This window comes from Lepisosteus oculatus, unplaced genomic scaffold (assembly GCF_040954835.1).
Source record: "Lepisosteus oculatus isolate fLepOcu1 unplaced genomic scaffold, fLepOcu1.hap2 HAP2_SCAFFOLD_70, whole genome shotgun sequence".
Lineage (NCBI taxonomy): Eukaryota > Metazoa > Chordata > Actinopteri > Semionotiformes > Lepisosteidae > Lepisosteus > Lepisosteus oculatus.
The window spans coordinates 481,090-620,057 of NW_027168257.1; the positions used below are offsets into that span (position 1 = coordinate 481,090).

The 138,968-nt window shown below is 46.1% G+C and overlaps 1 protein-coding gene, 46 non-coding genes and 3 pseudogenes across 47 annotated transcripts; 22 read left to right on the plus strand and 28 right to left on the minus strand.

The window, feature by feature from the left end:
* Positions 1-4,862: 4,862 nt before the first annotated feature.
* On the minus strand, positions 4,863-9,644 carry LOC138233651 (uncharacterized). Its single transcript, XM_069186635.1, has 9 exons — positions 9,459-9,644; positions 9,206-9,340; positions 8,891-8,956; positions 8,327-8,418; positions 8,079-8,205; positions 7,864-7,984; positions 7,273-7,331; positions 7,051-7,165; positions 4,863-6,485 (listed from the first exon to the last, which is right to left on the minus strand). The coding sequence occupies exons 1-9, from the start codon at positions 9,534-9,536 to the stop codon at positions 6,469-6,471; spliced, it is 810 nt and encodes a 269-aa protein (XP_069042736.1). The 5' UTR covers positions 9,537-9,644; the 3' UTR covers positions 4,863-6,468.
* A 12,847-nt stretch (positions 9,645-22,491) lies between these two features.
* On the plus strand, positions 22,492-22,610 carry LOC138233652 (5S ribosomal RNA). The gene has a single exon (XR_011187582.1). It is a non-coding gene; the product is annotated as a 5S ribosomal RNA (ribosomal RNA).
* Positions 22,611-23,916: 1,306 nt separating this feature from the next.
* Positions 23,917-24,080, plus strand: LOC138233754 (U1 spliceosomal RNA). Its single transcript, XR_011187679.1, has one exon. It is a non-coding gene; the product is annotated as a U1 spliceosomal RNA (small nuclear RNA).
* A 636-nt stretch (positions 24,081-24,716) lies between these two features.
* On the minus strand, positions 24,717-24,835 carry LOC138233743 (5S ribosomal RNA). The gene has a single exon (XR_011187672.1). It is a non-coding gene; the product is annotated as a 5S ribosomal RNA (ribosomal RNA).
* Positions 24,836-26,126: 1,291 nt separating this feature from the next.
* LOC138233656 (U4 spliceosomal RNA) lies at positions 26,127-26,268 on the plus strand. Its single transcript, XR_011187586.1, has one exon. It is a non-coding gene; the product is annotated as a U4 spliceosomal RNA (small nuclear RNA).
* A 5,017-nt stretch (positions 26,269-31,285) lies between these two features.
* trnag-gcc (transfer RNA glycine (anticodon GCC)) lies at positions 31,286-31,356 on the minus strand. Its single transcript has one exon. It is a non-coding gene; the product is annotated as a tRNA-Gly (tRNA).
* A 5,880-nt stretch (positions 31,357-37,236) lies between these two features.
* trnas-gcu (transfer RNA serine (anticodon GCU)) lies at positions 37,237-37,318 on the minus strand. The gene has a single exon. It is a non-coding gene; the product is annotated as a tRNA-Ser (tRNA).
* Positions 37,319-41,415: 4,097 nt separating this feature from the next.
* trnar-ccu (transfer RNA arginine (anticodon CCU)) lies at positions 41,416-41,488 on the plus strand. Its single transcript has one exon. It is a non-coding gene; the product is annotated as a tRNA-Arg (tRNA).
* A 3,829-nt stretch (positions 41,489-45,317) lies between these two features.
* trnan-guu (transfer RNA asparagine (anticodon GUU)) lies at positions 45,318-45,391 on the minus strand. The gene has a single exon. It is a non-coding gene; the product is annotated as a tRNA-Asn (tRNA).
* A 2,822-nt stretch (positions 45,392-48,213) lies between these two features.
* On the minus strand, positions 48,214-48,295 carry trnas-uga (transfer RNA serine (anticodon UGA)). The gene has a single exon. It is a non-coding gene; the product is annotated as a tRNA-Ser (tRNA).
* Positions 48,296-49,839: 1,544 nt separating this feature from the next.
* Positions 49,840-49,913, minus strand: trnan-guu (transfer RNA asparagine (anticodon GUU)). The gene has a single exon. It is a non-coding gene; the product is annotated as a tRNA-Asn (tRNA).
* Positions 49,914-50,859: 946 nt separating this feature from the next.
* Positions 50,860-50,976, plus strand: LOC138233715 (U5 spliceosomal RNA). The gene has a single exon (XR_011187644.1). It is a non-coding gene; the product is annotated as a U5 spliceosomal RNA (small nuclear RNA).
* A 227-nt stretch (positions 50,977-51,203) lies between these two features.
* LOC138233657 (U4 spliceosomal RNA) lies at positions 51,204-51,345 on the plus strand. The gene has a single exon (XR_011187587.1). It is a non-coding gene; the product is annotated as a U4 spliceosomal RNA (small nuclear RNA).
* Positions 51,346-52,515: 1,170 nt separating this feature from the next.
* LOC138233682 (U4 spliceosomal RNA) lies at positions 52,516-52,657 on the plus strand. The gene has a single exon (XR_011187611.1). It is a non-coding gene; the product is annotated as a U4 spliceosomal RNA (small nuclear RNA).
* Positions 52,658-57,492: 4,835 nt separating this feature from the next.
* trnas-uga (transfer RNA serine (anticodon UGA)) lies at positions 57,493-57,574 on the plus strand. Its single transcript has one exon. It is a non-coding gene; the product is annotated as a tRNA-Ser (tRNA).
* Positions 57,575-58,974: 1,400 nt separating this feature from the next.
* Positions 58,975-59,056, plus strand: trnaf-aaa (transfer RNA phenylalanine (anticodon AAA)). Its single transcript has one exon. It is a non-coding gene; the product is annotated as a tRNA-Phe (tRNA).
* A 213-nt stretch (positions 59,057-59,269) lies between these two features.
* Positions 59,270-59,340, plus strand: trnag-gcc (transfer RNA glycine (anticodon GCC)). Its single transcript has one exon. It is a non-coding gene; the product is annotated as a tRNA-Gly (tRNA).
* Positions 59,341-64,770: 5,430 nt separating this feature from the next.
* On the minus strand, positions 64,771-64,912 carry LOC138233671 (U4 spliceosomal RNA). Its single transcript, XR_011187600.1, has one exon. It is a non-coding gene; the product is annotated as a U4 spliceosomal RNA (small nuclear RNA).
* A 1,293-nt stretch (positions 64,913-66,205) lies between these two features.
* LOC138233748 (5S ribosomal RNA) lies at positions 66,206-66,324 on the plus strand (annotated as a pseudogene).
* Positions 66,325-66,976: 652 nt separating this feature from the next.
* On the minus strand, positions 66,977-67,140 carry LOC138233764 (U1 spliceosomal RNA). The gene has a single exon (XR_011187689.1). It is a non-coding gene; the product is annotated as a U1 spliceosomal RNA (small nuclear RNA).
* A 1,807-nt stretch (positions 67,141-68,947) lies between these two features.
* Positions 68,948-69,066, plus strand: LOC138233702 (5S ribosomal RNA). Its single transcript, XR_011187631.1, has one exon. It is a non-coding gene; the product is annotated as a 5S ribosomal RNA (ribosomal RNA).
* A 636-nt stretch (positions 69,067-69,702) lies between these two features.
* LOC138233750 (U1 spliceosomal RNA) lies at positions 69,703-69,866 on the minus strand. Its single transcript, XR_011187675.1, has one exon. It is a non-coding gene; the product is annotated as a U1 spliceosomal RNA (small nuclear RNA).
* Positions 69,867-71,673: 1,807 nt separating this feature from the next.
* LOC138233763 (5S ribosomal RNA) lies at positions 71,674-71,792 on the plus strand. Its single transcript, XR_011187688.1, has one exon. It is a non-coding gene; the product is annotated as a 5S ribosomal RNA (ribosomal RNA).
* Positions 71,793-72,428: 636 nt separating this feature from the next.
* LOC138233766 (U1 spliceosomal RNA) lies at positions 72,429-72,569 on the minus strand (annotated as a pseudogene).
* A 6,974-nt stretch (positions 72,570-79,543) lies between these two features.
* Positions 79,544-79,662, plus strand: LOC138233680 (5S ribosomal RNA). Its single transcript, XR_011187609.1, has one exon. It is a non-coding gene; the product is annotated as a 5S ribosomal RNA (ribosomal RNA).
* Positions 79,663-80,297: 635 nt separating this feature from the next.
* Positions 80,298-80,461, minus strand: LOC138233755 (U1 spliceosomal RNA). Its single transcript, XR_011187680.1, has one exon. It is a non-coding gene; the product is annotated as a U1 spliceosomal RNA (small nuclear RNA).
* A 2,624-nt stretch (positions 80,462-83,085) lies between these two features.
* Positions 83,086-83,204, plus strand: LOC138233741 (5S ribosomal RNA). Its single transcript, XR_011187670.1, has one exon. It is a non-coding gene; the product is annotated as a 5S ribosomal RNA (ribosomal RNA).
* A 635-nt stretch (positions 83,205-83,839) lies between these two features.
* Positions 83,840-84,003, minus strand: LOC138233760 (U1 spliceosomal RNA). Its single transcript, XR_011187685.1, has one exon. It is a non-coding gene; the product is annotated as a U1 spliceosomal RNA (small nuclear RNA).
* Positions 84,004-85,812: 1,809 nt separating this feature from the next.
* Positions 85,813-85,931, plus strand: LOC138233724 (5S ribosomal RNA). The gene has a single exon (XR_011187653.1). It is a non-coding gene; the product is annotated as a 5S ribosomal RNA (ribosomal RNA).
* Positions 85,932-89,708: 3,777 nt separating this feature from the next.
* LOC138233693 (U4 spliceosomal RNA) lies at positions 89,709-89,850 on the minus strand. Its single transcript, XR_011187622.1, has one exon. It is a non-coding gene; the product is annotated as a U4 spliceosomal RNA (small nuclear RNA).
* A 1,341-nt stretch (positions 89,851-91,191) lies between these two features.
* Positions 91,192-91,333, minus strand: LOC138233684 (U4 spliceosomal RNA). The gene has a single exon (XR_011187613.1). It is a non-coding gene; the product is annotated as a U4 spliceosomal RNA (small nuclear RNA).
* A 230-nt stretch (positions 91,334-91,563) lies between these two features.
* Positions 91,564-91,680, minus strand: LOC138233731 (U5 spliceosomal RNA). The gene has a single exon (XR_011187660.1). It is a non-coding gene; the product is annotated as a U5 spliceosomal RNA (small nuclear RNA).
* A 2,656-nt stretch (positions 91,681-94,336) lies between these two features.
* On the minus strand, positions 94,337-94,418 carry trnas-gcu (transfer RNA serine (anticodon GCU)). The gene has a single exon. It is a non-coding gene; the product is annotated as a tRNA-Ser (tRNA).
* A 6,824-nt stretch (positions 94,419-101,242) lies between these two features.
* trnav-cac (transfer RNA valine (anticodon CAC)) lies at positions 101,243-101,315 on the minus strand. The gene has a single exon. It is a non-coding gene; the product is annotated as a tRNA-Val (tRNA).
* Positions 101,316-101,766: 451 nt separating this feature from the next.
* On the minus strand, positions 101,767-101,838 carry trnae-uuc (transfer RNA glutamic acid (anticodon UUC)). The gene has a single exon. It is a non-coding gene; the product is annotated as a tRNA-Glu (tRNA).
* Positions 101,839-102,039: 201 nt separating this feature from the next.
* On the plus strand, positions 102,040-102,111 carry trnah-gug (transfer RNA histidin (anticodon GUG)). Its single transcript has one exon. It is a non-coding gene; the product is annotated as a tRNA-His (tRNA).
* Positions 102,112-102,685: 574 nt separating this feature from the next.
* trnav-aac (transfer RNA valine (anticodon AAC)) lies at positions 102,686-102,758 on the minus strand. Its single transcript has one exon. It is a non-coding gene; the product is annotated as a tRNA-Val (tRNA).
* A 1,421-nt stretch (positions 102,759-104,179) lies between these two features.
* Positions 104,180-104,252, minus strand: trnav-cac (transfer RNA valine (anticodon CAC)). The gene has a single exon. It is a non-coding gene; the product is annotated as a tRNA-Val (tRNA).
* A 451-nt stretch (positions 104,253-104,703) lies between these two features.
* trnae-uuc (transfer RNA glutamic acid (anticodon UUC)) lies at positions 104,704-104,775 on the minus strand. The gene has a single exon. It is a non-coding gene; the product is annotated as a tRNA-Glu (tRNA).
* A 201-nt stretch (positions 104,776-104,976) lies between these two features.
* trnah-gug (transfer RNA histidin (anticodon GUG)) lies at positions 104,977-105,048 on the plus strand. The gene has a single exon. It is a non-coding gene; the product is annotated as a tRNA-His (tRNA).
* Positions 105,049-107,668: 2,620 nt separating this feature from the next.
* LOC138233757 (U1 spliceosomal RNA) lies at positions 107,669-107,832 on the plus strand. The gene has a single exon (XR_011187682.1). It is a non-coding gene; the product is annotated as a U1 spliceosomal RNA (small nuclear RNA).
* A 636-nt stretch (positions 107,833-108,468) lies between these two features.
* On the minus strand, positions 108,469-108,587 carry LOC138233746 (5S ribosomal RNA; annotated as a pseudogene).
* A 1,306-nt stretch (positions 108,588-109,893) lies between these two features.
* Positions 109,894-110,035, plus strand: LOC138233659 (U4 spliceosomal RNA). Its single transcript, XR_011187589.1, has one exon. It is a non-coding gene; the product is annotated as a U4 spliceosomal RNA (small nuclear RNA).
* A 5,197-nt stretch (positions 110,036-115,232) lies between these two features.
* trnag-gcc (transfer RNA glycine (anticodon GCC)) lies at positions 115,233-115,303 on the minus strand. Its single transcript has one exon. It is a non-coding gene; the product is annotated as a tRNA-Gly (tRNA).
* A 4,818-nt stretch (positions 115,304-120,121) lies between these two features.
* LOC138233676 (U4 spliceosomal RNA) lies at positions 120,122-120,263 on the minus strand. Its single transcript, XR_011187605.1, has one exon. It is a non-coding gene; the product is annotated as a U4 spliceosomal RNA (small nuclear RNA).
* A 2,245-nt stretch (positions 120,264-122,508) lies between these two features.
* Positions 122,509-122,580, plus strand: trnag-ucc (transfer RNA glycine (anticodon UCC)). Its single transcript has one exon. It is a non-coding gene; the product is annotated as a tRNA-Gly (tRNA).
* A 7,441-nt stretch (positions 122,581-130,021) lies between these two features.
* Positions 130,022-130,163, minus strand: LOC138233663 (U4 spliceosomal RNA). The gene has a single exon (XR_011187593.1). It is a non-coding gene; the product is annotated as a U4 spliceosomal RNA (small nuclear RNA).
* Positions 130,164-130,393: 230 nt separating this feature from the next.
* On the minus strand, positions 130,394-130,510 carry LOC138233726 (U5 spliceosomal RNA). The gene has a single exon (XR_011187655.1). It is a non-coding gene; the product is annotated as a U5 spliceosomal RNA (small nuclear RNA).
* A 6,251-nt stretch (positions 130,511-136,761) lies between these two features.
* Positions 136,762-136,835, minus strand: trnan-auu (transfer RNA asparagine (anticodon AUU)). The gene has a single exon. It is a non-coding gene; the product is annotated as a tRNA-Asn (tRNA).
* A 1,170-nt stretch (positions 136,836-138,005) lies between these two features.
* trnar-ucg (transfer RNA arginine (anticodon UCG)) lies at positions 138,006-138,078 on the plus strand. The gene has a single exon. It is a non-coding gene; the product is annotated as a tRNA-Arg (tRNA).
* The last annotated feature ends 890 nt before the right edge of the window (positions 138,079-138,968 follow it).

A 138,968-nucleotide genomic window follows, 5' to 3' on the forward strand; every position in this document is an offset into this window, starting at 1 on the left:
CCCATTGGGAACACCTTACTATCACTAGTTTAAGAGACTCTTAAGGTCTTGCAGAGGTGCCTGTCTAATAGCATGCGCTTTGCAAGCTATAGGTGTTTAGGCTGAGGCAGAATGCCTGTTAACAAAATGTTTTTCTAAAGGGGCCTCGCACTCTTTTCCAAGCAATGGTCACCATCCCCACCGAGTGTCACAATGTGGTCATGTCCTAGGACATCACCTGTTAGTCTCCATTTGTCTGCCACCAACACTTTAGGTTACGGGGTCACAACCGCACCCCGGAGACCAGAGGAGCCGTTGGCGTTCTGGCGGCGCAGATTGGGCTGAAGGTGGGGCGCTTGAATCTCGCTGTTGGAGGCCGTCTGAAACTGACCCAAGCCTTTCCCTTGAATTAAATGTAAATAAGAAATGAACCCCAGATGCACATGGAATCAATCACGTGTTTCCTTTGAGCCGTTTCAGAGACTGCTCCAGAGTTTACCTTGCACAGATGCGCAAAGATTAATGATGGGGGTGCACGCTTCCAGGCGTCTTACAACTGTAGGGACTGATTAGAGACAATTCGTAGCTTGTGCTCATTTCCCTCTATTCCCCGTGTTGCAGTGGTAGGATGACGTAAATTCCTGCTTCGACACATAACGGGATTATAATCAAGTGCAGGAGCTGAGGGCTTTAGTTTTGTTTCGTTTTCCATGGCGTTCGTAAGCGCGCAAATCAAAGGCAAATTCCTGCGTCTAACACGAATGTAAATGCTTTTGAAAGTGCAGTGTGGTGCAGCTTGTAAAATCCTTGTCCACATTTGTGGTTTGTTGATGTTTGTTCTGTCTGCCAAAGTTGCATTTTGACATCCGGACGGGGGGACTTTAACATTTGAAGCCACCTCGCAGTCCGTGTTTGATTATAGGAGGAATGCGGCGGCGGCGGGCTCGCTTTTGTCGTGGTCGAGAGGTTAAGGCGATGGGCTCGAAATGCGTTGGCGACTCCCCGCGCAGGTTCGAAACCTGCCGACTCCGGCGTCTGCCGTACGTCGCCTTGTGTCTGCGCGGCAGAGGCGAAGTGCTGCTTCTCCTTTCCCGGTACTATAAAAACGCTAAATCGCTTGGACCCGCTGCCATGGAAAGCAAGACTTCAGATAACCACACATTTTGCGTTCGCACCTCTGGTGCTCTACTTATGCCTTTGAAAACCTAATGAATAAAGCTGAAAGAACCGACACGGTATGTAGGTGCTCGTAAAGCACGCAGTAAAGAACTGTTAACAGCAAGGGTTTCAGTGGGTTAACTGAGGAGAAGGCGTGATCACTAATTGTTGACTTTTTATTTGGTGTTAGAAACACTCTTACTGTGCATGACGTGCAACAAATGTAGCCACAGAAATTGCATCACGCTTTCATGTATGCTATTGCAGACCCCAACGTTGCCTAGATAGAAAACCGAAATAGCCGTGGGTTTGCTTGCTGGTCTGAAGGATCTCTCTTCGAATCTCTATCATTTGTCAATGGAAGTAAAAGGCGTTGCAATCTCATACGTTCAGAATCAACCGGGGTAAAGTTAGCTCGAAGTTCGAAAACGATTTTGGCACGCCTGTAGCGCTTTCACGAAACCTCTTAGAATTGCGAGAATGCTTGTTTTGTGTATAAAATACATTGTGGATGCTTTCTCAGCCTTTACTTTTTCGTTTTTATGACATTTTTTTGACCAAGCACGAATATTCTTTTGTCCATATCTTCGCAATGGAAGCACAGAACGCCGTCAAACCAAATGCATTTTAAAGACCACGACTTGTGGATATTTCCACACCCTTTATATCAAACTATCAGTGAGCTAATTATCTTTTTTTAAACCTCCGGTTTTTCATCGATGCGTAATTACGCACGAACTGGAACCCGGGGGACCGCTGTGTGCACACGTTCACAACGCGAGAAATACTGTTCAAATCGCTTCGTGCGAAAAACCCGTATATGACCATAGGAAGCAGAACAGCGCAGTCTCCCATTACCCAGACTGTAAGCACGGGAATAAAGCTTTGTTTGACTTCTGAAACCCTTCCTTTACGTCCTGTTTTCATTCAGGTAAGGGTCAACTATATTGAAAATACTACTGACAGCAGGAAGATTAAAATATTCTTTACTCAGCATCTTATTAAAAACAGCTCCCATGATGTTCAAACCGATTTTTTACACAGAACACTGACACAGCTTTGCATTCTGAATCTCTTTTTCTCATGCTTTTATTTAATATGGCACAATGCACTGGGATAGGGGTATTCTGTTCACAAACCAATAGCATTTAAACCACAGCACCCACAATGCTGCAAGTGTTTTGCACACTAAGCGGGTCCTCTGACTTTTCCCAGCTTTATTTTGGGTTGTGGAACCTTTCTTTATATTTTTTAGGATTTTCTGAAGATAACACTACAGGTGGGATGGGTGGGTTGTCTTCATGGCTCAATAGCATTTCAAATACAGCACCCACACTGCTGAAACCAAGTGTTTTACACACCAGACAGGCCCCCAAACCTCATACAACCTTACTGTGGCTGTGGCCCCTGTCTTTATTTTGTAATGAGTTTCTGAAGATAACACTACAGGTAATACACTGGGACAGGTGGGTCGTCTTCATGGCTCAATAGCATTTCAAATACAGCACCCACTCTGCTGAAACCAAGTGTTTTACACACCAGACAGGCCCCCAAACCTCATACAACCTTACTGTAGCTGTGGCCCCTTTCTTTAATTTTTTATGATTTTCTGAAGATTACACTACAGGTAATACACTGGGACGGGTGGGTCGTCTTCATGGCTCAATAGCATTTCAAATACAGCACCCACTCTGCTGAAACCAAGTGTTTTACACACCAGACAGGCCCCCAAACCTCATACAACCTTACTGTAGCTGTGGCCCCTTTCTTTAATTTTTTATGATTTTCTGAAGATTACACTACAGGTAATACACTGGGACGGGTGGGTCGTCTTCATGGCTCAATAGCATTTCAAATACAGCACCCACTCTGCTGAAACCAAGTGTTTTACACACCAGACAGGCCCCCAAACCTCATACAACCTTACTGTAGCTGTGGTCCCTTTCTTTAATTTTTTATGATTTTCTGAAGATTACACTACAGGTAATACACTGGGACGGGTGGGTCGTCTTCATGGCTCAATAGCATTTCAAATACAGCACCCACTCTGCTGAAACCAAGTGTTTTACACACCAGACAGGCCCCCAAACCTCATACAACCTTACTGTAGCTGTGGCCCCTTTCTTTAATTTTTTATGATTTTCTGAAGATTACACTACAGGTAATACACTGGGACGGGTGGGTCGTCTTCATGGCTCAATAGCATTTCAAATACAGCACCCACTCTGCTGAAACCAAGTGTTTTACACACCAGACAGGCCCCCAAACCTCATACAACCTTACTGTAGCTGTGGCCCCTTTCTTTAATTTTTTATGATTTTCTGAAGATTACACTACAGGTAATACACTGGGACGGGTGGGTCGTCTTCATGGCTCAATAGCATTTCAAATACAGCACCCACTCTGCTGAAACCAAGTGTTTTACACACCAGACAGGCCCCCAAACCTCATACAACCTTACTGTAGCTGTGGCCCCTTTCTTTAATTTTTTATGATTTTCTGAAGATTACACTACAGGTAATACACTGGGACGGGTGGGTCGTCTTCATGGCTCAATAGCATTTCAAATACAGCACCCACTCTGCTGAAACCAAGTGTTTTACACACCAGACAGGCCCCCAAACCTCATACAACCTTACTGTAGCTGTGGCCCATTTCTTTAATTTTTTATGATTTTCTGAAGATTACACTACAGGTAATACACTGGGACAGGTGGGTCGTCTTCATGGCTCAATAGCATTTCAAATACAGCACCCACTCTGCTGAAACCAAGTGTTTTACACACCAGACAGGCCCCCGAACCTCATACAACCTTACTGTAGCTGTGGCCCCTGTCTTTATTTTGTAATGAGTTTCTGAAGATAACACTACAGGTAATACACTGGGACAGGTGGGTCGTCTTCATGGCTCAATAGCATTTCAAATACAGCACCCACTCTGCTGAAACCAAGTGTTTTACACACCAGACAGGCCCCCAAACCTCATACAACCTTACTGTAGCTGTGGCCCCTTTCTTTAATTTTTTATGATTTTCTGAAGATTACACTACAGGTAATACACTGGGACGGGTGGGTCGTCTTCATGGCTCAATAGCATTTCAAATACAGCACCCACTCTGCTGAAACCAAGTGTTTTACACACCAGACAGGCCCCCAAACCTCATACAACCTTACTGTAGCTGTGGCCCATTTCTTTAATTTTTTATGATTTTCTGAAGATTACACTACAGGTAATACACTGGGACGGGTGGGTCGTCTTCATGGCTCAATAGCATTTCAAATACAGCACCCACTCTGCTGAAACCAAGTGTTTTACACACCAGACAGGCCCCCAAACCTCATACAACCTTACTGTAGCTGTGGTCCCTTTCTTTAATTTTTTATGATTTTCTGAAGATTACACTACAGGTAATACACTGGGACGGGTGGGTCGTCTTCATGGCTCAATAGCATTTCAAATACAGCACCCACTCTGCTGAAACCAAGTGTTTTACACACCAGACAGGCCCCCAAACCTCATACAACCTTACTGTAGCTGTGGCCCCTTTCTTTAATTTTTTATGATTTTCTGAAGATTACACTACAGGTAATACACTGGGACGGGTGGGTCGTCTTCATGGCTCAATAGCATTTCAAATACAGCACCCACTCTGCTGAAACCAAGTGTTTTACACACCAGACAGGCCCCCGAACCTCATACAACCTTACTGTGGCTGTGGCCCCTGTCTTTATTTTGTAATGAGTTTCTGAAGATAACACTACAGGTAATACACTGGGATAGGGGGGTGCTATTCATGAGTCAAAAGCTTCATCACAACATCTGAAAATTTTAGATTTTACATTCTTTTTATTTCCCATGTTTCGTTTAGTTTTTTCCTAATTTCACATTTTAAATAAGCTATATCTGTAATCACAATGAAGGTGTGGTATGCAGTCTTGATGATGTGACTGTGTAACCATCAGGCACGAAGGAGAGAAAAACAAAAAACTCCAAAGGAGAAAAAAAATCTCTGGGGGTCCAAGGCCTGATGGTTGACCTCCCCTCCAGGTCCTGGTTGTGTATGACAAATAGTTACTAGAAACAGTTCACATGCACAACCATGCAGATTGACACGGTGAATTCTATTTCATATATTATGTGAGACTAGATGTTAATGTTGAGTGTGTCCCATCCACTGGGTTGAGCAGTACAGGATCTTGAGTTTTGTAGGCTGGGTTCCTTGCTTCAGAAATCCAGGAGGATCCCTTGTCATGGGGGACGGAGCTCAATATCAACCAAAGGCACCGAAGAGAGAACAGTGGCAGGCATGGTGTGGAGAAAAAAAAAGGGTTAGACACAGAAAAAACAATTGCAACGTGGTTGTCTACTTACCCACTTGATATCTATGTTTCTGCACCTCCTAAAGAATTAGATCACTTGGGATAAAGAAGACTACAGAGACGATGTAGAAGACTACAGCATTGTTAAATATGCTTGTAGGTATGGGGCATCCTTAAAAAGGTCTGACATATATTTCCACAATTTAGGGGCTGTGTGCCTAAATGCTCTGCTACGTGCTTGCTATTGTTAACATAATCTGTTCATTGATCTAGACAGCATCCTACAACTACCTTAACCTTACTGTAAGAAAAGTATCACTTTGGTGTCTAGGCTGTTCTTTTTCATGAGTCTCCACTCCTGGAGATGTACATGGTACGATATTGAAAGCCAGTGGGGTTCGGACTTCGATGATGCAATTGTGTTTTATTGTTCCGGTTAGAATCCTTTTAGCACTGTGCCCTGTCTGAAGGTAGATAGAGTACTGTTTTGGAAACCTAATAAAAAGGAATCACCCTAGATACACTTCTATTTGATAGAAGCCATTTTTCTTTGATCTTTCTCACAACGGAGTGGAATTTCTTGATTAATCTATCTTACTAGGATGGATACAATTTTATCTGGAAATCTTTCACATAAATCATGTCATGGTGACATACTGTCGTTTTACATTTCTTTGCACTACTACAGTGATGTTAACAGTGTGTAGTGATCATATTTAAAAGGGACTGTGTTGTGTCATGATTAACTTTTTTACTGTTTTCATACAGACTTTGTTTGGTTTCTGGCAATAGATAACAAATGGTTTCTAGTGATTTTGTGTTCTAGTGTTTTTCATTATTGTTTGGCAAAGTGTACGAAAGTTTACTCTTACCCAAGATAAAATTTTTGGGGGGATATTGAAACTTGTACTTACGTGTCTTTTGGAGGTGAATTCTGCTGAGAACACGTTGACAGTCTTCTTGAGTTTCCAGCATGTCTTTTATGTAATGCTCGGGAGTAGGGGGTGGATGCTCACTCATCAACAGTGCCTGAAATATAAAACCGTAAGAAGGGTTACGAACTGCAAAGGATCCAAGGAGTATAAATGGGTCACAAATCAAGATCTAGGTATTTGCACAATTTGCCAGATCTCTCTTAATCAAACTCCTTTTTTCTTACTTTGTGTTTTTACAGCAAGACGTTATATTGTTTCTGTGCTAAATGGCAAGCTCTTTTAGGTGTTCATGGTTGTGTCTTTGTTTCTATACTATTGGAAAGAAACCTAGTAAGTGATTTGATGCATCCATGTCTAATCATTAATCTGACACAGTAATTCTATCTTTGAGATGCCTGTGTCATGTAATAAATTGCACAGATTATCAGTAATCTTTTATGTGTGCCTTCTTTGGTGTGTTTTTTGAAAAGTTATCTCTAATTTATAGAACCATTAATGCCAGAAGACAAGCCTGCAATCCAAACTTCTTAACAATAACAAACAATTATAACGTCCACTGAAATATGTCATCCTACTGTATGTTTCTGCTGAATCTAAAACTACATGTCCTGCTTAAAAAACCCTTTCATAGTGATAGTTTGCATGCAGAGCATACTCACCAAACTGGGGTTGGCAAAATGTACATATCCATGTTACTTCATTCTTTGCGCTTTCATACTCTTCTTTTGAGATGCACAATTCATGGAACCAGTTTTCACAACTGTCACACTGAATCTACACGGACAGTAAACCTTATATCAGTTCAGCTATCACCTTTCACTGGCATGTTTTGTTATTATGTGCTTACATTACACATACAGATAGAGATGATGTTCACTTACCCAGTTTGTCTGCCGCACTGGTGTTTCTCCACACATCAGGCACATGTCCTGGAGAGGAGCTATAATAAACATGCCAAATAGACTGATTTTTCCAATGTTATCTACAGATCATTGTTGCATAATTGAAGACAGTTTGATAGAGACCTTTTCGTATGCACTTTCCTGATTAGGTGTTCTACTGCTTCTTAAACCGCACATTGTCATGTCTCAGAATACTCCTGTCAACACCTGTTACCCTTTTTTGCGTCAGCGTGTGTTGCTATGATTTTAAGGGGGCACATGATAACACAGCTATCATGTTTCAGTTTGCTTTGCTTCACTATGGGCAATTTAGACCCACACTTTTCCCAGACAATGGTTGTGTCAACCACGACGAAGGCCAAAGTGTCATTGAATTTTAACTGTGTGAAATGTGATTTAATTAACTTTTCATCACTGTGTTATATAGTACAAAAAGAATACCCAAATGAGTTCTGCATATAAATAAATTGAGAATCTTTTTCATCCAGACTTGTTACAGAGAGAGAACATGCTTCAGGAAAATAATATACACCAAGAAACGTAGGCAATGAGGATCAAATGGTACAATACCTGAAGCCTCAAGAATTCTGATTGACAGGTCTTCCCGCAACTTTCTCATTTCTTTGGCACTGCTGTTTATTTCGATATATGTTGGAATATCCGGGAAATTGTTAATGATGTCTGCGCCCATCTAACAGACAAAAGTTTGTTTCAATTATTTCCCTAAAAATCTCTCATACAATAGTTTTAAGTCCAAAATTTCGGCGTGGAAAGGTTATGCTGACCTGCATCACAAAGACCCCACAGCTTGAGGCATCTGCTTGCCTGGTGTGACCAATCACGCTTGGGTGCCAGTTGATATTCAACCAGTCTTCTTTTCCTAGGACATTCCTTCGCATCTTAAAAAAGTCCCTGTGAATCAAAACAATAGGTTATTGATAAATGAGGAAATATTTGTCATGCTGAACTTGAACCTGAAATGTATGTGTGCCCCTGCAGAATTTCACCACGAAACTAATGCTTGATTTCTTACCTGAACCTTTTTGCCGCTGCAGTGGAGTCTCCCATCTCATCACTCCCCATAGGGTCGACCACAAAGACTTTCTGGGATGGAGCATACAGATACTGCAAGAAACAAAGGGCCCATCATCAGACATGAAGTTGCATTTAATGTGGGGCCAGACACACAGGCAGTTTCAGGAGTTTTATGTTGTTTAAACAAAGGTTTTTAATATTTGAATATTTTATATATATAATATTTATATTTATATATTATTTAACATTTAATATTTTGCAAACCTCGGCAAAGACAGTCAGGAAATGACCTAACAGTACTTTTTTTCCTACATGACACTTTGACTTGTTTGGTTGTCTGTTCATTACACAGCAGTATTCACAATAATAATTTAGGAAAAGTGCACTGTCACCATTGCCTTGGACACTCACTATCAATGTCCACCTTTTTTAACAGGAGAGGAACACATACATTGTGACTTTGTAATTTTTTTAGATGCAACAAGGATAATCACTTGAACTGTAATGGTTCCAGGTGTAATTATAAACCTACGCTGTTTTGGATTACCTGCACCACACTTACCAACAATTTCCAGTGGACACCAGTGTTAAAAAAGCTAATAATGGCTTCATAGTTTTCAAAGTTGACCTGTAATGAAAAGAATGACAAGATTAGTACAACAGGCTGCCTCACAGGGATGGTGTGCTACCTTTGAATTTTGATTTCTGACTATAAAGGTAGTTTCTTTAGGCAGCACCATGGGCACAGTTGTGACCTGTTTTGATTGCTTGTAGCTCTCCTTGTTTCTCTATTGATAAAACAATCATCAGTTAGTGAAAAACCATGTTTGCCCCCTCACTAATGTAATCCATCAACATTTGTGTTTGATGTCCTTACCTTGGACAAACGTTGTCTAGCCATGCGCTCTCTATTCCCACTCATGATTACACCAGTTGTGTAGTGGTTCATTAGGAAAACCTTCTTCCCCAAGTCCATGGATTCTTTCGCTACTTGAAAGTAACACTCAATGGTCTTATGGAAAAAGCAAACACAATTGAAGAAGATGTGATTTCACGCACTCACACACATTTGATTACACAAAAGCTCAGAAACCTTAACAAATGCATGCAATCAAACACTTTCATCTTACCTCGCCTATGAGCCACTCATCTGGTTTCAGAGACACAAACTCCGAGTGTCTGAGAATATATGTGTCTGCACTGTGCATGGATGGCAAAACTGCAACCACTAATTCACTCGGATTGATGTTCCAAAGGGCGTGTACCTAAAAAAGATTTACCAAGCCAAAAGCATACACAAGAGATCACTGGACCTAACATAATGAAAATTGAGATTACACACCACAAGTATAACACAAGTATGTCAACAAGTATAACAAGTTAGAGAGAAACGACAAAGAACACCTACAGTAGTAGAAGATGACATTCATAAGCTCTGAAAAAGAAGTGAATGTCCACACAGAGAAATATTTGAAATACAAATCCTACCTTCTTTTTGAAATCTGTTTTCTCTTTTATAAGTTTTGAGATGGGGCGTGCATCACAGTGTGGTGTGATCACTTCAGCCATGCCCACGGCAGCTTGCTTGGGTGACACTTTCCTTTCTTCTTTGTGCTGCCATTCTTTATATTCTGTGGTTCCTGCTTTCCCCTGCTGTACTTGCAGGCCGTTGCTGTCATCTGGCGATTTTTCATTTGTTTCAATATTTCTATTGCTAACTTTTTTTTCCTGTGTTCTCATTTTTTTGGGGATTGGAATTTTCTGTGGTGCGCTGTAGAATTTATTTTTTGTTTCTTTGCCTACACCTGGTGCTCTCTTTGCCCATTGTTCCTGTGCATGTTCATGACGTGTCTTAGTGGTGATCAATGGAGCCGTCAAAACCTTTTTGGGGAGAGCATTTTGGATTATATGTTCTCTGTACCGGCCTTGGAGGGATTGTCTCATTATCGTAATAAACTCTGCTGGCCTCAGTTTCCTCCTGTGCTGAAGTATTGAATGCTTGACAATGCCAAACCAGGTCTCAACATGACAATTAGTGGCTCTTGTTTGTGCTACCTCTGACATTGATATGTCTTTTTTGCTGTCTGAAGCATATCTTGCCAGGTCACCCAACAAAATTCCACTCCACAGTGGAAATAGTGCCATGTATCTTTGCAACAGAAATCTTATTATGTCTTCACAGAAATAGGGGTTCACATTGTGTTGTGTCCCATAGTCATCATGTCCTTGAGCTGATATGCTGTCTTCATAAATACCTTTGAACTCCACAGCGAAAGGAGAGCGGCCCAGGCTGCCTCTCATTTTTGGGTACAGTACCTCATCTGTGTCTTTGACTTCTGCTTCCTTTTCCATCTGGTCTGGTGTGGTTGTTTGAGAAATGTAAGCGTTAAGGAGGCAGACACTAGATTGGACTTCATTTGTGAACCTCCTGCTTGAGAGTACAATACACATGTGTTTGAAAACATTTCTGGCGACACTCAAAGTTGTGCTGTTTTGCAGGATGGCAAAGGAAAATGTTGCAAAGTCTCGCAGTCCTTTGTCTGTTGTTTTTTTACTAATTGCTTGAGAGACAGCCTTTATGACATGGGCAGAGCAAAGGTGCAGAACAGTGAACATCTGAAGTTCTGTGTACTTAAGTTTGCCTTGGCAGACTTTCATTGCACGATTTAAGTATGCATGGATGGTGTCCCCATTGAAGGCAAAAAGAACACTGTGAATCAGGGCCCAGCTGTAGTCAGTTTCTACATGCTGCACTCTCTTGGTAGTACATGTTGAGATGTCAAACATGAATTTCCGTAGCCAACGTTCTATACTGACAATGGTGTGGTCAGTTGTCAACATTTCAGACACTGGTAATGGAGGCTTTCTTTTTCCACCTCCAGGTAACGTAAGACTGTAGTACAAAATTCTTTTGTTCTCCGATGGAATTTTTCTGACTACCCCTCCTGTTGCATCCAGGTAAAGGCTGACTTTCTCCTTCATCTTTAGATGGGCAATAAGAATTCGCATACTCTGTTCTGTGTAAAGATAGGCAGCAAATGTGTCTAACTGCAAAATCTGTATATATCCTGGGAAATGGACAATGTCGAAGTCGCATGCTTTCATATATTTTTGTGCCATATGTAATTCAAACACTGGATCATAGTGAATGCGTTTACTGTTCCTGAACTCTGATGAAATGACTTTCAGGACATTCTGTGTTAGTGGTTTAGATAAATTGCCTGCTGCAATTTCAGCAAGCGGTGTTCTGCTCAGGTTCCTGTAGTACACATTGCTGATTCCTTTTGTGAGGGCACGGGCAATCTTTCGACGATAAGGCTGACGTGCTTGTCGAAATTTTGTTTCCCTTTTACTGTGCTGTATTTGCCCTGCTCGTACAACATCAATTGTGATGTCATCATTGCCCATTGGTTTGTGTCTTGTTGTCATAATGTATTTTACATTGCAGGACCTGAAGGTACAGACTGCTTTTATCATCAGAAAGTTTTTTTTTTTTCTGCTGTTCTCTTTCCTGATGTATTGGTATTTGAAGGCTATTGGGCAACAAGGATTTATCTTCCTGAACTCGTTATATAAGATCTGGGTCCATGGTCGTCTTAGTTTAGATGTACCTTTTAGAGGTGCTATTTTTCTCCATTGTTCAGCCTTTAAACATACTTGGAAAGTTTTAGGCACAGACATAATCTTTCTTAATCCCCTTTTATCCTGAGGTGATGTCCCAGATGAGCTTGCCCCCTGGGAATATTCACTGTGCTCTTCAGGCTTTTTTTCTGATTCTACACAGATTTTTTCTCCCTCTAACATGTCACCACTGTCTGTGCTGCCGTGTGCTGCCCATGCATCTTCTGTATCTTCTGATGAACTTCTGAGCTCTGTGTTGCCTTCCAAACTATGTCCCTCACTTTGACTTGAAATATTGACTATAGATTGTGTACTGTCATCTGGTTTGGAATCCCTACCAATACTCTCCTCTTTCTGCGCCCTAAGCACTTTGGTTCTTAGTTGTTTTCTATCTTCATGCCAAATCACTGATAACCATTTCTTGTTGCTGGGGCATTCCTCTCCAAGGAGTCTGTTTGACAGTGTTGACCACATACTGTCATTCCACCTAATTTTTTTTTCGAGTTTAGAAAACTTCAGAAATTCGTTGATCACATTCCCTACTCCACCAGCCCTTGACCACAGGTCTGGCCTTCTACTCCTCTGTCCTCCTTTAACATGTGACATTGCCAGCAATCTGAAAAATAGAGAACATATCTGAATGGACTGGAAACATAATTGAAATTCAATGCCCAATGGATGTTAATAGTGTAGGAGCGCAACAGATGTACAAGTCCATTAAATGGTTTTAGTTCTGTGTTTAATTTTACGGGCCCTATATTTTGATATAGCATCAATCACAAAACAGCATTCTGTCACTGTCACAACCACCAGCTAGCGGAGAATAACTCACAAAAGAACTAACCACTACCAGCAGCGGGTTAATTATAACAAGCACCGCCGCACGTGTTAATCCATCAGCACACACTCTACTGTGCGGCAAGCAGCACAATTTTAACCATCCAAACCCTCGGTATTGAGTCTTCTCTTTGAGAGCTCTACCTCGCGTTTACTCTAAATCTCGCTTACTGGTTACTGATCTCCCTTTTGCCTCTCGACCTTGGGCCTTGCCTTCTGTTTCGGATTGTTTGCTTCTCTCTGTACTTCCTGGATTTTGATCTACCTTTCGCCGATCGACTATGATCTTGCCTGACGTTTCGGATTGTTCTCTTGTCTCAATAACTACTTGCTCCTGCGTCTGCACAGGATCTGCATACCTTTTCACTGAGGATTCCTGGCAGCCACCACATAAAAAAAAACTAGAAAAGAAGTATGTGTTTCTTTTAAAAAAATGTTTTTAAAGAAGTCAACATATCTGGGTTGTGTTTGCAAGATTTTTAAAAATTGCAAAGTTTTTGTGGGTATGATTGTAAAAAATCAAATCATAACTGAAGAAGGCTCCATGGTCAAAACATTGTGTTTTCTTTCTTCTCTTTTCAGCATGGAATAAATCTGATTACTGTATTGACCATATACATTTTCTTGCATTAGGACTTCATATTCTGCATACCTCAGCTTGCTCTCCATGAGACACACAGACAGGGAGAAAAGCTGGGAGTCAGAGCACAGGGTCTGCCATTGTACAGCACCCCTGGAGCAGCTGGGATTAAAGGCCTTACTCAGGGGCTCAACAGAGTAGGATTCCTCTGTCAACCATGGGATGTGAACCAGCAACCTTCCAGCCACCGGTGCAGATCCTGAGCCACAGAGCCACTCCTCCGCCTATTGTGCCAATTCTTTAAAATTTGTCCAAAAAGATGCAATTTTGAAAAAAAAAAACTGTTGTAAATAACATCAGTGGCTATTGAAAAGTACATAGAAAAAAAGAGACAAGTTAATAAACTTGGAATGACTACTTACAGCTCTGGAAAGATCGAAGATAGTGTTTCAGGTTGTTGTCCTTTAATTGATCCTCAACCAAAACAGAAATCCTCAACAGTCGAACAAGTCCATGTGATGAAAACCCTTATGCTCTTTAAATGGTTTTTAATGGATTGTGCATCTGTACTTAATTTTTTTCCACTCATAAGCTTTTGGATGAGAGATTCTGACCACTGTATAAGATCAGAAGCAACAGAAAAAACAGGCCTCTTTTCTGCTTATTTAACACACTCCTAATGCAAACAACACATTATGAATACAATGGAAAGGTTGCACCCAATGGGATCAAGCAGCTTAAAACATATGTTCTGGGGACAGGAAAGTTGTTATAGAGATAAATGGTATTCATGAAACAAATTATGTAGCAAAAAACTTTGCCAAAAGTCACAACCCATTTAACATATGTCTGACAGGTTAAATGAGTTTGATATCTCTTAGGTTTGAAATGCACTCCAACGGCTGTATGATGCAAGCTCAAGAGTCAAAAGAACAGTAGTGAACTACAGTTCTTACAATTATAACAAGCAGCCGTGTGCTCTTGTGAATGATCTACATCATACACCCTTACAGACTTGGAAGTTTGCACAGTTTGTAGTCTTTCTAATTCAAAATTGGTTAAGTGTGAAATAGACGGAATGGTTTAAATAACCAGACAAAACAAATAGTAACAAACATTCCTTACCTTGGTCTTACATGGCACAGTTTGTTTATTTCAGGCTTTACTTTTTACTTTTAAATCCCTTCTAAACGAAACATGTCCCATAACTCCCTATGTACAGGGTGAGGCCTATTTATAATTTAACTTAATCTTTAAGTTGTTAATTCCTTACAGGAGCAAGCAGCTTGGAGCATGCGTTCTCAGCACTCCACGTGCCACATAGAGAAAGGAAAACTTTTTAATGGTGTTCATGTACATTACAGCTACATGAGTTAAGCTTTTGAAGGCTGATTTGTAGAGAGGTAAAAACAAATTAAACTGGTTCATGACAGTTCAAGAGAAAATTTTTATATTAAACTCTCTCTCAGATATCAGAGTATGCCAGTTTGACTGCTGTAAAAGTATTAAAAAAATAACAATACCTCTTGGTTATATTATATTGCGAAACCCAAGTGTAACTAATATTTAACAAGTAATAGTTTAATTCCATGCTGAAAAGAGAAGAAAGAAAACAAAGTTTCGGCCATGGAGCCTTCTTCAACTGTAACCCTTGAAGAAGGCTCCACAGCCAAAATGTTGTGTTTTCTTTCTTCTCTTTTCAGCATGGAATTAAACTATTACGTGATCCTTTGCAGCCTACACCTGCTGACACAGCTAGCCATCTGAACTAATATTCAACAGGTTCCACTCACATAGAGATTCAAAAATGCTTTATTATCATGACTGTTAAATCACAGAGTTGCCAAGGCCAATACAACATCCAAAAACATCCACAAAGAAAATACAACATAAGCAGATATTCTGCTACAGATTATTGTCTATGTGGCATTCTAGTTTGTGTTATGTTTGTGTACTCCTGTGGTTTTATAAGTGATTTTTCTAGTTTTTTTCTGTGCTGTGGTAGATTTAGAAGTGTGTTATTTTTGTTGTGCTATACTTCCTCCTCTGTATGCAATTGCATTTGACCTCAAGTACAGGCAGCAAAGCTATTATCAAACTTTGGTTTTGATCTTAACATCATCAGAGGGGTTACTGATTTCTGAACAGACTTAGAGTGTGAAAGTCAACAATGTATTATCCAACAACAGGTATTGTTTTACTGGTTCCCCCAAGGATGCATATTGTCTCCGTTACTCTTTGTCCTGTAAGCAAACACCCTCAAGAGCTCTCACCACTCCAGACACTTAATAAAATTTGCAGACGACTCTGTCATTGTTTGTCTGCTGCAAGTAAATGAGTGTAGCTATGGACATGTCAGATGAGTATGATAGGAGGTGTGAAGAAAACTTCCTGAAGACAAATGTGTCCAACATCAAAGAAATGATAACAGGTTTCTGGAAAAAACCCATACCCCCACCCAAACCTAAAGGGGGAGAGAATTAGCTGAGGTGGTAGGAAAAAAAATTAGTAGTTGTGAAATGTTCTGAACCCTAAGTGAAATTTCAAAACAACTTAAAAAAACAGGTCCAATGTGGACATGATCCTCACAAAAGGACAAAATTGTCTTTATTATAAAGGCAACTTAAGCATTGTAATGTTAATGATTCATTGTTGATCTTCTCCTATCGGTCCTTCCTCAATTTGTTTTAATTTTCACTCTGATGTGTGGTTTGGAAATTTCAAGAACCAACTGGGTTGTCTTGTGAAATTATGTCCGTCTATTGTTCACTTGTTCTGCGTACAGCAAAATACATCTGTAACGAATCTTCACACCCCTTGTCTAACTAGTTCCAAGTTCCAACCAACTACAAAACCAATAGATTAAAATTCTGATTCATAGCTGCAGCCATTTCCTTACTTCATACTTGATTTCTGGGCTATTTTTTATATGCATGTTATTGGTAATTTATGTATGTTATTGTTATTGTAGACAGTAGTTAGTACATCACATTCAAACACTTTAAAAAACAACCTTAGGCCTTCAAGGCTTGAAAATATAGAGCTCTAAAATATTGGAATTATTTGAAGACAATATCAGGAGTGCAAGTGGCAGGAAAGAGATGAGCACAACATGTATTCTTATATTATTTAGTATGTTGTTTAAGAATAAAATAAACTGTGGGAAGACTGCAATAACAGCAATAGTACAATAAAAGATGAGAATAACAGTGGAAAAAAAATTACAGGATTACTAAAAAATAAGGAACTTAAAATGCAATCCAACATCAGACAATACTGATAACAGGGAAGAAAGTGCAAGAGACTCAACAGCTGAGGAGAAGGGGAAAATATCACATTGAGATAAATAAGGAAAAATGGGTCACAGGAAAAAATTAAATCAAAGAGCAAAAGGGAAAAACATGGAAAAGCCAGCAGAAATTCTAGCACCAGCACAAAAATAAGGGGACAAAACAGAAAGAATACAAAACAACTGAACAAAGGAACAAGACATGGAAGAAAAGAAAGCCCATGCATTCATGAACCTACACCAAAGAAAAGATAAAAATAGCTTATCTCCACAAAGAGTTAAAACCCATCGTAACCATAAATACTGTAGGGAAAAAAAGTCCCTAGAAAAGCTGTGTCCTGTTTTCTCTGGTTATCTCACCTTTTGGAAAGGGTGATTGTATGCAAAACATTAATGCTAAAACCTGTTTACATATACTGTATCTACCTTCCTGCCTGGGCAGATGGCAGATCCACCACATTCACTTCTGTCAGACCTACCCTTGTAATCCATTACCATGAAAAACTCAAATCAGCCCAGGTCTGGAAACAATGCAAAAGGAGACATACTGTATGGAGAGAGGACCCAGAATCCCCCCTGTAGTAGACTGCTACTGGGCAAGGGGTAAAAAAAATAGAAAACCAACCTATTCCTTTTTTAAAAAAACCCTAGAAGCAGGCACACAGGCGAGCTCAATTTCTAACAACACATAAGCAAAAGAGGCATCTATAAGGGCAGGTGACTGGAGATCTCAATAAGAGTCAACACAAACACAAATGATACAAAAACCAACACAGTCTTCCTAAAATAATTTATGTAAGTATTTTCAAACCGCTTATACTTTCTGAGTACGCTAAAAAAAATCAGTTGTGGACTGTACCTCTTACCCCACATTGAAAGTTTGTATATTTGTTATTTGTTCAAAATAGAGCCTATTGCTTTTTAGAAATCAAAGACACAGGTCACTATTTTTCTGTTCATTTAAAGTGTGTGTTGAGTGCGTATGTGGTCAGATATGTGCCAGCTTCATATGAAGTCGATCTGACTTCTATTCAGGACACTGTATTTGGCAAGCTGCCAGTAATAGGGTATTGAAGATACTGGTGAATAGCTAGCCCAGGTTACTGTTCACACAAATGCTCCGGCAGTTGTTAGGGTCAGGTGATCAGTCCTGGATTCCAGGCCAAAGGAAAACATCCGTACTTCAGGATGGGGTTGAGTATTTTAAACTAGGCTCATCACTAGGCTCATGCAGTTATGTCACATGATGTGGCTGTTTACCCTGTCTACGCCACAGGCCTTTTGTAGTTTAAGGGTATGGAGTTAGTATACTTGCTCCAGCTTTGTGTTTGGGAAATCCAAGGGATATTGGTTGTTTTTTATAGACAATTCAACAATGTTCTGTTTTTAAGACTTTGTACCATACACCGATCCGCCCCGGAGACCCAAGTGATTCTGGTTTAGGTAAGCCAAGGGACAATGATCTTCACGTTACCAGGGGGACAGTGGGTGGACAAGTCTCCCCTAAACAATGTATCTTGTCAGATTATGATGTCAGTCCGTTTAATAATGTTGTTGAACTCCCTTCAGCCAAAATACAGAGGAGCCCAGGCCCAGAATGTTACACATACTGACAGAAAGTGATCTCATTATGTGTGTCATGATGGTGCTGTCTGGCTGTCCTGCTGGTCTGGATGAGGGGTGCGTAGTGTGGTGCAGGTACTTGTCCCATCCTGCTCTTGGTCCAGGTTGGAGGGTTGCACCGATTCTGAGTCTTGTTAGCTGGTATGGATTGGTTTGGGGGTGTTGATACCAGAGTGGTCCAAGAGGGGGGTGCAGATGTCTCGGGGGCATTCTTGTTTTTCTATGACTTCACGTTGATTCTGTTGGTTCTGAGTGCCTTGGTTACATACGCTTGTGTGTATAGATGAAAAAGCTATTGAAGAGCACCTCATTCATCTCGGTGGAAGTTCCCATGTTCAAAAAATCCTAAAAAGAGAATTAAAGTTTCACACAACAAAGCATGACTGTGAAAGGTCAGGAGGCCTGACACTTGCACAAATGCACAACACTTGATTACAGTCAAAAAATCATGAAGCCATGAAGACGACCCACCTGTCCCAGTGTATTACCTGTAGTGTAATCTTCAGAAAATCATAAAAAATTAAAGAAAGGGGCCACAGCTACAGTAAGGTTGTATGAGGTTTGGGGGCCTGTCTGGTGTGTAAAACACTTGGTTTCAGCAGAGTGGGTGCTGTATTTGAAATGCTATTGAGCCATGAAGACGACCCACCCGTCCCAGTGTATTACCTGTAGTGTAATCTTCAGAAAATCATAAAAAATTAAAGAAAGGGGCCACAGCTACAGTAAGGTTGTATGAGGTTTGGGGGCCTGTCTGGTGTGTAAAACACTTGGTTTCAGCAGAGTGGGTGCTGTATTTGAAATGCTATTGAGCCATGAAGACGACCCACCCGTCCCAGTGTATTACCTGTAGTGTAATCTTCAGAAAATCATAAAAAATTAAAGAAATGGGCCACAGCTACAGTAAGGTTGTATGAGGTTTGGGGGCCTGTCTGGTGTGTAAAACACTTGGTTTCAGCAGAGTGGGTGCTGTATTTGAAATGCTATTGAGCCATGAAGACGACCCACCTGTCCCAGTGTATTACCTGTAGTGTTATCTTCAGAAACTCATTACAAAATAAAGACAGGGGCCACAGCTACAGTAAGGTTGTATGAGGTTCGGGGGCCTGTCTGGTGTGTAAAACACTTGGTTTCAGCAGAGTGGGTGCTGTATTTGAAATGCTATTGAGCCATGAAGACGACCCACCTGTCCCAGTGTATTACCTGTAGTGTAATCTTCAGAAAATCATAAAAAATTAAAGAAATGGGCCACAGCTACAGTAAGGTTGTATGAGGTTTGGGGGCCTGTCTGGTGTGTAAAACACTTGGTTTCAGCAGAGTGGGTGCTGTATTTGAAATGCTATTGAGCCATGAAGACGACCCACCCGTCCCAGTGTATTACCTGTAGTGTAATCTTCAGAAAATCATAAAAAATTAAAGAAAGGGGCCACAGCTACAGTAAGGTTGTATGAGGTTTGGGGGCCTGTCTGGTGTGTAAAACACTTGGTTTCAGCAGAGTGGGTGCTGTATTTGAAATGCTATTGAGCCATGAAGACGACCCACCCGTCCCAGTGTATTACCTGTAGTGTAATCTTCAGAAAATCATAAAAAATTAAAGAAAGGGACCACAGCTACAGTAAGGTTGTATGAGGTTTGGGGGCCTGTCTGGTGTGTAAAACACTTGGTTTCAGCAGAGTGGGTGCTGTATTTGAAATGCTATTGAGCCATGAAGACGACCCACCCGTCCCAGTGTATTACCTGTAGTGTAATCTTCAGAAAATCATAAAAAATTAAAGAAAGGGGCCACAGCTACAGTAAGGTTGTATGAGGTTTGGGGGCCTGTCTGGTGTGTAAAACACTTGGTTTCAGCAGAGTGGGTGCTGTATTTGAAATGCTATTGAGCCATGAAGACGACCCACCCGTCCCAGTGTATTACCTGTAGTGTAATCTTCAGAAAATCATAAAAAATTAAAGAAATGGGCCACAGCTACAGTAAGGTTGTATGAGGTTTGGGGGCCTGTCTGGTGTGTAAAACACTTGGTTTCAGCAGAGTGGGTGCTGTATTTGAAATGCTATTGAGCCATGAAGACGACCCACCCGTCCCAGTGTATTACCTGTAGTGTAATCTTCAGAAAATCATAAAAAATTAAAGAAAGGGGCCACAGCTACAGTAAGGTTGTATGAGGTTTGGGGGCCTGTCTGGTGTGTAAAACACTTGGTTTCAGCAGAGTGGGTGCTGTATTTGAAATGCTATTGAGCCATGAAGACAACCCACCCATCCCACCTGTAGTGTTATCTTCAGAAAATCATAAAAAAATAAAGGTTCCATAACCCAAAACAAAGCTGGGAATAGTCAGATGACCTGCTTAGTGTGCAAAACACTTACCTGCAGCATTGTGGGTGCTGTGGTTTAAATGCTATTGGTTTGTGAACAGAATACCCCTATCCCAGTGCATTGTGCCACATTAAATAAAAGCAAGAGAAAAAGAGATTCAGAACACAAAGCTGTGTCAGTGTTCTGTGTAAAAAGTCGGTATGAACATCATGGGAGCTGTTTTTAATAAGCTGCTGAGTAAAGAATATTTTTATCTTCCTGCTGTCAGTAGTATTGTGAATATAGTTGACCCTTACCTGAATGAAAACAGGACGTAAAGGAAGGGTTTCAGAAATCAAACAAAGCTTTATTCCCGTGCTTACAGTCTGGGTAATTGGAGACTGCGCTGTTCTGCTTCCTATGGTCATATACCGGTTTTTCGCACGAAGCCGTATTGAACAGTATTTCTCGCGTTGTGAACGTGTGCACACAGCGGTCCCCCGGGTTCCAGTTCGTGCGTAATTACGCATCGATGAAAAACCGGAGGTTTTAAAAAAGATAATTAGCTCACTGATAGTTTGATATAAAGGGTGTGGAAATATCCACAAGTCGTGGTCTTTAAAATGCATTTGGTTTGACAGCATTCTGTGCTTCCATCGCGAAGATATGGACAAAAGAATATGCGTGCTTGGTCAAAAAAATGTCATAAAAACGACAAAGTAAAGGCTGAGAAAGCATCCACAATGTATTTTATACACAAAACAAGCATTCTCGCAACTCTAAGAGGTTTCGTGAAAGCGCTACAGGCGTGCCAAAATCGTTTTCGAACTTCGAGCTAACTTTACCCCGGTTGACGAAGGTCATGCCGGGAGGAACTCATGCACTATAGAGGAAAGGGGGCGGGCACGTACAGTTCACATTCAAGCCACAAGTACTCTTCTTGGATGTTGCACAAACAAATCCTAACGTCTTGAAAGCATTGCAGCATGTTTGTGTCCCACTTCCCGTGGCTGCGGGACGACTGACAAGAACGGACAAACAATCTGTGGCGTTTAGCGTGACATAGTCTTGCAGGCATCGTGCTGTCTCACTGCAATACTATACCGCTGGAGGAAACAGTCCATCTGGCCATGAAACTCATTTGAACGTCTAGCTACAGCAACTAACAATATCATGATTTATTCAGGATGTGTGGAATCAGCACGTCCCGGAGACAGCTTCCGAAATCGTGAGCATTCTCTGGTGGTAGGGGCGTTCAAGATGGCGCTCAGGTGGGAGGTAAAGTTTAGTTGTTGGGGAGTTTTTTTGAGTTTTTCATGACCTGAATGTTAATTTTTGCTTTTTTTGACTACAGAAAAATAAGGACTTAACACTAGTTGTTTAAACTTCAGTTATAATTGAAAGAAAAAAAAACGATTTCTTTAGGGTTAACCCTTTTATGTTTAAAAAGTCCGATATGAGTAACACTGGGAAAAGAAAAGAGAGTGCTGGGTCTTCGAAGGAGAACTCTAAGATACCTCAATCGTATATGTATAGCACTACAAAAAAATCGATGGCAACTAAAGGGAAAAGTGAAGCAGCTGCAGGGGCAGCAAGAGGGCGGAGGCGCCGCGCGCCCGGCCGACGTGTTGGACCGGTGCGCTTTACGTGCTGAAATAAACACGCGACAGCCCCGAAATGTTTCCAGAGTGCTGTGCACTGAAGACTTGCCTGGTGCTCCTCCGTGCAGATTGTTTGTCCTCCTCCAGTGCGGGACGAGCCAACACAAGGGAGCGCATTCGCCAACATCCAGGCACGCAATGCGATTTGGAAAGCAGCTCCTTTCCAAAGAGTTGCACACGAACGATCCTTCAGTCCCGCTCGGGGGGCATGGAACCCCCGCCACACACAGCTTCAAGTAGCGAGTCATGCGCCAGGGCTCTCGCTTACGGCCACACCACCCTGGACACGCCCGATCTTGTCTGATCTCGGAAGCTAAGCAGGGTTGGGCCTGGTTAGTACTTGGATGGGAGACCGCCTGGGAATACCAGGTGCTGTAAGCTTTTGCTCTCCCGGCCAGCAGGGGTCGCCGTTGGTGCCGTAGGCTTTGGGAGGAAAACCTGCAGGATGGAAAGGTGATCTATAGCCTCATCTCTAGAGATGTTTTGTTGCTGTGGCATGTGTGTGACCCATATTCAAAAAAAAAAAACCCGTCTGTAAAACGAATATCGAAGCTGCCTCTAAATCTGCAAATGAAGATGAGTCGATAAACCACTCGTTTTTCGTATAACTAGACATTTATTCATTTGTTACCGATTTCATTCATTGAGCCCTGGGGTTTCCTAATGGCCAAGGAGGGTCGGGACCTCGGTTTGACGCCTCCCCCGAAGGACGGCGCCTGTTTGTGCAGCAGAGTGTCGCCATCAGGAGGCTGGGGCGTAAGAGAGCCACACAGCCCGCAGGGTGAGCGCTCCCTACTGGTCCCAGTCACACCTCTTGCAGGAGCAGCAGCAACCGGAGCTTTTCCGGGGTGGAATCTCCCATCCGGGTGCCGGCCAGGCTCACACCTGCTGGGCTGCCCCGGGGGTGAGCCCAGTCGAGAGTCGCAGGGCCAGATCTAGTCACCGGGGAGAAACGATACAAGTGAAGGATTGCTCGGCTCTCGGCACTTGAAAAGACCGACAAATGTCTCGTTCCCGCCGGAGCTGAATGTACCCGCATGTGTGGTGTCGTCTTCTTCCCCCGCCCCGCTGTGTTTGCTGTATTGTCTCTGAAGCCGGCCCCCCCGAGACGAGACGGGCTGTTCCTGTGCCCCAATTAACACTTTACAGGTGCCATTCCCCGGCATTGTGGCCATTGGAGCCCCGACGCAGCTAATGCGGAGCACTTGTTGGACTGGCATCGAAAGGACGTGTGCGCACGGAGCGAGCCTTCCCTGCGGCAGAGCGCGGGAACTTTCTCCCCCCCTCCCGCTGCAGGAGTTGTGTGCACTGCAGCGGTGCCGAGAGAAAAGCACAGAAGGCAGCAGGCTCTGGAGAGCAGGTAAGAGACGGAGCCTTGTGGGCAGGCAAGCAGGCCCGTTTTTTGGAAATTGCTGAAAAGGTTTGTTCGGTGTGTGGCAGGCGCACGTCGCAATGAGGCCGAATTGCATCCCGGGACATGCTGCGAATGCGCAACGGCGACTGCAGATGTGTAGGAAACGGCGCGCTCGTTTTCTCGTTTTGCCCACACTTTTGAGTGTTAGTGTGGCGTGTGAGTGTGTGAAAGAGTGGGCCCAGCAGGAGGCGGTGGCGTGCAGGGCGAGGAGGTGGCCTAGGCTGCGCGATTTGTGCTGTGGGTGCGGGCCGCTTGCAGGGGCCTGTTTAACTCATACTTACCTGGCAGGGGAGATACCTTGATCAAGAAGGAGGTTCACCCAGGGCGAGGCTCGGCCATTGCACTCCGGCTGTGCTGACCCCTGCGAATTCCCCAAATGTGGGAATCTCGACTGCATAATTTCTGGTAGTGGGGGACTGCGTTCGCGCTCTCCCCTGATGTGCTTGGTCCAAAATCAGATACGGGAGGGTTAGGACACCACGAGCTGCGTGGCTGCGGAAGGATCCCGGTTCGACAGGAGTGGACGCCGCTGCTGGTTCTCGCTGGCTTTTAGTTAGGGGTCCGGAGAAGCATCTCAAGCTAGTTCCACTACTCCTTCCGGACGTTCATTCCCTTTTCAAAGTCAGTCGTTTTGCTGTAGTCTGCGTTCTTTAGGCTGATTATCGAGGTTAGCCTTTATTTGGTCATGGGGGGCCTCGGTACTGTATGCTGAGTCTAAAGACAGTTTCACCCGTTTTCTGATTGCTCGGTTCTGTACCAGTGCAGACATGTCAAACAGTGAATGGCTGTACCTCTATTGTATTCGTGCTCAATGAATGAAATCGGTAACAAATGAATATATGTCTAGTTATACGAAAAACGAGTGGTTTATCGACTCATCTTCATTTGCAGATTTAGAGGCAGCTTCGATATTCGTTTTACAGACGGGTTTTTTTTTTCGAATATGGGTCACACACATGCCACAGCAACAAAACATCTCTAGAGATGAGGCTATAGATCACCTTTCCATTCTGCAGGTTTTCCTCCCAAAGCCTACGGCACCAACGGCGACCCCTGCTGGCCGGGAGAGCAAAAGCTTACAGCACCTGGTATTCCCAGGCGGTCTCCCATCCAAGTACTAACCAGGCCCAACCCTGCTTAGCTTCCGAGATCAGACAAGATCGGGCGTGTCCAGGGTGGTGTGGCCGTAAGCGAAAGTCCCTGCGCCTGACTCGCTACTTGAAGCTGTGTGTGGCGGGGGTTCCGTGCCCCCCGAGCGGGACTGAAGGATCGTTCGTGTGCAACTCTTTGGAAAGGAGCTGCTTTCCAAATCGCATTGCGTGCCTGGATGTTGGCGAATGCGCTCCCTTGTGTTGGCTCGTCCCGCACTGGAGGAGGACAAACAATCTGCACGGAGGAGCACCAGGCAAGTCTTCAGTGCACAGCACTCTGGAAACATTTCGGGGCTGTCGCGTGTTTATTTCAGCACGTAAAGCGCACCGGTCCAACACGTCGGCCGGGCGCGCGGCACCTCCGCCCTCTTGCTGCCCCTGCAGCTGCTTCACTTTTCCCTTTAGTTGCCATCGATTTTTTTGTAGTGCTATACATATACGATTGAGGTATCTTAGAGTTCTCCTTCGAAGACCCAGCACTCTCTTTTCTTTTCCCAGTGTTACTCATATCGGACTTTTTAAACCTAAAAAAAAATCGTTTTTTTTTTCTTTCAATTATAACTGAAGTTTAAACAACTAGTGTTAAGTCCTTATTTTTCTGTAGTCAAAAAAAGCAAAAATTAACATTCAGGTCATGAAAAACTCAAAAAAACTCCCCAACCACTAAACTTTACCTCCCACCTGAGCGGCATCTTGAACGCCCCTACCACCAGAGAATGCTCACGATTTCGGAAGCTGTCTCCGGGACGTGCTGATTCCACACATCCTGAATAAATCATGATATTGTTAGTTGCTGTAGCTAGACGTTCAAATGAGTTTCATGGCCAGATGGACTGTTTCCTCCAGCGGTATAGTATTGCAGTGAGACAGCACGATGCCTGCAAGACTATGTCACGCTAAACGCCACAGATTGTTTGTCCGTTCTTGTCAGTCGTCCCGCAGCCACGGGAAGTGGGACACAAACATGCTGCAATGCTTTCAAGACGTTAGGATTTGTTTGTGCAACATCCAAGAAGAGTACTTGTGGCTTGAATGTGAACTGTACGTGCCCGCCCCCTTTCCTCTATAGTGCATGAGTTCCTCCCGGCATGACCTTCGTCATTGTTCTGTCATCTTTTATTTAAAGGGTTGTATTTCTGCTGCTGAAAATAAGCAACGGTTTTCTCACAACGCCCTTTGTTCCCAACGGAGCCCTTGTCTGTCATGAAATTCTTCAAAACCTCAAGCTAGAAGAAGAAGAAGACGACAAATATGAAGCGTTATAGCAACGACATGCCATGAGACGATCGATAACGATTTCCATAGGATCCCCGCGGTTGCTTGGCAACCGTCAGCTTTGCGCAGTGGCAGTATCGTAGCCTGTGAGGTTTAGCCGAGGCGCGATTATTGCTAGTTGAAAACTTTTCCCAATACCCCGCTTCCGCCGGTTTGCAATACAATCGGCGAAAGCAATTTTTGACAGTCTCGTCAGAGACTGAGCAAGGTGTTTAAAGACAGATTTGGTCATGGTGATATCATGGTAGAAAGAAACGAGCTTGTTACGTGTCAACAGAAACGCTCTTTAGCTCTTTCAGCTTTATGCAGAGAACAGCGTCTGTCGAGATTACTTTTGTGTCAGCGCGAAACGCCGTGTGCTGTCAGTTTGATTTCATATTGCTCGTAGCGGCGCCTGGCTTTTGTCTGTCAAACGTTAGGTTGCGCTTCTTCATGCTGCATCGTCGGCATGAGTGGAGCATTTTAAACGTCTGTACTTACTGCGCCCCATAAGAAATCGTTTGTCCCTGTTCAAAAGAGATTGTGCGATGTCCTGCAGCGTTCGCAAAGCAAACCTTTGACAGTTTGAAAAGAGGAATTTATTCTGCTTCCTGTGCGTGCAGTAGTTACAAAGTTGAACGTCTTTACACGATCTGCTGCAGTTTTCAGTGGGTGGGCTTTGTCAAATGGCTTGGAAAAACGCACTGTGTTTCGGCTCGGGAAACATCATGAGCAGTGTCCTGCATGTTTTCTGTGTATAGCTGTCTTTTAACGCGTACAGAATTCATTCGAAATCATTGATTTCTCCAATTAACAAGGGTCCCTTTTTGAACCTGCCAGAAGCATTCTTTCAATGTAACAGATTTACTCCGGGGAAGGGCAGCATGACATTGAGAGTAGCTCAAGCTTTCAGCACCTTTATCTGACTGCATGTATGCAGACACTGCTCAGAATCCCCTGTAAGATTCTCCTTCAATTCCGTTTTGCAGTGCTTTAGCCCTTTCAAAAGGCTTCACTTTGCTAGTCACAATCCAAGGCTCATGACAGCATTTGAAAACATTTGCAACTGCATTGGCCGGGAATCGAACCTGGGTCAACTGCTTTGAAGGCAGCTATGCGCAACACTGGCTCGCTCCAGAGTAAATTTCACGTCGAGGGCATATTTTTTTCCATTTTACCGTGAGTCGGGCTCAGCTGCACAGAGGAGAGAGCAGAGCAATGAGGTCACAGGGAAGAAGGGACAATTTTATGATGCTTTGGAAGATAATGTTTTTTTTTTCTTATACTGAAAATGAAAGGTAGTTGTTTCTATATGGACTCAGTCTTTGGAATTTGTATATATATATTTCAGTGATCCCTCAGCCATTCCTTCTGTATTGTAATTCAATTTCTCTTTTAAAATTCCTTCCCCACTTCTAGGACCTGCAGTTGCTGAACTCCACAATGGCTTCTATTGGAAAGTCTGTGACTGAGACCAAGTAAGTGCTCACTTTTTTATGAAACCATTATTTATTTTGGAGCAATGAGCAATTCTTATATAAATGCAATAAAATCATTATGCTCAAACTATGAGAGAGAAAATTAAGGATAATTTAAGAAATCAGTCTTAGCTTGTTTCTATACACAGATGGTATTATTTATTTTCAAAGGAAACCCGCGAGGATTCCCCTGGTGTGCAAGATGTGCCTGAATACTCTTGATCAGCTTCCTGCTCACTTGAAGAGGGCGTGTATGAAGCACGCCACGGCAGAAGAGATCAGGATGGCCTCTCAACAGGCGAGGGAGGACATGATGAATCACCTGAAGAATGGGGTCATCGTGGATTACCACAGAATAGAGATCGTGTCTGGTGAGGCAAACAGGATAGTGGTTGTAAGACTGCTAGAGTCCTTGGGCCTTTTTGTACATGGGAAGCCTGAAGACACATTGGCAAGGTGAGATATTTTTAATCTGTAAGGCTTCTGTAGTTTCTTTTTGAAATCATTGTTACAACATATTATGTAAAAGCATGTTGAAAAGAATATACCTGCATTCCAGCGGCCCTGAGCAAGAGGCCGCTGTCCAGGAGGAAGAGATGCCAGAGGCTGCTCTAGAAACTGAAACAGAAGCGGATAAGGAAAGGGAAGATATGAGCTCTGAAGAACTCTATCAGCAGTAAGACTTTTTATTTTTCAGATGTATCTATTTTTTACTAAAATTCTAATTTGTCTTATAGGTATAAAATGTTTAAACCGGTGTTTTATATCCTTACAGGCCCTGAGTAGTTAAAAAGTATCAGCAGGCCGGAAGAGAGTGGCCCAAGCTGGACTCTATAGAAAGCACTCCCTGGATGCTCCTCTCCTGATTGGATTCAAACAGTACCTTACCAAGGATCTGGGAGTGGCAAATTATTCTCAGGAGGTATTTATTTTTTAAAGGCATTTAAAATTAAGTAATGGTATCTTCATTGTAAATGTTTTTATTTCTTAGCTTAAAATTCACCCATGTGAAATGATGTCAGCCATAAACATCATGACTCTATATTTCCTACCTGAATCTATTCTACTTAAATTATTACATTATACACAATTTGAGTTCATTTTAAAAAGTAAAAGGTAATGAAAGGAATGCATTTTCATAAGAAAGATAATACCGATATGCATGTGATAATCTTCCTTATATCATGTAGTGCATCATTTGGACACTTTGTGGGCTTCAAATACAAAGAAAATCATGTTCTATGGTACAAGATAAATACAAAACTTAAGCTTTTATTTTAATTAGATTTCTTTATAAAGCATAAGCAATCATTTATTACATCGCTTCTTGAATTAAATCTTTTGACAAGAGGTAAGACTTCTGTTACATTTAAACCCATGTTTAGCTGTGTTTTTTAGATTTAACTGAACCAATTTCTGTGTGTGATAATGTCCTTGAATTCTGACAACATCACACTAAATTACATGATATAAAACAGCTAATGTTTCTAGAGATAAAGTTTCTGAGATGCTTCTAATTACTTTTTATTACCAGGGACAGTTTAATTCACCTTGTACAGTACTGTAAGACCAAGATGCTTTTTTTAAAAGTTATTTAACATTTTATAGAACTTTGTCTACTATGGCAACATGATGTGCTTGGTGAAACTTGGAAAAATACTGCTTGGCCACTTATCTTAAGGTAAAGATAGGATAAAAGTTTATCTTTTGCACCTACCTGACCCCCAGGGAAGGCCAATGCTTTCTAAGTTGATGGTTCCCTACAGTAGACTGTACTTTAATTTCAAAGGTAATGTATATTGACCCAAATCAGTTTTGGAATCCAATCTACTGACGAGATGGAGCACATCCTTTTTTCAGGATTTTAGCATCATACGTTTGGTATATTTAGTCCCTAATGCTGAAAGAAATGATCATAGAACATTTGGACACTTTGTGGGCTTGAAATACAAAGAAAATCATGTTCTATGGTACAAGATAAATACAAAACTTAAGCTTTTATTTTAATTAGATTTGTTTATAAAGCATAAGCAATCATTTATTACATTAATATATGTGAAAATAACATTTTAGCATCATACGTTTAGTATATTTAGTCCCTAATGCCGAAAGAAATGATCATAGAACATGACATCTAACCTTACCTGCGGTGTTTTTAATCCCTATTGCTCAATGCACAGTGAAAGCATTCCATACATGTGTCTGACAATGAGGAATGGGCCCCTGAGACAGTCATTTGCCTGTTTCACAAATGATCGTATTTTACTAGAGGTTCTGTTTGGGATTCAGATGTGCATTCGGACAGCAATCCCTTTCAAGAAATGATACGTTCTGGATGAGGTCAAAGGTGCTGGAACACTGTATCTAGGATGTGTTTGCAGAGACTGTGTGTCTCCTGCTTCAACGCAGTGATAAACAGATGTGCTCCTTTAATTTATTGGTACATGCCCAGGGCAGTAAGCAGTCTGAGGATTTATTTCCAGATGGCATAGAGCAGTGAAGCAGTGAAGTAGTGCAAAACACTGGATCATTATATTATTAGAATCTATTCTACTTAAATTATTACATTATACTCAATTTGAGTTCATTTTAAAAAGTAAAAGGTAATGAAAGGAATGCATTTTCATAAGAAAGATAATACCGATATGCATGTGATAATCTTCCTTATATCATGTAGTGCGTCATTTGGACACTTTGTGGGCTTGAAATACAAAGAAAATCATGTTCTATGGTACAAGATAAATACAAAACTTAAGCTTTTATTTTAATTAGATTTGTTTATAAAGCATAAGCAATCATTTATTACATTAATATATGTGAAAATAACATTTTAGCATCATATGTTTAGTATATTTAGTCCCTAATGCCGAAAGAAATGATCATTTGTTTAACATGCACGGGTCTGTCTCAAAGGATGCAGTACTCCTGAAGGGCCTCAAACCCTACATTTCGGATGCCTAGCTGTATCCCTCACATGTGGCACCTCAGAATGACTTCTAACCTTACCTGTGGTGTATTCAGTCCCTATTGCTCAATGCACGGTGTACATACTGCATACATGTGTCTTGAGAATGAGGAATGGGCCCCTGAGACAGTCATTTGCCTGTTTCATAAACAGGGACCTGGACCTAGACCTGGCCCGTACAGGGCTCAAACCCGCGACCTTGGCGTTATTAGCACCACGCTCTAACCAACTGAGCTAACCGGCCTCATGACAGTGCTCCTCTCTGTGCTGCAAAAAATCAAACTCAGGGAATTTCTTTTGTCCTCCTTTGAATAGAAAGCCGTGTAATCAGTGTACGGGCTTTCTCGTGCAGTTTCATGGTTCTTGTAACCCAAATCCTACACTGGCCTGAAGTGCCCCCCCATTTCACAGCATTTTTCAGCTGATTTAAAATGTACCTAAAGGAGAAGCATTATTGAAGACCATCAATTACCAAGAGCTTTTGTCAAAGGTTTTGGTGGTCATTTTGAATGACCACAGAGTGCTGTGACCTCGGTTTTATCCAAAAAGACAGCGCCCTTTTACAACACAGCATCTCCGTCACTATACTGGGGCATTGGGACCCGCACAGACCTCAGGGTGAGCGCCCCCCCGCCGGCACCATTAACACCGCTTCCAGCTGGAAGCTTTGTTTTTCCCTGTAGCTCACCCTCATCCGGATTCTGACCTGGCTCACACCTGCTTAGCTTCAGTGGGTTTTCAGTTGCGAGTTGCAAGGGGATGCAAGTGATGGAGCTGCTCGCTGCAAAAGCCACTGCATTGGCCGGGAATCGAACCCGAGCCTCCCGCGTGGCAGGCGAGAATTCTACCACTGAACCACCAATGCTCAGTGCCTGTCCCTTCAAAAAAGACGCTTTTTTGGTGCTCTGTGCAAAACGCGTCGACATATGCTTCCAGCTGCAAAATGCCATTTGCGGACGCTGAAGAACTTATTTCCAAGGCAGCGGGTACAAGCGATTGGGCGTTTTAAAACCACCAGGAACAGCAAAGAGGCGCGCTTCTTTGCTTGTGCCGAAACACACCGACTGAAGGCGGACAACGTAGTCGGCAAGATTGGAACCTGTGCGGGGAGACCCCAATGGATTTCTAGTCCATCGCCTTAACCACTCAGCCACGACTACAGCAAGCCCCACCGCCGCTGCGTTCTTGCTACAATCTTACCTGGATCGCGAGGCGCCAGCGGAAGCCTATTTCAAAGTCGTTTTCCGTTTCAAAAAAACATTTCCAAAATACAAGCCTTGCAGACAGACACGCCTCAGAGGACTTAAGGGTGGCTTCATGTCGGAATGATAAAGTCTCCCCGTCCGGACATGAAAATGCCACTTTGTTACACACAAAAAAAGAATCAACAACAGAGAAATGCCCACAAGCATTTGAAAAGCTGCACCACGTCGCACTTGAAATAGCTCTTACATTAGTGGTAGACACAGGAATCGCCTTTTTATTTACGCTCTTACCAACGCGATGGAAAGCAAAACAAAGCAAAGCAGAGCAAAACAAAACGAACAAACGAAAACACTCACGTCCCGCACTTGCATATAACGCCGTTACGTGCCCAAGCGGTATTGTACGTCATCCTAGCACTGCACCCCGGGGCGTAAGGTATATGGGAACGAGCACACGCCACGAATCGTCTCGAATCACTCCCTACAGCTGTAAGGCGCCTTGAAGCCTGCACCCCCAACATTCTTCTTTGCGCATCTGTGAAAGGTAAACTCTTGAGCAAACTCTGAACCAGCTCTAAGGAAACTAATCCGATTAGACGTTACTTTGACTCATCTTTTTACTCTCAGTGCTGGATTGCTCAAACTCCTGCTAGGGTTAGGGTTAGCATTCACACGCTACTTAGACACTTTGTTTACGCTCAGTGCTGGATTTTGGGAACTTCAGGACGAGTGGGAATTTTCTCCTATCTGTCAATTCTGTTTTGTTTTGGAGACTCTTGGCTGCCTATATTGTACAGTGCAGCGTGAAGGAAACATTTTCCAAAACTGTGTCAGCTCAAAAGTTGTAAGAAAACCTCTCCAGCTGCTTTACCTCTCTTCATTTTTGTCATTTAATGTGACAATCGATGTATAACTGGAGCCTCACATATGCAAATGGTGAGGCTCCAGTTCGACACCACTTTACAGTATATGACAAAAGCATGGCAGACTGTGCCGGACCAGCTGGTAACTTCCGCTTATTTTGACCATATTAAACATTGGAAATCTTCCCACTTGCATTTGTGACACTTGATTTTGGCTCCACCTAAGACACTCTTAAATCTTCAAACACTTTTCTCTTCTCCCGCAACACTCTTGTCTGTCGGCACTGTGTGGCAGCGTTGCAGGACAACCCATCTCACCAAGGAAAGGAACCTAACAGCTTTGGTAAGAGAGGAGAAAAGGACATGGCCCGTACGGGGCTCGAACCCGCGACCTTGGCGTTATTTGCACCACGCTCTAACCAACTGAGCTAACCGGCCTTATGACAGTGCCCCTCTCTGTGCTGCAAAAAATCGAACTCAGGGAATTTCTTTTGTCCTCCTTTGAATAGAAAGCCTTGTAATTCAGTGTACGGGCTTTCTCATGCAGTTTCATGGTTTCACAGCATTATTCAGCTGATTTTAAATGTACCTAAAGGAGAAACATTATTGAAGACCATCAATTACCAAGAGCTTTTGTCAAAGGTTTTGGTGGTCATTTTTAATGACCACAGAGCACTATGACCTCGGTTTTACATCTCATCCAAAAGACAGCGCCCTTTTACAACAGAGCTTCTCCGTCACTATATTGGGAGATTGGGACCCGCACAGACCTCAGGGTGAGCGCCTCCCCGCTGGCCCCATTAACACCACTTCCAGCTGGAAGCTTTGTTTTTCCCTGTAGCTCACCCTCATCCAGGTACTGACCTGGCTCACACCTGCTTAGCTTCAGTGGGTTTTCAGTTGCGAGTTGCAAAAGTTGGGATGCAAGTGATGGAGCCGTTCGCTGCAAAAGCCACTGGCCAGGAATCGAAACCAAGCCTCCTGCGTGGCAGGCAAGAGTTCTAACAATGAACCACCAATGCTCAATGCCTGTACCTTCAAAAAAGACGCTTTTTTGGTGCTGTGTGCAAAAAGCGTCGACATCTACTTCCAGCTGCAAAATGCCATCCGCGGACGTTGTGAATTTATTTATTTAGACACCGCTCAGAATCCCCTGTAAGATTCTCCTTCAATTCCGTTTTGCAGTGCTTTAGCTCTTTCAAAAGGCTTCGCTTTGCTAGTCACAATCCAAGGCTTGTGACAGCATTTGAAAACACTTGCCACTGCGTTGGCCAGGAATCAAATCCGGGTCAACTGCTTGGAAGGTAGCTATGCTCACCACTATACCACCAACACATGCCCGGGGGAGCCCTCCAGGACACCACCAGAGAATGCTCACGATTTCAGAAGCTGTCTCCGGGACGTGCTGATTCCACACATCCTGAATAAATCATGTTATTGTTAGTTGCTGTAGCTAGACGTTCAAATGAGTTTCATGGCCAGATGGACTGTTTCCTCAAGTGGTATAGTATTGCAGTAAGACAGCACGATGCCTGCAAGACTATGTCACGCTAAACGCCACAGATTGTGTTTGTCCGTTCGTGTCAGTCGTCCTGCAGCCACGGGAAGTGGGACACAAACATGCTGCAATGCTTTCAAGACATTAGGATTTGTTTGTGCAACATCCGAGAAGAGTACTTGTGGCTTGAATGTGACTGAGCAAGGTGTTTAAAGACAGAGACTGAAAACTGTTAAAGGATGAGTCAAAGTAACGTCTAATCGGATTAGTTTCCTTAGAGCTGGTTCAGAGTTTGCTCAAGAGTTTACCTTTCACAGATGCGCAAAGAAGAATGTTGGGGGTGCACGCTTCAAGGCGCCTTACAGCTGTAGGGAGTGATTTCAGACGATTCGTGGCGTGTGCTCATTCCCATATACCGTACGCCCCGGGGTGCAGTGCTAGGATGACGTACAATACCGCTTGGGCACGTAACGGCGTTATATGCAAGTGCGGGACGTGAGGGTTTTGCGTTTGTTCGTTTTGTTTTGCTCTGCTTTGCTTTGTTTTGCTTTCCATCGCGTTGGTAAGAGCGTAAATAAAAAGGCGATTCCTGTGTCGACCACTAATGTAAGAGCTATTTCAAGTGCGCCGTGGTGCGGCTTTTCAAATGCTTAACAGGATGATTTTGCATGCACGCGTGCTTTCATGCAGTCGTGTGTGCAACCATGTCTGCTTACGTGCAAACGGGCGTGGTTTCATGTATGCAAAAAACTTTCCTGGGCTCTTCTGAAGCACATAAAATTATTTGGAGATATACATTTGTCTTATTTTCCTCTTAGGCTCTAGAATTGATAACTTTTTTTTCATTTTTGGCATTTTTCATCATTTTCCAGAAAGTGGTTGCAAGCCCAATATCATGCGAAGAAACTTCAGGATTCGGGGATCAGTCAATGGATTTTCTTCAAAGTTGGATTTTTGCACTCTGTGGACCAAGAGATGTTGTTCTATAATGTTTTTCTTTTTCAAATTTAAAAATATCATTTTTTCATGGAGCTTTGAATGGGATGGATTCACCCTCCTTTAGCCAGGACAGAGCTCCAGGAGCCTGGGTAGGATTCTAGCTTTCTCCCCTTGCAGGCACCTGGCACAGAAGACATCATTTTTTTCCTTAAAATCTTTTTTTTTGTGTTCCTTGTTGCTCCAAACTTAATTTTAATCACTTTTAATTAGAGATTTTATTAAAAATAGTGCAATAAATGACTAATTTCACAAAAATTAATGTAATATAAAACGGATGTTTTCAACTTTATTGTAGTGTTTTAGAAACTAATATGTCTTCAAAAATGGTTGTTTTTCACTCCTATGAATGAAAACTGTTGTTATATGATGTTTTTTTTTTCAAATTTTAAATGATCATTTTTTCATGGAGCTTTGAAGGGGATGGATTCACCCTCCTTTAGCCAGGACAGAGCTCCAGGAGCCTGGGTAGGATTCTAGCTTTCTCCCCTTGCAGGCACCTGGCACAGAAGACATCATTTTTTTCCTTAAAATCTTTTTTTTTGTGTTCCTTGTTGCTCCAAACTTAATTCTATTCACTTTTAATTAGAGATTATATTAAAAATAGTGCAATAAATGACTAATTTCACTAAAAATACTAAAAGTAATATAAAACTGATGTTTTTAACTTTATTGTAGTGTTTTAGAAACTAAAATGTCTTCAAAAATGGTTATTTTTCACTCCTAGGAATGAAAGCTGTTGTTATATGATGTTTATTTTCAAATTTTGAAAAAGCAAAGAATTCTAGCTTTCTCCCCTTGCAGGCATCGGACACAGAGAACCTCATGGTTTTCCTAAAAATCATTTTTTATGTTCCCTGGTGTTCCAAACTTAGTTTTAATCAATTTTAATTTGTTATGTTACAAACAGGGTAATAAAGTCTTAATTGGACTATAACTAATGTCATATTGTCTGCTACAAAACTGATATTTTCAGCTCTATTGTAGAGATTCTAGAATCAACTAATAAAGAATTGAAATAAAAAAAGGGCATAAGAAGACATTACCAACAACGACCACATGATGGAGATATTGTCTAGACATTACCAACAACGACCACAAGATGGAGATATTGTCTAGACATTACCAACAACGACCACAAGATGGAGATATTTTCCAAAGAGGCAAGAGGGGCAAAGCTGCGATAAGGTAAAATCATTTTTTGAAAGAGATTGTTGTCAGAATGCACATCCGTATCCCAAACAGAATCTCTAGTAAAATATGCTCATTTGTGAAATAGGCAAATGAGTGTCAGCTACAATATGATTGCTACATATCTGCATTTGTTGGTATTTAAGGAGTAAGAGTGCAGGTTTAAACCTGCGATCCAGTGTGTTGAAGAATTTCACAACACTACCTCTAGCACATATGGAAATAAATCCTCATAATGATTATTGCCCTGGGCATGTACCAAAAAATCAGTGAGCATATATATATATATCATTGGGTTGAAGCTAGAAACACAGAATAACTGCAAACACATCCTAAATACAGTGTTCCAGCACCTTTGACCTCATCCAGAACGTATCATTTCTTGAAAGGGATTGCTGTCCGAATGCACATCTGAATCCCAAACAGAATCTCTAGTAAAATACGATCATTTGTGAAACAGGCAAATGACTGTCTCAGGGGCCCATTTCTCATTGTCAGACACATGTATGCAATGCTTTCACTGTGCATTGAGCAATAGGGATCAAAAACACCGCAGGTAAGGTTAGAAGTCATGTTCTATGATCATTTCTTTCAGCATTAGGGACTAAATATACTAAACGTATGATGCTAAAATGTTATTTTTACATATATTAATGTAATGAATGATTGCTTATGCTTTATAAACAAATCTAATTATAATAAAAGCTTAAGTTTTGTATTTATCTTGTACCATAGAACATGATTTTCTTTGTATTTCAAGCCCACAAAGTGTCCAAATGATGCACCTTTGACCTCATCCAGAACGTATCATTTCTTGAAAGGGATTGCTGTCCGAATGCACATCTGAATCCCAAACAGAATCTCTAGTAAAATACGATCATTTGTGAAACAGGCAAATGACTGTCTCAGGGGCCCATTTCTCATTGTCAGACACATGTATGCAATGCTTTCACTGTGCATTGAGCAATAGGGATCAAAAACAGAATGGAAACAGACGAGGATGGGATTTGAACCCATGCGTGCAAAGCACAATAGATTAGCAATCCATCACCTTAACCACTCGGCCACCTCGTCGACAAAACTGGGCTGTCCCAACTGGGTTGGCGCGCTCCAGATGATCATTTTCTTTTTTTTCCCTCGTACTCGAGGGTCATTTTCCTGTTCCACATGCGATTTCAATATTTTCCTTGGGAGATGTCAAGCCAGCAAGCCACTGCTGTGGTTCAGTGGCCAGCGTGGAGTTCAGTGGCCCTGTTGTACACAGAAAGCACATTGAGCTCCTTGGACATGAAAAGTTCCAGATAAAAGCCATTTGTCATCCTTTCTCTTGGTGTCGATGTTGCTATTGTATGTAAAGGTGGCAACTTGCTCAGCGAGCAGGCGGAGCACACACCGAATGCAGATGTGTCTGAGTGGTGTGTCCAAGTGGCTGCAAAAGGACAGCACTCCCGGGGCGCTGTGGCTTAGTTGGTTAAAGCGCCTGTCTAGAAAACAGGAGGCCCTGGGTCTGAATCCCAGTGGATAACCGCCTACGGCTAGACTTAATTAAATGCAAGTATTCATTTCCTGTCTTTAACACGACTTGTTTTTCTTAAAATGGATGCAACTTGCAAAACATGAAATACAAACCTTGCTAATCAGCGCTAGCAGCTGGCAAAAAAAAAGAAGTCAGCAATGTTTTTTTTCTTTAACCTTAACCCTGCTAATGGAGAAGAGTTAAACGACCGAGTCTATGCAGCTTAAACGGTGCGCACGTCGGGATCTTAGCTGAAAGGGTGGTAAATCACGCTCACCCCAGTCCTTAATCTTTTAAAGAGGATACAAAATTGAACCTAGACGCCACATCACATACATCCTGTTCAATGATAAAAAGGTAACATCTATCCTCGCTCCAGAGTAAATCTCACGTTGAGGGCATATTTTTTTTCACTTTACCGTGAATCGGGCTCGGCTGCACAGAGGAGAGAGCAGAGCAATGAGGTCACGGGGACAGGGGAGTCACACGCTGGCTGTTTGAACACGCGGAAGATCACTGAGGGATCCACAGTATATGGACCCTCCGTGCGCAATCAGTCCGCACTCCGGACTCTGAATCCTGCCATCCGAGTTAAGATCTCGGCAGAACCTGAAGCGCAGTTCCTTCTTAAAACGTAATCTGGTGAGCATTTCTAGAATCGTACTTGTATAGATGCAGCCTTTAATGTGTTGCTAGGTTAAAATTGATGACTTCTTGTATTTCAGTAGGCAACTGCCCTCTTGATTTCAGATTGAATTTCTTTATTACAGGGGCGCTTTTATGATGACAGAGTCATGTTCAGGTACTTTGCTTGATGGAGGAAGCTCATTTCGGACTCTGTGATCTGCTCACCTGGAAAGGTCTGCTGTACTACTACAAGAGAGAAGTAGAGTCTGGAAGAAGGGACAATTTTATGATGCTTTGGAAGGTAGTTTTTTTTTTCTTTGAAATCGAAATGAATCAGAATATCAGAGCAAAAGACAAACTCTTGGTTTGGTTTAAAGAGATATGGTTTTAAAACAGACAAAATGTAGAAAACAGGTGTTTCTCACTTCTGGAAAAGAATGGACCGGGGTATTTTACTAGTTGCAGTGCTGAGCTCACCGGCTTGCAGTCCTGCAGTGTTGCACCAGGGTCAGTGGTGCAATGGATAACACGTTTGACTACGGATCAGGAGATTGTAGGTTCAACTTCCGCCTGGCTCGGGTCGTTTTTAAACGCATCAGGCTACTCCCTAAGTAGCATGTGCTACTTACTGTATTATAATCGTACCCAGTAAGAGATTTCCTTTATGTAAATGAACTGCACTTGACAGCTTTAGAAAAACACCTGGGCTCAGTACGGTGCTGAGAGCTAATCGTTGCTGTTGTTCTAATTAGCACGCACTGCATCGGCTATGAACCCGAACTTTTCAATTATTCCGATCAGTAAGTCAACACGTAGTCCACATGAAAGGTAGAAATATTCTCTTGTCTGTCTCTTGTTTGTATAGAACTGAATGTCCCTGACAATGTACTGTTAGTTTTAATTGAAGAACGGCATTTGTGTTCAAATATACCAGACAAGTTTATGTAACTGCTCATGCGACACTCAGTTGTAATTAGTCAAGAAATAAAGTCGAACAACAGCTGCGGGTTTGATTCTGAACGTATGAGATTGCAGCGTCTTTTACTTCCATTGACAAATGATAGAGATTCGAAGAGAGATCCTTCAGACCAGCAAGCAAACCCACGGCTATTTCGGTTTTCTATCTAGGCAACGTTGGTGTCTGCAATAGCATACATGAAAGCGTGATGCAATTTCTGTGGCTACATTTGTTGCACGTCATGCACAGTAAGAGTGTTTCTAACACCAAATAAAAAGTCAACAATTAGCGATCACGCCTTCTCAGTTAACCCACTGAAACCCTTGCTGTTAACAGTTCTTTAATGCGTGCTTTACGAGCACCTACATATCGTGTCGGTTCTTTCAGCTTTATTCATTAGGTTTTCAAAGGCATAAGTAGAGCACCAGAGGTGCGAACGCAGAATGTATGGTAATCTGAAGAACTGCTTTCCATGGCAGCGGGTCCAAGCGATTTAACGTTTTTATAGTACCGGGAAAGGAGAAGCGGCACTTTGCCTTTGCCGCGCAGGCACAAGGCGACGTGCGGCAGACGCAGGAGTCGGCAAGTTCCGAACCTGCGCGGGGAGTCCCTAACGCATTTCGAATCCATCGCCTTAACCACTCGGCCATGACAAAAGCGAGCTCGCTGCCGCCGCATTCCTCCTATAATCTAACACGGAGTGCGAGGTGGCTGCGGAAACCTTTTTAAAGTCGCTCTCCGTTAAAAAAAAAAACCTTTCACAAGATTCGTGCCGGCAGACAGACACGCCTCAGAGGGTTTAAGGCTGGCTTCACGTTCAAATGATAAAGTCCCCCAGTCCGGATGTCAAAATGCAACTTTGGCAGACAGAAAAAACAGCAACAAACCACAAATGTGGAAAAGGATTTTACAAGCTGCACCACACTGCACTTTCAAAAGCATTTACATTCGTGTTAGACGCAGGAATTGCCTTTGATTTGCGCGCTTACGAACGCCATGGAAAACGAAACAAAACTAAAGCCCTCAGCTCCTGCACTTGATTATAATGCCGTTACGTGTCGAAGCAGGAATTTACGTCATCCTACCACTGCAACACGGGGAATAGAGGGAAATGAGCACAATCTACGAATTGTCTCTAAACAGTCCCTACAGTTGTAAGACGCCTGGAAGCGTGCACCCCCATCATTAATCTTTGCGCATCTGTGCAAGGTAAACTCTGGAGCAGTCTCTGAAACGGCTCAAAGGAAACACGTGATTGATTCCATGTGCATCTGGGGTTCATTTCTTATTTACATTTAATTCAAGGGAAAGGCTTGGGTCAGTTTCAGACGGCCTCCAACAGCGAGATTCAAGCGCCCCACCTTCAGCCCAATCTGCGCCGCCAGAACGCCAACGGCTCCTCTGGTCTCTGGGGTGCGGTTGTGACCCTGTAACCTAAAGTGTTGGTGGCAGACAAATGGAGACTAACAGGTGATGTCCTAGGACATGACTACATTGTGACACTCGGTGGGGATGGTGACCATTGCTTGGAAAAGAGTGCGAGGCCCCTTTAGAAAAACATTTTGTTAACAGGCATTCTGCCTCAGCCTAAACACCTATAGCTTGCAAAGCGCATGCTATTAGACAGGCACCTCTGCAAGACCTTAAGAGTCTCTTAAACTAGTGATAGTAAGGTGTTCCCAATGGGCGATGTTTGGCTTTCAAATCATCTGTCTGTGGAAGCGCCGAGATGCAGCTGTTTAAGGCTTAGAAGCAGCTGACTGTTTCACTAGCTAGCTGATTACTGTCAGTCAGGGAGCTCAGAGGTGAAAAGCCTGTCTGAGAGACAATTCGCCGTTGTTCAGTTCAATATGTTCCGTACCAGCTCGGCGCACCTGAGATCATCTTGGTAGCCGTGTAGCTCAGATGAGTGAGAGCGTGTCTGTGTGTACCACCGTGATTGGATGCCGGTCCTTCTCAGGTCACAGTAAACCTTCTGCTGCCTAACTTTCCTAATTTTGGGGATCCCTTTGTAAAAGCAAAGGAAAAAAAAACTGGCTCTTCATCAGCATGATCGACCCAACCCAGTGTGCCCCAGTGGCCTAATGGATAAGGCACTGGCTTCCTAAGCCAGGGTTTGTGGGTTTGAGTCCCATCTGGGGTGCTCCTGTCCCATTTTGAGCGTACAAATGTCCTTGTGATTTGCAAAGCTGCAACCCCACCTTACTCAGTGAGCGTCTCTGCTTTTCTCTCACATACAGTTGGGAGAAAAACTTTTGTAAACAGCCCTTCGGAATGATGTGGATTTCTGCATGAATGGCTCCTAACATGTGATCTTATCTTTATCTAAGTCATAATAATTAATAAAGAGAGTCTGATTTCACAAACAACACACGCCCAACATTTGACATTGCTGTTTCTTTATTGACCAAATGGTTTAAAAAATCAAGGTCATTGATGGAAAAAGTACGTGAACCCTTATATTAAGGAGCTAGTGGAACCTCCTTTATGACAAAAACCTCAACCCCCACTTTCTGTAGCGGCTGGTCAGACCTGAGCAGCGGTTAGGAGGTATTTTGGCCTATTCCTCTATGAAAAACTGTTTCAGTTCATGTATATTTTTGGGATGTCTTGCACTGAACGGCCTGCTTCAGATCACGCCACAGCACTTCAATGGGATTGGGGTCAGGACTCTTACTTGGCCATCCCAAAATACGGAATTTCTTTTGTTTCAGCCACTCTGTTGTTGATGTACTCCTTTGTTTTTGTCATGCTGCATGACCCAGCGTCTTTCGAGTTTTAGATCACAGGCAGACACCCTGACATTCTGCTGTAGATTTTCCTGATACATCTTGGAATTCATCGGTCCCTCGATGATTGCAAGCCGTACAGCCTCCGCCATCCTTCCCAGGTGGGATGAGGTTTTGGAGTTGGTATGCAGTGTTTTGTTATCTCCAAACATAACGCTGTGCACATTTACCAACAAGTTCAACTTTTGTCACGTCTGTCCACAGAACATTGTTCCAGGAGTTGCTGTGGAACATCCATGTGGTCTTTAGCAAACTTGAGAGGGGCAGTGGTGGTTTTTTTGGGGGGGAGAGCAGTGGTTTCCTCCATGGTGACCTCGCATGATCACCACTCCTGTTCAGATTTCTTCTTATGGTGGACTCATGAACACAGACGTAAGACAAAGTCAACCACCTGTTCGCTAGATCCCATCCCCACTCAGCTAGTCAAAGATTCCCTCGAAGGACTGGCAGGACCTATAATTAGTATGATGAATGCATCGCTTGCGTCAGGCGTTGTACCTGATCAATTTAAGGTAGCGGTTGTTAGACCACTCCTTAAGAAGTCAAATTTGGATCCACAAGTTCTTAACAACTACAGGCCTGTCTCAAAGGTCCCATTTCAATCTAAAAGTCTTGGGAGAATAGTTGTTGCCCAACGTCAATCGTATCTGGATTCAAATAATATACTTGAGAAATTTCAGTCTGGTTTCTGAAACTGCATTAACAAGAGTCGTAAATGATATTCTCTTAGCTACTGATGCGGGGAATGCAACAGTGCTTGTGCTTCTAGATCTTAGAGCTGCCTTTGACATGGTTGACCTCTCTGTTTTGTTACACAGGCTTGAGTTTGAGGTTGGCTTATCTGGAACCGTCCTTCAGTGGTTTACTTCACATTTTACTCATCGTTTTCATTATGTTCAAATATCTAATAATTGTACTGCTTCATCAATGTCACCAGTTCAATTTGGGGTACCAGAAGATCAGTGCTGGGACCAATATTGCTCTCTCTCTCAACATGCTGCTGCTAGGTAGGATAATATGAAAAAATAATATGAACTTTCATTCATATGCTGATGACACTCAAATAAACATTTTGTTTACACCAAACGACAACTCTTCTATTATCAGTTTAGTTAAATGCATTAAGGAAGGAAATACTTGGATGTGTGAAAACTTTTTGTTACTCAACTCTGAGAAAAATGAGGATCTGTTGATCGGAGGCAACAATACTGATAGGACTACTATAACTTCAGCACTTAACTCAGAGGATTTAAACATTTGCCTCAAAGAGACAGCACGTAACCTAGGCGGCATATTAAACACAAGGCTCTTAACAACTTGCATTGTTAAGTGCCTTGGGACAACCTTGTTGTGAAAGGCGCTATATAGAAATACATTGATTTGAATTGAATTCACAATGTAAAATGTTGTGTGTGTTGTTTGTTAAACAAGACTGTCTTTATTTATCAAAAAATAAAAGGAATTTGCTAGGAATGCAAACGTTAGGTTGCGCTTCTTCATGCTGCATCGTCGGCATGAGTGGAGCTTTTTAAACGTCTGTACTTACTGTGCCCCATAAGAAATCGTTTGTCCCCGTTCAAAAGAGATTGTGCGATGTCCTGCAGTGTTCGCAAAGCAAACCTTTGACAGTTTGAAAAGAGGAATTTATTCTGCTTCCTGTGCGTGCAGTAATTACAAAGTTGAACGTCTTTACACGATTTGCTGCAGTTTTCAGTGGGCGGGCTTTGTCAGATGGCTTGGAAAAACGCACTGTGTTTCGGCTCGGGAAACATCATGAGAAGTGTCCTGCATGTTTTCTGTGTATAGCTGTCTTTTATCGCATACAGAATTCATTCGAAATCATTGATTTCTCCAATTAACAAGGGTCCCTTAAAAGATTAGTCAAAGTAACGTCTAATCGGATTAGTTTCCTTAGAGCTGGTTCAGAGTTTGCTCAAGAGTTTACCTTTCACAGATGCGCAAAGAAGAATGTTGGGGGTGCATGCTTCAAGGTGCCTTATAGCTGTAGGGAGTGATTCGAGACGATTCGTGGCGTGTGCTCGTTCCCATATACCGTACGCCCCGGGGTGCAGTGCTAGGATGACGTACAATACCGCTTGGGCACGTAACGGCGTTATATGCAAGTGCGGGACGTGAGGGTTTTCGTTTGTTCATTTTGTTTTGCTCTGCTTTGCTTTGTTTCGTGGTCAAGAGGCGTAAGGTAAGTCGTAATCCAGGGAGAACACTGGTGGCAAACAGTCCGAGGTGAGAGGCGAGGTCCAAAGTCGAAAAGGCAGAAACGCCAGGTAGAGCTCTCAAGGAGTAGACTCAATACCAGCGGGAAGCAGGTAAAGATGGTAAAAATAGCACTGCGTACCGCACGGTGGAGTGTGTGCAGGTGGGTTAACTTGTGCGGCGGCGTTTGTTAATAATCACCCGCTGCTGGTGCTGTTTAGATTGCTTAAGAGTTGGTCTTAACTGCCTGGCGGTCATGACAAGCTCCTCTTTAAGCTGTGGTTTAGTTTTGCATTCATGTGTTTCTAGAGCAGTTATTTATGGGGGTGGGTGGGTCTTTCACAGAGGCTCAGGACAAATCCCCCGCCTGAAAGTCTAATGTGTGCGTTCAGAGAGTCACAGGTCAAGAGCCAGGCAGGAGGACAATGGACAGAAGAGCCAACGAACTAAAAATAAAAGAACAGATATGAAAAAGCCACCATCTTTTTCTTTTTGACATTTTCCGACTTTCACGCAAGCCAGGACAAAGTTGCTTGTAGCTACTTGTGGATTCAAATACTCTATCGAGTGCTTTGATGAGTTTTTGCAATTTGATTGTCGTCCTGTCAGCCTGTTTCTGTTTTTTTTTTTTCAATCTAGGGATGGAAAGTATGAGGGAAATGATGGAGCAATCAATAACCGCTCCGGAAAAATGGCAGAAAGAAATGGTCCGTCACTAAGGACATTTGTGAAGCAGAGGACTGACATCACCACAAAGGCGACACATTCTGCTGATGGTTTTGGTGAATAATGATTGAGGCGCGTTAAGAGAAAGGTAGCTGTGTCAGCATGCGTAGGCTGCAAAGGATCAAGCAAAGGTTTACTCCATGCTGAAAAGAGAAGAAAAGAAGCACAACGTTTCGACTGTGGAGCCTTCTGCGCCATCTTCTTTAGCGGTGATGATGTTTACATTGGAAAAACGGAGACATGCGTCCCTGGGTGGGCTTGAACCACCAACCTTTCGGTTAACAGCCGAACGCGCTAACCGATTGCGCCACAGAGACTGACGGCCGCTTGTGCTCCCTACATTTGCAGGTTTATGGTCAAAGAAAATAATCACTTGCGCTTCTTGCAGCCGGCAATCTTTTTCCACTGACAACCAAGAAATGGATTTCATCTTTCACAAGCTGTATGGATTTCTTCAAAAACAAGTTATTCCAGAAAGGAAATGAATTCTTGCATTAAACTGAACCAAGCTGTACATGTTTGTCTGAAATGAGACATTCGGCACAACAAGACACGGAGAGAGGCACCGCTGGTATTCAGACCCAGGATCGCCTGCTTACCAGGCAGGCATTTTAAGCCACTAGGGAACAGCGCCAGCGGAGCACCACGCTTTTACAGACACTTGGACACATCTGCGTTCGGTGTGCACTTAACCTGCTCTCTGAGCCCGTTGCCTCCGTCCCATTTAATAGCAGAACTGACGCCAAGAGAAATGATGAGAAATGGCATTTATCGGGCACTTTTCATGTCCAAGGAGCTCAATGCCCTTGACACCTCCCCAAGGCGACAGAGCTGTGCATTCTTTGGCGACACCATTTTTTCTTTTGTTTAATTTCTATACTTATTGATAGAATAAAAACGATATGTCATGTACTGTAAGGGAAATGTCTCTTTTCATGGGGAAAGCTAGCACCAGCAAATGTTGTGTTTAGAAGAAGTGATTTAACATGACACGTGACCTAATTTACCGGAGCAAAAGCTCACCCAGCAAGCCCTGCTTTACTTCTACAGGAGAGAAGTACTGTAGAGTCTGCAAGATGTTCAGCTGGGTACCTACGTCAGCATGCCTCGGCTGCAAAGGAACAAGTAATAGGTTTATTGCATGCTGAAAAGAGAAAAACGGAAACACAGCGTTTCGACTGTGAGGTCTTCTCACACCTGAAGAAGCCTCACACCTGTAAAAGGCTCCATGGTTTTCTTTCTTCTCTTTTCAACATGGAATACACCTATTGTCTGCAAGATGTGACAATTTCATGGTGTTTTGGAAGAAAACCTTTTTTCTTTGAATTCAAAATCAATCGGAATTTCAGCACGACACATCAACACTTTTTCTGTTTTAAGGAGATGATATTTTAAACCTGATAAAAATAGTAGGAAACACAAGTTTCTTGCTGTGAAAATTTAGATGGGGAAGTGTACTACTAGTAGCAGTGTAGAGCTCTCTGTGGTGGAGTGCAAGCACGTGTTCTATGGGCCAGTGGCGTAATGGATAACGCTTCTGACTTTGGATCAGAAGATTGTAAGTTCGAGTCCTGCTTGGCTCGCGAGGCTTTTAAACCTCTCAGGTTCCTCGGTAACAGGTTGCCGTCATGTATATGAACTATAGAAAAGCATTTGCCACAACCCGTAAATTAGCACGCAAGTGCGGGCTGGTGAACACAGAACTGTATGGAGATCATCTCCAGCTCTGAGCTCAATTGCAATGAAAAAACATGCAGAAAAGAACTGGAGAGCAGCTGAATTTGTGCTCAGTAGGGTGGGGAGGACTCAGCATTGCTATTGTTCTAATTGGCATGAACTGCAGGGGATCTGAATCAGAACATGTCAGATAGTTCGATCATTGCGTCAATATGTAGGCCACGTTAATACAGAATTATTACTTTGTCTGTCTCGTCTTTGTATATAGCTGAATGTCCCTGACAATTTCATGTTAGTTTTTAAGAACGACATTGGTGCTAATATATACATATATAGCATATAAGGAAAACGTAAATGTTTAGTCCATGCTGAAAAGATAAGAAAACCGCCACAACGTTTCATCTTGGAATAAATCTTTACTTGTTGTTTTGCAGCCTACCCATTCTGACCTAACTCCTCCCTTGAAATTCCCTAACAGATAAGGGTACGTAACGGCTCATGCGATGCTCAGTTGCAATTTGTCCCAAAACAAACAAGAACAGCAGCTGAGGGTTTGAGTTTGAACATGCACTGTATTAAAGCAGCTTTTATTTCCATTGATAAATGCTAGATATTCCTACAGAGATTCTCCAGGTGAGTAAGCGATTCCTGTTTCTGTTTCTATTTCTGTTTCATATATATACATTATATATATATATGTTACATGTGTCTCTGCAATAGTATAAATGTGTTATACACTATCAGGGGCTGCTTTTTTGTGCACCTCATCTACAACAAGGGTTTTTTTTTCATTTATGTTTGTGGACCTTCACCATTTGAGGAAGTGAGTTAGATAAGAAAGTTACAGGTATGGTGAGCAATGACTGACAAAGGCACGTACTGGGTATTCCTTACAGAAGTGTAAGCAATTTGTTCTAAAAAACACCGGCTAAAGTCCAACATCGTTAGCAATCTTATTACTTAAACAGAATTAACATCACTAAACTGTAAGGTGCTGGTACATGCGAGTAGATTTGATCTTCTATTAAACAAAAATGCAATTACAGCTCTAAAAAGGTCAACCTAGACTTCTGTAACAGATCTGTTCAGGTCATCGCTGTTTCTCTGACCTTGTGAGTCTTTGGAATTTTAAAAGTGTATTTTGCTTGCCTTTCATGTGGTCTGTGTACAAGTCACTGTGGCGTATGCGGTCCTACACAGCCTTGCTATAGACGTGACGAGCCTCCGCTATGTTGCAATGGAGAACAGGTTCAGTACGGAGCTGCTGAGAAAATTCAGCTGGAAAGCTCGTTGCAGAAAAGCATCGTTATCTGTGTCCAGCGGCAAAGCGTCCATCGTGGGTGCTGAAGAATCGATTTCACAGGCTGCGGGTCCAGGCGATTTAGAGTGTTAAAGGTCCCAGCGAAAACGGAACGGCGCTGGTCCTTTTACACGCACGCACGCAACCAAATGCAAAGGACGCCGTAGTCGGCAGGATTTGAACCTGCGCGGGGAGACCCCAACAGATTTCAAGTCTGTCACCTTAACCACTCGGCCACGACTACAGCGAGCGCTGCGGCCGCTGCCTTCTTGCTACAATCGAACAGGGAGTGCGAGGCGGCGGCGGCAGTGGAGGCAACTTTTTTCAAGTTCGCTCTCCGTTTAAGAAACCTTTTACGCCATACGTGCAAGCACACACACACACACACCTCAGAGGACTTAAGGGTGGCTTCAAGTTGGAATGATAAAGTCTCCCCGTTCGGACATGAAAACAGAACGTTCTTAGACAGAAAGCAATCAACAACGGAGACATGTGGACGACGATTTTAGTCACTGCACTTTGAATAGCATTTTTACTCCAGTTACAGGAGATGCACCAATGGCCCTTGACCTACGCTCTTACCAATGCCTTGAACATTCAAACAAAACAGCCCTCAAGTCCTGCGGTTTAATATAACGCTGTTACGTGTCGAGGCAGTATTTGACTCTGTCCTACCGTTGAGACACGGGGCGTATATGGAAACGAACACATGCTACGGATCGTCTCTAATCGGTCCCTACAGTTGGAAGGCTCCTTGAAGCGTGCACCCCCATCATTCATCTTTGCGCATCTGTGAAAGGTAGACTCTTGAGCAATGTTTGAGCCAGCTCTAAGGCAACTAACTAGTGCTATTGGACAGACACCTCTGGAAGATCCTAAGAGTCTCTTAACACCACTTCCAGCAGCAAGCTTAATTGTTCGCTGGAGGTCTCCCACCCAGGTACTGACCAGGCAAAAAATCACCAGTACATTGAATGAGGAAGTTAATCCTGAAATCCAATTACATATCTCAAGGTAAGACAAATCCATAAGAACATGTCTTAGTATTACTTCGTTTACATTAGTATGGCACTGAGTTGGAGCTCCTCTTTAAGCTGTGGTTTAGTTTTGCATTCATGTGTTTCTAGAGCAGTTATTTATGGGAGTGGGTGGGTCTTTCACAGAGGCTCAGGACAAATCCCCCGCCTGAAAGTCTAATGTGTGCGTTCAGACAGTCACAGGTCAAGAGCCAGGCAGGAGGACAATGGACAGAAGAGCCAACGAACTAAAAATAAAAGAACAGATATGAAAAAGCCACCATCTTTTTCTTTTTGACATTTTCCGACTTTCATGCAAGCCAGGACAAAGTTGCTCGTAGCTACTTGTGGATTCAAATACTCTATCGAGTGCTTTGATGAGTTTTTGCAATTTGATTGTCGTCCTGTCAGCCTGTTTCTGTTTTTTTTTTTTTCAATCTAGGGATGGAAAGTATGAGGGAAATGATGGAGCAATCAATAACCGCTCCGGAAAAATGGCAGAAAGAAATGGTCCGTCACTAAGGACATTTGTGAAGCAGAGGAGTGACATCACCACAAAGGCGACACATTCTGCTGATGGTTTTGGTGAATAATGATTGAGGCGCGTTAAGAGAAAGGTAGCTGTGTCAGCATGCGTAGGCTGCAAAGGATCAAGCAAAGGTTTACTCCATGCTGAAAAGAGAAGAAAAGAAGCACAGCGTTTCGACTGTGGAGCCTTCTGCGCCATCTTCTTTAGCGGTGATGATGTTTACATTGGAAAAACTGAGACATGCGTCCCTGGGTGGGCTTGAACCACCAACCTTTCGGTTAACAGCCGAACGCGCTAACCGATTGCGCCACAGAGACTGACGGCCGCTTGTGCTCCCTACATTTGCAGGTTTATGGTCAAAGAAAACAATCACTTGCGCTTCTTGCAGCCGGCAATCTTTTTCCACTGACAACCAAGAAATGGATTTCATCTTTCACAAGCTGTATGGATTTTGAAATGTATGGACGATGCCAGGTGTCCCACAACACCACAGCGCCGACACACCTTTGGTTGTCCCACATAAAAAACATAGCCATTGCAGGCGCCCAGCCGGATTGTAGAGGGCAGGTGCCTTAAGCCTCCATTTACATTGTCCGGTAGCAAGCGAACCTCGAATTTCCTTGCTCCTGTTTTTATACCGTCAACATCTCTAACCTCAGTTCCATGGTGGACGGTGCAGTACTGCTTAAGCCAGGTGTGAATGTCCTCCGTCTTTGCCAGTTCCGAGAACATAACAACATGCACCGTTTTCCTCTCTCTCTCTGTCAGAGGCTGCAAGTTGATCTTCTCAAGGGCAGGAACTTTCCCTCTTTTTGCCTCAAACACATCCACACATTGTTCAAACAGAGAATAGGTAGCAAAAACAACCTCAAATGCTTTCTGACCTGGGAGAGCGAAGATGAAATCCAAGTGCCGAGGTTCAAAGCCACGTTCCTTCTGTAACACTTTTCTGCTGAACTGCATACAATCCATGAAGAGGTCATCCAAAAGCTCAAAACGTACAGCATTCTTGCGGGATCCAAAGGTTGCCATCTCAAACTGCAAAACAAACACTGCTTCCACAAAACAAGAAAACAATCCAACTACTCTAACTACAGGCTGATCAAGGTATCTCCCCTGCCAGGTAAGCCGAGAGCCGCAGGCGATGAGCCCAGAGCTGAACGGGCCCCACTGGCTCGTTTGTAAGGCCAGGTGCATTGCCAACCACGACCGGCAGGGCAGAGGCCTTGAAGGCGGCCTGGGCTCCTGCAGCTGTCCAGCCACGCACTCTGGTTTCTCTTCATCTCGTACAAATCTTTTGCCTTTTACTAAAGATTTCCATGGAGAGGAACATGAATGAGTTCCATACAATTTTTGTGCTTCCCTGCCTTCGGGTGGGGCGCAGCTGGGCTGGTCAAAGAGAGAAACTAAAACCGCTCACAATCGCTCTTATTACGGCGACTGTGGCCGTCTGCTCTGCGAGTCCTCGGTCTCCGCCTCTCTGATTGGCGCTCTTTTCTTTGGGGGGCGGGAATATGCTGTGAAATATGAAGCGTTACAGCAACGACATGCCATGAGACGATTGATAACGATTTCCATAGGATCCCCGCGGTTGCCTGGCAACCGTCAGCTTTGCGCAGTGGCAGTATCGTAGCCTGTGAGGTTTAGCCGAGGCGCGATTATTGCTAGTTGAAAACTTTTCCCAATACCCCGCTTCCGCCGGTTTGCAATACAATCGGCGAAAGCAATTTTTGACAGTCTCGTCAGAGACTGAGCAAGGTGTTTAAAGACAGATTTTGTCATGGTAACATCATGGTAGAAAGAAACAAGCTTGTTACGTCTCAACAGAAACGCTCTTTAGCTCTTTCAGCGTTATGCAGAGAACAGCGTCTGTCGAGATCACTTTTGAGTCAGCGCGAAACGCCGTGTGCTGTCAGTTTGATTTCATATTGCTCGTAGCGGCGCCCGGCTTTTGTCTGTCAAACGTTAGGTTGCGCTTCTTCATGCTGCATCGTCGGCATGAGTGGAGCTTTTTAAACGTCTGTACTTACTGCGCCCCATAAGAAATCGTTTGTCCCCGTTCAAAAGAGATTGTGCGATGCCCTGCAGCGTTCGCAAAGCAAACCTTTGACAGTTTGAAAAGAGGAATTTATTCTGCTTCCTGTGCGTGCAGTAGTTACAAAGTTGAACGTCTTTACACGATCTGCTGCAGTTTTCAGTGGGCGGGCTTTGTCAGATGGCTTGGAAAAACGCACTGTGTTTCGGCTCGGGAAACATCATGAGCAGTGTCCTGCATGTTTTCTGTGTATAGCTGTCTTTTAACGCATACAGAATTCATTCGAAATCATTGTAAGATTCTCCCTCAGTTCCGTTGTGCAGTGCTTTACCTCTTTCAAAAGGCTTCACTTTCCTAGTCACATTCCAAGGCTCATCGAACCCGGGCTGTTTCCTCCAGCGGTATAGTATTGCAGTGAGACAGCACGATGCCTGCAAGACTATGTCACACTAAACGCCACAGATTGTGTTTGTCTGTTCGTGTCAGTCGTCCTGCAGCCACGGGAAGTGGGACACAAACATGCTGCAATGCTTTCAGGACGTTAGGATTTGTTTGTGCAACATCCGAGAAGAGTACTTGTGGCTTGAATGTGAACTGTACGTGCCCGCCCCCTTTCCTCTGTAGTGCATGAGTTCCTCCCGGCATGCCCTTCGTCATTGTTCTGTCATCTTGTATTTAAAGGGTTGTATTTCTGCTGCTGAAAATAAGCAACGGTTTTCTCACAACGCCCTTTGTTCCCGACGGAGCCCTTGTCTGTCATGAAATTCTTCAAAACCTCAAGCTAGAAGAAGAAGACGACAAATATGAAGCGTTACAGCAACGACATGCCATGAGACGATTGATAACGATTTCCATAGGATCCCCGCGGTTGCCTGGCAACCGTCAGATTTGCGCATTGGCAGTATCGTAGCCTGTGAGGTTTAGCCGAGGCGCGATTATTGCTAGTTGAAAACTTTTCCCAATACCCCGCTTCCGCCGGTTTGCAATACAATCGGCGAAAGCAATTTTTGACAGTCTCGTCAGAGCGTGACATAGTCTTGCAGGCATCGTGCTGTCTAACTGCAATACTATACCGCTGGAGGAAACAGCCCGGGTTCAATGAGCCTTGGAATGTGACTAGGAAAGTGAAGCCTTTTGAAAGAGGTAATGTCGACGCTTTTTTAACAGAGCACCAAAAAAGCGTCTTTTTTGAAGGCCTGGGTACTGAGCATTGGTGGTTCAGTGGTAGAATTCTCACTTCCCACGTGGGAGGCTCTGGTTCGATTCCCAGCCAAAGCAGTGGCTTTTGCAGCGAGCGGCTCCATCACTTGCATCCCCTTGCAACTCGCAACTGAAAACCCACTGAAGCAAAGCATTTGTTAGCCAGGTCAGTACCCGGATGAGGGTGAGCTACAGGGAAAAACAAAGTTTCCAGCTGGAAGCGGTGTTAATGGTGCCGGTGGGGGGGCGCTCAACCTGAGGTCTGTGCGGGTCCCAATGCCCCAGCATAGTGACGGAGACGCTGTGTTGTAAAAGGGCGCTGTCTCTTGGATGAGATGTAAAACCGAGGTCACAGCGCTCTGTGGTCATTAAAAATGACCACCAAAACCTTTGACAAAAGCTCTTGGTAATTGATGGTCTTCAATAATGCTTCTCCTTTAGGTACATTTTAAATCAGCTGAAAAATGCTGTGAAATGGGGGGTCACTTCACGCCAGTGTAGGATTTGGGTTACAAGAACCATGAAACTGCACGAGAAAGCCCGTACACTGAATTACACGGCTTTCTATTCAAAGGAGGGCAAAAGAAATTCCCTGAGTTCGATTTTTTGCAGCACAGAGAGGATTGCTGTCGTGAGGCTGGTTAGCTCAGTTGGTTAGAGCGTGGTGCTAATACCGCCAAGGTCGTGGGTTCGATCTCCATACAGGCCAGGTCGTTTTCTCCTCTCTTACAAAAGCTGTTAGGTTCCTTTCCGTGGTGAGATGGGTTGTCATGCAACGCTGCCACATAGTGCCGACAGACAATTAAATGACAAAAATGAAGAGAGTTAAAGCAGCTGGAAAGGTTTTCTTACAACTTTTGAGCTGACACAGTTTTGGAAAATGTTTTCTTCACGCTGCACTGTACCACATAGGCAGCCAAGAGTCTCCAAAACAAAACAGAATTGACAGTCATATAATGTCCATTAACCCCGGTTTTAAACACAGACTCATGTCTGCCATCATAAGAATATGAGTCCAATATTTTAGAATATAGTCAGAATGTCTTCTAACCTTACCTGTGGTGTCTTTAATCCCTATTGCTCAATGCATGGTGTACGTACTGCATACATGTGTCTTGAGAATGAGGAATGGGCCCCTGAGACATTTACCTGTTTCACAAATGATCGGATTTTACTAGAGATTCTGTTTGGGATTCAGATGTGCATTCGGACAGCAATTCCTTTCAAGAAATGATACGTTCTGGATGAGGTCAAAGGTGCTGGAACACTGTATTTAGGATGTGTTTGCAGTGATTGTGTCTCCTGCTTCAACGCAGTGATATATAGATGTGCTCCTGTAATTTATTGGTACATGCCCAGGGCAGTAAGTAGTCTGAGGATTTATTTCCAGAAGGCATAGAGCAGTGAAACAGTGAAGTAGTGCAGCACACTGGATCATTATATTATTAGAATCTATTCTACCTAAATTATTACATTATACACAACTTGAGCTCTCAGCACCGTACTGAGCCCAGGTGTTTTTCTAAAGCTGTCAGGTGCAGTTCATTTACATGAAGGAAATCTCTTACTGGGTACGATTACAATGCAGTAAGTAGCACAGGCTACTAAGGGAGTAGCCTGATGCGTTTAAAAACAACCAGCGCCAGGCAGGAGTCGAACCTCCAAACTCCTAATCCATCGTCAGACACATTATCCATTGCACCACTGGCCCTGGTGTGACACTGCAGGACTGTAACCCAGTGAGCTTAGCACTGCAACTAGTAAAATATTATCCCCGGTCCATTCTTTTCCAAAAGTGAGAAACACCTGTTTTCTACATTTTGTCTGTTTTAAAACCATATCTCTTTAAACCAAACCAAGAGTTTGTCTTTTGCACTGATATTCTGATTCATTTCGATTTCAAAGAAAAAAAAAACATTACCTTCCAAAGCATCATAAAATTGTCCCTTCCTCCAGACTCTACTTCTCTCTTGTAGTAGTACAGCAGACCTTTCCAGGTGATCAGATCACAGAGTCCGAAATGAGCTTCCTCCATCAAGCAAAGTACCTGAACATGACTCTGTCATCATGAAAGCGCCCCTGTAATAAAGAAATTAAATCCGAAATCAAGAGGGCAGTTGCCTACTGAAGTTCAAGAAGTCATAAATTTTAACCTAGCAACACATTAAAGGCTGCATCTATACAAGTACGATTCTAGAAATGCTCACCAGATTACGTTTTAAGAAAGAACTGCGCCTCAGGTTCCGCCGAGATCTTAACTCGGATGGCAGGATTCAGAGTCTGGAGTGTGGAATGATGGCGCACGGAGGGTCCACATACTGTGGATCCCTCAGTGATCTTCCGCGTGTTCAAACTGCCAGCGTGTGACTCCCCTGTCCCCCTGACCTCATTGCTCTGCTCTCGCCTCTCTGCAGCTGAGCCCGACTCATGGTAAAGTGGAAAAAAATATGCCCTCAACGTGAGATTTACTCTGGAGTGAGGATAGTTGTTACCTTCTTATCGTTGAAACGGATGTATGTGATGTGGCGACTAGTTTCTTCTCCATTAGCAGGCTTAAGGTTAAAGAAAAAAACATTGCTGACTTCTTTTTTTTTTGCCAGCCGCGAGCGCTGATTAGCGAGGTTTGTATTTCATGTTTTGCAAGTTGCATCCATTTTAAGAAAAACAAGTCATTCAAGACAGGAAATGAATACTTGCATTTAATTAAGTCTAGCCGTAGGCGGTTGTCTGTAAGGACCAGTTCTGTTCGAGAAGACAGAACAAAGAATGCACCACTGGGATTCGGACCCAGGATCTCCTGTTTAAGAGACAAGCGCTTTAACCAACTAAGCCACGGCACCCCGGGAGTATTGTCCTTTTGCAGCCACTTGGACACGCCACTCAGACACATCTGCATTCGGTGTGTGCTCCGCCTGCTCGCTGAGCAAGTTGCCACCTTTACATACAATAGCAACATCGACACCAAGAGAAAGGATGACAAATGGCTTTTATCTGGAACTTTTCATGTCCAAGGAGCTCAATGTGCTTTCTGTGTACAACAGGGCCACTGAACTCCACACTGGCCACTGAACCACAGCAGTGGCTTGCTGGCTTGACATCTCCCAAGGAAAATGTTGAAATCGCATGTGGAACAGGAAAAGGACCCTCGAGTACGAGGGAAAAAAAAGAAAAAGATCATCTGGAGCGCGCCAACCCATTTCTGGACAGCCCAGTTCTGTTCACGAGGTGGCTGAGTGGTTAAGGCGATGGCTTGTTAATCCATTGTGCTCTGCATGTATGAGTTCAAATCCCACTCTTGTCGGTTTCCATGTCTGACATGTGTGCCCGTTCGACGTTGGCCCTCCTTTTGTTTGCTCCAGTACTAGAGCCTTACATTTTCTAGCGGTGGCTGAACATGGTATAGTAGGCTAACGTCGGTATCGAGCAGTGGCAGTAACAGTATTTACGTGCCACTGCTGCCAAGTGGCTCTGGGTTGAGACCGCGTTTTCACTTACTTGCAGCACAAACGGAGAAAGCGATTTTTGACAGTCTCTCGAGAGACTGCGCTAGGTGTTTAGGGATAGACTTTGTCAGTTCCCCCTGGGATGATGGCCTCTCAAATAGTTTGTGATTCCTCTAGACGTTTATACAGTAGAAGCCTGCTTCGTGGCTTAAATCCAAGCTAAGGAAACGAGTTAGAGGTCTGATGCAGAACTGCGAATTCAATGAAGGGGAACACTACAGTACATTGCACTGTATGTGTGAGGAAAGCTGCCCCCTTCTGTTCCTTGTCGACCGAACAGAGGACTGTAAAGGATACCGCCAAGAAACTTTAGGATGCTGGTTGGAATCCAGCTCCAAAGAGGCCCCTTTGGGTGTTATGTCATCAAAAAGTAAGAACAGAGAATCTCCCTTTGATCAAAAGCGCAACAGAACTGTTTTCCGTGGAGCAGGTTTCAGACCCGTAGACCTGTTTTATTTGTAGGGCAGGGCGCATTCCCAAACGCGAATCTCCTGTTTTAGAAATGCTTTGGGCGGCGTGAAGTGAAAATAAGAAGTGGGCTCCAGATGCACATGGAAGCAATCAAGTGTTTCATCCGAGCTGTTTCAAAGACTGCTCAACAGCTTTCCTTTTACAGAGGCCCAACGATTAATGATGGGGGTGCACCCTTCAATGTGCCTTACGACTCTAGGGAGTGATTGAGACGATTCGTAGCGTGTGTTCATTTCCCTCTATTCCCCATGTTGCAGTGGTAAGATGACGTAAATTCCTGCTTCGACACGTAACGGCGTTATAATCAAGTACAGGAGCTGAGGGCTTTTGTTTTGTTTCGTTTTCTATGGCGTTCGTAAGCGCGCAAAACAAAGACAATTCCTGCGTCTAACACGAATGTAAATGCTTTTGAAAGTGCAGTGTGGTGCAGCTTGTAAAATCCTTGTCCACATTTGTGGTTTGTTGATGTTTTTTCTGTCTGCCAAAGTTGCATTTTGACATCCGGACGGGGAGACTTTATCATTTGAACGTGAAGCCAGCCTTAAACCCTCTGAGGCGTGTCTGTCTGCCGGCATGTATCTTGTGAAAGGTTTTTTTTTTAACAGAGAGCGACTTTAAAAAGGTTTCCGCAGCCACCTCGCACTCCGTGTTAGATTATAGGAGGAATGCGGCGGCGGCGAGCTCGCTGTAGTCGTGGCCGAGTAGTTAAGGCGATGGATTTGAAATCCATTGGGGACTCCCCGCTCAGGTTCGAATCCTGCCGACTACGGCGTCTGCCGCACGTCACCTTGTGCCTGTGCGGCAAAGGCGAAGTGCCGCTTCTCCTTTCCTGGTACTATAAAAATGCTACATCGCTTGGTCCTGCTTCCATAAAAAGCAGTTCTTCAGGTAATTCTACTCTCTTACCAAAGCTGTTAGGTTTCTTTCCGTGGTGAGATGGGTTGTCATGCAACGCTGCCACATAGTGCCGACAGACAAGTGTGTTGCGGGAGAAGAGAAAAGTGTTTGAAGATTTAAGAGTGTCTTAGGTGGAGCCAAAATCAAGTGTCACAAATGCAAGTGGGAAGATTTCCAATGTTTAATATGGTCAAAATAAGCGGAAGTTACCAGCTGGTCCGGCACAGTCTGCCATGCTTTTGTCATATACTGTAAAGTGGTGTGGAACTGGGTGTCGAACTGGAGCCTCACCATTTGCATATGTGAGGCTCCAGTTATACATCGAGTGTCACATTAAATGACAAAAATGAAGAGAGTTAAAGCACCTGGAGAGGTTTTCTTACAACTTTTGAGCTGACACAGTTTTGGAAAATGTTTCCTTCACGGTGCACTGAACAACATAGGCAGCCAAGAGTCTCCAAAACAAAACAGAATGGACAGATAGGAGAAAATTCCCACTCGTCCTGAAGTTCCCAAAATCCAGCACTGAGCGTAAACAAAGTGTCTAAGTAGCGTGGGAATGCTAACCCTAACCCTAGCTGGAGTTTGAGCAATCCGGCACTGAGCGTAAGAAGATGAGTCAAAGTAACGTCTAATCGGATTAGTTTCCTTAGAGCTGGTTCAGAGTTTGCTCAAGAGTTTACCTTTCACAGATGCGCAAAGAAGAATGTTGGGGGTGCACGCTTCAAGGCGCCTTACAGCTGTAGGGAGTGATTCGAGACGATTCGTGGCGTGTGCTCGTTCCCATATACCGTACGACCCGGGGTGCAGTGCTAGGATGACGTACAATACCGCTTGGGCACGTAACGGGGTTATATGCAAGTGCAGGACGTGAGGGTTTTCGTTTGTTCGTTTTGTTTTGCTCTGCTTTGCTTTGTTTTGCTTTCCATCGCGTTGGTAAGAGCGTAAATAAAAAGGCGATTCCTGTGTCTACCACTAATGTAAGAGCTATTTCAAGTGCGACGTGGTGCGGCTTTTCAAATGCTTGTGGGCATTTCTCTGTTGTTGATTCTTTTTTTGTGTGTAACAAAGTGGCATTTTCATGTCCGGACGGGGAGACTTTATCATTCCGACATGAAGCCACCCTTAAGTCCTCTGAGGCGTGTCTGTCTGCAAGGCTTGTATTTTGGAAATGTTTTTTTGAAACGGAGAACGACTTTGAAATAGGCTTCCGCCGGCGCCTCGCGATCCAGGTAAGATTGTAGCAAGAACGCAGCGGCAGTGGGGCTTGCTGTAGTCGTGGCTGAGTGGTTAAGGCAATGGACTAAAAATCCATTGGGGTCTCCCCGCACAGGTTCCAATCCTGCCGACTACGTTGTCCACTTTCAGTCGGTGTGTTTCGGCTCAAGCAAAGAAGCGCGCCTCTTTGCTGTTCCTGGTGGTTTTAAAACGCCCAATCGCTTGTACCCGCTGCCTTAGAAATAAGTTCTTCAGCGTCCGCAAATGGCATTTTGCAGCTGGAAGCAGATGTCGACGCGTTTTGCACAGAGCACCAAAAAAGCATCTTTTTTGAAGGCCCAGGCACTGAGCATTGGTGGTTCAGTGGTAGAATTCTCGCCTGCCACGCGGGAGGCTCGGGTTCGATTCCCGGCCAATGCAGTGGCTTTTGCAGCGAGCGGCTCCATCACTTGCATCCCCTTGCAACTCGCAACTGAAAACCCACTGAAGCTAAGCAGGTGTGAGCCAGGTCAGTACCTGGATGAGCTACAGGGAAAAACAAAGCTTCCAGCTGGAAGCGGTGTTAATGGTGCCGGCGGGGGGGCGCTCACCCTGAGGTCTGTGCGGGTCCCAATGCCCCAGTATAGTGACGGAGATGCTGTGTTGTAAAAGGGCGCTGTCTTTTGGATGAGATGTAAAACCGAGGTCATAGCGCTCTGTGGTCATTCAAAATGACCACCAAAACCTTTGACAAAAGCTCTTGGTAATTGATGGTCTTCAATAATGCTTCTCCTTTAGGTACATTTTAAATCAGCTGAAAAATGCTGTGAAATGGGGGGGCACTTCAGGCCAGTGTAGGATTTGGGTTACAAGAACCATGAAACTGCACGAGAAAGCCCGTACACTGATTACACGGCTTTCTATTCAAAGGAGGACAAAAGAAATTCCCTGAGTTTGATTTTTTGCAGCACAGAGAGGAGCACTGTCGTGAGGCTGGTTAGCTCAGTTGGTTAGAGCGTGGTGCTAATAACGCCAAGGTCGCGGGTTTGAGCCCTGTACGGGCCAGGTCTAGGTCCAGGTCCCTGTTTGTGAAACAGGCAAATGACTGTCTCAGGGGCCCATTCCTCATTCTCAAGACACATGTATGCAGTATGTACACCGTGCATTGAGCAATAGGGACTGAATACACCACAGGTAAGGTTAGAAGTCATTCTGAGGTGCCACATGTGAGGGATACAGCTAGGCATCCGAAATGTAGGGTTTGAGACCCTTCAGGAGTACTGCATCCTTTGAGACAGACCCGTGCATGTTAAACAAATGATCATTTCTTTCGGCATTAGGGACTAAATATACTAAACATATGATGCTAAAATGTTATTTTCACATATATTAATGTAATAAATGATTGCTTATGCTTTAGAAACAAATCTAATTAAAATAAAAGCTTAAGTTTTGTATTTATCTTGTACCATAGAACATGATTTTCTTTGTATTTCAAGCCCACAAAGTGTCCAAATGACGCACTACATGATATAAGGAAGATTATCACATGCATATCGGTATTATCTTTCTTATGAAAATGCATTCCTTTCATTACCTTTTACTTTTTAAAATGAACTCAAATTGAGTATAATGTAATAATTTAAGTAGAATAGATTCTAATAATATAATGATCCAGTGTTTTGCACTACTTCACTGCTTCACTGCTCTATGCCATCTGGAAATAAATCCTCAGACTGCTTACTGCCCTGGGCATGTACCAATAAATTAAAGGAGCACATCTGTTTATCACTGCGTTGAAGCAGGAGACACACAGTCTCTGCAAACACATCCTAGATACAGTGTTCCAGCACCTTTGACCTCATCCAGAACGTATCATTTCTTGAAAGGGATTGCTGTCCGAATGCACATCTGAATCCCAAACAGAATCTCTAGTAAAATACGATCATTTGTGAAACAGGCAAATGACTGTCTCAGGGGCCTATTCCTCATTGTCAGACACATGTATGGAATGCTTTCACCGTGCATTGAGCAATAGGGATTAAAAACACCGCAGGTAAGGTTAGATGTCATGTTCTATGATCATTTCTTTCAGCATTAGGGACTAAATATACTAAACGTATGATGCTAAAATGTTATTTTTACATATATTAATGTAATAAATGATTGCTTATGCTTTATAAACAAATCTAATTAAAATAAAAGCTTAAGTTTTGTATTTATCTTGTACCATAGAACATGATTTGCTTTGTATTTCAAGCCCACAAAGTGTCCAAATGTTCTATGATCATTTCTTTCAGCATTAGGGACTAAATATACCAAACGTATGATGCTAAAATCCTGAAAAAAGGATGTGCTCCATCTCGTCAGTAGATTGGATTCCAAAACTGATTTGGGTCAATATACATTACCTTTGAAATTAAAGTACAGTCTACTGTAGGGAACCATCAACTTAGAAAGCATTGGCCTTCCCTGGGGGTCAGGTAGGTGCAAAAGATAAACCTTTATCCTATCTTTATCTTAAGATAAGTGGCCAAGCAGTATTTTTCCAAGTTTCACCAAGCACATCATGTTGCCATAGTAGACAAAGTTCTATAAAATGTTAAATAACTTTTAAAAAAAGCATCTTGGTCTTACAGTACTGTACAAGGTGAATTAAACTGTCCCTGGTAATAAAAAGTAATTAGAAGCATCTCAGAAACTTTATCTCTAGAAACATTAGCTGTTTTATATCATGTAATTTAGTGTGATGTTGTCAGAATTCAAGGACATTAGCACACACAGAAATTGGTTCAGTTAAATCTAAAAAACACAGCTAAACATGGGTTTAAATGTAACAGAAGTCTTACCTCTTGTCAAAAGATTTAATTCAAGAAGCGATGTAATAAATGATTGCTTATGCTTTATAAACAAATCTAATTAAAATAAAAGCTTAAGTTTTGTATTTATCTTGTACCATAGAACATGATTTTCTTTGTATTTGAAGCCCACAAAGTGTCCAAATGATGCACTACATGATATAAGGAAGATTATCACATGCATATCGGTATTATCTTTCTTATGAAAATGCATTCCTTTCATTACCTTTTACTTTTTAAAATGAACTCAAATTGTGTATAATGTAATAATTTAAGTAGAATAGATTCAGGTAGGAAATATAGAGTCATGATGTTTATGGCTGACATCATTTCACATGGGTGAATTTTAAGCTAAGAAATAAAAACATTTACAATGAAGATACCATTGCTTAATTTTAAATGCCTTTAAAAAATAAATACCTCCTGAGAATAATTTGCCACTCCCAGATCCTTGGTAAGGTACTGTTTGAATCCAATCAGGAGAGGAGCATCCAGGGAGTGCTTTCTATAGAGTCCAGCTTGGGCCACTCTCTTCCGGCCTGCTGATACTTTTTAACTACTCAGGGCCTGTAAGGATATAAAACACCGGTTTAAACATTTTATACCTATAAGACAAATTAGAATTTTAGTAAAAAATAGATACATCTGAAAAATAAAAAGTCTTACTGCTGATAGAGTTCTTCAGAGCTCACATCTTCCCCTTCCTTATCCGCTTCTGTTTCAGTTTCTAGAGCAGCCTCTGGCATCTCTTCCTCCTGGACTGCGGCCTCTTGCTCAGGGCCGCTGGAATGCAGGTAGATTCTTTTCAACATGCTTTTACATAATATGTTGTAACAATGATTTCAAAAAGAAACTACAGAAGCCTTACAGATTAAAAATATCTCACCTTGCCAATGTGTCTTCAGGCTTCCCATGTACAAAAAGGCCCAAGGACTCTAGCAGTCTTACAACCACTATCCTGTTTGCCTCACCAGACACGATCTCTATTCTGTGGTAATCCACGATGACCCCGTTCTTCAGGTGATTCATCATGTCCTCCCTCGCCTGTTGAGAGGCCATCCTGATGTTTTCTGCCGTGGCGTGCTTCATACACGCCCTCTTCAAGTGAGCAGGAAGCTGATCAAGAGTATTCAGGCACATCTTGCACACCAGGGGAATCCTCGCGGGTTTCCTTTGAAAATAAATAATACCATCTGTGTATAGAAACAAGCTAAGACTGATTTCTTAAATTATCCTTAATTTTCTCTCTCATAGTTTGAGCATAATGATTTTATTGCATTTATATAAGAATTGCTCATTGCTCCTAAATAAATAATGGTTTCATAAAAAAGTGAACACTTGGTCTCAGTCACAGACTTTCCAATAGAAGCCATTGTGGAGTTCAGCAACTGCAGGTCCTAGAAGTGGGGAAGGAATTTTAAAAGAGAAATTGAATTACAATACAGAAGGAATGGCTGAGGGATCACTGAAATATATATATACAAATTCCAAAGACTGAGTCCATATAGAAACAACTACCTTTCATTTTCAGTATAAGAAAAAAAAAACATTATCTTCCAAAGCATCATAAAATTGTCCCTTCTTCCAGACTCTACTTCTCTCTTGTAGTAGTATAGCAGACCTTTCCAGGTGAGCAGATCACAGAGTCCGAAATGAGCTTCCTCCATCAAGCAAAGTACCTGAACATGACTCTGTCTTCATAAAAGCACCCCTGTAATAAAGAAATTAAATCCGAAATCAAGAGGGCAGTTGCCTACTGAAATACAAGAAGTCATCAATTTTAACCTAGCAACACATTAAAGGCTGCATCTATACAAGTACGATTCTAGAAATGCTCACCAGATTACGTTTTAAGAAGGAACTGCGCCTCAGGTTCCGCCGAGATCTTAACTCGGATGGCAGGATTCAGAGTCCGGAGTGCGGACTGATGGCGCACGGAGGGTCCATATACTGTGGATCCCTCAGTGATCTTCCGCGTATTCAAACCGCCAGCGTGTGACTCCCCTGTCCCCGTGACCTCATTGCTCTGCTCTCTCCTCTGTGCAGCTGAGCCCGACTCACGGTAAAATGGAAAAAAATATGCCCTCGACGTGAGATTTATTCTGGAGCGAGCCAGTGTTGCGCATAGCTGCCTTCAAAGCAGTTAACCCAGGTTCGATTCCCGGCCAACGCAGTTACGAATGTTTTCAAATGCTGTCATGAGCCTTGGATTGTGACTAGCAAAGCGAAGCCTTTTGAAAGAGCTAAAGCACTGCAAAACGGAATTGAAGGAGAATCTTACAGGGGATTCTGAGCAGAGTCTGCATACATGCAGTCAGATAAAGGTGCTGAAAGCTTGAGCTACTCTCAATGTCATGCTGCCCTTCCCCGGAGTAAATCTGTTACATTGTAAGAATGCTTCTGGCAGGTTCAAAAAGAGACCCTTGTTAATTGGAGAAATCAATGATTTCGAATGAATTCTGTATGCGTTAAAAGACAGCTATACACAGAAAACATGCAGGACACTACTCATGATGTTTCCCGAGCAGAAACACAGTGCGTTTTTCCAAGCCATTTGACAAAGCCCACCCACTGAAAACTGCAGCAGATCGTGTAAAGACGTTCAACTTTGTAACTACTGCACGCACAGGAAGCAGAATAAATTCCTCTTTTCAAACTGTCAAAGGTTTGCTTTGCGAACGCTGCAGGACATCGCACAATCTCTTTTGAATGGGGACAAACGATTTCTTATGGGGCGCAGTAAGTACAGACGTTTAAAATGCTCCACTCATGCCGACGATGCAGCATGAAGAAGCGCAACCTAACGTTTGACAGACAAAAGCCAGGCGCCGCTACGAGCAATATGAAATCATACTGACAAGCACACGGCGTTTCGCGCTGACACAAAAGTAATCTCGACAGACGCTGTTCTCTGCATAAAGCTGAAAGAGCGTTTCTGTTGACACGTAACAAGTTCGTTTCTTTCTACCATGATATCACCGTGACCAAATCTGTCTTTAAACACCTTGCTCAGTCTCTGACGAGACTGTCAAAAATTGCTTTCGCCGATTGTATTGCAAACCGGCGGAAGCGGGGTATTGGGAAAAGTTTTCAACTAGCAATAATCACGCCTCGGCTAACCCTCACAGGCTACGATACTGCCACTGCGCAAAGCTGACGGTTGCCAGGCAACCGCGGGGATCCTATGGAAATCGTTATCGATCGTGTCATGGCATGTCGTTGCTATAACGCTTCATATTTGTCGTCTTCTTCTTCTTCTAGCTTGAGGTTTTGAAGAATTTCATGACAGACAAGGGCTCCGTTGGGAACAAAGGGCGTTGTGAGAAAACCGTTGCTTATTTTCAGCAGCAGAAATACAACCCTTTAAATACAAGATGACAGAACAATGACGAAGGGCATGCCGGGAGGAACTCATGCACTACAGAGGAAAGGGGGCGGGCACGTACAGTTCACATTCAAGCCACAAGTACTCCTCTTGGATGTTGCACAAACAAATCCTAACGTCTTGAAAGCATTGCAGCATGTTTGTGTCCCACTTCCCGTGGCTGCGGGACGACTGACACGAACGGACAAACACAATCTGTGGCGTTTAGCGTGACATAGTCTTGCAGGCATCGTGCTGTCTCACTGCAATATTATACCGCTGGAGGAAACAGTCCATCTGGCCATGAAACTCATTTGAACGTCTAGCTACAGCAACTAACAATATCATGATTTATTCAGGATGTGTGGAATCAGCACGTCCCGGAGACAGCTTCCGAAATCGTGAGCATTCTCTGGTGGTAGGGGCGTTCAAGATGGCGCTCAGGTGGGAGGTAAAGTTTAGTGGTTGGGGAGTTTTTTTGAGTTTTTCATGACCTGAATGTTAATTTTTGCTTTTTTTGACTACAGAAAAATAAGGACTTAACACTAGTTGTTTAAACTTCAGTTATAATTGAAAGAAAAAAAAAAACATTTTTTTTTAGGTTTAAAAAGTCCGATATGAGTAACACTGGGAAAAGAAAAGAGAGTGCTGGGTCTTCGAAGGAGAACTCTAAGATACCTCAATCGTATATGTATAGCACTACAAAAAAATCGATGGCAACTAAAGGGAAAAGTGAAGCAGCTGCAGGGGCAGCAAGAGGGCGGAGGCGCCGCGCGCCCGGCCGAAGTGTTGGACCGGTGCGCTTTACGTGCTGAAATAAACACGCGACAGCCCCGAAATGTTTCCAGAGTGCTGTGCACTGAAGACTTGCCTGGTGCTCCTCCGTGCAGATTCTTTGTCCTCCTCCAGTGCGGGACGAGCCAACACAAGGGAGCGCATTCGCCAACATCCAGGCACGCAATGCGATTTGGAAAGCAGCTCCTTTCCAAAGAGTTGCACACGAACGATCCTTCAGTCCCGCTCGGGGGGCACGGAGCCCCCGCCACACACAGCTTCAAGTAGCGAGTCAGGCGCCAGGGCTTTCGCTTACGGCCACACCACTCTGAACATGCCCGATCTCGTCTGATCTTGGAAGCTAAGCAGAGTCGGGCCTGGTTAGTACTTGGATGGGAGACCGCCTGGGAATACCAGGTGTGCTCAGGTTGCTCTCCCGACCAGGTTGCTCTCCCGGCCAGCAGGGGTCGCCGTTGGTGCCGTAGGCTTTGGGAGGAAAACCTGCAGGATGGAAAGGTGATCTATAGCCTCATCTCTAGAGATGTTTTGTTGCTGTGGCATGTGTGTGACCCATATTCAAAAAAAAAAAACCCGTCTGTAAAACGAATATCGAAGCTGCCTCTAAATCTGCAAATGAAGATGAGTCGATAAACCACTCGTTTTTCGTATAACTAGACATATATTCATTTGTTACCGATTTCATTCATTGAGCACGGATACAATAGAGGTACAGCCATTCACTGTTTGACATGTCTGCACTGGTACAGAACCGAGCAATCAGAAAACGGGTGAAACTGTCTTTAGACTCAGCATACAGTACCGAGGCCCCCCATGACCAAATAAAGGCTAACCTCGATAATCAGCCTAAAGAACGCAGACTACAGCAAAACGACTGACTTTGAAAAGGGAATGAACGTCCGGAAGGAGTAGTGGAACTAGCTTGAGATGCTTCTCCGGACCCCTAACTAAAAGCCAGCGAGAACCAGCAGCGGCGTCCACTCCTGTCGAACCGGGATCCTTCCGCAGCCACGCAGCTCGTGGTGTCCTAACCCTCCCGTATCTGATTTTGGACCAAGCACATCAGGGGAGAGCGCGAACGCAGTCCCCCACTTCTAGAAATTATGCAGTCGAGATTCCCACATTTGGGGAATTCGCAGGGGTCAACACAGCCGGAGTGCAATGGCCGAGCCTCGCCCTGGGTGAACCTCCTTCTTGATCAAGGTATTTCCCCTGCCAGGTAAGTATGAGTTAAACATGCCCCTGCAAGCGGCCCGCACCCACAGCACAAATCGCGCAGCCTAGGCCACCTCCTCGCCCCGCACGCCACCGCCTCCAGCTGGGCCCACTCTTTCACACACTCACACGCCACACTAACACTCAAAAGTGTGGGCAAAACGAGAAAACGAGCGCGCCGTTTCCTACACATCTGCAGTCGCCGTTGCGCATTCGCAGCATGTCCCGGGATGCAATTCGGCCTCATTTGCATAACTCCAGACCGGCAGATCGCCACGCAAGCTCGCGACGTGCGCCTGCCACACACCGAACAAACCTTTTCAGCAATTTCCAAAAAACGGGCCTGCTCGCCTGCCCACAAGGCTCCGTCTCTTACCTGCTCTCCAGAGCCTGCTGCCTTCTGTGCTTTTCTCTCGGCACCGCTGCAGTGCACACAACTCCTGCAGCGGGAGGGGGGGAGAAAGTTCCCGCGCTCCGCCGCAGGGAAGGCTCGCTCCGTGCGCACACGTCCTTTCGATGCCAGTCCAACAAGTGCTCCGCATTAGCTGCGTCGGGGCTCCGGCGTGTCGCACCTCACCTCACCTCGCACTGCCCCCTCCTTGAATGTCTGCCGCTGGGCATGCCCCGCTCTCCTCCGCCTTATCTTATCGCGTGTGAGCACCGACAATGGCCACAATGCCGGGGAATGGCACCTGTAAAGTGTTAATTGGGGCACAGGAACAGCCCGTCTCGTCTCGGGGGGGCCGGCTTCAGAGACAATACAGCAAACACAGCGGGGCGGGGGAAGAAGACGACACCACACATGCGGGTACATTCAGCTCCGGCGGGAACGAGACATTTGTCGGTCTTTTCAAGTGCCGAGAGCCGAGCAATCCTTCACTTGTATCGTTTCTCCCCGGTGACTAGATCTGGCCCTGCGACTCTCGACTGGGCTCACCCCCGGGGCAGCCCAGCAGGTGTGAGCCTGGCCGGCACCCGGATGGGAGATTCCACCCCGGAAAAGCTCCGGTTGCTGCTGCTCCTGCAAGAGGTGTGACTGGGACCAGTAGGGAGCGCTCACCCTGCGGGCTGTGTGGCTCTCTTACGCCCCAGCCTCCTGATGGCGACACTCTGCTGCACAAACAGGCGCCGTCCTTCGGGGGAGGCGTCAAACCGAGGTCCCGACCCTCCTTGGCCATTAGGAAACCCCAGGGCGTCTCTCAAAAAGAGACGCCGGGGGTGTCCCTCTGGTGTTAGTGCTCCCCTTTTCCCATCAGTCGGGGTCTCCTCCTAATCCCCGTCTCACCTGTAACAATCAATGACGAGGCCCCCCTGTCCGTGAGATTTAGTACTCGCGCAAGAGACCGGGGGCAGAGCGCGAACGCGGTCCCCCGCCCCCCACAAAGTGCGCGCTCCGGGTTCCCTCTCGGGGCCCTGCAACACAGCGGAAGGGCAGCGAGAAGGAGCCTCTTGCTCTGACGCCGCAAGGCCACAAGAGGGCGGAGGCGCCGCGCGCCCGGCCGACGTGTTTGACCGGTGCGCTTTACGTGCTGAAATAAACACGCGAAAGCCCCGAAATGTTTCCAGAGTGCTGTGCACTGGAGGTTTTTGTCTGGTGAAGACTTGCCTGGTGCTCCTCCGTGCAGATTGTTTGTCCTCCTCCAGTGCGGGACGTGCCAACACAAGGGAGCGCATTCGCCAACATCCAGGCACGCAATGCGATTTGGAAAGCAGCTCCTTTCCAAAGAGTGGCACACGAACGATCCTTCAGTCCCGCTCGGGGGGCACGGAACCCCCGCCACACACAGCTTCAAGTAGCGAGTCAGGCGCCAGGGCTTTCGCTTACGGCCACACCACCCTGAACACGCCCGATCTCGTCTGATCTTGGAAGCTAAGCAGTGTTGGGCCTGGTTAGTACTTGGATGGGAGACTGCCTGGGAATACCAGGTGCTGTAAGCTCTTGCTCTCCCGGCCAGCAGGGGTCGCCGTTGGTGCCGTAGGCTTTGGGAGGAAAACCTGCAGGATGGAAAGGTGATCTATAGCCTCATCTCTAGAGATGTTTTGTTGCTGTGGCATGTGTGTGACCCATATTCAAAAAAAAAAACCCGTCTGTAAAACGAATATCGAAGCTGCCTCTAAATCTGCAAATGAAGATGAGTCGATAAACCACTCGTTTTTCGTATAACTAGACATATATTCATTTGTTACCGATTTCATTCATTGAGCATGGATACAGTAGAGGTACAGCCATTCACTGTTTGACATGTCTGCACTGGTACAGAACCGAGCAATCAGAAAACGGGTGAAACTGTCTTTAGACTCAGCATACAGTACCGAGGCCCCCCATGACCAAATAAAGGCTAACCTCGATAATCAGCCTAAAGAACGCAGACTACAGCAAAACGACTGACTTTGAAAAGGGAATGAACGTCCGGAAGGAGTAGTGGAACTAGCTTGAGATGCTTCTCCGGACCCCTAACTAAAAGCCAGCGAGAACCAGCAGCGGCGTCCACTCCTGTCGAACCGGGATCCTTCCGCAGCCATGCAGCTCGTGGTGTCCTAACCTTCCTGTATCTGATTTTGGACCAAGCACATCAGGGGAAAGCGCGAACGCAGTCCCCCACTACCAGAAATTATGCAGTCGAGATTCCCACATTTGGGGAATTCGCAGGGGTCAGCACAGCCGGAGTGCAATGGCCGAGCCTCGCCCTGGGTGAACCTCCTTCTTGATCAAGGTATCTCCCCTGCCAGGTAAGTATGAGTTAAACAGGCCCCTGCAAGCGGCCCGCACCCACAGCACAAATCGCGCAGCCTAGGCCACCTCCTCGCCCCGCACGCCACCGCCTCCTGCTGGGCCCACTCTTTCACACACTCACACGCCACACTAACACTCAAAAGTGTGGGCAAAACGAGAAAACGAGCGCGCCGTTTCCTACACATCTGCAGTCGCCGTTGCGCATTCGCAGCATGTCCCGGGATGCAATTCGGCCTCATTTGCATAACTCCAGACCGGCAGATCGCCACGCAAGCTCGCGACGTGCGCCTGCCACACACCGAACAAACCTTTTCAGCAATTTCCAAAAAACGGGCCTGCTCGCCTGCCCACAAGGCTCCGTCTCTTACCTGTTCTCCAGAGCCTGCTGCCTTCTGTGCTTTTCTCTCGGCACCGCTGCAGTGCACACAACTCCTGCAGCGGGAGGGGGGGAGAAAGTTCCCGCGCTCCGCCGCAGGGAAGGCTCGCTCCGTGCGCACACGTCCTTTCGATGCCAGTCCAACAAGTGCTCCGCATTAGCTGCGTCGGGGCTCCGGCGTGTCGCACCTCACCTCACCTCGCACTGCCCCCTCCTTGAATGTCTGCCGCTGGGCATGCCCCGCTCTCCTCCGCCTTATCTTATCGCGTGTGAGCACCGACAATGGCCACAATGCCGGGGAATGGCACCTGTAAAGTGTTAATTGGGGCACAGGAACAGCCCGTCTCGTCTCGGGGGGGCCGGCTTCAGAGACAATACAGCAAACACAGCGGGGCGGGGGAAGAAGACGACACCACACATGCGGGTACATTCAGCTCCGGCGGGAACGAGACATTTGTCGGTCTTTTCAAGTGCCGAGAGCCGAGCAATCCTTCACTTGTATCGTTTCTCCCCGGTGACTAGATCTGGCCCTGCGACTCTCGACTGGGCTCACCCCCGGGGCAGCCCAGCAGGTGTGAGCCTGGCCGGCACCCGGATGGGAGATTCCACCCCGGAAAAGCTCCGGTTGCTGCTGCTCCTGCAAGAGGTGTGACTGGGACCAGTAGGGAGCGCTCACCCTGCGGGCTGTGTGGCTCTCTTACGCCCCAGCCTCCTGATGGCGACACTCTGCTGCACAAACAGGCGCCGTCCTTCGGGGGAGGCGTCAAACCGAGGTCCCGACCCTCCTTGGCCATTAGGAAACCCCAGGGCGTCTCTCAAAAAGAGACGCCGGGGGTGTCCCTCTGGTGTTAGTGCTCCCCTTTACCCATCAGTCGGGGTCTCCTCCTAATCCCCGTCTCACCTGTAACAATCAATGACGAGGCCCCCCTGTCCGTGAGATTTAGTACTCGCGCAAGAGACCGGGGGCAGAGCGCGAACGCGGTCCCCCGCCCCCCACAAAGTGCGCGCTCCGGGTTCCCTCTCGGGGCCCTGCAACACAGCGGAAGGGCAGCGAGAAGGAGCCTCTTGCTCTGACGCCGCAAGGCCACAAGAGGGCGGAGGCGCCGCGCGCCCGGCCGACGTGTTGGACCGGTGCGCTTTACGTGCTGAAATAAACACGCGAAAGCCCCGAAATGTTTCCAGAGTGCTGTGCACTGGAGGTTTTTGTCTGGTGAAGACTTGCCTGGTGCTCCTCCGTGCAGATTGTTTGTCCTCCTCCAGTGCGGGACGAGCCAACACAAGGGAGCGCATTCGCCAACATCCAGGCACGCAATGCGATTTGGAAAGCAGCTCCTTTCCAAAGAGTGGCACACGAACGATCCTTCAGTCCCGCTCGGGGAGCACGGAACCCCCGCCACACACAGCTTCAAGTAGCGAGTCAGGCGCCGGGACTTTCGCTTACGGCCACACCACCCTGAACACGCCCGATCTCGTCTGATCTCGGAAGCTAAGCAGCGTCGGGCCTGGTTAGTACTTGGATGGGAGACTGCCTGGGAATACCAGGTGCTGTAAGCTTTTGCTCTCCCGGCCAGCAGGGGTCGCCGTTGGTGCCGTAGGCTTTGGGAGGAAAACCTGCAGGATGGAAAGGTGATCTATAGCCTCATCTCTAGAGATGTTTTGTTGCTGTGGCATGTGTGTGACCCATATTCAAAAAAAAAAACCCGTCTGTAAAACGAATATCGAAGCTGCCTCTAAATCTGCAAATGAAGATGAGTCGATAAACCACTCATTTTTCGTATAACTAGACATATATTCATTTGTTACCGATTTCATTCATTGAGCACGGATACAATAGAGGTACAGCCATTCACTGTTTGACATGTCTGCACTGGTACAGAACCGAGCAATCAGAAAACGGGTGAAACTGTCTTTAGACTCAGCATACAGTACCGAGGCCCCCCATGACCAAATAAAGGCTAACCTCGATAATCAGCCTAAAGAACGCAGACTACAGCAAAACGACTGACTTTGAAAAGGGAATGAACGTCCGGAAGGAGTAGTGGAACTAGCTTGAGATGCTTCTCCGGACCCCTAACTAAAAGCCAGCGAGAACCAGCAGCGGCGTCCACTCCTGTCGAACCGGGATCCTTCCGCAGCCATGCAGCTCGTGGTGTCCTAACCTTCCTGTATCTGATTTTGGACCAAGCACATCAGGGGAAAGCGCGAACGCAGTCCCCCACTACCAGAAATTATGCAGTCGAGATTCCCACATTTGGGGAATTCGCAGGGGTCAGCACAGCCGGAGTGCAATGGCCGAGCCTCGCCCTGGGTGAACCGATTCGATTTCGATTTTTAAGAACTTTATTTTCTTTTCACAAAAAAATACAGGAAATCACAAATCAGAAAGCTTTACATTAATATACATACTTAAAACAGTATATATGATCACATCTCATTACATTTTGACACGGTAACAGTTACATAGCAACAATTTTCTTTTTTTCTGGTGCAAATCACATTCTTTATTTAAACATGATAATGTTTTTCACAGTTTCTTGAGATACTGTCCAATGCTCTCTATTTCCCACAGATTTTCTGCTTCCTCCCTCCCTTCTCTCCACAGATCTCTGAGGTAATAGTTCTCTCGGGTGATGAACAGGGCCAGGCTACCTGCTGCCTTGACTGGGACCTCGATGCCTTTGAACAGCCCCATGTTCCTCACTCTCCACAGGGCGTCTTTCCCACTGTTCACCACGGCCCAGATCCTGTCAAACACGTCAGGGGGAAGTTTGACAGGAGAGATGCCATATATGATGAAAGCAGCGGTCAGGGTAAATTGGGGCGAGAGAGCCTGCAACCAATCTTCAAACTGTGCCCAGAAGGCCTTAGCAAAAAAGCAGGACCACAGGAGATGGGTCACAGTCTCCTCCTCGCCGCAGCCCACCCTAACGCAGCGAGGGCTGGGGGTGAGGCCCCTACGGTACAAGAAAGTTCGTACCGGTAAGCACTGGTGGACGACACTCCAGGCTAAATCTCTGTGAATGTTGCACAGAAATTTAGAGGATGTGTGTTTCCACACCTTCCTTGTTTGGGCTGATGTTAAAATGCCCACAGGGGTCTGCCTATTGTTCTGGGGTGCTACGAAATCTTCCAGTTTTTGGACGCTGACATCTCGGAGGGGAATATGGCCAATTGGGTGAGATCTTAGAAAACTTTTAACTGTCCCATAAATTGCAGGGCATGTGTCAGAGAGTGGGACGTCCAGCTTGGGTCTGACACCCCACACCCTGAACACCTCCCTACCTACCCAGAGCCTGGAAAAATAAGTCCAGGTACGCGCTGCAGGTGCTGTTGCAAAGCCTCTCAGCACAGAGGCCAGGAAAATGCACAGCAGCTTCGTAGCAATATCTGGGACAGACTTCCCCCCTGAGGGTAGCGGCCTGTACATTATTTCCCTTCTGAGTCTTTCCTGCTTCCCACCCCATAGAAATTGAAACATCAATCTCCTCAGCACCGCCGCAACACGGTGTGGGATTGGGAAGGTAGAAGCCAGAAAATTCAAGACAGGCAAGAGCTCGGCTTTGATGACCAGCACCTTCCCTGTCATGGTGAGGTCTCGGTCCTTCCATTGCATCAGTTTTTTGTTTAAGATTGGCAATTTGTTCTGCCAATTTACTGTTCCCATCTCTTCTCCAAAATACACCCCCAGGACCTTAATTCTCTTCTCTTGCAGCCTGAGATCATGTCCTTCTTTTGGCTCCCTCCAGTTCTGATAAAAAATCTCACTCTTAGATGTGTTAATTTTTGCGGAGGAAGCCAAAGAGAACCGATCACAGCACTGCAGAGCTCTGCTAATTGAGGCATTGTCAGAGAGGAGCAGGGTGACGTCATCCATGTATAGAGACGTCTTTACCTCTCCTCCCCCACTTCCAGGCACTGGTATCCCATTAATGGCCTGATCCTGGCGCAAGGCACAGGCTAAGGGCTCCATAGCCAAAACGAATAACAAGGGGGATAATGGGCAGCCCTGCCTCACCCCTGAACAGACTTCAAAGGTGCGTGATCTATTGCCATTAACCATGACTCTGCTGTTGCTACCTGTGTACAGCAGGTTAATCCACTTTCTCATGATGGGGCCAAACTTCATGTGCTCAAGTACCGATGTTAAGTACTGCCGGTTTAGGCGGTCAAAGGCCTTTTCTAGGTCTACACCTAAAATGCACAGAGGGAGGGAGCGATCCTCAGAGTACAGACAGACATCCCTCAACAAGGCCAGGTTGTCGCTCATCAGGCGTCCTGCTATCCCACAAGTCTGTTCTTTCCCTACCAGTGAGGCCACTACATTTTGTAGGCGCAGGAAAAGGGCTTTGGACAGGATCTTAGTGTCCACGCCTAACAGGCTGAGGGGTCTCCAGTTCTTTATGTCATTTTTTGCTCCTTTCTTAAACAAGAGAGAGATCGTGCCTTCTCTTAAGGAGTCAGGCAGCAATTCTGTCTTGTAGCTTTCCTCGAATAGGAGCAGTAGCGGATCCTGAAGCAGATCCCAAAAGGTGCAATAAAATTCTTTAGGGAGCCCGTCAGCACCCGGAGTTTTCCCCTTCTGTAAGCTCTCCATAGCCTGTCTCAGCTCTTCTACTGTCAAATCCCTCTCAAGTACTTCCCTATCTTCTTCACTCAAAATGTTTTCTAGCTTTGAGGTAAAAAAATGAATATCTTCATCCTTTACCTCTGTAGAGCTGTACAGTCTTGAGTAGAAGGCCTCGGTGCAGGAGAGGATAGCACTCGGCTCTGTTCTCTCTCGTCCCTCCTCATCAACTACACTTTCCATGACAGTCTTGGAGCCTACCACTTTCCTGAAAAAGAAGCGAGTACACTTCTCATTTTCTTCCAAGAACTGCACTCTGCTTCTTAACAGCACTCCTCGACTACTTTCTTCGGCTATGCTCCGGATGTCCTTTTTTAAAAGGGCGATATCCTCGAGCACATCGAAGCCACTGTGCAGCATCGTGTAGAGACGCTGCAGCTGCCTCTGTTTCCTGGCTAGCACTCCTCTCCGTCTGGCAGCAGCCTTCCTTCCCTCAGCCATGAAAAAGGCCTTTGTCCTCACCTTCACCTCCTCCCACCACTCTCCTACTGACCCGTACAGACACTGCAAGGACAGCCACTGTGATAGTTTCTCCTTGTAGCGGGATACTACCCCCTCGTTCTCTAGCAGCTTTGTGTTGAGTTTCCAGAGGCCTGGGCCAAAGACAGTCCCGCCCTGGAGTTCCACTCTACACCCTAAAGCCTGATGATCTGAGAAGAAGACAGGCTGAAGAGTGACCCCAACAACTTTCACTCTCTCTGAGACAAAGCAATAGTCAATTCTGGAGCTGCTATTCCTCCCTGACCATGTATATCCTGCTGTTGTGGGATATATACATCTATATGTGTCTGAGAGTTTAAAGTCTTGAACTAAGTTTTGCAGGGCCAGTGAGCTGGAATCCAATTTTATCGGCGAGCTAGACTGCCTGTCTGTGTGCTCTAAGATACAATTAAAATCCCCTCCCACTATCACGTCTGTGCTGCATAACAATAGGGGGGAGAGTGCCTTGAGTAGCTCCACCCTTCCTCCTACGTCAGTAGGGCAATACACATTGATTAGCCGCAGGTTAACGGTCCCCCATTCCACATCCACACACAGCAACCTGCCATCTATGACCCTCTGAATACTTTTCAATTTGAATGCCCATCCTTTGAAAAGAATGGCCACGCCAGAGGCTCTGTTGTTATTGTCCCCTGACCAAACAGAAGGCCCTTTATCCCACCTATCTTCAAAACTTTTATACCTCTCTTGATAGGCTAAAGCACACTCCTGCAACATCAACACATCTCCCTCTCTCTGCTGGAGGTAATCAAAGACAGACTGGCATTTAACTCTGTCATTGATACCTCTTGTGTTAAGAGAAATTATGTTAAGAGCCATATTACATAAGAAAGTGGAAACAGTCTTTACAAAACACATTTCTCTTCGGTCTCACCTGTTACCTTTTTCTTTTTCTTTTTCTTCTTACCAATTTCCTGCCAGCCATCCTCTGAATGAGCCTTCATCAGGGTGGCAGCAGTAAAAGCGTTCACAGAGTCCATTTCAAGGAAGGGGGTAGAGGGAGGGGTGGAGAGGTTCCAGCTGTCCCCATCGCCATGCTCTCCTTCCTCCTCGCTCGGGGAGAAAACAGAGTCATTTTTTCTTTTCCTCAAGTCCAGCTCCTGGGAGCACTGAGGGGAAAGGGGTGCAGCCGATGCACCAGTCTCCTCTTCCCCCTCACCCACCAGCTGCTGCAGATCCTCCGTGATGGACTGGATGGAGGAGAGGAGGGCATCTGTAGCACTTGCAGAGTCTGAGAAAAGCAGCTCCGCTGAATCCTGGGTATCCTCGCTGGACCCGCTCCACCGGGGGGCCCCACACTGGCCCTCGTTCTGAGGAGCAGGAGTGGGGGAGGGGTCCTCGCTGTTCTCGGGGGTTTTCAAACCCTCGTGCTTGTCTGGTGCAGTCTGCGGTTGTGGGGGCGTAGTGGATTTCTCTTCCACCAGCCCCGGAGCCACAGCAGGACTGATCCTGGCTGGAGGCTGAGAGTCTTTGTCCAACAAGGGTTCTTTGTTTGACTTGTTGTTTGCTTTGGATTTTCGGGCCGGTTTGGCTGAAACAAGCACTGCCTCATCCTTTCTCATTTTGAGTTTATTGGCGTAGGCGTGAGGGCAGTTCTTAAAAACGTGTCCTTCCGAGCCACATAAATTGCACTTTGGCAGCATTGAACAGTCAGAGGCTAAATGTCCCTGTTTGCCACAGGTCTTGCAGCATTTCACAGTGCAGGACGATGCCAGGTGTCCCACAGCACCACAGCGCCGACACACCTTTGGTTGTCCCACATAAAACACATAGCCATTGCAGGCGCCCAGCCGGATTGTAGAGGGCAGGTGCCTTAAGCCTCCATTTACGCTGTCCGGTAGCAAGCGAACCTCGAATTTCCTTGCTCCTGTTTTTATACCATCAACATCTCTAACCTCAGTTCCATGGTGGACGGTGCAGTACTGGTTAAGCCAGGTGTGAATGTCCTCCGTCTTTGCCAGTTCCGAGAACATAACAACATGCACCGTTTTCCTCTCTCTCTGTGTCAGAGGCTGCAAGTTGATCTTCTCAAGTGCAGGAACTTTGCCTCTTTTTGCCTCAAACACATCCACGCATTGTTCAAACAGAGGATAGGTAGCAAATACAACCTCAAATGCTTTCTGACCTGGGAGAGCGAAGATGAAATCCAAGTGCCGAGGTTCAAAGCCAAGTTCCTTCTGTAACACTTTTCTGCTGAACTGCATACGATCCATGAAGAGGTCATCCAAGAGCTCAAAACGTACAGCATTCTTACGGGATCCAAAGGTTGCCATTTCAAAAACCGCAAATCGAACACTGCTTCCAACAAAAGAAAAACAATCCAACTACTCCACCTACAGGCTGATCAAGGTATCTCCCCTGCCAGGTAAGTATGAGTTAAACAGGCCCCTGCAAGCGGCCCGCACCCACAGCACAAATCGCGCAGCCTAGGCCACCTCCTCGCCCCGCACGCCACCGCCTCCTGCTGGGCCCACTCTTTCACACACTCACACGCCACACTAACACTCAAAAGTGTGGGCAAAACGAGAAAACGAGCGCGCCGTTTCCTACACATCTGCAGTCGCCGTTGCGCATTCGCAGCATGTCCCGGGATGCAATTCGGCCTCATTTGCATAACTCCAGACCGGCAGATCGCCACGCAAGCTCGCGACGTGCGCCTGCCACACACCGAACAAACCTTTTCAGCAATTTCCAAAAAACGGGCCTGCTCGCCTGCCCACAAGGCTCCGTCTCTTACCTGTTCTCCAGAGCCTGCTGCCTTCTGTGCTTTTCTCTCGGCACCGCTGCAGTGCACACAACTCCTGCAGCGGGAGGGGGGGAGAAAGTTCCCGCGCTCCGCCGCAGGGAAGGCTCGCTCCGTGCGCACACGTCCTTTCGATGCCAGTCCAACAAGTGCTCCGCATTAGCTGCGTCGGGGCTCCGGCGTGTCGCACCTCACCTCACCTCGCACTGCCCCCTCCTTGAATGTCTGCCGCTGGGCATGCCCCGCTCTCCTCCGCCTTATCTTATCGCGTGTGAGCACCGACAATGGCCACAATGCCGGGGAATGGCACCTGTAAAGTGTTAATTGGGGCACAGGAACAGCCCGTCTCGTCTCGGGGGGGCCGGCTTCAGAGACAATACAGCAAACACAGCGGGGCGGGGGAAGAAGACGACACCACACATGCGGGTACATTCAGCTCCGGCGGGAACGAGACATTTGTCGGTCTTTTCAAGTGCCGAGAGCCGAGCAATCCTTCACTTGTATCGTTTCTCCCCGGTGACTAGATCTGGCCCTGCGACTCTCGACTGGGCTCACCCCCGGGGCAGCCCAGCAGGTGTGAGCCTGGCCGGCACCCGGATGGGAGATTCCACCCCGGAAAAGCTCCGGTTGCTGCTGCTCCTGCAAGAGGTGTGACTGGGACCAGTAGGGAGCGCTCACCCTGCGGGCTGTGTGGCTCTCTTACGCCCCAGCCTCCTGATGGCGACACTCTGCTGCACAAACAGGCGCCGTCCTTCGGGGGAGGCGTCAAACCGAGGTCCCGACCCTCCTTGGCCATTAGGAAACCCCAGGGCGTCTCTCAAAAAGAGACGCCGGGGGTGTCCCTCTGGTGTTAGTGCTCCCCTTTACCCATCAGTCGGGGTCTCCTCCTAATCCCCGTCTCACCTGTAACAATCAATGACTTGGCCCCCCTGTCCGTGAGATTTAGTACTCGCGCAAGAGACCGGGGGCAGAGCGCGAACGCGGTCCCCCGCCCCCCACAAAGTGCGCGCTCCAGGTTCCCTCTCGGGGCCCTGCAACACAGCGGAAGGGCAGCGAGAAGGAGCCTCTTGCTCTGACGCCGCAAGGCCACAAGAGGGCGGAGGCGCCGCGCGCCCGGCCGACGTGTTGGACCGGTGCAATTTACGTGCTGAAATAAACACGCGAAAGCCCCGAAATGTTTCCAGAGTGCTGTGCACTGGAGGTTTTTGTCTGGTGAAGACTTGCCTGGTGCTCCTCCGTGCAGATTGTTTGTCCTCCTCCAGTGCGGGACGAGCCAACACAAGGGAGCGCATTCGCCAACATCCAGGCACGCAATGCGATTTGGAAAGCAGCTCCTTTCCAAAGAGTTGCACACGAACGATCCTTCAGTCCCGCTCGGGGGGCACGGAACCCCCGCCACACACAGCTTCAAGTAGCGAGTCAGGCGGCGGGGCTTTCGCTTATGGCCACACCACCCTGAACACGCCCGATCTCGTCTGATCTCGGAAGCTAAGCAGCGTCGGGCCTGGTTAGTACTTGGATGGGAGACTGCCTGGGAATACCAGGTGCTGTAAGCTTTTGCTCTCCCGGCCAGCAGGGGTCGCCGTTGGTGCCGTAGGCTTTGGGAGGAAAACCTGCAGGATGGAAAGGTGATCTATAGCCTCATCTCTAGAGATGTTTTGTTGCTGTGGCATGTGTGTGACCCATATTCAAAAAAAAACCCCGTCTGTAAAACGAATATCGAAGCTGCCTCTAAATCTGCAAATGAAGATGAGTCGATAAACCACTCGTTTTTCGTATAACTAGACATATATTCATTTGTTACCGATTTCATTCATTGAGCACGGATACAATAGAGGTACAGCCATTCACTGTTTGACATGTCTGCACTGGTACAGAACCGAGCAATCAGAAAACGGGTGAAACTGTCTTTAGACTCAGCATACAGTACCGAGGCCCCCCATGACCAAATAAAGGCTAACCTCGATAATCAGCCTAAAGAACGCAGACTACAGCAAAACGACTGACTTTGAAAAGGGAATGAACGTCCGGAAAGAGTAGTGGAACTAGCTTGAGATGCTTCTCCGGACCCCTAACTAAAAGCCAGCGAGAACCAGCAGCGGCGTCCACTCCTGTCGAACCGGGATCCTTCCGCAGCCACGCAGCTCGTGGTGTCCTAACCCTCCCGTATCTGATTTTGGACCAAGCACATCAGGGGAGAGCGCGAACGCAGTCCCCCACTACCAGAAATTATGCAGTCGAGATTCCCACATTTGGGGAATTCGCAGGGGTCAGCACAGCCGGAGTGCAATGGCCGAGCCTCGCCCTGGGTGAACCTCCTTCTTGATCAAGGTATCTCCCCTGCCAGGTAAGTATGAGTTAAACAGGCCCCTGCAAGCGGCCCGCACCCACAGCACAAATCGCGCAGCCTACGCCACCTCCTCGCCCCGCACGCCACCGCCTCCTGCTGGGCCCACTCTTTCACACACTCACACGCCACACTAACACTCAAAAGTGTGGGCAAAACGAGAAAACGAGCGCGCCGTTTCCTACACATCTGCAGTCGCCGTTGCGCATTCGCAGCATGTCCCGGGATGCAATTCGGCCTCATTTGCATAACTCCAGACCGGCAGATCGCCACGCAAGCTCGCGACGTGCGCCTGCCACACACCGAACAAACCTTTTCAGCAATTTCCAAAAAACGGGCCTGCTCGCCTGCCCACAAGGCTCCGTCTCTTACCTGCTCTCCAGAGCCTGCTGCCTTCTGTGCTTTTCTCTTGGCACCGCTGCAGTGCACACAACTCCTGCAGCGGGAGGGGGGGAGAAAGTTCCCGCGCCCCGCCGCAGGGAAGGCTCGCTCCGTGCGCACACGTCCTTTCGATGCCAGTCCAACAAGTGCTCCGCATTAGCTGCGTCGGGGCTCCGGCGTGTCGCACCTCACCTCACCTCGCACTGCCCCCTCCTTGAATGTCTGCCCCTGGGCATGCCCCGCTCTCCTCCGCCTTATCTTACCGCGTGTGAGCACCGACAATGGCCACAATGCCGGGGAATGGCACCTGTAAAGTGTTAATTGGGGCACAGGAACAGCCCGTCTCGTCTCGGGGGGGCCGGCTTCAGAGACAATACAGCAAACACAGCGGGGCGGGGGAAGAAGACGACACCACACATGCGGGTACATTCAGCTCCGGCGGGAACGAGACATTTGTCGGTCTTTTCAAGTGCCGAGAGCCGAGCAATCCTTCACTTGTATCGTTTCTCCCCGGTGACTAGATCTGGCCCTGCGACTCTCGACTGGGCTCACCCCCGGGGCAGCCCAGCAGGTGTGAGCCTGGCCGGCACCCGGATGGGAGATTCCACCCCGGAAAAGCTCCGGTTGCTGCTGCTCCTGCAAGAGGTGTGACTGGGACCAGTAGGGAGCGCTCACCCTGCGGGCTGTGTGGCTCTCTTACGCCCCAGCCTCCTGATGGCGACACTCTGCTGCACAAACAGGCGCCGTCCTTCGGGGGAGGCGTCAAACCGAGGTCCCGACCCTCCTTGGCCATTAGGAAACCCCAGGGCGTCTCTCAAAAAGAGACGCCGGGGGTGTCCCTCTGGTGTTAGTGCTCCCCTTTACCCATCAGTCGGGGTCTCCTCCTAATCCCCGTCTCACCTGTAACAATCAATGACGAGGCCCCCCTGTCCGTGAGATTTAGTACTCGCGCAAGAGACCGGGGGCAGAGCGCGAACGCGGTCCCCCGCCCCCCACAAAGTGCGCGCTCCGGGTTCCCTCTCGGGGCCCTGCAACACAGCGGAAGGGCAGCGAGAAGGAGCCTCTTGCTCTGACGCCGCAAGGCCACAAGAGGGCGGAGGCGCCGCGCGCCCGGCCGACGTGTTGGACCGGTGTGCTTTTTAAGTGCTGAAATAAACACGCGAAAGCCCCGAAATGTTTCCAGAGTGCTGTGCACTGGAGGTTTTTGTCTGGTGAAGACTTGCCTGGTGCTCCTCCGTGCAGATTGTTTGTCCTCCTCCAGTGCGGGACGAGCCAACACAAGGGAGCGCATTCGCCAACATCCAGGCACGCAATGCGATTTGGAAAGCAGCTCCTTTCCAAAGAGTTGCACACGAACGATCCTTCACCCCCGGGGCAGCCAAGGAGGTGTGAGCCTGGCCGGCACCCGGATGGGAGATTCCACCCCGGAAAAGCTCCGGTTGCTGCTGCTCCTGCAAGAGGTGTGACTGGGACCAGTAGGGAGCGCTCACCCTGCGGGCTGTGTGGCTCTCTTACGCCCCAGCCTCCTGATGGCGACACTCTGCTGCACAAACAGGCGCCGTCCTTCGGGGGAGGCGTCAAACCGAGGTCCCGACCCTCCTTGGCCATTAGGAAACCCCAGGGCGTCTCTCAAAAAGAGACGCAGGGGGTGTCCCTCTGGTGTTAGTGCTCCCCTTTACCCATCAGTCGGGGTCTCCTCCTAATCCCCGTCTCACCTGTAACAATCAATGACGAGGCCCCCCTGTCCGTGAGATTTAGTACTCGCGCAAGAGACCGGGGGCAGAGCGCGAACGCGGTCCCCCGCCCCCCACAAAGTGCGCGCTCCGGGTTCCCTCTCGGGGCCCTGCAACACAGCGGAAGGGCAGGGAGAAGGAGCCTCTTGCTCTGACGCCGCAAGGCCACAAGAGGGCGGAGGCGCCGCGCGCCCGGCCGACGTGTTGGACCGGTGTGCTTTTTAAGTGCTGAAATAAACACGCGAAAGCCCCGAAATGTTTCCAGAGTGCTGTGCACTGGAGGTTTTTGTCTGGTGAAGACTTGCCTGGTGCTCCTCCGTGCAGATTGTTTGTCCTCCTCCAGTGCGGGACGAGCCAACACAAGGGAGCGCATTCGCCAACATCCAGGCACGCAATGCGATTTGGAAAGCAGCTCCTTTCCAAAGAGTTGCACACGAACGATCCTTCAGTCCCGCTCGGGGGGCACGGAACCCCCGCCACACACAGCTTCAAGTAGCGAGTCAGGCGCCGGGGCTTTCGCTTACGGCCACACCACCCTGAACACGCCCGATCTCGTCTGATCTCGGAAGCTAAGTAGCGTCGGGCCTGGTTAGTACTTGGATTGGAGACTGCCTGGGAATACCAGGTGCTGTAAGCTTTTGCTCTCCCGGCCAGCAGGGGTCGCCGTTGGTGCCGTAGGCTTTGGGAGGAAAACCTGCAGGATGGAAAGGTGATCTATAGCCTCATCTCTAGAGATGTTTTGTTGCTGTGGCATGTGTGTGACCCATATTCAAAAAAAAACCCCGTCTGTAAAACGAATATCGAAGCTGCCTCTAAATCTGCAAATGAAGATGAGTCGATAAACCACTCGTTTTTCGTATAACTAGACATATATTCATTTGTTACCGATTTCATTCATTGAGCACGGATACAATAGAGGTACAGCCATTCACTGTTTGACATGTCTGCACTGGTACAGAACCGAGCAATCAGAAAACGGGTGAAACTGTCTTTAGACTCAGCATACAGTACCGAGGCCCCCCATGACCAAATAAAGGCTAACCTCGATAATCAGCCTAAAGAACGCAGACTACAGCAAAACGACTGACTTTGAAAAGGGAATGAACGTCCGGAAAGAGTAGTGGAACTAGCTTGAGATGCTTCTCCGGACCCCTAACTAAAAGCCAGCGAGAACCAGCAGCGGCGTCCACTCCTGTCGAACCGGGATCCTTCCGCAGCCACGCAGCTCGTGGTGTCCTAACCCTCCCGTATCTGATTTTGGACCAAGCACATCAGGGGAGAGCGCGAACGCAGTCCCCCACTACCAGAAATTATGCAGTCAAGATTCCCACATTTAGGGAATTCGCAGGGGTCAGCACAGCCGGAGTACAATGGCCGAGCCTCGCCCTGGGTGAACCTCCTTCTTGATCAAGGTATCTCCCCTGCCAGGTAAGTATGAGTTAAACAGGCCCCTGCAAGCGGCCCGCACCCACAGCACAAATCGCGCATCCTAGGCCACCTCCTCGCCCCGCACGCCACCGCCTCCTGCTGGGCCCACTCTTTCGCACACTCACACGCCACACTAACACTCAAAAGTGTGGGCAAAACGAGAAAACGAGCGCGCCGTTTCCTACACATCTGCAGTCGCCGTTGCGCATTCGCAGCATGTCCCGGGATGCAATTCGGCCTCATTTGCATAACTCCAGACCGGCAGATCGCCACGCAAGCTCGCGACGTGCGCCTGCCACACACCGAACAAACCTTTTCAGCAATTTCCAAAAAACGGGCCTGCTCGCCTGCCCACAAGGCTCCGTCTCTTACCTGCTCTCCAGAGCCTGCTGCCTTCTGTGCTTTTCTCTTGGCACCGCTGCAGTGCACACAACTCCTGCAGCGGGAGGGGGGGAGAAAGTTCCCGCGCTCCGCCGCAGGGAAGGCTCGCTCCGTGCGCACACGTCCTTTCGATGCCAGTCCAACAAGTGCTCCGCATTAGCTGCGTCGGGGCTCCGGCGTGTCGCACCTCACCTCACCTCGCACTGCCCCCTCCTTGAATGTCTACCCCTGGGCATGCCCCGCTCTCCTCCGCCTTCTCTTACCGCGTGTGAGCACCGACAATGGCCACAATGCCGGGGAATGGCACCTGTAAAGTGTTAATTGGGGCACAGGAACAGCCCGTCTCGTCTCGGGGGGGCCGGCTTCAGAGACAATACAGCAAACACAGCGGGGCGGGGGAAGAAGACGACACCACACATGCGGGTACATTCAGCTCCGGCGGGAACGAGACATTTGTCGGTCTTTTCAAGTGCCGAGAGCCGAGCAATCCTTCACTTGTATCGTTTCTCCCCGGTGACTAGATCTGGCCCTGCGACTCTCGACTGGGCTCACCCCCGGGGCAGCCCAGCAGGTGTGAGCCTGGCCGGCACCCGGATGGGAGAGTCCACCCCGGAAAAGCTCCGGTTGCTGCTGCTCCTGCAAGAGGTGTGACTGGGACCAGTAGGGAGCGCTCACCCTGCGGGCTGTGTGGCTCTCTTACGCCCCAGCCTCCTGATGGCGACACTCTGCTGCACAAACAGGCGCCGTCCTTCGGGGGAGGCGTCAAACCGAGGTCCCGACCCTCCTTGGCCATTAGGAAACCCCAGGGCGTCTCTCAAAAAGAGACGCCGGGGGTGTCCCTCTGGTGTTAGTGCTCCCCTTTACCCATCAGTCGGGGTCTCCTCCTAATCCCCGTCTCACCTGTAACAATCAATGACGAGGCCCCCCTGTCCATGAGATTTAGTACTCGCGCAAGAGACCGGGGGCAGAGCGCGAACGCGGTCCCCCGCCCCCCACAAAGTGCGCGCTCCGGGTTCCCTCTCGGGGCCCTGCAATACAGCGGAAGGGCAGCGAGAAGGAGCCTCTTGCTCTGACGCCGCAAGGCCACAAGAGGGCGGAGGCGCCGCGCGCCCGGCCGACGTGTTGGACCGGTGCGCTTTTTAAGTGCTGAAATAAACACGCGAAAGCCCCGAAATGTTTCCAGAGTGCTGTGCACTGGAGGTTTTTGTCTGGTGAAGACTTGCCTGGTGCTCCTCCGTGCAGATTGTTTGTCCTCCTCCAGTGCGGGACGAGCCAACACAAGGGAGCGCATTCGCCAACATCCAGGCACGCAATGCGATTTGGAAAGCAGCTCCTTTCCAAAGAGTTGCACACGAACGATCCTTCAGTCCCGCTCGGGGGGCACGGAACCCCCGCCACACACAGCTTCAAGTAGCGAGTCAGGCGCCGAGGCGTTCGCTTACGGCCACACCACCCTGAACACGCCCGATCTCGTCTGATCTCGGAAGCTAAGCAGCGTCGGGCCTGGTTAGTACTTGGATGGGATACTGCCTGGGAATACCAGGTGCTGTAAGCTTTTGCTCTCCCGGCCAGCAGGGGTCGCCGTTGGTGCCGTAGGCTTTGGGAGGAAAACCTGCAGGATGGAAAGGTGATCTATAGCCTCATCTCTAGAGATGTTTTGTTGCTGTGGCATGTGTGTGACCCATATTAAAAAAAAAACCCCGTCTGTAAAACGAATATCGAAGCTGCCTCTAAATCTGCAAATGAAGATGAGTCGATAAACCACTCGTTTTTCGTATAACTAGACATATATTCGTTTGTTACCTTTTTCATTCATTGAGCACGGATACAATAGAGGTACAACCATTCACTGTTTGACATGTCTGCACTGGTACAGAACCGAGCAATCAGAAAACGGGTGAAACTGTCTTTAGACTCAGCATACAGTAACCACTCGGCCACCTCGTCTAGGAAACTGGGCTGTCCTGACATGGGTTGGCGCACTCCAGTTGATCTTTTTCTTTTTTTTCCCTCATACTCGAGGGTCATTTTCCTGTTCCACATGCGATTTCAACATTTTCCTTGGGAGATGTCAAGCCAGCAAGCCACTGCTGTGGTTCAGTGGCCAGTGTGGAGTTCAGTGGCCCTGTTGTACACAGAAAGCACATTGAGCTCCTTGGACATGAAAAGTTCCAGATAAAAGCCATTTGTCATCCTTTCTCTTGGTGTCGATGTTGCTATTGTATGTAAAGGTGGCAACTTGCTGAGCGAGCAGGCGGAGCACACACCGAATGCAGATGTGTCTGAGTGGTGTGTCCAAGTGGCTGCAAAAGGACAGCACTCCCGGGGCGCCGTGGCTCAGTTGGTTAAAGCGCCTGTCTAGTAAACAGAAAATCCTGGGTCCGAATCCCAGCGGTGCCTTTTTTTGTTCTGTGTTCTCGAACAGAACTGGTCATTATAGACAACCGCATACGTCTAGACTTAATTAAATGCAAGTATTCATTTCCTGTCTTGAACGACTTGTTTTTCTTAAAATGGATGCAACTTGCAAAACATGAAATACAAACCTCGCTAATCAGCGCTCGCGGCTGGCAAAAAAAAAAGAAGTCAGCAATGTTTTTTTCTTTAACCTTAAGCCTGCTAATGGAGAAGAACCTAGTCGCCACATCACATACATCCGTTTCAACGATAAGAATGTAACAACTATCCTCACTCCAGAGTAAATCTCACGTTGAGGGCATATTTTTTTCCACTTTACCATGAGTCGGGCTCAGCTGCACAGAGGCGAGAGCAGAGCAATGAGGTCAGGGGGATAGGGGAGTCACACGCTGGCGGTTTGAACACGCGGAAGATCACTGAGGGATCCACAGTATGTGGACCCTCCGTGCGCCATCATTCCACACTCCAGACTCTGAATCCTGCCATCCGAGTTAAGATCTCGGCGGAACCTGAGGCGCAGTTCTTTCTTAAAACGTAATCTGGTGAGCATTTCTAGAATCGTAATTGTATAGATGCAGCCTTTAATATGTTGCTAGGTTAAAATTTATGACTTCTTGAACTTCAGTAGGCAACTGCCCTCTTGATTTCGGATTTAATTTCTTTATTACAGGGGAGCTTTTATGATGACAGAGTCAAGTTCAGGTACTTTGCTTGATGGAGGAAGCTCATTTCGGACTCTGTGATCTTCTCACCTGGAAAGGTCTGCTGTACTACTACAAGAGAGAAGTAGAGTCTGGAGGAAGGGACAATTTTATGATGCTTTGGAAGGTAATGTTTTTTTTTTCTTTGAAATCGAAATGAATCAGAATATCAGTGCAAAAGACAAACTCTTGGTTTGGTTTAAAGAGATATGGTTTTAAAACAGACAAAATGTAGAAAACAGGTGTTTCTCACTTTTGGAAAAGAATGGACCGGGGGTAATATTTTACTAGTTGCAGTGCTAAGCTCACTGGGTTACAGCCCTGCAGTGTCACACGAGGGCCAGTGGTGCAATGGATAATGTGTCTGACTATGGATTAGGAGTTTGGAGGTTCGACTCCTGCCTGGCGCTGGTTGTTTTTAAACACATCAGCCTACTCCCTAAGTAGTCTGTGCTACTTACTGCATTGTAATCGTACCCAGTAAGAGATTTCCTTCATGTAAATGAACTGCACCTGACAGCTTTAGAAAAACACCTGGGCTCAGTACGGTGCTGAGAGCTCAAGTTGTGTATAATGTAATAATTTAAGTAGAATAGATTCTAATAATATAATGATCCAGTGTGTTGCACTACTTCACTGCTTCACTGCTCTATGCCGTCTGGAAATAAATCCTCAGACAACTTACTGCCCTGGGCATGTACCAATAAATTACAGGAGCACATCTATATATCACTGCGTTGAAGCAGGAGACACAATCACTGCAAATACATCCTAAATACAGTGTTCCAGCACCTTTGACCTCATCCAGAACGTATCATTTCTTGAAAGGAATTGCTGTCCGAATGCACATCTGAATCCCAAACAGAATCTCTAGTAAAATACGATCATTTGTGAAACAGGTAAATGTCTCAGGGGCCCATTCCTCATTCTCAAGACACATGTATGCAGTACGTACATCATGCATTGAGCAATAGGGATTAAAGACACCACAGGTAAGGTTAGAAGACATTCTGACTATATTCTAAAATATTGGACTCATATTCTTATGATGGCAGACATGATGCTGTGTTTAAAACCGGGGTTAATGGACATTATATGACTGTCAATTCTGTTTTGTTTTGGAGACTCTTGGCTGCCTATGTGGTACAGTGCAGCGTGAAGAAAACATTTTCCAAAACTGTGTCAGCTCAAAAGTTGTAAGAAAATCTTTCCAGCTGCTTTAACTCTCTTCATTTTTGTCATTTAATTGTCTGTCGGCACTATGTAGCAGCGTTGCATGACAACCCATCTCACCACGGAAAGGAACCTAACAGCTTTTGTAAGAGAGGAGAAAAGGACCTGGCCCGTACGGGACTCGAACCCACAACCTTGGTGTTATTAGCTCTAACCAACTGAGCTAACCAGCCTCACGACAGCAATCCTCTCTGTGCTGCAAAAAATCGAACTCAGGGAATTTCTTTTGCCCTCCTTTGAATTGAAAGCCGTGTAATTCAGTGTACGGGCTTTCTCGTGCAGTTTTATAGTTCTTGTAACCCAAATCCTACACTGGCGTGAAGTGACCCCCCATTTCACAGCATTTTTCAGCTGATTTAAAATGTACCTAAAGGAGAAGCATTATTGAAGACCATCAATTACCAAGAGCTTTTGTCAAAGGTTTTGGTGGTCATTTTTAATGACCACAGAGCGCTGTGACCTCAGTTTTACATCTCATCCAAGAGACAGCGCCCTTTTACAACACAGCGTCTCCGTCACTATGCTGGGGCATTGGGACCCGCACAGACCTCAGGGTGAGCGCCCCCCCGCCGGCACCATTAACACCGCTTCCAGCTGGAAACTTTGTTTTTCCCTGTAGCTCACCCTCATCCGGGTACTGACCTGGCTCACCTGCTTAGCTTCAGTGGGTTTTCAGTTGCGAGTTGCAAGGGGATGCAAGTGATGGAGCCGCTCGCTGCAAAAGCCACTGCTTTGGCTGGGAATCGAACCAGAGCCTCCCGCGTGAGAAGCGAGAATTCTACCACTGAACCAACAATGCTCAGTGCCCAGGTCTTCAAAAAAGACGCTTTTTTGGTACTCTGTTAAAAAAGCGTCGACATTACCTCTTTCAAAAGGCTTCACTTTCCTAGTCACATTCCAAGGCTCATTGAACCCGGGCTGTTTCCTCCAGCGGTATAGTATTGCAGTTAGACAGCACGATGCCTGCAAGACTATGTCACGCACTGACGAGACTGTCAAAAATTGCTTTCGACGATTGTATTGCAAACCGGCGGAAGCGGGGTATTGGGAAAAGTTTTCAACTAGCAATAATTGCGCCTCGGCTAAACCTCACAGGCTACGATACTGCCACTGCGCAAAGCTGACGGTTGCCAGGCAACCGCGGGGATCCTATGGAAATCGTTATCGATCGTCTCATGGCATGTCGTTGCAGTAACGCTTCATATTTGTCGTCTTCTTCTTCTTCTAGCTTGAGGTTTTGAAGAATTTCATGACAGACAAGGGCTCCGTCGGGAACAAAGGGCGTTGTGAGAAAACCGTTGCTTATTTTCAGCAGCAGAAATACAACCCTTTAAATACAAGATGACAGAACAATGACGAAGGGCATGCCGGGAGGAACTCATGCACTACAGAGGAAAGGGGGCGGGCACGTACAGTTCACATTCAAGCCACAAGTACTCTTCTCGGATGTTGCATAAACAAATCCTAACGTCCTGAAAGCATTGCAGCATGTTTGTGTCCCACTTCCCGTGGCTGCAGGACGACTGACACGAACGGACAAACACAATTTGTGGCGTTTAGCGTGACATAGTCTTGCAGGCATCGTGCTGTCTCACTGCAATACTATACCGCTGGAGGAAACAGCCCGGGTTCGATGAGCCTTGGAATGTGACTAGGAAAGTGAAGCCTTTTGAAAGAGGTAAAGCACTGCACAACGGAAGTGAGGGAGAATCTTACAGGGGATTCTGAGCGGTGTCTGCATACACGCAGCCCGATACGGGTGCTGAAAGCTTGAGCTACTCTCAATGTCATGCTGCCTTTCCTCGGAGTAAATCTGTTACATTGAAAGAATGCTTCTCGCAGGTTCAAAAAGGGAGGTTCCATTGTTAATTGGAGAAATCAATGATTTCGAATGAATTCTGTGTGCGTTAAAAGACAGCTATACACAGAAAACATGCAGGACACTGCTCATGATGTTTCCCGAGCCGAAACACAGTGCGTTTTTCCAAGCCATCTGACAAAGCCCGCCCACTGAAAACTGCAGCAGATCGTGTAAAGACGTTCAACTTTGTAACTACTGCACGCACAGGAAGCAGAATAAATTCCTCTTTTCAAACTGTCAAAGGTTTGCTTTGCGAACGCTGCAGGACATCGCACAATCTCTTTTGAACGGGGACAAACGATTTCTTATGGGGCGCAGTAAGACAAGTACAGACAATTAAAAAGCTCCACTCATGCCGACGATGCAGCATGAAGAAGCGCAACCTAACGTTTGACAGACAAAAGCCGGGCGCTCTACGAGCAATATGAAATCAAACTGACAGCACACGGCGTTTCGCGCTGACTCAAAAGTGATCTCGACAGACGCTGTTCTCTGCATAACTCTGAAAGAGCTAAAGAGCGTTTCTGTTGAGACGTAAGAAGCTTGTTTCTTTCTACCATGATGTTACCATGACAAAATCTGTCTTTAAACACCTTGCTCAGTCTCTGACGAGACTGTCGAAAATTGTTTTCGCCGATTGTATTGCAAACCGGCGGAAGCGGGGTATTGGGAAAAGTTTTCAACTAGCAATAATCGCGCCTCGGCTATACCTCACAGGCTACGATACTGCCACTGCGCAAAGCTGACGGTTGCCAGGCAACCGCGGGGATCCTATGGAAATCGTTGTCAATCGTCTCATGGCATGTCGTTGCTGTAACGCTTCATATTTGCGGCCGGACACTTCCCGCCTCCCAAAGAAAAGAGCGCCAATCAGACAGGTGGAGACCGAGGACTCGCAGAGCAAACGGCCACAGTCGCCGTAATAAGAGCGATTGTGAGCGGTTTTGTTTTCTCTCTTTGACCAGCCCAGCTGCGCCCCACCCGGAGGCAGGGAAGCACAAAAATTGTATGGAACTCATTCATGCTCCTCTCCATGGAAATCTTTAGTAAAAGGCAAAAGATTTGTACGAGATGAAGAGAAACCAGAGTGCGTGGCTGGACAGCTGCAGGAGCCCAGGCCGCCTTCAAGGCCTCTGCCCTGCCGGTCGTGGTTGGTAATGCACCTGGCCTTACAAACGAGCCAGTGGGGCCCGTTCAGCTCCGGGCTCATCGCCTGCGGCTCTCGGCTTACCTGGCAGGGGAGATACCTTGATCAGCCTGTAGTTGGAGTAGTTGGATTGTTTTCTTGTTTTGTGGAAGCAGTGTTTGTTTTGCAGTTTGAGATGGCAACCTTTGGATCCCGCAAGAATGCTGTACGTTTTGAGCTTTTGGGTGACCTCTTCATGGATCGTATGCAGTTCAGCAGAAAAGTGTTACAGAAGGAACTTGGCTTTGAACCTCGGCACTTGGATTTCATCTTCGCTCTCCCAGGTCAGAAAGCATTTGAGGTTGTTTTTGCTACCTATTCTCTGTTTGAACAATTTGTGGATGTGTTTGAGGCAAAAAGAGGGAAAGTTCCTGCCCTTGAGAAGATCATCTTGCAGCCTCTGACACGGATAGAGAGGAAAACGGTGCATGTTGTTATGTTCTCGGAACTGGCAAAGACGGAGGACATTCACACCTGGCTTAAGCAGTACTGCACCATCCACCATGGAACTGAGGTTAGAGATGTTGACGGTATAAAAACAGGAGCAAGGAAATTCGAGGTTCGCTTGCTACCGGACAATGTAAATGGAGGCTTAAGGCACCTGCCCTCTACAATCCGGCTGGGCGCCTGCAATGGCTATGTTTTTTATGTGGGACAACCAAAGGTGTGTCGGCGCTGTGGTGCTGTGGGACACCTGGCATCGTCCTGCACTGTGAAATGCTGCAAGACCTGTGGCAAACAGGGACATTTAGCCTCTGACTGTTCAATGCTGCCAAAGTGCAATTTATGTGGCTCGGAAGGACACGTTTTTAAGAACTGCCCTCACGCCTACGCCAATTAACTCAAAATGAGAAAGGATGAGGCAGTGCTTGTTTCAGCCAAACCGGCCCGAAAAGCCAAAGCAAACAACAAGTCAAACAAAGAACCCTTGTTGGACAAAGAGTCTCAGCCTCCAGCCAGGATCAGTCCTGCTGTGGCTCTGGGCCCGGTGGAAGAGAAATCCACTACGCCCCCACAACCGCAGACTGCACCAGACAAGCACGAGGGTTTGAAAACCCCCGAGAACAGCGAGGACCCCTCCCCCATTCCTGCTCCTCAGAACGAGGGCCAGTGTGGGGCCCCCCGGTGGAGCGGGTCCAGCGAGGATACCCAGGATTCAGCGGAGCTGCTTTTCTCAGACTCTGCAAGTGCTACAGATGCCCTCCTCTCCTCCATCCAGTCCATCACGGAGGATCTGCAGCAGCTGGTGGGTGAGGGGGAAGAGGAGACTGGTGCATCGGCTGCACCCCTTTCCCCTCAGTGCTCCCAGGAGCTGGACTTGAGGAAAAGGAAAAATGACTCTGTTTTCTCCCCGAGCGAGGAGGAAGGAGAGCATGGCGATGGGGACAGCTGGAACCCCTCCACCCCTCCCTCTACCCCCTTCCTTGAAATGGACTCCGTGAATGCTTTTACTGCTGCCACCCTGATGAAGGCTCATTCAGAGGATGGCTGGCAGGAAATTGGTAAGAAGAAAAAGAAAAAGAAGAAGGTAACAGGTGAGACCGAAGAGAAATGTGTTTTGTAAAGACTGGTTCCACTTTCTTATGTAATATGGCTCTAAACATAATTTCTCTTAACACCAGAGGTATCAATGACAGAGTTAAATGCCAGTCTGTCTTTGATTACCTCCAGCAGAGAGAGAGAGATGTGTTGATGTTGCAGAAGTGTGCTATAGCCTATCAAGAAAGGTATAAAAGCTTTGAAGATAGGTGGGATAAAGGGCCTTCTGTTTGGTCAGGGGACAATAACAACAGAGCCTCTGGCGTGGCCATTCTTTTCAAAGGATGGGCTTTCAAATTGAAAAGTATTCAGAGGGTCATAGATGGCAGGTTGCTGTGTGTGGATGTGGAATGGGGGACCGTTAACCTGCGGCTAATCAATGTGTATTGTCCTACTGACGTGGGAGGAAGGGTGGAGCTACTCAAGGCACTCTCCCCCCTATTGTTATGTAGCACAGAAGTGATAGTGGGAGGGGATTTTAATTGTATCTTAGAGCACACAGACAGGCAGTCTAGCTCTCCGATAAAATTGGATTCCAGCTCACTGGCCCTGCAAAACTTAGTTCAAGACTTTAAACTCTCAGACACATATAGATGTATATATCCCACAACAGCAGGATATACATGGTCAGGGAGGAATAGCAGCTCCAGAATTGACTATTGCTTTGTCTCAGAGAGAGTGAAAGTTGTTGGGGTCACTCTTCAGCCTGTCTTCTTCTCAGTCCGGAGTGCGGACTGATGGCGCACGGAGGGTCCACATACTGTGGATCCCTCAGTATATCCCTAAACACCTAGCGCAGTCTCACGAGAGACTGTCAAAAATCGCTTTCTCCGTTTGTGCTGCAAGTAAGTGAAAACGCGGTCTCAACCCAGAGCCACTTGGCAGCAGCGGCACGTAAATACTGTTACTGCCACTGGTCGATACCAACGTTAGCCTACTATACCATGTTCAGCCACCGCTAGAAAATGTAAGGCTCTAGTACTGGAGCAAACAAAAGGAGGGCCAACGTCAAACATAGAGAGCGACGAGGATGGGATTTGAACCCATGCGTGCAGAGCACAATGGATTAGCAGTCCATCGCCTTAACCACTCGGCCACCTCGTCGATGAAACTGGGCTGTCCAGACATGGGTTGGCGCGCTCCAAATGATCTTTTTCTTTTTTTTCCCTCGTACTCGAGGGTCCTTTTCCTGTTCCACATGCGATTTCAACATTTTCCTTGGGAGATGTCAAGCCAGCAAGCCACTGCTGTGCTTCAGTGGCCAGTGTGGAGTTCAGTGGCCCTGTTGTACACAGAAAGCACATTGAGCTCCTTGGACATGAAAAGTTCCAGATAAAAGCCATTTGTCATCCTTTCTCTTGGTGTCGATGTTGCTATTGTATGTAAAGGTGGCAACTTGCTCAGCGAGCAGGCGGAGCACACACCGAATGCAGATGTGTCTGAGTGGTGTGTCCAAATGGCTGCAAAAGGACACCCTTCCCGGGGCGCCGTGGCTTAGTTGGCTAAAGCGCTTGTCTCTTAAACAGGAGATCCTGAGTCCGAATCCCAGTGGTGCCTTCTTTGTTCTGTCTTCTCGAACAGAACTGGTCCTTACAGACAACCGCCTACAGCTAGACTTAATTAAATGCAAGTATTCATTTCCTGTCTTTAACACGACTTGTTTTTCTTAAAATGGATGCAACTTGCAAAACATGAAATACAAACATTGCTAATCAGCGCTAGCGGCTGGCAAAAAAAAAGAAGTCAGCAATGTTAGACGACCGAGTCTATGCAGCCTAAACGGTGCTCATGTCGGGTTCTTAGCTGAAAGGGTGGTAAATCACGCTCACCCCAGTCCTTAATCTTTTAAAAGGATACAAAATTGAACCTAGTCGCCACATCACATACATCCTGTTCAACGATAAAAAGGTGACATCTATCCTCGATCCAGAGTAAATCCCACGTTGAGGGCATATTTTTTTCCACTTTACCATGAGTCGGGCTCAGCTGCACAGAGGCGAGAGCAGAGCAATGAGGTCACGGGGACAGGGGAGTCACACGCTGGCGGTTTAAACACGCGGAAGAAAACTGAGGGATCCACAGTATATGGACCCTCCGTGCGCCATCAGTCCACACTCCAGACTCTGAATCCTGCCATCCGAGTTAAGATCTTGGCGGAACCTGAGGCGCAGTTCCTTCTTAAAACGTAATCTGGTGAGCATTTCTAGAATCGTACTTGTATAGATGCAGCCTTTAATGTGTTGCTAGGTTAAAATTGATGACTTCTTGAACTTCAGTAGGCAACTGCCCTCTTGATTTCGGATTTAATTTCTTTATTACAGGGGCGCTTTTATGATGACAGAGTCATGTTCAGGTACTTTGCTTGATGGAGGAAGCTCATTTCGGACTCTGTGATCTGCTCACCTGGAAAGGTCTGCTGTACTACTACAAGAGAGAAGTAGAGTCTGGAAGAATCGACAATTTTATGATGCTTTGGAAGATAATGTTTTTTTTTTCTTTGAAATCGAAATGAATCAGAATATCAGTGCAAAAGACAAAGTCTTGGTTTGGTTTAAAGAGATATGGTTTTAAAACAGACAAAATGTAGAAAACAGGTGTTTCTCACTTTTGGAAAAAAATGGACCGGGGGTAATATTTTACTAGTTGCAGTGCTGATCTCACTGGGTTACAGTCCTGCAGTGTCACACCAGGGCCAGTGGCGCAATGGATAACACGTCTGACTACGGATCAGAAGATTGCAGGTTTGACGCCTGCCTGGCTCGGGTCGTTTTTAAACGCATCGGGCAACTCCCTACGTAGTCTGTGCTACTTACTGCATTGTAATCGTACCCAGTAAGAGATTTCCTTCATGTAAATGAACTGCACCTGACAGCTTTAGAAAAACACCTGGGCTCAGTACGGTGCTGAGAGCTCAGCGTTGCTGTTCTAATTAGCACGCACTGCATCGGCTATGAGCCCGAACCTTTCAATTATTCCGATCAGTAAGTCAACACGTAGTCCACATGAACGGTAGAAATATTCTCGTCTGTCTCTTGTTTGTATAGAACTGAATGTCCCTGACAATGTACTGTTAGTTTTAATTGAAGAACGGCATTTGTGTTCAAATATACCAGACAAGTTTATGTAACTGCTCATGCGACACTCAGTTGTAATTAGTCAAGAAATAAAGTCGAACAACAGCTGCGGGTTTGATTCTGAACGTATCAGATTGCAGCGCCTTTTACTTCCATTGACAAATGATAGAGATTCGAAGAGAGATCCTTCAGACCAGCAAGCAAACCCACGGCTATTTCGGTTTTCTATCTAGGGAACGTTGGTGTTTGCAATAGCATACATGAAAGCGTGATGCAATTTCTGTGGCTACATTTGTTGCACGTCATGCACAGTAAGAGTGTTTCTAACACCAAATAAAAAGTCAACAATTAGCGATCACACCTTCTCCTCAGTTAACCCACTGAAACCCTTGCTGTTAACAGTTCTTTACTGCGTGCTTTACCAGCACCTACATATCGTGTCGGTTCTTTCAGCTTTATTCATTAGGTTTTCAAAGGCATAAGCAGAGCACCAGAGGTGCGAAGGAAAAGTGTGTGGTTATCTGAAGAATTGATGTCCATGGCAGCAGGTCCAAGCGATTTCGCGTTGTTATAGTACCAGGAAAGGAGAAGCGGCACTTCGCCTCTGCCGCGCAGGCACAAGGCGACATGCGGCAGACGCCGGAGTCGGCAGGTTTCGAACCTGCGCGGGGAGTCCCCAACGCATTTCGAGCCCATCGCCTTAACCACTCGACCACGACAAAAGCGAGCCCCCCACCGCCGTATTCCTCCTATAATCAAACACGGACTGCGAGGTGGCTGCGGATACCTTTTTAAAGTTGCTCTCCGTTAAAAAAAAATACCTTTCACAAGATACGTGCCGGCAGACAGACACACCTCAGAGGGTTTAAGGCTGGCTTCACGTTCAAATGATAAAGTCCCCCCGTCCGGATGTCAAAATGCAACTTTGGCAGACAGAACAAACATCAACAAACCACAAATGTGGACAAGGATTTTACAAGCTGCACCACACTGCACTTTCAAAAGCATTTACGTTCGTGTTAGACGCAGGACTTGCCTTTGATTTGCGCGCTTACGAACGCCATGGAAAACGAAACAAAACTAAAACCCTCAGCTCCTGCACGTGATTATAATGGCGTTACGTGTCGAAGCAGTAATTTACGTCATCCTACCACTGCAACACGGGGAATAGAGAGAAATGAGCACACGCTACGATTCGTCTCAATCACTCCCTAGAGTCGTAAGGCGCATTGAAGGGTGCACCCCCATCATTAATCGTTGCGCCTCTGTGAAAGGAAAGCTCTTGGGCAGTCTTTGAAACAGCTCGGATGAAACACTTGATTGCTTCCATGTGCATCTGGAGCCCACCCAGTGGGCAAAAGACGTATAATAAACGTCTATTAAACGCATACCTTATACGTCTAAATGTGGTCTACAATTCGTCTAGAATGAAATTCTAATATACGTCTAAAGTTATACGTCAATTATACGTCTATGTTTAGACGTTCATTATACATAAATGGTTGGAGTTCTATTATACGGATAAATTTAGAGGACTATTATACATATATGGTTGGAGTTCCGGATAACTTTAGAGGTCTATTATACGGATAACTTTAGAGGACTATTATACGTATATGGTTAGAGGTCTATTATACGTATAACTTTAGAGGTCTATTATACGTATATGGTTAGAGGTCTATTATACGTATAACTTTAGAGGTCTATTATACGTATATGGTTAGAGGTCTGTTATACATATATGGTTAGAGGTCTATTATACGGATAACTTTAGAGGTCTATTATACGTATATGGTTAGAGGTCTATTATACGCATAACTTTAGAGGTCTATTATACGTATATGGTTAGAGGTCTATTATACGTATAACTTTAGAGGTCTATTATACGTATATGGTTAGAGGTCTGTTATACGTATATGGTTAGAGGTCTATTATACGGATAACTTTAGAGGTCTATTATACGTATATGGTTAGAGGTCTATTATACGTATATGGGTAGAGGTCTATTATACATCAAAGATAGATTTTATAGGTGTAGAAACAAGTAAACCAAGCCAATGATTAGATTTAGAAATGTATTCTGAAAATACACATTCACACCTGAAACATATGTATTTCAAATTATACATTGTATACAATCAATCAACAATCAACATATGGGCAATAATCATAAAAAACACAACTAGTCTTAAACTTCAGCTACAAATTCTGGTAACATGGCAATATACAGTATAGTAATGACAAACACAAAACTAATTACATTAACACACTAACTCAAAACCACATTTTGATTCAAATATACATTTTAAAATGTACAACTTCTATATTTCCAAGAAAAAAAAATATTACAATGGAAGTTAAGATGATTTTTTTCCACTATTTGCAAACCCTGTCTAATTGTCCTAACAGTTAGAACCAAAAACCTATTATTTTCAGTGTCCAGATCTCCTGGCCCCCTGTCTTTCATATGCATTCTTCAAGTAACACATTGCATGCTCCTTTATTTCTTTTTCTGTTGATGTAGGGTGGGACTTCAGCACCGCAGCTAGGAGAAAATTATATAATATTACTTCCCAAATAAATGATGATGAATATCTTCTTTAGTATAATCTAAAAAGTGAACGGTTTACTAAGCTCAAAACTGAAATAAATGTATAAAATTTGGCTTGCATCATAGCAGTTGAGCAATAAAGTCTGTCCTAATTAAAGAGTACCCAAAGTTTGAAAGTACAACATAGAATAAGAATAGAGAAACGGCAAAACGATTTTGTGTCATCTTCCCCATTCACACTATTTTATGTGCCATTTTTTGCTTATTCACGTACTATTTTAATCAAAATAATATTAAGAAAGATCTGTATGTATTCAGATAGTATTATTATTGTTCATACTTACTCGTCAAAAGAGGATTGCTGAGATATTTGCGGATATACTTCTACGTTTGAAAAACGTGTCCAAAATTGTGACCAACGAATACTAGCAATGCATTGTGGTATATAACCGGAAAATATGCTGGGTTCGATATTTTCTCAACGTATGCGTTTATTAATGTTGTCGATATTATGGTTGAAATATAACATTGATAATACATCGCGGCTATGTGCCCCCTGCTATGAGCTGATGTGCAATTTTAACGCATGTAGTTAGTAAGGATCGGTCACTGTTGTATGGTATTATATATAATGACATTATGGAATAGGATGGGGACAGGCCTGGCATCACGGGGGGAGGGGGGAATGTTGCCCCTTCAGTTTTGGGCAAAAAGATTTACCTAACTTAATTTGCGCCCTAAAAAAATAGTTGTACTTTGTCAATGGTCAGACAACACTAAATGACACGAACAGTCACTCAGTCTGTTTGATGGGCAGGAGGGCTATCCGTCCAGGAACTGCACATATCAGTGTCGTTATTGAGTGTCAACATTACGATCCTGTTTGCTCAGGTGGACCGATTCCTTGCAGTAGTTTATCATTATACTTAAAATCGTTATATAACTAGGACTAGTTATAGCAGTCTGTGCTTTCTGTTGGTTTTACAACATTTTTTCTTAACGATTCAGAACGTCCATGTAGCTGCAAAAATGAACGCTTATGGTACTTTTCGCTCCAGGCAATACTCTCCAGTGAGAGTGACGAAAAATGTGAAACTGAACTTCATCGCAAATACCAGATTGCTAGTCGATATCTTCTATCATAAAGCACTAATTAATGGCATAGCTGCGAGATTTCATTTGGGTAGCTGCACCGTACAGCTCCGTTTCAACCGAAATATCACCCCCGCTCAGAATTTCAGACGCCCCCCTACAGATTTTTCCCCGGGCACCGCGCACTGATGGGGGACGGGGTTTCCAGGAAATGGTATCAACTTTTCTCAAGAAAATAAAAATAGAAACTCTATAGGCACTCAAACATTTTACTGTTTTTTTTTCAGGCAGGTGGCAAGACCCCTCCGCAAAACCCTTGTATGCCAAGCTGTGGGCATTGATTCGTCGAATATACGTATATTCACGGCGAAAATACGGCTATACGTATATATACGTCGCCTCGACGTATAATCAACGTCGAATTGCAACCGTAAAATCGACGACATTAATAAATGCATATATAACGTCGAAAACACATCTAACACTAGGAGTATACGGGATTCTGCACAGTGTACGAAGTAAATTATTTTCGCAGTAATTAATTTACACGTGTATAATAAATATAGTAAATATAATTAATTACTGCGAAAATAATTTACTTCGTACACTGTGCAGAGTGCTGTATACTCCTAGTGTTAGATGTGTTTTCGACGTTATATATGCGTTTATTTATGTTTATTTCACAGTGTCGTGCACCTTTTCATTGCTCTCGCTTTCAGAGCCTCCGCACGGCACACGACTCGACATCAGGAAGCACATTGAAGTGAAAGCAGGGAGCGCTGCGACATGCACTGTGCAGATCCTGCCACACTAAGAGGTATATAAGCGTCAAAGGCAAGTCATTCCGAGTTGGTCGTTTGTGTTTTCCGTTCAGACGCGAAATGCTGAAATGATCTCTTGGCTCCTCGGTTGTCATTTCTGCTCCGTAAAGGAATCACAGCACGAGTCGGCTTCCAGCACGGTGGGTCGGGATACAATGCCGGGGGTCGGAGAGCGATGTCTTCCTCGTTAGTACAGGACCTGTCACCTGTCCCCACCTGTCACGCGGGAGACCGGGGTACATCAGGACGCGCATTGAAGTGAAAGCAGGATGCGCTGCGACATGCACTGTGCAGATCCCGCCACACTAAGAGGTGAGTGGGTCTGTTCGATCACAGCACTAGGCGAATCCCCAATCCCCTTTTGTGCGTGACGACAGAAGAAGTCTGGTCTGTTTCCGCCCGGTTTCGATCCGGGGATCTTTCGCGTGTGAGGCGAACGTGATAACCACTACACTACGGAAACTGTGGTCAGATGTGCCCAGCGGCCCAGCGCTGAGCTTCGCCAATGCGATTCAGCTGCTTCCAGTGCCTTTATTGGGGTGCGCTGATGGACCGTGCTCTCTCTCCAGAGACCAGCACGCCTGTCATGGATGGAGCAGGAAAGACGGCGCCACATTCTACAGCCCTCTCCACGCAATCGACGAAATCGGGCTACTGAAGTGGAGAAAATCGCCTCTCCAGAAAGTGCAAATATCATCTTGGAGAGTATAAATCCTATTGCCGAAGGTCAGCCCTGTCTACCAGAGTGACCCTCCCACCTCCTGCAGCGATGGTCAGCTCGTCTCACACGCGAGAAGTTTCGGCTGGAAACAAGCGCCCCCTCTTTTCGCACGTTTTGCACGTTGAGTAGTTTTAATGCGGCTCCTTCGTACACAGTGCTGATCTTTTGGAAAGCAGGAGGCAAAAGTGACACGTTCCCATACCGGGAGTCGAACCCGGGCCGCCTGGGTGAAAACCAGGAATCCTAACCGCTAGACCATATGGGAGTGCACAACCCTGCTGTTCCGGGCATCATGCAAGCAAACTACATAAATATGAGAAAACACGCAAGAGAGTTGTCACTCAGAGTGTCGAAGGGTCGATGTATACTGGGGCTCAGTTGAAATGCAACGTCAGGACTTTCCCGAATTATGTCACACGAAGAGAGCACAGCCTTTTCCGCCCTGCCACGTGTGTATCGGTAACTCGCCGTGATCGTATAGTGGTCAGTACTTTGCGTTGTGGCCGCAACAACCCCGGTTCGAATCCGGGTCACGGCAGAATAGGGGCGTCTGCTTTTACTACTTGCACGAATGAAGGCAAAAAAAAGCCAATTGATGTGAACGAACGGCGCTTTACAGAGGAGTACTGCCTGACTGGATCGTTGATGAACGACAGAGACCACTCCGACCTCTTCTCGGGTTTCTTCAATGACTTACTAAGGATCTTCTTCACATTCGCCCATGCAGGGGAAGCCAGTTACACCAAAGCAAACGCAGGAAAGTGCAATTCAAGCAGAGACCAGGAGGTACTTGTTTACACCGAGAGTGGTCGGAGAATGGAACAATGCGCCCAGCCCTGTTGCTGGAGCCGATTCTTGATGAGATCTTGGGCTCACTAAGAAGCCCCCGCTGGATGCTAATCTTTCTGTTGTTCTTGCAGGTCCTGCGCTGCTTTTGAGCCGACAGAGCTCGTCCTGATCTGTCGGCACAGCCCAATTGCAAATGATCGGCTCCGCATACAGAAGGAACGTGCGTTTGGTACAAGAGTGCATGAAGGCACCGGAAATACATTGGGAACAAATGACCGGTCGCTCAATACCTCTGTGAAGTACAGGAGCGTGCAAAACGAGGCTGTTTCCGCCCGGTCTCGAACCGGGGACCTTTCGCGTGTTAGGCGAACGTGATAGCCGCTACACCACGGAAACCTGCAGGGACTGCTGCTGGTGTCTCGCTTGCGTTTCGGGCTGAGAAAGGGACGCGTCACTTTAGGCAGGGGGCGCTGGAGAGAGGAACAAAGGGCGCGATGAAACAAAACACCGAAACCCGGGATCTTTAGATCTTCAGTCTAACGCTCTCCCAGCTGAGCTATTTTCGGCGGTGCACAGAGCCCACAGCCACCTGCTCCAGCCTTCCTGTGTTGCGGCATGAGTGCACCAAGAGTAGCGTGAGAGTGTTGCAGGAACGTCACTCAGAAGGAAAGCCACCCAGGTGCGCCCTCTGAGCTCTGTCCAGCGCATCTTCCTCGCATGGACTCCTGCCTGCGACGGGCAGGAAACAATTAGCAAGAACAGAACAACACCCCATGGGTGTCTCATGACCACACCTTAGGTTGTGACACGTGCAGGTGTGAGGGGTTGCCGGGCTACTTTGGAGCAGAGCTTGGGCGGAGGGAGGGCGGGAAAGCAGACAAAGAGGTGACACCTCAAGGTCTGCACGATCACAGCTCTCCGCCGCCCCAGGCTTCCGCTCGATAAGCTGCTGGACACACCCGCCCCTCCTCACACAGACCGTGGAAAAGCCCCCGAGTCGGAGGGCTCTCTCTTCCTCCCAGGAGCTCTTGGACACGACGCACAGACAGGGTGCGGGGAGCCGCCGCCTGCAAACACAGCTCCAGGCAGGACTCCACTCCGTAGGAGCCGCAGAGCAGAGGAGATGGGGGCAGCTTAGCTCCTGTGCAGAGACCTGAGCTGCTGTTGCTGCAGACGCTGTCTTTTCTGCACTCGGGGTAGGAGTGAATGTTGAGTTGCCCTTAGAAATGAAGCAGAGTACTTCAACGGCACGGGTGTGTGTGTGTGCGTGCGCCCTGGTGATTCTGGGAGACAGATCGAACCTGGGCTAAAAGAGAGGAGGCTTAGCCCTCTTCCATTTGCTACTTCAAAGTTGTACAACCCATTTGTATCTGCTAGGCGGCGCAGTTGTCGTGCACAAAGAACGCTTTAAAAAAAGCGTCCAAAGCAAGTCATTCCGAGTTGGTCGTTTGTGTTTTCCGTTCAGACGCGAAATGCTGAAATGATCTCTCGGCTCCTCGGATGTCATTTCTGCTCCGTAAAGGAATCACAGCACGAGTCGGCTTCCAGCACGGTGGGTCGGGACACGATGCCGGGGGTCGGAGAGAGTGATGTCTTCCTCGTTAGTATAGGACCTGTCACGTGGACCTGTCACCTGTCCCCACCTGTCACGCGGGAGACCGGGGTACATCAGGACGCGCATTGAAGTGAAAGCAGGATGCGCTGCGACATGCACTGTGCAGATCCCGCCACACTAAGAGGTGAGTGGGTCTGTTCGATCACAGCACTAGGCGAATCCCCAATCCCCTTTTGTGCGTGGCGACAGAAGAAGTCTGGTCTGTTTCCGCCCGGTTTCGATCCAGGGATCTTTCGCGTGTGAGGCGAACGTGATAACCACTACACTACGGAAACTGTGGTCAGATGTGCCCAGCGGCCGAGCGCTGAGCTTCGCCACTGCGATTCAGCTGCTTCCAGTGCCTTTATTGGGGTGCGCTGATGGACCATGCTCTCTCTCCAGAGACCAGCATGCCTGTCATGGACGGAGCAGGAAAGACGGCGCCACATTCTACAGCCCTCTCCACGCAATCGACGAAATCGGGCTACTGAAGTGGAGAAAATCGCCTCTCCAGAAAGTGCAAATATCATCTTGGAGAGTATAAATCCTATTGCTGAAGGTCAGCCCTGTCTACCAGAGTGACCCTCCCACCTCCTGCAGCGATGGTCAGCTCGTCTCACACGCGAGAAGTTTCGGCTGGAAACAAGCGCCCCCTCTTCTCGCACGTTTTGCACGTTGAGTAGTTTTAATGCGGCTCCTTCGTACACAGTGCTGATCTTTTGGAAAGCAGGAGGCAAAATTGACACGTTCCCATACCGGGAGTCGAACCCGGGCCGCCTGGGTGAAAACCAGGAATCCTAACCGCTAGACCATATGGGAGTGCACAACCCTGCTGTTCCGGGCATCATGCAAGCAAACTACATAAATATGAGAAAACACGCAAGAGAGTTGTCACTCAGAGTGTCGAAGGGTCGATGTATACTGGGGCTCAGTTGAAATGCAACGTCAGGACTTTCCCGAATTATGTCACACGAAGAGAGCACAGCCTTTTCCGCCCTGCCACGTGTGTATCGGTAACTCGCCGTGATCGTATAGTGGTCAGTACTTTGCGTTGTGGCCGCAACAACCCCGGTTCGAATCCGGGTCACGGCAGAATAGGGGCGTCTGCTTTTACTACTTGCACGAATGAAGGCAAAAAAAAGCCAATTGATGTGAACGAACGGCGCTTTACAGAGGAGTACTGCCTGACTGGATCGTTGATGAACGACAGAGACCACTCCGACCTCTTCTCGGGTTTCTTCAATGACTTACTAAGGATCTTCTTCACATTCGCCCATGCATGGGAAGCCAGTTACACCAAAGCAAACGCAGGAAAGTGCATTTCATGCAGAGACCAGGAGGGACCTGTTTACACCAAGAGTGGTCGGAGTATGGAACAATGCGCCAAGCCCTGTTTCTGGAGTCGATTCTTGATTAGATCTTGGGCTCACTAAGAAGCCCCCGCTGGATGCTAATCTTTCTGTTGTTCTCGCAGGTGTTGCGCTGCTTTTGAGCCGACAGAGCTCGTCTTGGTCTGTCGGCACAGCCCAATTGCAAATGATCGGCTCCAGGTACAGAAAAAACATGTGTTTGGTACAAGAGTGCATGAAGGCACCGGAAATACATTGGGAACAAATGACTGGTGGTTCAAGACCTCTGTGAAGTGCAGGAGCGTGCAAGAAGAAGCTGTTTGCACCCAGTCTCGAACCGGGGACCTTTCGCGTGTTAGGCAAACGTGATAGCCGCTACACTACGGAAACCTGTAGGGACTGTTGCTGGTGTCTCGCTTGCGTTTCGGGCTGAGAAAGGGACGCGTCACTTTAGGCAGAGGGCGCTGGAGAGAGAAACAAAGGGCGCGATGAAACAAAATGCCGAAACCCGGGATCGAGCCAGGGACCTTTAGAACATACTCTCACGCATCGTTAGAATATGTGCGTTTGATCATCAATTGCGTAACAACCACATTCGTTCGACTTGAGCAATGAAGCTCATAGTTTTCAAATTTTGAAAGCTGTCATTGAGCACATCATAGTGTGCAGTACGCCCCGTAACTTGCGTACTTCAACAGAAAGAAGAGCAGACAGCTCCATAAATATGCGAGGCGCAGAGAGTGCAAGGCGAGCCGCACACGTTTCGGTGGCTGAGAGAGGGCAGTTTTTGCTTCTGCATTTCCCAAGTAAGGACGCATGACAACAAGCGATCGCGGTGCTCATTTACGACATAGTGGTGATGAGTTTTCAGTACGTGTTCTTTTGAACGAGCAATGAGGTTGCTGCCTTGGACAGCTGACTGCACGCTCTCATTGTGCCACGTGATGAGTATTCACCAGGCTCGTTCAGTCATTAGTCCGGAGCGCGCACTTTGTGGGGGGCGGGGGACCGCGTTCGCGCTCTGCCCCCGGTCTCTTGCGCGAGTACTAAATCTCACGGACAGGGGGGCCTCGTCATTGATTGTTACAGGTGAGACGGGGATTAGGAGGAGACCCCGACTGATGGGTAAAGGGGAGCACTAACACCAGAGGGACAACCCTGGCGTCTCTTTTTGAGAGACGCCCTGGGGTTTCCTAATGGCCAAGGAGGGTCGGGACCTCGGTTTGACGCCTCCCCCGAAGGACGGCGCCTGTTTGTGCAGCAGAGTGTCGCCATCAGGAGGCTGGGGCGTAAGAGAGCCACACAGCCCGCAGGGTGAGCGCTCCCTACTGGTCCCAGTCACACCTCTTGCAGGAGCAGCAGCAACCGGAGCTTTTCCGGGGTGGAATCTCCCACCCGGGTGCCGGCCAGGCTCACACCTGCTGGGCTGCCCCGGGGGTGAGCCCAGTCGAGAGTCGCAGGGCCAGATCTAGTCACCGGGGAGAAACGATACAAGTGAAGGATTGCTCGGCTCTCGGCACTTGAAAAGACCGACAAATGTCTCGTTCCCGCCGGAGCTGAATGTACCCGCATGTGTGGTGTCGTCTTCTTCCCCCGCCCCGCTGTGTTTGCTGTATTGTCTCTGAAGCCTGCCCCCCCGAGACGAGACGGGCTGTTCCTGTGCACCAATTAACACTTTACAGGTGCCATTCCCCGGCATTGTGGCCATTGTCGGTGCTCACACGCGATAAGATAAGGCGGAGGAGAGCGGGGCATGCCCAGCGGCAGACATTCAAGGAGGGGGCAGTGCGAGGTGAGGTGAGGTGCGACACGCCGGAGCCCCGACGCAGCTAATGCGGAGCACTTGTTGGACTGGCATCGAAAGGACGTGTGCGCACGGAGCGAGCCTTCCCTGCGGCGGAGCGCGGGAACTTTCTCCCCCCCTCCCGCTGCAGGAGTTGTGTGCACTGCAGCGGTGCCGAGAGAAAAGCACAGAAGGCAGCAGGCTCTGGAGAGCAGGTAAGAGACGGAGCCTTGTGGGCAGGCGAGCAGGCCCGTTTTTTGGGAAATTGCTGAAAAGGTTTGTTCGGTGTGTGGCAGGCGCACGTCGCGAGCTTGCGTGGCGATCTGCCGGTCTGGAGTTATGCAAATGAGGCCGAATTGCATCCCGGGACATGCTGCGAATGCGCAACGGCGACTGCAGATGTGTAGGAAACGGCGCGCTCGTTTTCTCGTTTTGCCCACACTTTTGAGTGTTAGTGTGGCGTGTGAGTGTGTGAAAGAGTGGGCCCAGCAGGAGGCGGTGGCGTGCGGGGCGAGGAGGTGGCCTAGGCTGCGCGATTTGTGCTGTGGGTGCGGGCCGCTTGCAGGGGCCTGTTTAACTCATACTTACCTGGCAGGGGAGATACCTTGATCAAGAAGGAGGTTCACCCAGGGCGAGGCTTGGCCATTGCACTCCGGCTGTGCTGACCCCTGCGAATTCCCCAAATGTGGGAATCTCGACTGCATAATTTCTGGTAGTGGGGGACTGCGTTCGCGCTCTCCCCTGATGTGCTTGGTCCAAAATCAGATACAGGAGGGTTAGGACACCACGAGCTGCGTGGCTGCGGAAGGATCCCGGTTCGACAGGAGTGGACGCCGCTGCTGGTTCTCGCTGGCTTTTAGTTAGGGGTCCGGAGAAGCATCTCAAGCTAGTTCCACTACTCTTTCCGGACGTTCATTCCCTTTTCAAAGTCAGTCGTTTTGCTGTAGTCTGCGTTCTTTAGGCTGATTATCGAGGTTAGCCTTTATTTGGTCATGGGGGGCCTCGGTACTGTATGCTGAGTCTAAAGACAGTTTCACCCGTTTTCTGATTGCTCGGTTCTGTACCAGTGCAGACATGTCAAACAGTGAATGGCTGTACCTCTATTGTATCCGTGCTCAATGAATGAAATCGGTAACAAATGAATATATGTCTAGTTATACGAAAAACGAGTGGTTTATCGACTCATCTTCATTTGCAGATTTAGAGGCAGCTTCGATATTCGTTTTACAGACGGGTTTTTTTTTTTGAATATGGGTCACACACATGCCACAGCAACAAAACATCTCTAGAGATGAGGCTATAGATCACCTTTCCATCCTGCAGGTTTTCCTCCCAAAGCCTACGGCACCAACGGCGACCCCTGCTGGCCGGGAGAGCAAAAGCTTACAGCACCTGGTATTCCCAGGCAGTCTCCCATCCAAGTACTAACCAGGCCTTACGCTGCTTAGCTTCCAAGATCAGACGAGATCAGGCGTGTTAAGGGTGGTGTGGCCGTAAGCGAAAGCCCTGGCGCCTGACTCGCTACTTGAAGCTATGTGTGGCGGGGGTTCCGTGCCCCCCGAGCGGGACTGAAGGATCGTTCGTGTGCAACTCTTTGGAAAGGAGCTGCTTTCCAAATCGCATTGCGTGCCTGGATGTTGGCGAATGCGCTCCCTTGTGTTGGCTCGTCCCGCACTGGAGGAGGACAAACAATCTGCACGGAGGAGCACCAGGCAAGTCTTCACCAGACAAAAACCTCCAGTGCACAGCACTCTGGAAACATTTCGGGGCTTTCGCGTGTTTATTTCAGCACGTAAAGCGCACCGGTCCAACACGTCGGCCGGGCGCGCGGCGCCTCCGCCCTGTTGCTGCCCCTGCAGCTGCTTCACTTTTCCCTTTAGTTGCCATCGATTTTTTTGTAGTGCTATACATATACGATTGAGGTATCTTAGAGTTCTCCTTCGAAGACCCAGCACTCTCTTTTCTTTTCCCAGTGTTACTCATATCGGACTTTTTAAACCTAAAAAAAAATCGTTTTTTCTTTCAATTATAACTGAAGTTTAAACAACTAGTGTTAAGTCCTTATTTTTCTGTAGTCAAAAAAAGCAAAAATTAACATTCAGGTCATGAAAACCCCAAAAAACCTCCCCAACCACTAAACTTTACCTCCCACCTGAGCGCCATCTTGAACGCCCCTACCACCAGAGAATGCTCACGATTTCGGAAGCTGTCTCCGGGACGTGCTGATTCCACACATCCTGAATAAATCATGATATTGTTAGTTGCTGTAGCTAGACGTTCAAATGAGTTTCATGGCCAGATGGACTGTTTCCTCCAGCGGTATAATATTGCAGTGAGACAGCACGATGCCTGCAAGACTATGTCACGCTAAACGCCACAGATTGTGTTTGTCCGTTCGTGTCAGTCGTCCCGCAGCCACGGGAAGTGGGACACAAACATGCTGCAATGCTTTCAAGACGTTAGGATTTGTTTGTGCAACATCCAAGAAGAGTACTTGTGGCTTGAATGTGAACTGTACGTGCCCGCCCCCTTTCCTCTGTAGTGCATGAGTTCCTCCCGGCATGCCCTTCGTCATTGTTCTGTCATCTTGTATTTAAAGGGTTGTATCTCTGCTGCTGAAAATAAGCAACGGTTTTCTCACAACGCCCTTTGTTCCCAACGGAGCCCTTGTCTGTCATGAAATTCTTCAAAACCTCAAGCTAGAAGAAGAAGAAGACGACAAATATGAAGCGTTATAGCAACGACATGCCATGAGACGATCGATAACGATTTCCATAGGATCCCCGCGGTTGCCTGGCAACCGTCAGCTTTGCGCAGTGGCAGTATCGTAGCCTGTGAGGTTTAGCCGAGGCGCGATTATTGCTAGTTGAAAACTTTTCCCAATACCCCGCTTCCGCCGGTTTGCAATACAATCGGCGAAAGCAATTTTTGACAGTCTCGTCAGAGACTGAGCAAGGTGTTTAAAGACAGATTTGGTCACGGTGATATCATGGTAGAAAGAAACGAGCTTGTTACGTGTCAACAGAAACGCTCTTTAGCTCTTTCAGCTTTATGCAGAGAACAGCGTCTGTCGAGATTACTTTTGTGTCAGCGCGAAACGCCGTGTGCTGTCAGTATGATTTCATATTGCTCATAGCGGCGCCTGGCTTTTGTCTGTCAAACGTTAGGTTGCGCTTCTTCATGCTGCATCGTCGGCATGAGTGGAGCATTTTAAACGTCTGTACTTACTGCGCCCCATAAGAAATCGTTTGTCCCCATTCAAAAGAGATTGTGCGATGTCCTGCAGCGTTCGCAAAGCAAACCTTTGACAGTTTGAAAAGAGGAATTTATTCTGCTTCCTGTGCGTGCAGTAGTTACAAAGTTGAACGTCTTTACATGATCTGCTGCAGTTTTCAGTGGGTGGGCTTTGTCAAATGGCTTGGAAAAACGCACTGTGTTTCGGCTCGGGAAACATCATGAGCAGTGTCCTGCATGTTTTCTGTGTATAGCTGTCTTTTAACGCATACAGAATTCATTCGAAATCATTGATTTCTCCAATTAACAAGGGTCCCTTTTTGAACCTGCCAGAAGCATTCTTTCAATGTAACAGATTTACTCCGGGGAAGGGCAGCATGACATTGAGAGTAGCTCAAGCTTTCAGCACCTTTATCTGACTGCATGTATGCAGACACTGCTCAGAATCCCCTGTAAGATTCTCCTTCAATTCCGTTTTGCAGTGCTTTAGCTCTTTGAAAAGGCTTCGCTTTGCTAGTCACAATCCAAGGCTCATGACAGCATTTGAAAACATTCGCAACTGCGTTGGCCGGGAATCGAACCTGGGTTAACTGCTTTGAAGGCAGCTATGCGCAACACTGGCTCGCTCCAGAATAAATCTCACGTCGAGGGCATATTTTTTTCCATTTTACCGTGAGTCGGGCTCAGCTGCACAGAGGAGAGAGCAGAGCAATGAGGTTACGGGGACAGGGGAGTCACACGCTGGCGGTTTGAATACGCGGAAGATCACTGAGGGATCCACAGTATATGGACCCTCCGTGCGCCATCAGTCCGCACTCCGGACTCTGAATCCTGCCATCCGAGTTAAGATCTCGGCGGAACCTGAGGCGCAGTTCCTTCTTAAAACGTAATCTGGTGAGCATTTCTAGAATCGTACTTGTATAGATGCAGCCTTTAATGTGTTGCTAGGTTAAAATTGATGACTTCTTGTATTTCAGTAGGCAACTGCCCTCTTGATTTCGGATTTAATTTCTTTATTACAGGGGCGCTTTTATGATGACAGAGTCATGTTCAGGTACTTTGCTTGATGGAGGAAGCTCATTTCGGACTCTGTGATCTGCTCACCTGGAAAGGTCTGCTATACTACTACAAGAGAGAAGTAGAGTCTGGAAGAAGGGACAATTTTATGATGCTTTGGAAGATAATGTTTTTTTTTTCTTATACTGAAAATGAAAGGTAGTTGTTTCTATATGGACTCAGTCTTTGGAATTTGTATATTTATATATTTCAGTGAACCCTCAGCCATTCCTTCTGTATTGTAATTCAATTTCTCTTTTAAAATTCTTTCCCCACTTCTAGGACCTGCAGTTGCTGAACTCCACAATGGCTTCTATTGGAAAGTCTGTGACTGAGACCAAGTAAGTGTTCACTTTTTTATGAAACCATTATTTATTTATTGCATTTTATATAAATGCAATAAAATCATTATGCTCAAACTATGAGAGAGAAAATTAAGGATAATTTAAGAAATCAGTCTTGTTTCTATACACAGATGGTATTATTTATTTTCAAAGGAAACCCGCGCGGATTCCCCTGGTGTGCAAGATGTACCTGAATACTCTTGATCAGCTTCCTGCTCACTTGAAGAGGGCGTGTATGTGTAAGGCTTCTGTAGTTTCTTTTTGAAATCATTGTTACAACATATTATGTAAAAGCATGTTGAAAAGAATCTACCTGCATTCCAGCGGCCCTGAGCAAGAGGCCGCTGTCCAGGAGGAAGAGATGCCAGAGGCTGCTCTAGAAACTGAAACAGAAGCGGATAAGGAAGGGGAAGATGTGAGCTCTGAAGAACTCTATCAGCAGTAAGACTTTTTTATTTTTCAGATGTATCTATTTTTTACTAAAATTCTAATTTGTCTTATAGGTATAAAATGTTTAAACCGGTGTTTTATATCCTTACAGGCCCTGAGTAGTTAAAAAGTATCAGCAGGCCGGAAGAGAGTGGCCCAAGCTGGACTCTATAGAAAGCACTCCCTGGATGCTCCTCTCCTGATTGGATTCAAACAGTACCTTATCAAGGATCTGGGAGTGGCAAATTATTCTCAGGAGGTATTTATTTTTTAAAGGCATTTAAAATTAAGCAATGGTATCTTCATTGTAAATGTTTTTATTTCTTAGCTTAAAATTCACCCATGTGAAATGATGTCAGCCATAAACATCATGACTCTATATTTCCTACCTGAATCTATTCTACTTAAATTATTACATTATACACAATTTGAGTTCATTTTAAAAAGTAAAAGGTAATGAAAGGAATGCATTTTCATAAGAAAGATAATACCGACATGCATGTGATAATCTTCCTTATACCATGTAGTGCATCATTTGGACACTTTGTGGGCTTCAAATACAAAGAAAATCATGTTCTATGGTACAAGATAAATACAAAACTTAAGCTTCTTTATAAAGCATAAGCAATCATTTATTACATCGCTTCTTGAATTAAATCTTTTGACAAGAGGTGAGACTTCTGTTACATTTAAACCCATGTTTAGCTGTGTTTTTTAGATTTAACTGAACCAATTTCTGTGTGTGATAATGTCCTTGAATTCTGACAACATCACACTAAATTACATGATATAAAACAGCTAATGTTTCTAGAGATAAAGTTTCTGAGATGCTTCTAATTACTTTTTATTACCAGGGACAGTTTAATTCACCTTGTACAGTACTGTAAGACCAAGATACTTTTTTTAAAAGTTATTTAACATTTTATAGAACTTTGTCTACTATGGCAACATGATGTGCTTGGTGAAACTTGGAAAAATACTGCTTGGCCACTTATCTTAAGATAAAGATAGGATAAAGGTTTATCTTTTGCACCTACCTGACCCCCAGGGAAGGCCAATGCTTTCTAAGTTGATGGTTCCCTACAGTAGACTGTACTTTAATTTCAAAGGTAATGTATATTGACCCAAATCAGTTTTGGAATCCAATCTACTGACGAGATGGAGCACATCCTTTTTTCAGGATTTTAGCATCATACGTTTGGTATATTTAGTCCCTAATGATGAAAGAAATGATCATAGAACATTTGGACACTTTGTGGGCTTGAAATACAAAGCAAATCATGTTCTATGGTACAAGATAAATACAAAACTTAAGCTTTTATTTTAATTAGATTTGTTTATAAAGCATAAGCAATCATTTATTACATTAATATATGTGAAAATAACATTTTAGCATCATACGTTTAGTATATTTAGTCCCTAATGCTGAAAGAAATGATCATAGAACATGACATCTAACCTTACCTGCGGTGTTTTTAATCCCTATTGCTCAATGCACGGTGAAAGCATTCCATACATGTGTCTGACAATGAGGAATGGGCCCCTGAGACAGTCATTTGCCTGTTTCACAAATGATCGTATTTTACTAGAGATTCTGTTTGGGATTCAGATGTGCATTCGGACAGCAATCCCTTTCAAGAAATGATACGTTCTGGATGAGGTCAAAGGTGCTGGAACACTGTATCTAGGATGTGTTTGCAGAGACTGTGTGTCTCCTGCTTCAACGCAGTGATAAACAGATGTGCTCCTTTAATTTATTGGTACATGCCCAGGGCAGTAAGCAGTCTGAGGATTTATTTCCAGATGGCATAGAGCAGTGAAGCAGTGAAGTAGTGCAAAACACTGGATCATTATATTATTAGAATCTATTCTACTTAAATTATTACATTATACTCAATTTGAGTTCATTTTAAAAAGTAAAAGGTAATGAAAGGAATGCATTTTCATAAGAAAGATAATACCGATATGCATGTGATAATCTTCCTTATATCATGTAGTGCGTCATTTGGACACTTTGTGGGCTTGAAATACAAAGAAAATCATGTTCTATGGTACAAGATAAATACAAAACTTAAGCTTTTATTTGAATTAGATTTGTTTATAAAGCATAAGCAATCATTTATTACATTAATATATGTGAAAATAACATTTTAGCATCATATGTTTAGTATATTTAGTCCCTAATGCCGAAAGAAATGATCATTTGTTTAACAGGGTCTGTCTCAGAGGATGCAGTACTCCTGAAGGGTCTCAAACCCTACATTTCGGATGCCTAGCTGTATCCCTCACATGTGGCACCTCAGAATGACTTCTAACCTTACCTGTGGTGTACTCAGTCCCTATTGCTCAATGCACGGTGTACATAGTGCATACATGTGTCTTGAGAATGAGGAATGGGCCCCTGAGACAGTCATTTGCCTGTTTCACAAACAGGGACCTGGACCTAGACCTGGCCCGTACAGGGCTCAAACCCGCGACCTTGGCGTTATTAGCACCACGCTCTAACCAACTGAGCTAACCGGCCTCACGACAGTGCTCCTCTCTGTGCTGCAAAAAATCAAACTCAGGGAATTTCTTTTGTCCTCCTTTGAATAGAAAGCCGTGTAATTCAGTGTACGGGCTTTCTCGTGCAGTTTCATGGTTCTTGTAACCCAAATCCTACACTGGCCTGAAGTGCCCCCCCATTTCACAGCATTTTTCAGCTGATTTAAAATGTACCTAAAGGAGAAACATTATTGAAGACCATCAATTACCAAGAGCTTTTGTCAAAGGTTTTGGTGGTCATTTTGAATGACCACAGAGCGCTGTGACCTCGGTTTTACATCTCATCCAAAAGACAGCGCCCTTTTACAACACAGCATCTCCGTCACTATACTGGGGCATTGGGACCCGCACAGACCTCAGGGTGAGCGCCCCCCCGCCGGCACCATTAACACCGCTTCCAGCTGGAAGCTTTGTTTTTCCCTGTAGCTCATCCTCATCCAGGTACTGACCTGGCTCACACCTGCTTAGCTTCAGTGGGTTTTCAGTTGCGAGTTGCAAGGGGATGCAAGTGATGGAGCCGCTCGCTGCAAAAGCCACTGCATTGGCCGGGAATCGAACCCGAGCCTCCCGCGTGGCAGGCGAGAATTCTACCACTGAACCACCAATGCTCAGTGCCTGGGCCTTCAAAAAAGACGCTTTTTTGGTGCTCTGTGCAAAACGCGTCGACATATGCTTCCAGCTGCAAAATGCCATTTGCGGACGCTGAAGAACTTATTTCCAAGGCAGCGGGTACAAGCGATTGGGCGTTTTAAAACCACCAGGAACAGCAAAGAGGCGCGCTTCTTTGCTTGTGCCGAAACACACCGACTGAAGGCGGACAACGTAGTCGGCAGGATTGGAACCTGTGCGGGGAGACCCCAATGGATTTCTAGTCCATCGCCTTAACAACTCAGCCACGACTACAGCAAGCCCCACCGCAGCTGCGTTCTTGCTACAATCTTACCTGGATCGCGAGGCGCCGGCGGAAGCCTATTTCAAAGTCGTTCTCCGTTTCAAAAAAACATTTCCAAAATACAAGCCTTGCAGACAGACACGCCTCAGAGGACTTAAGGGTGGCTTCATGTCGGAATGATAAAGTCTCCCCGTCCGGACATGAAAATGCCACTTTGTTACACACAAAAAAAGAATCAACAACAGAGAAATGCCCACAAGCATTTGAAAAGCCGCACCACGTCGCACTTGAAATAGCTCTTACATTAGTGGTAGATGCAGGAATCGCCTTTTTATTTACGCTCTTACCAACGCGATGGAAAGCAAAACAAAGCAAAGCAGAGCAAAACAAAACAAACAAACGAAAACCCTCACGTCCTGCACTTGCATATAACGCCGTTACGTGCCCAAGCGGTATTGTACGTCATCCTAGCACTGCATCCCGGGTCGTACGATATATGGGAACGAGCACACGCCATGAATCGTCTCGAATCACTCCCTACAGCTGTAAGGCGCCTTGAAGCGTGCACCCCCAACATTCTTCTTTGCGCATCTGTGAAAGGTAAACTCTTGAGCAAACTCTGAACCAGCTCTAAGGAAACTAATCCGATTAGACGTTACTTTGACTCATCCTTTAAGGGACCCTTGTTAATTGGAGAAATCAATGATTTCGAATGAATTCTGTATGCGTTAAAAGACAGCTATACACAGAAAACATGCAGGACACTGCTCATGATGTTTCCCGAGCCGAAACACAGTGCGTTTTTCCAAGCCATTTGACAAAGCCCGCCCACTGAAAACTGCAGCAGATCGTGTAAAGGCGTTCAACTTTGTAACTACTGCACGCACAGGAAGCAGAATAAATTCCTCTTTTCAAAAAGTCAAAGGTTTGCTGCAGGACATCGCACAATCTCTTTTGAACGGGGACAAACGATTTCTTATGGGGCGCAGTAAGTACAGACGTTTATAAAGCTCCACTCATGCCGACGATGCAGCATGAAGAAGCGCAACCTAACGTTTGACAGACAAAAGCCGGGCGCCGCTACGAGCAATATGAAATCAAACTGACAGCACACGGCGTTTCGCGCTGACTCAAAAGTGATCTCGACAGACGATGTTCTCTGCATAACGCTGAAAGAGCTAAAGAGCGTTTCTGTTGAGACGTAACCCATTGGGCAAAAGACGTATAATATACGTCTATTAAACGCATATCTTAGACGTCTAAATGTGGTCTACAATTCGTCTAGAATGAAATTCTAATATACGTCTAAAGTTATACGTCAATTATACGTCTATATTTAGACGTTCATTATACATAAATGGTTGGAGTTCTATTATACGGATAAATTTAGAGGACTATTATACATATATGGTTGGAGTTCCGGATAACTTTAGAGGTCTATTATACGTATATGGTTAGAGGTCTATTATACGGATAACATTAGAGGTCTATTATACGTATATGGGTAGAGGTCTATTATACATCAAAGATAGATTTTATAGGTGTAGAAACAAGTAAAACAAGCCAATGATTAGGTTTAGAAATGTATTCTGAAAATACACATTCACACCTGAAACATATGTATTTCAAATTATACATTGTATACAATCAATCAACAATCAACATATGGGCAATAATCATAAAAACACAACTAGTCTTAAACTTCAGCTACAAATTCTGGTAACATGGCAATATACAGTATATTGTATATTGCCGGCCACGGCAATATACAATATACTGACGGCCACTCTGACGGCCACGACCACTCTAATCTCTCCGTCTGTGTTCTCCAAGACGGTTTTCCGAACTCATACATCAGAAAGACCACCGAAACTAAAATTATTCTGCAGCTAGGATCACACATTCTCCCTTCCCTTAACGACAGATTACTGTTCTTTTAAATTTTCTCCATTCATTGGAAGTTTCATTTCACACCTCTCTGCACCCATTCTGACTTCACACCTCTTGATTGGCCTCTCTTTCTGTCCCCTGCTCCCGCCTCTCACTCCTCCTCCCTCTCAACCTTTGTTCTCCCGCTACTTTACCTTTGCCTACTGCCCTGTCTCTCTCACACCTGAAGAAGGCTCCACGGCCGAAACGTTGTGTTCTCTTTCTTCTTTTTTTCAGCATGGAATAAACCTATTACTTGTTCCAATATACAGTATAGTAATGACAAACAGAAAACTAATTACATTAACACACTAACTCAAAACCACATTTTGATTCAAATATACATTTTAAAATGTACAACTTCTATATTTCCAAGAAAAAAATATTACATAAAATATAAAATATTACAATGGAAGTTAAGACGATTTTTGTCCACTATTTGCAAACCCTGTCTAATTGTCCTAACAGTTAGAACCAAAAACCTATTATTTTCAGAGTCCAGATCTCTTGGCCCCCTGCCTTGCATATGCATTCTTCAAGTAACACATTGCGTGCTCCTTTATTTCTTTTTCTGTTGATGTAGGGTGGGACTTCAGCACCGCAGCTAGGAGAAAATTATATAATATTACTTCCCAAATAAATAATGATTAATATCTTCTTTAGTATAATCTAAAAAATGAACGGTTTACTAAGCTCAAAGCTGAAATAAATGTATAAAATTTGGCTTGCATCATAGCAGTTGAGCAATAAAGTCTGTCCTAATTAAAGAGTACCCAAAGTTTGAAAGTACAACATAGAATAAGAATAAGAGAAACGGCAAAACGATTTTGTGTCATCTTCCCCATTCACACTATTTTATGTGCCATTTTTTTTGCTTATTCACATACTATTTTAATCAAAATAATATTAAGAAAGATCTGTATGTATTCAGATAGTATTATTATTGTTCATACTTACTCGTCAAAAGAGGATTGCTGAGATATTTTCGGATATACTTCTACGTTTGAAAAACGTGTCCAAAATGGTGACCAACGAATACTAGCAATGCATTGTGGTATATAACCGGAAAATATGATGGGTTCGATATTTTCTCAACGTATGCGTTTATTAATGTTGTCGATATTATGGTTGAAATTTAACATTGATAATACATCGCTGCTATGAGCTGATGTGCAATTTTAACGCATGCAAATATTAAGGATCGGTCACTGTTGTATGGTATTATATATAATGACATTATGGAATAGGATGGGGACAGGCCTGGCATCACAGGGGGAGGGGGGAATGTCGCCCCTTCAGTTTTGGGCAAAAAGATTTACCTAACTTAATTTGCACCCTAAAAAAATAGTTGTACTTTGTCAATGGTCAGACAACACTAAATGACACGAACAGTCACTCAGTCTGTTTGATGGGCAGGAGGGCTATCCGTCCAGGAACTGCACATATTATTGAGTGTCAACATTACGATCCTGTTTGCTCAGGTGGACCGATTCCTTGCAGTAGTTTATCATTATACTTAAAATCGTTATATAACTAGGACTAGTTATAGCAGTCTGTGCTTTCTGTTGGTTTTACAACATTTTTTTCTTAACGATTCAGAACGTCCATGTAGCTGCAAAAATGAACGCTTATGGTACTTTTCGCTCCAGGCAATACAAACCTTGAGAGTGACGAAAAATGTGAAACTGAACTTCATCGCAAATACCAGATTGCTAGTCGTTATCTTCTATCATGAAGCACTAATCAATGGCATAGCTGCGAGATTTCATTTGGGTAGCTGCACCGTACAGCTCCGTTTCAACCGAAATATCACTCCCCCCTCAGAATTTCAGACGCCCCCCTACAGATTTTTCCTCGGGCACCGCGCACTGATGGGGGACTTTTGTCAAGAAAATAAAAATAGAAACTCTATAGGCACTGAAACATTTTACTGTTTTTTTTCAGGCATGTGGCAAGACCCCCTCAGCAAAACCCTTGTATGCCAAGCTGTGGGCATTGATTCGTCGAATATACGTATATTTACGGCGAAATTACGGCTATACGTATATATACGTCGCCTCGACGTATAATCAACGTCGAATTGCAACCGTAAAATCGACGACATGAATAAACGCATATATAACGTCGAAAAAACATCTAACACAGTGCCTGAGGCTTTTTACTGTATGTATCGTGTGTGCCGCAACTAGGAGTATACGGCACTCTGCACAGTGTACGAAGTAAATTATTTTCGCAGTAATTAATTTATTATATTTACTATATTTATTATACACGTGTAAATTAATTGCTGCGAAAATAATTTACTTCGTACACTGTGCAGAGTGCCGTATACTCCTAGTTGCGGCACACACGATACATACAGTAAAAAGCCTCAGGCACTGTGTTAGATGTGTTTTCGACGTTATATATGCGTTTGTTAATGTCGTCAATTTTACGGTTGCAATTCGACGTTGATTATACTTCGAGGCGACGTATATATACGTATAGCCGTAATTTCACCGTAAATATACGTATATTCGACGAATCAATGCCCACTGGGAACAAGCTCGCTTCTTTCTACCATGATGTCACCATGACCAAATCTGTCTTTAAACACCTTGCTCAGTCTCTAACGAGACTGTCAAAAATTGCTTTCGCCGATTGTATTGCAAACCGGCGGAAGCGGGGTATTGGGAAAAGTTTTCAACTAGCAATAATCCCGCCTCGGCTAAACCTCACAGGCTACGATACTGCCACTGCGCAAAGCTGACGGTTGCCAGGCAACCGCGGGGATCCTATGGAAATCGTTATCAATCGTCTCATGGCATGTCGTTGCTGTAACGCTTCATATTTGTCGTCTTCTTCTAGCTTGAGGTTTTGAAGAATTTCATGACAGACAAGGGCTCCGTTGGGAACAAAGAAACCCGTTGATTCTTTTCAGCAGCAGAAATACAACCCTTTAAATACAAGATGACAGAACAATGACGAAGGGCATGCCGGGAGGAACTCATGCACTACAGAGGAAAGGGGGCGGGCACGTACAGTTCACATTCAAGCCACAAGTACTCTTCTCGGATGTTGCACAAACAAATCCTAACGTCTTGAAAGCATTGCGGCATGTTTGTGTCCCACTTCCCGTGGCTGCAGGATGACTGACATGAACGGACAAACACAATCTGTGGCGTTTAGCGTGACATAGTCTTGCAGGCATCGTGCTGTCTCACTGCAATACTATACCGCTGGAGGAAACAGTCCATCTGGCCATGAAACTCATTTGAACGTCTAGCTACAGCAACTAACAATATCATGATTTATTCAGGATGTGTGGAATCAGCACGTCCCGGAGACAGCTTCCGAAATCGTGAGCATTCTCTGGTGGTAGGGGCGTTCAAGATGGCGCTCAGGTGGGAGGTAAAGTTTAGTGGTTGAGGATTTTTTTTGAGTTTTTCATGACCTGAATGTTAATTTTTGCTTTTTTTGACTACAGAAAAATAAGGACTTAACACTACTTGTTTAAACTTCAGTTATAATTGAAAGAAAAAAAAACGATTTTTTTTAGGTTTAAGAATTTCGATATGAGTAACACTGGGAAAACAAAAGAGAGTGCTGGGTCTTCGAAGGAGAAGTCTAAGAAACCTCAATCGTATATGTATAGCACTACAAGAAAATTGATGGCAACTAAAGGGAAAAGTGAAGCAGCTGGAGGGGACGTGGAAAGAGTGCTGGAGATGCGCTCGTACGCGAGCGTTCGCAGCCCAAGTGAGACTCAGCTGCCAGAGGAAGAGCCGGAGTCCCTGCCCAGCACACCTGTGAAAACCCCGGCAGCCAAGAGAGGAAGGGGCGACCTGACGCTGGAGGAGCTCCAGACCAACATCTTCAACATGATGGCACAGAGCATGGGTGAGCTGAAGGAAATGATTTGATCTAATACAGTCGAAATCGAAAGTCTTAAAAAGTCCATGGACTGTGTGTTTAAAGAGGTTGAAGACTTAAAGAGTGAAGTAAAAGTTCTTAAACAAGTAAATACCAAACAAGAAAAGCATATTAAAGAACTTGAATTGAAAGTGAACGATGTAGATAGATACCGTCGATGATGGAATTTAAAATTATTTGGAGTTAAAGAGGAACGTGATAAGGACCTTGTTGCAACAGTGAAGGGTATCTGTAAAAGGACCCTGCCGGACCAGGAGGACGTAATATCGGCCATTGACTTTGTTCACAGGCTCGGGAGAGCGAACATGTCTGGGCAAGTGCGCCCCAGATCGATTATAATACAGTTCACCAAGAGGACGGCGAGGGACATGCTGTGGCGAGCGGCGAGGGGGAATGAGTATTTGAATGGGAACAAACTGAGGTTTGCAGAGGACCTGTCTGCCGCGGACAGGAGCACCAGGAACCAGCTGTGGCCCCAGGTTGAAGCTGCCAGAAGAGAGGGGAGGAGAGCCTACTTTGTGGGAGCGAGGGCCTTTGTGGACGGGAAGGAGATTTGCTCCCAGTGACTGCTCAGTTAATGATTATGTTTGGTTATATTTGTTATACCAGTATATACTAGTGTTTCTTTAGTGTTAGTTTGGAATGGTGTAGTTAAGTGTTAAGGACTGTTATAGTTCTGGTTCTTTGAAAAACTCAATAGTTTAGACAGTCTTAGAGTTAGTTATTTGCTTTTGTGTATGTCTTTTTCATGAATGCCAGAGGTACTCGAAATGTTGTTAAAAGAAAAACTGTGTGCTGAGTTTTATTTTTTACAGGAAACGCATGCATGTTGAAACTAAAGTTTATAAATAATTGAGAAATATTAAAGCAAGGAAAATATGATACGTGTAAAATATACAATTTGATCACATAATTACTTAATTACCTCTGGTAGTTAAATGCTTTTTTCTGCTGCGTTTTTTTTCTCTTGTACATGACTCTGATCCTCTTGTTGTATTTGTATTTGTAAATTCTATGTTTAATAAAAAAAAAATTAAAAAAGCATTCTCTGGTGGTGTCCTGCAGGCTTCCTGTGGGTGTGCGTTGGTGGTATAGTGGTGAGCATAGCTGCCTTCCAAGCAGTTGACCCGGGTTCGATTCCCGGCCAACGCAGTGGCGAATGTTTTCAAATGCTGTCATGAGCCTTGGACTGTGACTAGCAAAGCGAAGCCTTTTGAAAGAGCTAAAGCACTGAAAAACGGAATTGAGGGAGAATCTTACAGGGGATTCTGAGCGGTGTCTGCATACACGCAGTCCGATACGGGTGCTGAAAGCTTGAGCTACTCTTAATGTCATGCTGGCTTTCCCCGGAGTAAATCTGTTACATTGAAAGAATGCTTCTCGCAGGTTCAAAAAGGGACCCTTGTTAATTGGAGAAATCAATGATTTCGAATGAATTCTGTATGCGTTAAAAGACAGCTTTACACAGAAAACATGCAGGACACTGCTTATGATGTTTCCCGAGCCGAAACACAGTGCGTTTTTTCAAGCCATCTGACAAAGCCCGCCCACTGAAAACTGCAGCAGATCGTGTAAAGACGTTCAACTTTGTAACTACTGCACGCACAGGAAGCAGAATAAATTCCTCTTTTCAAACTGTCAAAGGTTTGCTTTACGAACGCCGCAGGACATCGCACAATCTCTTTTGAACAGGGACAAACGATTTCTTATGGGGCGCAGTAAGTACTGTTACTGTCACTGCTCGATACCGACGTTGGCCTACTATACCATGTTCAGCCACTGCTAGAAAATGTACGGCTCTAGCACCGGAGCAAACAACAGGAGGGCCGATGTCGAACAGGCACACATGTCAGACATGGAGAGCGATGAGAATGGGATTCGAACCCATGCCTGCAGAGCACAATGGATTAGCAGTCCATCACCTTAACCACTCAGCCACCTTGTCGACGAAACTGGGCTGTCCGGACATGGGTTGGCGCGCTCCAGATGATCTTTTTCTTTTTTTCCCCACGTACTCGAGGGTCATTTTCCTGTTCCACATGTGATTTCAACATTTTCCTTGGGAGATGTCAAGCCAGCAAGCCACTGCTGTGGTTCAGTGGCCAGTGTGGAGTTCAGTGGCCCTGTTGTACACAGAAAGCACATTGAGCTCCTTGGACATGAAAAGTTCCAGATAAAAGCCATTTGTCATCCTTTCTCTTGGTGTCGATGTTGCTATTGTATGTAAAGGTGGCAACTTGCTCAGCGAGCAGGCGGAGCACACACCGAATGCAGATGTGTCTGAGTGGTGTGTCCAAGTGGCTGCAAAAGGACAACACTCCTGGGGCGCCGTGGCTTAGTTGGTTAAAGCGCCTGTCTAGTAAACAGGAGATCCCCGCCTATGGCTAGACTTAATTAAATGCAAGTATTCATTTCCTGTCTTTAACGCGACTTGTTTTTCTTAAAATGGATGCAACTTGCAAAACATGAAATACAAGCCTTGCTAATCAGCGCTAGCGGCTGGCAAAAAAAAGGAGTCAGCTATTTTTTTTTCTTTAACCTTAACCCTGCTAACGGAGAAGAGTTAAACGACCGAGTCTATGCAGCTTAAACGGTGCGCAAGTCGGGTTCTTAGCTGAAAGGGTGGTATATCACGCTCACCCCAGTCCTTAATCTTTTAAAGAGGATACAAAATTGAACGTAGTCGCCACATCACATACATCCTGTTAAATGATAAAAAGGTAACATCTATCCTCGCTCCAGAGTAAATCTCACGTTGAGGGCATCTTTTTTTTCACTTTACCGTGAGTCGGGCTCGGCTGCACAGAGGAAAGAGCAGAGCAATGAGGTCACAGGGACAGGGGAGTCACACGCTGGCGGTTTGAATACGCGGAAGATCACTGAGGGATCCACAGTATGTGGACCCTCCTTCGCCATCAGTCCACACTCCGGACTCTGAATCCTGCCATCCGAGTTAAGATCTCGGCGGAACCTGAGGCGCAGTTCCTTCTTAAAACGTAATCTGGTGAGCATTTCTAGAATCGCACTTGTATAGATGCAGCCTTTAATGTGTTGCTAGGTTAAAATTGATGACTTCTTGTATTTCAGTAGGCAACTGCCCTCTTGATTTTGGATTTAATTTCTTTATTACAGGGGCGCTTTTATGAAGCCAAGGGACCAGGGAGCTGCCCCAGTACTGGGATGGCCAGTTCGAAATCATAGAAACTATTGTCAATTCCAGTCCCATGTCAGTGCGAGCAGGGATTTTGACATCTTGTTTTGCTATGTTCTGCACCAACAGGCAGGTGGCTCGGCCATTCCGTTCCAGTCTGGGGGTACAACAGACTGCTAGGTTCAGTCTGATAAACTGAGCTGATGGTTGGAAGAAAACCATCTCAGCGTCCATTCTCTGTCCCTTCTTTAGGACAAGGCGTACCGGAAACCCTGCTGTTGACGCAGGAACGATCAGGTCCGATTCGTTTACTACCTGGCAGGCCTGAGGAATCGTCTGACCTGACCGAATGTTCTCGGGGTCACCGCTTAGAGAGTGGGCATCTGGGTCCACCCGTTTCCACAGCACACTGTTTACTGTGTCCAGCTGGGCGCCCAGTCGAACCAATAGGTCTGCACCAATGCAGACCGAATGGGTCAGCTGAGGTGCTACCTGGAAGTAGTGAGCAAACTTCCTTTTTCCGATGGAGATGGAAGCTACACAGCTTCCTTTGCTCCAAATGGACCTATGAGGTGGGGGTGCCCACCACAGAACCTGTGACTGCGTCACCAGGGTCACCTGACAGCTTCGCGACAGGTCCTCGAACAGACCTTCACTGATTATGGACTTCTCAGAGCTGAGGCTAAGAATTACATCATCAACCTGCACTTCTGCCACCTGGACCCCCTCCCACCACCATGGGGTGGTAGTCCTGGACCCCCTGAGGTACCAGGGTGCACAGAAAGGACTCCCATTCATTACCGGACAGGGAGATCCACTCTTCTTCAGGGATGAAAAGGGGGTGTGCTTTACCTGGCGGGTCAAGCAGCTGCTCGGAGCACTGCTCCTGTAGTTGGGAGACCGTGGGAGTGCTGGCCTGGGCAGGACTTCCCTGTAGTTTTGGAAAGCAAGAAGAGACATTTATTCTCGTCCAGAGGAACCAGGAGGAACCTCCAACTCAGCTATAGTGTTCAGTGGGCACTGTGTGATCACAGCATAACCACTGAATCCCCCTTTTTGCTGTGCAACAGGCTTAGGGTTTTTGACCTGAGCCCACAATTTTCCACGCTGGCAGTCCACCAGAGGCTCCAGCCTGTCAAGCAGGTCTTGGCCAATGAGTAGTGGCTCTGTTTTTAACCTAGAGATGTAAACAGGATGCACCACGTTCATTGGCCCGAACCTAAGTGCCACCCACACTCGGTGTGTGATCCTGGCATGATCCTGGGTATAGCTGGAAATATCTATTTTACACGGTTCTACCTTAAGTCTGATGCCTTTTCCTTTCGCTACTCGTTTGAGCTCGCTGAGTAGATCGGCTGACATCAAACTAATTTCAGCCCCAGTGTCAATCAGTGCTTCTCTATCTAAGACGTTTTCAAGAGAAACCTTGATATAAATACGCCTTGCTTTGCCTTTCTGGCTGAGATTCCCTAAGAATTGTTGGAAGCCTGCCTTTTCTTTGACTTCAGGGGCGGGGTCAGCGCCCAACTCAGAGTCACAGCCTTCTTCCAGGCAGGAACCCTCCCACCCAATCAGATAGACTGAGGGAGGGGCTTGGGACGGATCCCCGCCTCCTCCAGTGAGAAGGGGCGTGGTCCCCCTAAGCTCATTCACACTTCTGGCATTCGGTGCGGAAGGTTTACCCTGTCCTGATCTCTCAGGCAGGGCTTGTTCAAGCCTGGCCAGGCGGGCTGCAGTCGACTCCCTTCGTCCAGTCTTATGATAGACTCTGCCTGAGCCCTTGCCTTCCCCGTAGCGCTCACGGCGGCTCTGACGCTTAGTGCGGTCCTGCCTGCCTATTTTGCGCCGGGGCTTAGCGAGCTCAGGAACCTCAGCTGCCTCGAGCTGAGGCGAGTCGTCAACCCTGCTGGCTTTAGTGGCGAACACGGCCGTTTTAGCAGGTTTTCGCTCTGAGGAAGCAGAGACTTCAGCTCCCCAGGCTTTTTGAGCCAACCTTCTAATGTCAGCCATTTTCATCGCTTTTGCATCAGTGTGCATCACAATCATTTTCCTGACTGAGGGATGCAGATTAGCAATGAATAAACCTTTGAAATTCACGTTCTCTTCGCAACCCTCTTCATTCCGCCCTGCAAAATAAGTGCGCCTAAGCCTCTGATAATAGTCGCGAGGGGCTTCAGCTTTTTCGTGCTTAATATGGTGCACAGCAGCCACGGCAGCTATGGGATCGATAAAAGCCGAAAATTCTCCGATCATTGCCTGACACAGCTCCTCAAAGCTATTACAGACCTCCGGTCCTTGTCTAGACATCCACTCGTGGACCGCTCGGCTGGTAGTTTTCCTTACTTACATAGCCTTTTCCTGTTCGGACGCTTCGGGCATAAACTGCAAAGTATATCTCAGCTCATCGATGTAGGTCTCCACATTATTCCCTGACACTGATGGGTCAAACCTTTCTACATCTTTGGCTAACTGCCTCAGGGAGTGGAGGTTAATTTTTACGGTTTCTCCGCGGGCAGGGAGACGGCCGTGATCAGGAGCAGGGGGTCTATGCCTGAATTGACTCGCCCTTGCGTTTCGCGCAGGACTCAGCGATCTCCCCCATGCCGATCCGACCACAGACCCTGGCCGGGAGAAACCTCCTCCCGGCGCGCTGGGTGAGCGCTCCGGGCTGCTAGGTGGGCTGGCATGCAAGTGGGATCTAGTCTATTTTGCTTCCAGTACGGCAGCATCTGACTCCTTTTGCCTTTCCTGGCTGAGCTCATTTAAACTCACAATTTCTTTTTCTTTTTCTTTCGAGCTCGCTTCCAGGTCTCTCCTAGCTACCTCAGCCGCAGTTTCTCTAGCAGACAAGTCATCTAATTTACCTAAAACTTCCCTGAGTCAGTCTTCACTTTCCTCATTTTTCACTCTCTTTTCTCTGATTATATCCAACAACTCGACTCGCTCCGCCTTATATCTTTCTAGCGTTCCCTGAAGCTTTTGAAACTTTGTCAGCTCGGACAAAGACAGTTCCAGCTGTTTAGCTAGATTTAAGGTGAAACTCGATAGGACCAGAACTGCGTTCACAGACACTCCTGTGTTAAGCTGGTTCGCTACCTTAGCTACTAAATCTACTTGCAGCTTCTCAATATCATCAAAGTTCAACTTTTCGATACCACTCCAGTAACCAGGATTGTCGTCGCTAGAAATAGTACTTATAAGCGACTCCACTTCAGACATTTTAGCAGCCATTGTCATTACGTCAGAGAAACTTTAAGAGTATTACTTTTTTTTTTCTTTTTCCAAAATACAGTATGGAATCTAGACACCCGAGCAGATGGATTTCCAATCAGCACACGTTACACTAAACGCTAGAAAACAGGGGGATTTCTTTACGCAGTTATCAGCACACCCGGTATTCGCGTATAGAAGCCGCGGATTCTCATTTCATTCTAAACTCGCCCACCCAGGGACGCCATTAAATGTAATGGTTTGATGGGTTTACTGAGACAATTATTAATTGTAGCAGTAATCACAAGGTTGTTTGTTGGGGCTTTTAGAAAATCAATCGTCAGAACAACTAACAACGCACACACAGAGGTTCAATACACTAGATACATTTATTAATATAAATTGTGCACCAAACATATACTAGTCTGCCTGGATACGAGTGGCAGACCTTACTGTGAGGGTTATCAATATACAAGGTATATAATCCCGAAGAGATGCAAACACAAAGAGATACACAACAGAGAATATATGTCAATATAAATCGTTCGGTTACCAAATCGCTAATCAGTGTTATTACCCACTGTTACTCTAAACTCGGAAGTAAATACATTACTCATGAATTAAATTGATAACAACTTGTGTTGAGGTACAATTAAATTCTCGAGACGCAATGTAGAACATGGGGTTTACTTATCCACTGTGTATGGATTTGGAATTTCCCGGCATGAACACCAAACCAGCTGACAGGCTCTGTTGCAGCCTCTGTTCCAGCGGTTGTCCAATGGGTGTTGTCCCGGCGTCCTCTGGCTACCGGCCAACCAGTCAAGGTGCAGCTCGGAGTAGGACGGGCGGAGGAATCTGACTGCGGCGCGCAGGGCAGTCGTTGCTCCGAGGGGATCTACCAGCAGTCCGGCTGGCTGATAGAAAGTCTCTATGCACAGAGTGTGACCGCGAGTCCTCACAAGTCACTCTTGTGCCTGGGAAGAAGCTGGTTCGTTCCCGGTCCAGCACTGCTTCTGAATAAGCTATTCAGGTTGTCGACGAGGGTCCAACTGTAGGGTCCAACTGTCCAACACAAACACAATCTGTGGCGTTTAGCGTGACATAGTCTTGCAGGCATCGTGCTGTCTCACTGCAATACTATACCGCTGGAGGAAACAGTCCATCTGGCCATGAAACTCATTTGAACGTCTAGCTACAGCAACTAACAATATCATGATTTATTCAGGATGTGTGGAATCAGCACGTCCCGGAGACAGCTTCCGAAATTGTGAGCATTCTCTGGTGGTGTCCTGCAGGGCGCCTGTGGGCGTGCGTTGGTGGTATAGTGGTGAGCATAGCTACCTTCCAAGCAGTTGACCCGCGTTCGATTCCCAGCCAACGCAGTGGCGATTGGTTTCAAATGCTGTCATGAGCCTTGGATTGTGACTAGCAAAGCGAAGCCTTTTGAAAGAGCTAAAGCACTGCAAAACGGAATTGAAGGAGAATCTTACAGGGGATTCTGAGCAGTGTCTGCATACACGCAGTCCGATACGGGTGCTGAAAGCTTGAGCTACTCTCAATATCATGCTGCCTTTCCCCGGAGTAAATCTGTTACATTGAAAGAATGCTTCTGGCAGGTTCAAAAAGGGCCCCTTGTTAATTGGAGAAATCAATGATTTCGAATGAATTCTGTATGCGTTAAAAGACAGCTATACACAGAAAACATGCAGGACACTGCTCATGATGTTTCCCGAGCCGAAACACAGTGCGTTTTTCCAAGCCATCTGACAAAGCCCGCCCACTGAAAACTGCAGCAGATCGTGTAAAGACGTTCAACTTTGTAACTACTGCACGCACAGGAAGCAGAATAAATTCCTCTTTTCAAACTGTCAAATGTTTGCTTTGCGAACGCTGCAGGACATCGCACAATCTCTTTTGAATGGGGACAAACGATTTCTTATGGGGCGCAGTAAATACAGACGTTTAAAAAGCTCCACTCATGCCGACAATGCAGCATGAAGAAGCGCAACCTAACATTTGACAGACAAAAGCCGGGCGCCGCTACGAGCAATATGAAATCAAACTGACAGCACACGGCGTTTCGCGCTGACTCAAAAGTGATCTCGACAGACGCTGTTCTCTGCATAACGCTGAAAGAGCTAAAGAGCGTTTCTGTTGAGACGTAACAAGCTCGTTTCTTTCTACCATGATGTCACCATGACCAAATCTGTCTTTAAACACCTTGCTCAGTCTCTGACGAGACTGTCAAAAATTGCTTTCGCCGATTGTATTGCAAACCGGCGGAAGCGGGGTATTGGGAAAAGTTTTCAACTAGCAATAATCGCGCCTCAGCTAAACCTCACAGGCTACGATACTGCCACTGCGCAAAGCTGACGGTTGCCAGGCAACCGCGGGGATCTTATGGAAATCGTTATCAATCGTCTCATGGCATGTCGTTGCTGTAACGCTTCATATTTGTGGCCGGACACTTCCCGCCCCCCAAAGAAAAGAGCGCCAATCAGACAGGCGGAGACCGAGGACTCGCAGAGCAGACGGCCACAGTCGCCGTAATAAGAGCGATTGTGAGTGGTTTTGTTTTCTCTCTTTGACCAGCCCAGCTGTGCCCCACCCGAAGGCAGGGAAGCACAAAAATTGTATGGAACTCATTCATGCTCCTCTCCATGGAAATCTTTAGTAAAAGGCAAAAGATTTGTACGAGATGAAGAGAAACCAGAGTGCGTGGCTGGACAGCTGCAGGAGCCCAGGCTGCCTTCAAGGCCTCTGCCCTGCCGGTCGTGGTTGGCAATGCACCTGGCCTTACAAACGAGCCAGTGGGGCCCGTTCAGCTCCGGGCTCATCGCCTGCGGCTCTCGGCTTACCTGGCAGGGGAGATACCTTGATCAGCCTGTAGTTGGAGTAGTTGGATTGTTTTCTTGTTTTGTGGAAGCAGTGTTTGTTTTGCAGTTTGAGATGGCAACCTTTGGATCCCGCAAGAATGCTGTACGTTTTGAGCTTTTGGATGACCTCTTCATGGATCGTATGCAGTTCAGCAGAAAAGTGTTACAGAAGGAACTTGGCTTTGAACCTCGGCACTTGGATTTCATCTTCGCTCTCCCAGGTCAGAAAGCATTTGAGGTTGTTTTTGCTACCTATTCTCCGTTTGAACAATGTGTGGATGTGTTTGAGGCAAAAAGAGGGAAAGTTCCTGCCCTTGAGAAGATCAACTTGCAGCCTCTGACACAGAGAGAGAGGAAAACGGTGCATGTTGTTATGTTCTCGGAACTGGCAAAGACGGAGGACATTCACACCTGGCTTAAGCAGTACTGCACCGTCCACCATGGAACTGAGGTTAGAGATGTTGACGGTATAAAAACAGGAGCAAGGAAATTCGAGGTTCGCTTGCTACCGGACAATGTCAATGGAGGCTTAAGGCACCTGCCCTCTACAATCCAGCTGGGCGCCTGCAATGGCTATGTTTTTTATGTGGGACAACCAAAGGTGTGTCGGCGCTGTGGTGCTGTGGGACACCTGGCATCGTCCTGCACTGTGAAATGCTGCAAGACCTGTGGCAAACAGGGACATTTAGCCTTTGACTGTTCAATGCTGCCAAAGTGCAATTTATGTGGCTCGGAAGGACACGTTTTTAAGAACTGCCCTCACACCTACGCCAATAAACTCAAAATGAGAAAGGATGAGGCAGTGCTTGTTTCAGCCAAACCGGCCCGAAAAGCCAAAGCAAACAACAAGTCAAACAAAGAACCCTTGTTGGACAAAGAGTCTCAGCCTCCAGCCAGGATCAGTCCTGCTGTGGCTCCGGGGCCGGTGGAAGAGAAATCCACTACGCCCCCACAACCGCAGACTGCACCAGACAAGCACGAGGGTTTGAAAACCCCCGAGAACAGCGAGGACCCCTCCCCCACTCCTGCTCCTCAGAACGAGGGCCAGTGTGGGGCCCCCAGGTGGAGCGGGTCCAGCGACGATACCCAGGATTCAGCGGAGCTGCTTTTCTCAGACTCTGCAAGTGCTACAGATGCCCTCCTCTCCTCCATCCAGTCCATCACGGAGGATCTGCAACAGCTGGTTGGTGAGGGGGAAGAGGAGACTGGTGCATCGGCTCCACCCCTTTCCCCTCAGTGCTCCCAGGAGCTGGACTTGAGGAAAAGGAAAAATGACTCTGTTTTCTCCCCGAGCGAGGAGGAAGGAGAGCATGGCGATGGGGACAGCTGGAACCCCTCCACCCCTCCTTCTACCCCCTTCCTTGAAATGGACTCCGTGAATGCTTTTACTGCTGCCACCCTGATGAAGGCTCATTCAGAGGATGGCTGGCAGGAAATTGGTAAGAAGAAAAAGAAAAAGAAGAAGGTAACTGGTGAGACCGAAGAGAAATGTGTTTTGTAAAGACTGGTTCCACTTTCTTATGTAATATGGCTCTAAACATAATTTCTCTTAACACCAGAGGTATCAATGACAGAGTTAAATGCCAGTGTGTCTTTGATTACCTCCAGCAGAGAGAGGGAGATGTGTTGATGTTGCAGGAGTGTGCTTTAGCCTATCAAGAGAGGTATAAAAGCTTTGAAGATAGGTGGGATAAAGGGCCTTCTGTTTGGTCAGGGGACAATAACAACAGAGCCTCTGGCGTGGCCATTCTTTTCAAAGGATGGGCTTTCAAATTGAAAAGTATTCAGAGGGTCATAGATGGCAGGTTGCTGTGTGTGAATGTGGAATGGGGCACCGTTAACCTGCGGCTAATCAATGTGTATTGTCCTACTGACGTGGGAGGAAGGGTGGAGCTACTCAAGGCACTCTCTCCCCTATTGTTAAGTAACACAGACGTGATAGTGGGAGGGGATTTTAATTGTATCTTAGAGCACACAGACAGGCAGTCTAGCTCTCCGATAAAATTGGATTCCAGCTCACTGGCCCTGCAAAACTTAGTTCAAGACTTTAAACTCTCAGACACATATAGATGTATATATCCCACAACAGCAGGATATACATGGTCAGGGAGGAATAGCAGCTCCAGAATTGACTATTGCTTTGTCTCAGAGAGAGTGAAAGCTGTTGGGGTCACTCTTCAGCCTGTCTTCTTCTCAGATCATCAGGCTTTAGGGTGTAGAGTGGAACTCCAGGGCGGGACTGTCTTTGGCCCAGGCCTCTGGAAACTCAACACAAAGCTGCTAGAGAACGAGGGGGTAGTATCCCGCTACAAGGAGAAACTATCACAGTGGCTGTCCTTGCAGTGTCTGTACGGGTCAGTAGGAGAGTGGTGGGAGGAGGTGAAGATGAGGACAAAGGCCTTTTTCATGGCTGAGGGAAGGAAGGCTGCTGCCAGACGGAGAGGAGTGCTAGCCAGGAAACAGAGGCAGCTGCAGCGTCTCTACACGATGCTGCACAGTGGCTTCGATGTGCTCGAGGATATCACCCTTTTAAAAAAGGATATCCGGAGCATAGCCGTTGAAAGTAGTCGAGGAGTGCTGTTAAGAAGCAGAGTGCAGTTCTTGGAAGAAAATAAGAAGTGTACTCGCTTCTTTTTCAGGAAAGTGGTAGGCTCCAAGTCTGTCATGGAAAGTGTAGTTGATGAGGAGGGACGAGAGAGAACAGAGCCGAGTGCTATCCTCTCCTGCACCGAGGCCTTCTACTCAAGACTGTGCAGCTCTACAGAGTTAAAGGATGAAGAAATTCATTTTTTTACCTCAAAGCTAGAAAACGTTTTGAGTGAAGAAGATAGGGAAGTACTTGAGAGGGATTTGACAGTAGAAGAGCTGAGACAGGCTATGGAGAGCTTACAGAAGGGGAAAACTCCGGGTGCTGACGGGCTCCCTAAAGAATTTTATTGCACCTTTTGGGATCTGCTTCAGGATCCGCTACAGCTCCTATTCGAGGAAAGCTATAAGACAGAATTGATGCCTGACTCCTTAAGAGAAGGCACTATCTCTCTCTTGTTTAAGAAAGGAGCAAAGAATGACATAAAGAACTGGAGACCCCTCAGCCTGTTAGGCGTGGACACTAAGATCCTGTCCAAAGCCCTTTTCCTGCGCCTACAAAATGTAGTGGCCTCACTGGTAGGGAAAGAACAGACTTGTGGGATAGCAGGACGCCTGATGAGCGACAACCTGGCCTTGTTGAGGGATGTCTGTCTGTACTCTGAGGATCGCTCCCTCCCTCTGTGCATTTTAGGTGTAGACCTAGAAAAGGCCTTTGACCTCCTAAACCGGCAGTACTTTACATCGGTACTTGAGCACATGAAGTTTGGCCCCATCATGAGAAAGTGGATTAACCTGCTGTACACAGGTAGCAACAGCAGAGTAATGGTTAATGGCAATAGATCACGCCCCTTTGAAGTCTGTTCAGGGGTGAGGCAGGGCTGCCCATTATCCCCCTTGTTATTCGTTTTGGCTATGGAGCCCTTAGCCTGTGCCTTGCGCCAGGATCAGGCCATTAATGGGATACCAGTGCCTGGAAGTGGGGGAGGAGAGGTAAAGACATCTCTATACATGGATGACGTCACCCTACTCCTCTCTGACAATGCCTCAATTAGCAGAGCTCTGCAGTGCTGTGATCGGTTCTCTTTGGCTTCCTCTGCAAAAATTAACACATCTAAGAGTGAGATTTTTTATCAGAACTGGAGGGAGCCAAAAGAAGGACATGATCTCAGGCTGCAAGAGAAGATAATTAATTTACAGGTGCCATTCCCCGGCATTGTGGCCATTGTCGGTGCTCACACGCGATAAGATAAGGCGGAGGAGAGCGGGGCATGCCCAGCGCCAGACATTCAAGGAGGGGGCAGTGTGAGGTGAGGTGAGGTGAGGTGAGGTGCGACACGCCGGAGCCCCGACGCAGCTAATGCAGAGCAACTGTTGGACTGGCATCGAAAGGACGTGTGCGCACGGAGCGAGCCTTCCCTGCGGCGGAGCGCGGGAACTTTCTCCCACCTCCCGCTGCAGGAGTTGTGTGCGCTGCAGCGGTGCCGAGAGAAAAGCACAGAAGGCAGCAGGCTCTGGAGAGCAGGTAAGAGACGGAGCCTTGTGGGCAGGCGAGCAGGCCCGTTTTTTGGAAATTGCTGAAAAGGTTTGTTCGGTGTGTGGCAGGCGCACGTCGCGAGCTTGCGTGGCGATCTGCCGGTCTGGAGTTATGCAAATGAGGCCGAATTGCATCCCGGGACATGCTGCGAATGCGCAATGGCGACTGCAGATGTGTAGGAAACGGCGCGCTCGTTTTCTCGTTTTGCCCACACTTTTGAGTGTTAGTGTGGCGTGTGAGTGTGCGAAAGAGTGGGCCCAGCAGGAGGCGGTGGCGTGCGGGGCGAGGAGGTGGCCTAGGCTGCGCAATTTGTGCTGTGGGTGCGGGCCTCTTGCAACTTGGTTTATTTGGTTTATTTATGGTTCGCATAAATAAAACCGGAAAAGAGGAATTTATTCTGCTTCCTGTGCGTGCAGTAGTTACAAAGTTGAACGTCTTTACATGATCTGCTGCAGTTTTCAGTGGGTGGGCTTTGTCAAATGGCTTGGAAAAACGCACTGTGTTTCGGCTCGGGAAACATCATGAGAAGTGTCCTGCATGTTTTCAGTGTATAGCTGTCTTTTAACGCATACAGAATTCATTCAAAATCATTGATTTCTCCAATTAACAAGGGTCCCTTAAAGGATGAGTCAAAGTAACGTCTAATCGGATTAGTTTCCTTTGAGCTGGTTCAGAGTTTGCTCAAGAGTTTACCTTTCACAGATGCGCAAAGAAGAATGTTGGGGGTGCATGCTTCAAGGCGCCTTACAGCTGTAGGGAGTGATTTGAGACGATTCGTGGCGTGTGCTCGTTCCCATATACCGTACGCCCCGGGGTGCATTGCCAGGATGACGTACAATACTGCTTGGGCACGTAACGGCATTATATGCAAGTGCGGGACGTGAGGGTTTTCGTTTGTTCTTTTTGTTTTGCTCTGCTTTGCTTTGTTCCGTGGTCAAGAGGCGTAAGGTAAGTTGTAATCCAGGGAGTACACTGGTGGCAAACAGTCCAAGGTGAGAGGTGAGGTCCAAAGTCGAAAAGGCAGAAGGGGAGTCCAATATCCAGAATAAAAGAAGTAATGGAAAAAACGCCAGGTAGAGCTCTCAAGGAGTAGACTCAATACCAGCGGGAAGCAGGTAAAGATGGTAAAAATAGCACTGCGTACCGCACGGTGGAGTGTGTGCAGGTGGGTTAACTCGTGCGGCGGCGTTTGTTAATAATCACCCGCTGCTGGTGCTGATTAGATTGCTTAAGAGTTGGTCTTAACTGCCTGGCGGTCATGACAAGCTCCTCTTTAAGCTGTGGTTTAGTTTTGCATTCATGTGTTTCTAGAGCAGTTATTTATGGGGGTGGGTGGGTCTTTCACAGAGGCTCAGGACAAATCCCCTGCATGAAAGTCTACTGTGTGCGTTCAAACAGTCACAGGTCAAGAGCCAGGCAGGAGGACAATGGACAGAAGAAGCAACAAACTAAAAATAAAAGAACGAATATGAAAAAGCCACCATCTTTTTCTTTTTGACATTTTCCGACTTTCATGCAAGCCAGGACAAAGTTGCTCGTAGCTACTTGTGGATTCAAATACTCTATCGAGTGCTTTGATGAGTTTTTGCAATTTGATTGTCGTCCTGTCAGCCTGTTTCTGTTTTTTTTTTTCAATCTAGGGATGGAAAGTATGAGGGAAATGATGGAGCAATCAATAACCGCTCCGGAAAAATGGCAGAAAGAAATGGTCCGTCACTAAGGACATTTGTGAAGCAGAGGAGTGACATCACCACAAAGGCGACACATTCTGCTGATGGTTTTGGTGAATAATGATTGAGGCGCGTTAAGAGAAAGGTAGCTGTGTCAGCATGCGTAGGCTGCAAAGGATCAAGCAAAGGTTTGCTCCATGCTGAAAAGAGAAGAAAAGAAGCACAACGTTTCGACTGTGGAGCCTTCTGCGCCATTTTCTTTAGCGGTGATGATGTTTACATTGGAAAAACTGAGACATGCGTCTCTGGGTGGGCTTGAACCACCAACCTTCCGATTAATAGCCGAATGCGCTAACCGATTGCACCACAGAGACTGACGGCCGCTTGAGCTCCCTACATTTGCAGGTTTATGGTCAAAGAAAACAATCACTTGCACTTCTTGCAGCCGGCAATCTTTTTCCACTGACAACCAAGAAATGGATTTCATCTTTCACAAGCTGTATGGATTTCTTCAAAAACAAGTTATTCCAGAAAGGAAATGAATTCTTGCATTAAACTGAACCAAGCTGTACATGTTTGTCTGAAATGAGACATTCGGCACAACAAGACACGGAGAGAGGCACCGCTGGTATTCAGACCCAGGATCGCCTGCTTACTAGGCAGGCACTTTAAGCCACTAGGGAACAGCGCCAGCAGAGCACCGCCCTTTTACAGACACTTGGACACATCTGTGTTCGGTGTGCACTTAACCTGCTCTCTGAGCCCGTTGCCTCCGTCCCATTTAATAGCAGAACTGACGCCAAGAGAAATGATGAGAAATGGCATTTATCGGGCACTTTTCATGTCCAAGGAGCTCAATGCCCTTGACACCTCCCATTCTTTGGCGACACCATTTTTTCTTTTAATTTCTATACTTATTGATAGAATAAAAACGATATGTCATGTACTGTAAGGGAAATGTCTCTTTTCATGGGGAAAGCTAGCACCAGCAAATGTTGTGTTTAGAAGAAGTGATTTAACATGACACGTGACCTAATTTACCGGAGCAAAAGCTCACCCAGCAAGCCCTGCTTTACTTCTACAGGAGAGAAGTACTGTAGAGTCTGCAAGATGTTCAGCTGGGTAGCTACGTCAGCATGCCTCGGCTGCAAAGGAACAAGTAATAGGTTTATTGCATGCTGAAAAGAGAAGAACGGAAACACAGTGTTTCGGCTGTGAGGTCTTCTCACACCTGAAGAAGCCTCACACCTGTAAAAGGCTCCATGGTTTTCTTTCTTCTCTTTTCAACATGGAATACACCTATTGTCTGCAAGATGTGACAATTTCATGGTGTTTTGGAAGAAAACCTTTTTTCTTTGAATTCAAAATCAATCGGAATTTCAGCACGACACATCAACACTTTTTCTTTTTTAAGGAGATGATATTTTAAACCTGATAAAAATAGTAGGAAACACAAGTTTCTTGCTGTGAAAATTTAGATGGGGAAGTGTACTACTAGTAGCAGTGTAGAGCTCTCTGTGGTGGAGTGCAAGCACATGTTCTATGGGCCAGTGGCGTAATGGATAATGCATCTGACTTCGGATCAGAAGATTGTAGGTTCGAATCCTGCTTGGCTCGTGTGGCTTTTAAACCTCTCAGGTTCCTCGGTAACAGGTTGCTGTCATGTATATGAACTATAGAAAAGCATTTGCCACAACCCGTAAATTAGCACGCAAGTGCGGGCTAGTTAACACAGAACTGTATGGAGATCATCTCCAGCTCCGAGCTCAATTGCAATGAAAAAACATGCAGAACAGAACTGGAGAGCAGCTGAATTTGTGCTCAGTAGGGTGGGGAGGACTCAGCATTGCTATTGTTCTAATTGGCATGAACTGCAGGGGATCTGAATCAGAACACGTCACTTAGTTCGATCATTGCGTCAATATGTAGGCCACGTTAATATAGAATTATTACTTTGTCTGTCTCGTCTTTGTATATAGCTGAATGTCCCTGACAATTTCATGTTAGTTTTTAAGAACGACATTGGTGCTAATATATACATATATAGCATATAAGGAACACGTAAAAGTTTAGTCCATGCTGAAAAGATAAGAAAACCGCCACAACGTTTCATCTTGGAATAAATCTTTACTTGTTGTTTTGCAGCCTACCCATTCTGACCTAACTCCTCCCTTGAAATTCCCTAACAGATAAGGGTACGTAACGGCTCATGCGATGCTCAGTTGCAATTTGTCCCAAAACAAACAAGAACAGCAGCTGAGGGTTTGAGTTTGAACATGCACTGTATTAAAGCAGCTTTTATTTCCATTGATAAATGCTAGATATTCCTACAGAGATTCTCCAGGTGTGTAAGCGATTCCTGTTTCTGTTTCTATTTCTGTTTCATATATATAAACAGTATATATATATATGTTACATGTGTCTCTGCAATAGTATAAATGTGTTATACACTATCAGGGGCTGCTTTTTTGTGCACCTCATCTACAACAAGGGATTTTTTTTCATTT

Coding starts and splice junctions, on each gene's coding strand:
- LOC138233651 (XM_069186635.1), bottom strand. CDS start 9,536: ATGCACAGTGCAGACACATATATTCTCAGACACTCGGAGTTTGTGTCT. Junction 8,419..8,890: donor GTGTCCACTGGAAATTGTTG/GTAAGTGTGGTG, acceptor TGTTTCTTGCAG/TATCTGTATGCTCCATCCCA. Junction 7,166..7,272: donor CAGTGCGGCAGACAAACTGG/GTAAGTGAACAT, acceptor CTGTCCGTGTAG/ATTCAGTGTGACAGTTGTGA.